Genomic DNA, 144179 nt, shown 5'->3' with positions numbered 1-144179 from the left:
CACAAACTTTTAAGAAAATCATTACAATGAAGAAACTATACATAAATTATTAGCACTATGTTTAGCTGAACCTTCAAAATGTTAAATATGTCTCTAATAAATGAGACTAGTTGGAAAAATAACTATATAATCAGTTCTAAACTTTAAGTTAATTTTTCTATGCTAAGAAAATCAGGAAGATTAAACTCAGAGGTAATAAATTAGGAATCAGAAAACAGAAAAACAATGGAGCTAACAGAGACACCCCAAATTATTTCTTTTAAAAATAAATATTTACCTATGTAACAAACCTGCACATCCTGCACATGTACCCTGGAACTTAAAATAAAAGTTGAAGAAAAAGAGATAAAAATAAATATAACAGAAAAACTTTTGGTCTAATGATTATGTGATAATCTTTTTAAAAAAGACAGAAAAAACAAAAACATAAAATTTTACACCAAAAAGCTATAAAAATTTCTGGTTATAGTGTCAAATTGAAATTATGTTGTACTCTTTCCTTGAATCCCTACTAAAATTTCAGTAAAGCAATAAAAAGATTATTAATCCACAAAGAGAAAGAGAACAGGACTGGAGACAACAGGATACTAGTGATGTCAACCATTATTTGGTAAATAGGAAGTGCTTGTAAAAGAAATTTCTGATAAAATGATCAAAAGGCAAGAATGAAAAATAAAATTTAAAAGTTAAGAATAAGTGATAATTAATAGAAAACACAAACCACTGGGTAAGTGAGCATTCCAAAAATGAGCAGAGAAAATGGAGAAGAAAAAGTTATGCAAGCAGGAATGTTTCTTTCCTTTCTTTCTTTCTTTTTTTTTTTTTTTTTTTTTTTTTGAGATAGAGTGATGCTCTGTTGCCAGCCTGGAGTGCAGTGGCACAATCTTGGCTCACTGCAACGTCCACCTGATGGGTTCAAGCAATTCTAATGCAGGAATATTTCTAAGAACTGAAGGATTAGAATCTAAAAGGTCATTTAGTTGCTCAGTTTATTGATTGAAAAGAAGGCAACTGTAAGGCTCATCATTATAAAGAGATAAGACAGAAAACATTATAATTTTCAAAAGCAGTACTGGAGTCTACAGGATAATAGTATATTGTCTTGATAATTTTGAAAGATAATGGTTTTATTTTATAATTACATGCCATTCATCTAGAAATCAAACACCAGGGTGGAATACAAACATTTTCAGGCAACTATTTCATTATTTTTAAATTTTTAAAATTTTTAATTATTATGGATACATAATAGTTTTACATATTTAAGAGGTACTTGTGAAATTTTTATACAAGCATACAATATGTAATATTCACATCATGGTAAATGGGGTATCCATCATCTCAAGCATTTATCATTTCTTTGTGTTAAGAAGATCCCAATTCTACTCTTTTAGGTATTTTGAAATATATATTATTGTTAACTATTGTAGCCCTATTGTGCTACTAAACACTAGATCTTATTTCTTCTATCTAACTATATTTTTGTACCCATTAGACATCCCTCTGTATTCTCCCCTCCACACCAGCTTTCCCAGCTTCTGATTACCATCTTTCTACTCTCTGTCTCCATGGGCTCAATTTTTTTTTTTTTAGCTCCCACATATCAGTGAGAACACACAATATTTGTCTTTCTGTGCATGGCTTATTCACTTCACATAATGGCCTTCAGTTCCATCCATGTTGTTGCATAGTACAGGATTTCTATGTTTCAATGGCTGAATAATATTCCATTGTGTATATGTACTATATTTTTTCATCTATTTAGATGCTGATAAACACTTGATTCTGTATCATGGCTATTGTGAATAGTGCTGCAGTAAACATGAAAGAGCAGGTATCACTTTGATATACTGGTTTCTTTTCCTTTGGATATATTCTCAGCAGTGGGATTGCTGGATTGTATGGTAGTTCAATTGTTAGTTTTTTGATAGATCTACATACTGTCATCTATGGTCGTTGTACTAATTTACATTCCCACCGATGTAACATGTAGGAAGGTTCTCCTTTCTCCTCCACATCCTTGCCTGTCTTTTGGATAAAACGCATTGCAACTTTGGTAAAAATATTTCATTGTAACCTAATTTGCATTTCTGTAATAATTAGTGATATTGAGTATTTTTTATACACCTGTTGGCCATTCGTATTCCTTCTTTTGAGAAAAGTCTATTTTGATCTTTTGCCCACTTTTGAATACAATTATTTGTTTTTTCCCTATTGAGTTGCTTCAGCTCCTTATATATTCTAGTTATTAATACCTTTTCACATGGGTAGTTTGCAAATATTTTCTCCCCATTCTGTGGTTTTTCTCTTCATTTTATTGATTGTTTCCTTTACTGCATGGAAGCTTTTTGGCTTTATGTGATCCCATTTGTCTATTTTGCTTTGGTTGCCTCTGCTTTTGGGATTTGTCTCGGTAAATCTTTGCCCATACCAATGACCTGAAAATTTTATTCAATGTTTTCTGTTAGTAGTTTAATAGTTTGACATCTTAGATTTCAGTCAGTCTGTAATCCATTTTATTTTGTTATGAAATTCAAGCTCTCTCTTTTTTTTATTTTTAATTTTTCCATAGGTTATTCGGGTACAGGTTGTGTTTGGTTGCATGAGTAATTTCTTTAGTGATGATTTATGAGATTTTGGTGCACCCATCACCTGAGCAGTATACACTGAACCGTATTTGTAGTCTTTTATCCCTCGCCCCCCTCCCATCCTTCCCCCCAAGTCCCCTAAGTCCATTGTATAATTCTTATGTCTTTGTGTCCTCATAGCTTAGCTCACACATATCACTGAGAACATACAATGTTTGGTTTTCCATTCCTGAGTTACTTCACTTAGAATAATAGTCTCCAATCTCAACCAGGTCACTGCAAATGCCATTAAATCATTCCTTTTTATGGCTGAGTAGTAGTCCACTGTGTGTGTGTGTGTGTGTGTGTGTGTGTGTGTATATATATATTCCACACATATATATATTCCACACACACATATATATTCCATACATATATTCCATACATATATTCCATACATATATTCCATACATATATTCCATACATATATTCCATACATATATTCCATACATATATTCCATACATATATTCCATATATATATTCCATATATATTCGATATATATATTCCATATATATTCGATATATATTCCATATATATTCGATATATATATCATATATATTCGATATATATTCCATATATATTCGATATATATATCATATATATTCCATATATATGAATATATATAGAAATTGTTGTGTATATATATATAGAAACTGTTGTGTGTATATATATAATATATATTCCATATATATGAATATATATTCATATATATTCATATATATGGAATATACACAACAGTTTCTTTATCCACTCATTAATTGATAGGCATTTGGGTTGGTTCCATGATTTTGCAATTGCGAATTGTATTGCTATAAACATGCATGTGCAAGTATCTTTTTTGTATAATGACTTCTTTTCCTCTTGGTGATACCCAGTAGTGAAATTGATGGATCAAATGGTAGTTCTACTTTTAGTTCTTCAAGGAAACTGTTTTTCATAGTAGCTGTACTAGTTTATATTCCCACCAACAGTGTAGCAGTGTTCCCTGATCACCACATTCATGCCAACATTGACCGTTTTTTAATTTTTTTATTATGGCCATTCTTGCAGGAGTAAGGTGGTTTTTTGCATTTTGGTTTTCATTTGCATTTCCCTGATCATTAGTTATGTTGAGGATTTTTTCATGTGTTTGTTGGCCATTTGTATATCTTCTTTTGAGAATTATCTATTCATGTCATTAGCCCATTTTTTTAATGGGATTGTTTGTTTTTTTCATGCTGAATTGTGAGTTTGTTTTAGATTCTGGATATTAGTCCTTTGACAAATGCATAGATTGTGAACATTTTCTCCCACTCTGTGGATTGTTTACTCTGCTGTTTACTTTTGCTGTGCAAAACTCTTTAGTTTAATTAGGTCCCAGTTATTTATCTTTGTTTTTATTGCATTTGCTTTGGGTTCTTGGTCATGAAATCCTTGCCTAAGCCAATATCTAGAAGGGTTTTTCCAACGTTATCTTCTAGAATTTTTACAGTTTCAGGTCTTAGATTTAAGCCCTTAATCCATCTTGAGTTGATTTTTGTATAAGGTGAGAGATGAGGACCCAGTTTCATTCTCCTACATGTGACTTGCCAATTATCCCAGCACCATTTGTTGAAAAAGGTGTCCTTTCCCCACTTTATGTTTCTGTTTGCTTTGTTGAAGATTGGTTGACTGTAAGTATCTGGGTTTATTTCTGGGTTTTCTAATCTGTTCCATTGATCTATGTGCCTATTTTTATACCAATACCATGCTGTTTTGGCTACTATGGCCTTACAGTATAGTTTGAAATCAGTTAGTGTGATGCCTCCAGATTTGTTTTTTGTTTTTGTTGTTTTGTTTTTTGCTTAGTCTTGCTTTGGCTATGCAGACTCTTTTTTAGTTCCATATGAATTTTAGAATTTTTTTTCTAATTCTGTGAAGAATGATGGTGGTATTTTGATGGGGATTGCATTGAATTTGTAGGTTGCTTTTGGCAGTATGGTCATTTTGACAATGTTGATTCTACCCATCCATGAGCATGGGATGTGTTTCCATTTGTTTGTATTGTCTATGATTTCTTTCAGCAGTGTTTCAGTTTTCCTTGCAGAGGTCTTTTGCCTCCTTGGTTAGGTATATTCCTAAGTATTTTACTATTTCTGCACCTATTGTAAAAGGGGTTGAGTTCTTTATTTGATTCTCCATTTGGTCGCTGTTGGTGTATAGGAGAGCTGTACATTTGTGTACATTAGTCTTATATCTGGAAATTTTGCTGAATTATTTTATCGGTTCTAGATTTCTGGAGGATAGGGTTTTTGAGGTAAACAATCATATCATCAGGAAACAGTGACAATTTGACTTCCTCTTTACTGAAACAAGACAAGGATGCCCACTCTCGCAACTCTTCTTCAACATAGAACTCCTCTTCAACTGGAAGTCTAGCCAGAGCAATCAGACAAGAGAAAGAAATAAAGGGCATCTAAATCTGTAATCCATTTTGATTTAGTTTTTGTGTATGATGATAGTCTAATATCATTCTTCTTCATATGGATATATAGTTTTACCAGCACCATTTATTGAAAAGACTTTTCTTTTCTCGGTGTATATTCTTGGTGCCTTTGTCAAAAATAAGTTGACTGTAAATGCATGCATTTATTTCTATGCTTTGTATTTTTTTTAACTGGTATCTTTGTCTGTTTTTATGCCAGTATCACACTGTTTTGGTTACTAAAGCTTTGTAGTATAATTTGAAATAAGGCAGTGTGAGGCCTCTAGCTTTGTTCTTTTTGTTCAGGATAGTCATTAGCTATCCTTAGTCTTTGAATCTTGAGTTTCTACATAAATTTTAGGATTATTTTTTCTATTTCAGTGAAGAATGTCATTGACATTTTAATAGGGATTGCATTGAATCTGTAGATTGCTTTGTGTAATATGGACATTTTAACAATGTTGATTCTGTCTGTGAATATAGAATATCTTCCCCATGTTTTGACGTCCTCTTCAATATCTTTTAGTAATGTTTTATAATTTTCATGGTAGATAACTTTCACTTCTTTGGTTAAGGTTATTTCTAGGTATTTTATTTTATTTGTAGCTACTATAAATAGGATTACTTTTTAAATTTCTTTTTCAGATTGTTTGCTCTTGTCATATATACATCCTACTAATTTTTGTATGTCGATTTTATGTCCTGAAACTTTACTGAATTTGTTGATCACTTCCAAGAGTTTTTTTTTATAGAGTCTTTAAGTTTTTCTAAATATTTATTTATTTTTCTGGTTTAATTGCTCTGGTTAGGACTTCCAGTACTATGTTGAATAGAAGTGCTAAAAGTGAGCATCCCTGTCTGTTTCTAGATCTTAAAGGAAAGGCTTTCAGTCTTAGGGCACCTCTTAGTGCTGAAACAGCAGCAATGACAGCAAGCTTTGGTCACACCACTCAATCCTCTTTAAATTCTTGGAAAGTCCTCTTAAAAAGGATGAATACAAACAAGCCCAGACTATGAAAATTAAAATAAATACTAACTCTTCAATTCCTAGACATTGATAAATGTCTGCAAACATCAAGTACGTGCAGAAAAGCATGACCTCACCAAACAGACTGAATAACATACCAAGGACCAGTTCTGGAATGATGAAGCTATATGACCTTTCAGAAAGGAAATTCAAAATAGTGGTTTTGATAAGTCTCCACAAACTTTAAGATAACACTTAGAGGGAATTCAGAATTCTTTCAGAGAAATTTAACAAACAGATTAAAATTTTTTTTTAAAGTTCAAGCAAAAATTCAGGAGCAGAAAATTCAATTGACAAACTGAAAAATGCATTAGTCTTTCAACGGCTCAATTGTTCATGCCAAAAAAATAATTGGTGAGCTTGATTATATAAAAATGCACAGTCAGAAGATCAAAAATAATTTTAAAAATGAAGCACATCTACAAGATCTAGAAAATAGCTCCAAAATGGTAAATCTAAGAGCTTTTGGCCTGGAAGTAGATGTTAACAGAGTGATCAGGTTAGAAAATTTATTCAAAGAAATAATAACAGAGAACTTTCCAAAGCTAGAAAAAGATAGGAATACTAAGGTACAGGAAATTCAGAGAACACTAAGAAGATTCAACCTCAAGGCATGCAATAATCAAACTCTCAAAGATCAAGGAAAAATAAAGGACTCTAAAAGCAGCAAGAGAAAAGAAGCGAATAATACATAAAGGAGCTCTGATATATCTGGCATTAGATTCCCCCATGGAAATCTTACAGGCCAGGAGGGAGTGAGATGATATATTCAAAGTACTGAAGAAAAAAAATAAAAACACATCTAACCTAGACTATTATATCCAGCAAATGTGATGGAGAAATAAAAGCATTCCTAGACAAACAAAAACTGAGAAGTTTTATCAACATCAGACTTGTCTTACAATAAATACTAAGGGGAATTCTTCAACTTGAAAAAAAAGGGATGGTAATAAGGAACAAGAAATTATCTGAAGGCATAAATCTCACTGGTAAAAAAGTAAATATACAGACAAATACAGAATAACACTGTAATTGCAGTGTATAAACCACTCATCTCTTTAGTAGGAAGACTAAAAGACAAACCTGTCCAAAACAATAAATAACACAATTTTTAAGAGATGGACAATGTAAAAAGATATAAATACAATGAAAAGTCCAAATTTAGGGGAGATGTTGATGAAGTATAGAAGTGTTAGTTTTCTCTTTGCTTGGTTTTTTTTTTTTAAACTACACTTTGTGATGAGTGTTAAGTTGTCCTCAAAGTAATTGGTTATGTTATTTGCAAACCTCATGGTAACTTCAAAATGGAAACCTATAGTAGACACACAAAAAATGAAAAACAAGAAATGAAAACATGCTATCAAAGTAAACCACTTTTATACAAAGGAAGTTAGGAAAAAAGGAAGAGTGGACCAACAAAACAACCAGAAAACAAATAACAAAATGGTGGTAGTTAGTCCTTACTTATCGATAATAAAAATAAATATAAATGGACTAAATTCTCCAATCAAAAAATATAGAGTGGATGAATGGATTTTTAAAAAAACAAGACCTAACTACATGCTGCCTACAAAAACAGTCACTTCACCTATAAAGACATACATAGACTCAAAATGAAAAAAAAATTCCATGGAAATGAAAATCCATAAAGATCAAAAGTATTATTCTTATATTTAGATAAAATAGATTTTAAGTCAAAAACTGTCAAGAGACAAAGAATGTCATTATATAACATAATAATAAAGGTTTCAATTCATGAATATATTGTAAATATATTTATACCCAATGCTTGAGCACCCAGATATATAAAAATATTATTAGAGCTCATCCTATTTGAGAGAGAGAGACTCCCCCATACAATAATAGCCAGGGACTTCAACATCCCACTTTTAGCATTGGACAGATCATCTGAACAGAAAATCAACAAAGAAACGTCAGACTTAGTCTGTATGCTATAGACCAAATGGACCTAAAAGGCATTTACAGAACATTTCTTCCAGCACGTGGAACATTCTCAAAGATAAACCATATATTAGGCCACGAAACAAATCTCAAAATATTTAAAAAATTGAAATCATATCAAGTATCTTTTCTAGCCATAATAGAAAATAAACTAGAAATCAATAATAAAAGGAATCTTGGAAACTATACAAACATGGAAATTAAGTAAAATGCTCCTGAATGACCACTGAGTCAGTGAACAAATTAAAAAGACAATTTTACAATATCCGAAAACAAAATTGGGAACACAACATACCAAAATCTATGGGATACAACAAAAGCAGCACTAAGAGGAGGTTTACAGTAATAAATACCTACATCAAGAAAGTAGAAAAACTGGAAATAAACAACCTAATGATGAATCTTAAAGAATTAGAAAAGGAAAAGCAAACCAAACCCAATATTAGTAGAAGAAAAGAAATAATAAAGATCAGAGAAGAAAAAAAATGAGATTAAGACTAAAAAAAATCAATGCAACACAAAGTTGTTGTTTTTAAAAAAAAGATGAACAAAATCAATAAGCTTTTAACCAGACTAATAAGAGAGAGAAGATCCAAGTAAATACAATCAGAGATGAAAAGAAGATATTACAACTGATACCACAGAAATTCAAAAGATTGCTAGAGACTGTTATGACAAACTGTATGCCAATAAATTAAGAATTTCAGAAAAAAGGGTAAATTCTTGGACATATACAACCTACTAAGATTGAACCATGAAGAAACCCAAAACCTAAATAGACCAATAACAAGTAACAAGATAGATATAGTAATAAAGATGATCCCATCAAAGGAAAGACCAGGACCTCATTTTCTGGCATTTAAGATCAGGAAGGAAGGGAGGGAGAGAAGGAATGAGGGAGGAACGAATGAAGGATGGGATGGAGGGAGAGTGGGAGGAAGAAAGGGAGAGGAGGGAGAAGAAAGAGAGAAAAAGAAATGAAGCTTCTATGTATTTTTTTCCCTCAGGAAGTTGCTACAAGATGTGCTTCACCAGAATGATTCAAATGTAAACCCCAGGAAACCGAGAATCCAACAGCAGAAAGCGTAGTAAGAAAATTCCCAGAATGTCCACTATGCTGCAAGCATAGAAAGCAATCAATCCAGATGGGGAGCGGAGAAAGGAGGGATCTAGGATGGAACTGTCATTAGGAGTCAGGGAGTGGCGGAGAAAAAAAGAGGAAAATGAAAGAAGAAAGGAAGGAAGAGAGAAGAGGGAAGAGGGAGAGAAAGAAAGGAAGGTGGAGGGAGAGAAAGAGAGGAAAAATTGAGCCAATCTGTTTCCACATAGCTTAATTATCAGAACTAAGAACTGAGATACTCTCTGTCAAAATAACATTCTTCTTTTTATGCAGGAAAATAAGATAGGAAACTAATAAATAATGTCACTGTTAACTTTAGGAAATTTCCGAAAACCAATTTGTCTGTGCAAATAATTTTTCATTTTGGCAAACAGCTCTTCAATCAAAAAAAAATGCAAGCCACTCACTTATCAAACAACAATATACTTACAAAGACTCACTTCAAGAGCATGTCTCCTTGTTCTAACCTATTTTTTCACTAACATTGCCCAACCCCAGCAAATTCCCAACTATACATTATTTGAGCTCAAATTCCAAAGCCTTATAAAAATTCTCCACTGCATTTTCTGAGATACTATTACAGCTCTGTCAAGGTAGTGTTCGCCCTTACAGCAAGAAGTTTAATGAACATCTTTGCTTGATTCATAGGTTCTTCTGGTGTATATGTACACCAGACCACCTGATGTATTCAATTACACAGAAATAGTATTGTGAGGGGACAAGGCAGGGTGGCTCACGCCTATAATCCCAGCACTTTGGGAGCCAAAGGTGGGCAGATCACTTGAGCTCAGGAGTTTGAGACCAGCCTGGGCAACCTAGTGAAACTCCGTCTCTACAAAAAAATACAAAAATAAGCCGGGTGCGCTGGCAGGCACCTGTGGCCCCAGCTACTTGGGAGGCCAAAGCAGGAGAATCACTTAAGCCCAGGAGGCAGAGGTTGCAGTAAGCCAAGATTGTGCCCATTGCACTCCAGCCTGGTTGACGGGAGTGAAACCTTGTCTCAAAAAAAAAAAAAAAAAAGAAAAGAAAAAAAAGAAATGCTATTGTGAGAAATTTACAGATGTGTTGGAGAAAATTTTGTTATATGTATACATATTACATAATTTCATATATAAATGTACACAAAATATGTATATGTATTACAAAATTTTCTCCAACACATCTCCATATATATGTACACATATGTATGAAATACATATATATGAAACATATGAGAGAGTTATTTACTCCAAGAAAAATAATAAAAATACAAAAAATAAAGCATAATCATAATTCATTAGTTGGGTTAGTAGTAAAAAACATAATATTTTAATTGCTATATGGTAAAAACTGAATTGGGGTTTAGATGGAAATTGTGATATAAATGTTAGGAGAGAAGAGAAGTAAGAATATGGGAAAGAAATAGTATAAGAACCCTAAATTCTCCTCCGCTGTAAGAGGAAATTGAAAAAAGAAGGGAGTATATAGCACATATTGGAAGACAAATAGCAACAATTATAAAAGGTAAAAGAGGTAGGTATGATGGTGTGCACCTATAGTCCCAGCTACTGCAGAGGCCAAGTCAAGAGGATTACTTAAGGCCAGGAGTTCAAGACCTGCCTGGGCAATATAGCAAGATCCCATCTCTATAATTAATTAATTAATTAGGTAAGAGAGTTGAAAGCATTGGCAAATCAACTGGCCCCAAATCCTTAGAACAGTGATCTAGCCTCCTAGAAGACTGGAGATTGTATTGAATGCTAGAGAGATCAGAGATAGCAAGGGTAAAAGAAAGTCTCTTTCTTTTCTTTCTTTCTTTTTTTCTTTCTTTCCCTTTCTTCCTTTCTTTCTCTTTCTTTCTTTCTTTTTATCTCTCTCTTTACAGAGAAATGTTGAGACTATATTCCCCAAATGTTGGCAATAGTTATTTCTGAGTTTTTTAATTCTTTTTAACTTTTTTCACAGATATTTATAATAAATAAAATAAAAATACATGTATGTTTTTATAAAAGTAATAGCTCTTTTTTAATTAAAAAAATAAAAATGGAATTGGAGTTCAACAATAACAACATGAAAGAAAACCACGCTACCTAAAATAAAGTCAGTCTTTGGCTAGAACTCAATCACCTGTTCATGGAAAACTGCAAGACAAGTTGAGGAATGAAGGCTTGCTATTTGTGCAGGAAGTGGAGTAAGTGGGTTGGGTGAACAGCTACTCAGTCTCTGCTACAATTTCTTACAGTAAAAGAACAAATACAGAATCAGATGATTTAGCATGTAGCAGCTAGAACTCTGCCTCTCTCACTGCGTTGCTGCAGGAATCACAAACAGCTTTGATTGATATTTTAACACAACAGAGTTTATGCAGGTGTCAGATCATCCAAAGGAAAGCTAAGAAAACCTACAGGATTTCTAGAAACTCTTTAGTTCTTCCTGAATATTAGAATTTCGGCAGACAGAGCTGATAGAACTCTCATAATCATTTCATAAAATTCTTCCAAACCCCCATTATCATTTTTCTTTTTAAAATCTATATCTTCTTCCTCTACTCAGTAATTACATCTATTGCCACAAGTTGAGATCAAACCCCAGAGCTTCTGCAGAATTTCTGATGCTGCCTTTATGAGATTCCTGAGTCTCTTGGAAGAAACAAATTAAAGATCTTCAGGTTGTGTGATCACAGGCAAAGCTTCTACCAATGAGATAGTTTGTAATTTCCAACTGGTACTAAATATGATCAATGAAACATTTCTACGAGATTGATTTTATACAGGATCTTGGGAAATTCAACCTCTCAACAGATCATCCTTTACTGGCTGCCAACAGAATATGATAGATTGTTTTCCTTCTCTGTGTGATTCATTGTAGTCCAGGACACAGAACATCAAAGAACTTCTCCTGAGCATGGAAAGAAGAGGGTAGATGCGGAAGATGCAGTGTCTGAGAATTTTCCAGATTGAATTTCTTTCATAAGCATCAATCACAGTGCATCTTTTTTCATATTTTTTGGTACATACACAGGCACAGAGCTGTGATTGTAGGGTCATGAGTTATCTCTCCTGTTCACCACCCTCCTCTGTTTAGTATCATTTTTCTTTTTAAGGATCATTAATTTACTGAATGCTGTTGAATATTGACATATTTTCACAGCGTCATAGTTAGTACCTTTCTCCTCTCCATATCCCAAGGACACAAGAATCCTATTTTGATGACATTTTAACTGGTGAAGCATATAAATTTATTATAAGCCTAATTCTTTCTGCAGCTAAGCATTGCTTCTCCCTGAAAAACAATCTTTATTCAGGTGACCCAAGCAACAACATTATGACATAGAAATCAGAACCGTCCCTATGACACACTGTTTGGTACATTTCTATGTTTAGCAAGACCCATTACAATTATCTGGCAGTTTTTCCAGAGAAATGGTGTACTTCATTAGTTAAGAATACATACTTCGGTATCAGATTGCCTGAGTTTGCATCTACCAGCTACTAGCTGTGTTTGCAGAGTAAGGATATTATAAAAATATAAGAAAAAATCAAAGGGCTATTTCAAGGATTAAATGAGATAATGTATGTAAAGCTTCAACAATATCTCACCACATTTAAATGTTGATGGTGATGAAATCCTAATTCCAATTCAGCATCCTGTTTCATTTCAATATCAAACAAAGTATTTAAAGACATATACTTAGCTTCAAGTGGACTGAAGTCTACAGAACATGTTTGAGTGTGAGGTATTACAGTGTACTGGTTAAGAACATAATCTCTGCAGAAGCCCAAATCATAAGATTCAAATCCTTGTTTCACTATTTACTAAATATGAGCCCTGGGCAAGTTACTTACTTATTCTGTGTCCCACTTTCCCTAACTGTAGAATGAAGAAAATAATGGTACCTTCTTCATAGGGTTCACCTAAGCTCTTTAAATTTTATTTATACAAATTAAAACCTCTTGTTTGAGGCTGAAACTTTCCTGAAAATTTTGAGATAAATAAACCATTGCTTACAATCACTAAATATCCAGCTCAATTTCCTACATCAGAAATTCCCCCACATCAGGACCCATTCCAAGATTGATATGCCTCGTTGTTTTTTTTCCAGATAAGCTCATTTATTAACTACTATATCCTGAGTACTATGATGGAGTTGTGGCAGGAATAATAAAGCATGGCTAGTCCACTGACAAAGCTTCCAATGTAACCTGGAATAAGGCAGGGAAAGCTGGGGAAATCAAAATATACTTTTTCTCTGCATGATCTTGGGTATGTTATTCACCTTGGTTGGATCACGTTATTTCACCTTTATTTGTTGCTCATGTTTATCTAATTTGGGGACCTAATCTTCAGGTTATACTTTTAAATCTTCAAAAATGTCCATCTCTACTGGCTCTACATGACTTCAGGCTTATACCATTATTTCATCTTCTTCTTTCCTTTCTTTCTCCCTCCTTTCCTCCCTTCCTTCCCTTCTTCTTTCTTCCACTCTCTCTGTTTCTCCCATTCTGTCTCTGTGTCTTCACTTTCCATTTTATATAAAAATATCTCCAAAAGATTTTAATAAATTCTATCAGGCAATTCCAACCTTATGTAATTTAGGTTCATCAGAGTTTCACTACAACTGAGAAAGAGCAGGTGCTTGAGGGCATCAGACTTTTTCTAGAAGCAAGAAAGGAAATGTGTAATCTCGAAGCTGAGGCTGAGTTCTTGAAGGCATGGTTTGAGAGGAAACTGATCAAAACTGGGTTTTCCAGAGAATTGGAGGATGACCCAGAGTTCTTGGAGAAGAGTGAATTAGCCAGGCATGGAAAAGAACTGAAGCATTATTGAATGTGTAATTCAGACAAATTCAGGACAGATTCTTCCTACCCACTGCAAATACAAAATCAATTCACTGAGACCATGCTGTTGCAATAAAGTGTCTTATTAATGTGAGGCTGTTGAGTGGGAAGACGGGAGTTATCACTCAAATCAGCCTCCCCAAAGGCTTGGAGGTTAGGGTTTTTCAAGAATAGTTTGGTAGGCAGAGGACTAAAGAATGGATGATGCTGATTGGTTAGGAATGCAATCATAGGGGTGTGGAAAATGGTCTATGTACACTGAGTCCACCTTGAGGTGGGGCCACAGAACCAGTTGAATCATGAGTCATGAGTCCAGGTGGGAACAGTTGCCAGGATACAAAAGTCTAAGAAACATCTCAAGAGACCAATCTCAAGTTCTACAATAGTGATGTTATCTATAGGAGCAATTGAGGAAGTCACAATTCTTGTGACCTCTGGCCACAGGACTCCCATGCAGTAAGGGATTACAGAAACTACACCTACATTTTAGCAGAGTTCAGACCCCTCTCACAATCCTTACCTTGTGGCCTTTTGTTAGTTTTCAGTCCCTGACAAAGACAGGGTTTAGTTTTAGGGAAGGATTATTATCATTTTTGCTTGCAAGTTAAACTATGAACTAAATTCCTCCCATGTCTAGGTTGGCCTATGCCCAGGAATGAGCAATGACAGCCAGCCTGTGAGGCTAGAAGCAAGATGGAGTCAGCCATGTCAGACTTCTCTTGCTATCATTTTCTTTGCAAAGGTGATCTCAGAAGGACTCAGAATTAGGTTTTTTTAGTTCAATTTTTTTGAATGCTAACATTGGAAAAACAAAGGGTAGTGGTGGAAAGGAGGAAAGATCTTTATTGCCAGCTCTGTTATCAATATAATCTGGAATTTAATTTTAAGAATGTTTATTGAGCATTTATTATATGTGTAGAGGAGGAAAAAATAATTTTCCCTCTCCTCTTTCTGAATTCTTAGCGGGAACTCCCAGTAACAAAAGACAGATTAATAAAAGAAAAGCATGCAGACATGTATTACATGATACCCCATATACACATGGAAGATACCCAGAAAAATGAGTAAATCTCAAAAATTGGCTTAGAATTCAGGCTTAAATACCATCTTCAGTTGAAACAAAAACAAAAGTGTGTGAGAGACCAATTATGGGAAGTAACCAAGAAAAGCTCAGTAGATAAGGGTAAAGTATATTATGTAGATTTAAGTTCCTTTTCCATTGATAAGATTCTTTTATGATTTAGAGTCACGCTTCTCTTCCTTATACAGAGAGGGAGACACACTTACAAATGAAGATTTCCTTTACAGATGGAAATTATTCTTGCAAAAGGGAACTTCTACTCTGTTTTCAGAATTTCTCCTGTCTTTGCTCTTTCCCAAAATAATCAGCTTAAAATAATCCTTATGCCAAAGAAGATATTTTGGGGTGGCATATTCTAGTCTTCCACTGTGCAAGGCACTGTGCCATGTGTGGGAGATACAAAGGTAGAAAAGCTGGTGAATGTGTCCAAATATATACACTTTTCATTCTCTTTTCTCTTTGGCAGTTTGATGTAGTACAGAGGTTCTCAACCTTTTCTGTCCTCCTCAACATTATCAAGGGATAAAACTTACCACTTTCAGTAAGAGTAATTCAATGAAAACAATGATTTTCAATGGAGAATTTGGGGAAAGGGTATCTGGAAGCAACCTATGCATACTTGGAGCTTGGTCAGGGGGTGCAGTTGGGGCATATGGGGTATGTGTAGTTTGTAAAAAGGTCCCTATGATTTTGATGTTTATACTGTGAAATAAATAATTCAAATTAAAGCTGTTGGAACCTGAAATTATTTGAGTCTTAAAGAAAATGTGATTGTGGGACCTGAGTCATGTAACAGGCAGCTACAATCTTTGTTTCTCTGATGATAAATTAACTTTTTCCTTACCCAGATTGTTTTGTAAAATGTCATAAAAGACTAAGTGGCACCAGAAATAAGAACCTTTCCCTCTTAATTGTTGACTGTTATTATAGATTAACTTTCTTATTTCTTCTCTCACACCAACTCAGAACAGATAGCACAATAAACTATCATATTGCTCAAGAAATGTTACATATACCTTTTTCAGAAAGGAACAAGCTGTAACCAATTAAATGACTGTTAACATGTAGACCAGCCTTGTATGGAAAATGTTGTAATTCTGCCAAACTCCTTTGTTTATACCTATGTAAGTAAAATCTTAACTTTTCTTCTTCACAGCACTGAACTCATCCTGTTGGAGTCTGTATTTCCCAGGTGGTCATCCTTAAACTTTGTGCTCGAATAAACTTTCTAGAGCTGGATTCTTATCTTTCTGATTATTTCAGGTTGATAGTATTTATGGGTCAGGGTCATGGGGTCAGCTCTCCTCTCTTACTTCCTTTATGAGGATCACTGTCTATGAAAGAAACCAGCTCCCATAAACCCCAAACACCAAATCTCCACACTCCTGGTCTTTCTTCAGTGTTCCATTTAACTCACTTTGGTCAAACAAGAAAATAGGCAAGTACAAGCTTCATAAATCATGAATTCAAGGTTTGTGCTCTTTGACCAAAACCTTCCCTCCATCTAGTTTGTTTAGTAAGCTATTCCCTTGTGTCAACACCATCAGGAAATCTAGTTTATTGCTATTTTAAAATTGTTCTAAACCCTTACTCCTCTGTCTTCTTCACTTCTTATCTAGTTTAGATTTCATAATTCAACATTGTAAAAACACTTTTGCCAATATCATAAATTCTCTTGCCTTCCTGTGATTTTTGTCACACCCACCTGACATCAACCCCACTCAAGAAAAACCCAATCCTACCTTTCCTCTGCCAAAGATAGAAATCTTGCAGTCACTTAACACTTTCATCCCCTTTCCCCATACCCCAGCAATATCCAATCCAGTTAATTTTGAATGAATTTAGTCACTCTTAATTTTTTGGCTGCCATTTTTAACACCCCTTTTTATCATGTCCCATATATTCAACTGATTAGCAGCTTCTACTGATTTTTTTTACTCATCCATACCTCTGGGGAAAAAAATCTACAATTTGATTTCTCAAGGCCAATTTGGCACAAATTATCTCTATCTTTCACATTTCAGCTAGATGATTTTTTCCCCTAAATTGTAGTTATAAGATACCATAGTTACGTAGTTATAATTATACCATTATTATATAGTTATGTAGTTATAGGATACCATAGTTATGTAGTTATAATTATACCATTTTTAAGTATAAGTTGCTTAAGTGGAAGTTCATGTATAATAAAGATGAAAATACTTACCATGGCCTACAAGCTGTTCATGACTTGGTGTATATGCTTTCCAACTCTATTTTACCTTGGCTGTCTGTACCTGAGCAATATGGGTCTCCTTTCAGTATCTCAATTGTGACATTTTTCTTCCAGATCACTTCCTCTGTCCAGAATGCTCTTTTTTTTTAATTTGATCACCTCCTACTCTTTCTTCAGATTTCATATCAAATATCATGTAAGGGTAACAGGAATTTTTCCCTCCCCCTCTAAAGGTTTGAATCTGCTGAAATAAACTGACCATAGAGTAACAGAAGAAAAGGCTAACAAATGTATGTGCAAATGTGCATGGGAGCCATGTAAAATATGAGACTCAAAGAAGGGCCAGATGGTTGAGGTTTACATATGTTCTTTAGAAGAAGAGGGCAGTGGGGGGAGGCAGGCAATTTTGAGAGGTAGTAAATGATTTTCAGGGGCACCGAATGGGCCCAAAGAACAGAGGGAAGTTTGTAAATGATTCTCTCTAGAAGATGAATGAACAAAAGAGCAGAAAATAGCTTGTGACAAAGTCTGTCTAAGTGTGATACATTCTTCAGTCTTTCTTTCTGTAATGTGAATTGAATAGCCCCTGGGTCATGGAATCTCAGGGAGTGGATCCAATGCAATCATGTTCCTTCTGTAGGAGCTTCAGATGAGAAACTTCAGGGAGAGCTCCATCCTGCACTTGGGGAAAGAAAGAGGAGAAGGTCAGAAAGTCCTTGGTTCTGAGCCTGCTTCTAAGGTCTTTTAATTTCCTTTGGCTCAAAGTGTGCAGCCTGCCAAAGTACCCCACTTTGGGGTATCATTTTCTACACCCCTGTGGTCACTCTCTCAAGAAGTCTTTTTGTACCCAATCTAGATTGAGTTCTCTTCATGCACTCTTACAAATTTAATTTTCTTTACTTTGAAACATAACATTTTATAATACTATACACATTATTTTAATTATATGGGGTTTTTTCCTTCTTATTACAATGTTAACTACATGATTTAGAAGCCATATTGAATTTGTTTTCCATTATGTCTCCAGTAAAGACTACAGTGCCTGCAACAGAGTAGAGTTTCAATATCAAGGAGACTCTACTATTCAATATTACATTTGTGATATTTTTGTTTCTGTTCTAGCACAAATTCTACCAGTATTACACCCTTGAGAGGATTAGTCACTGTGGAAAGATGAAAGGTTCAGTGGTGGGTAAGGTATTAATTTACTTCCCCTGTTTCAGAGATCTACTTCCCTCCCGCCACACACAAAGCTACCCTTTGGGAAATTAACTGTACTGTCCAAGAAGGGGGTTGTAAACAGCCTTTTTGTTAGGAATCAAAAAGTTAAAGCTGTCAGGTGAATATCTGCTCTGCTGACAAGACAATCAATAAATAAGCTTCTATTTTTGTTTCAGTCTGTGCCCTGCTGGAGTTGCTCAGTTGAAGAGAAGTATTAGAGCCTTTTTAGATTTTGAGGATTAGGACGATATGAATATATTCCTCATAAGACTCCCCATGATCAGGAAAGGAAAAGGCTGAGAGTTCTATTATGAACAAAGCTTTTACCAATCAAGACAAAGGGCACAGCATGACCAGGCAGATTCGTGAACAAAAATATGAAACATTAAGAAAATCCAGCAAAGTAGGACTAAGCAAGTAAAGCTACATTCCTCCTAAAGGCTTTGTTATCCTAGAAGCTGAGCAAGGGAGAGTTTGCTGCTAGGTGGTCCAGCAGGAAAGGAGAACTAGCATTCACGAGAACACTATGTGTCAGCAATGACTGTACCTGATTCTCAAAAGGGAGTTTGAAAAACATCATATTCGGAAATGTCTTCCAATGCTAGGTGGCTACTTCTCTTTATACCTTTGAAAAGTGCAGGTCTTGTCTCACTGTTACTGAGGCTTTAGTAATTCTCAGAAGGTTGGTGCCATTGTCACGCCCAATGAATCAGAAAAATATTTGACTGGAGAAACCAAATTCTCAGGCTTACTAAGGATGCCACAAAGTCCCTTAATGATTCACAGGGACATTCTCAGTCCCAAGCACAGAGAATTGCTAAGTTCTTTACATCTCATTTTTCAAACCAAAGATAGGCTGTGTGGCAGATCAAAGATGTCACCACATTCTTTGACATTCTTCCTTTCTAGAAGTAGTGTCTATTTCATCTTCCCTTTACCCTGGGCTTTCCTGTGACTGCTTTAACCAATAGAGTCAATGGAAATTATGCTATTCCAATTCTGAGGCTGATTTAAAATGATGATCACTTTCTGCCTTGCCCTCTAGGGAAGCCCTGAGCCATGAAATAAGAGGTCTGACTATGCTGCAGAACAGATCATAAAGAGAGATCCTGAGACTTCAGGGAGAGGAAGACAGAATGATCCAGGGCAGCCTATCATTCCACTCACCTGACACAGGCACCAAGCATGTGAATAATGCCATTGTGGCCCGGATCAGATGGGTAGCAGACTGGCCACCAGCAAAACAGCACTGAGTTAGTTATCCCATGTGGTGTAGAAGTATAGCTCATTTGAGCCCTGGCTGAATTTCTGACCCACAAAATTGTGACATTAATAAAATGGTTGTTATTTTATGTCACTATATAGGGGATAGTTTGTTACACACCACTAGTTAAATGGAACCATCTGGGTGGAAGTTGAAGACTGGTGATCCAATCAATCACCAAAATGTTCATGAAACTCGTCTTTTACTATCCCTCTGCCTATATTTTTATCACTGAGAGATTCTTCATAAGGGTGAATATATCAGATCTAGAGGTTATAGGTTTTAGACTCTTATCCCTGGAGAAGGCATAGACTTGTAGCCTTGTATGCAGTTTTATGCCCTGAGATTCTAGTTCAGCAACTAGTTATAAATGTGCTATACCTTGTATATCTGCTGAAAATTTAAAACAGAGCAATGATTAATTAAATGAAATGCCAAAGCAAATTGTATGAGAAAGGATCAATTTCTGTAATGGCAGTAAGAACCATGGCAAACTTGCTCTCCCTCTAAAACAACAAAAATACAGTCATTTTTTGGTCAACACAAACTGCACATAGGAGAGCGGTCTTATAAGGTTCTAATACCATGATTTTATTGTTTCTTTTTACATTTAGATGTGTTTAGATACACGAACGCTTAGCATTGTGTTACAATTGCCTGCAGTATTCAGTACAGTAACATGCTGTACAGCATTGCAGCTTAGGAGCAATAAACTATACCATATAGCCTAGGTGTGTAGTAGGCTATACCATCTAGGTTAGTATAAGTGCACTCTATATTCTCACAATGACAAAATTGCCTAACTACATATTTATCAGAATATATTCCTGTCATTCAGCAATGCATAACTGTACAGGCAAAAATATTGAAGTCAATCAACTCAAAACTCGACAATTGACCAAAGCATATAGCAACCTGAAAACTATGTATCCAAGCAAAAGTATTAAATTTGGGTTACATGGAAGGAATTCTGTGAAGTTTTAACTTGGAGATATTCACATGTTCTTCCTGTTCCAGCTCAGTGGCATGGTAGACAAAAGCCAGCAATGATGAAGGCAAGAGAGAGCTCACCACTTTTAGATCTTTTGTAAAGGTACCACTTCCAGAACACAGTCAATATTTTGTCCATGTTTGCAGCTTCCTGGGAAATCTTTATTCTCTGAGCATAATGGTGATGTGATTTGACTCAGCTCAGCTCCTTCCCAGCAGCATCTCAGCTGCTTAGATGAAAGGCTGTGATTTCAGTTGAGGCAAACAACAGGCTGGCCGGGAATTTAAAAGAAAATCCAGGAAAACTAGACAACCATGGGAAACTCTGAAAAGCTTCCACATATTTCTGGGTGTTTAAAAAGTAGTGGGAAAATCCAGAAAAAAAAAAACTGGGAAAGGAGAAGGCACCAGTCATTCACCTCTGGCTGACTTTGAGGCCATGTACAAGCAGGAAGTGAGAGCGAAGGCTGTTTCATAAATTGCCTGTAGTGTGATGGCTTGCCTTCTCATACAGATTCCTCTTGCAAAGGGTAGAGATAAAAAGGCAGGGCATTTTTTAAAAAAATCTGATCTATTATTGGCTGACCACATATTGATTTCAGTGTGACCCCTAGGAAGCCAGCCTTAAAAATAAAAACAAGAACTTAAGAAAAAAAAAATTACTAGAGAACTCAACTCAAAAGCCATACACTGCTGAGAATACAAAATCTACAGAATTAGTCCAGGGAAGTCACTAAATGAATAAACAGAAACAAGAAAAACAATAGCAAAAACAACAAATCAGCTACAACAAACCTATGGGAACAGGAGAATCTGATACCAGCATTGCAACAATACATCTAAAATGTCCAGTTTTCAACAAAAAAAGACATGAGAAGTAGAAAAACATGGCACATTCATAGGAAAAAAGAGAGCCAACAGAAAATATCCATGAGGATGCTCAGATTGTCTTCCTAGAAAACAAAGATTTTAAATCAGCAATTATAAGTAAAATATGTTTAAAGAACTGAAGGAAAGTAGGACAATGATGCCTGTCCAAATAGACAACATCAATATAGAGACAAAATTATTCTTTAAAAAACCTCTGGAATCCAGAAGTATAATAACTGCAATGAAGTATTAATTAGAGGCAGTGAACAACAGATTTGAGCTGGGAGGAGAAAGAATCAGTGAACTTGAAGACAGATCAATAGGTATTATCCAGTATGCAAAGATGAAAAAAGAATGGGAGAGAAAAAGAATGATGAAAAAATGAATAAATCCTCAGACATTTGTCAGAAACCATCACATGTTCCAACATATACATGAAAACCCCAGAAAAATAAAATTGAAATATAAAAGGGCAGAAAAATATTACAGAAATATGCCAAATGCTTTTCAAATTTAATGAAAAATATGAATCAACACTTTAAACAGGCTCAACAGGCCGGGCGCAGTGGCTCACACCTGTAATCCCAGCACTTTGGGAGTCGGAGGCAGGCAGATCACAAGGTCAGGAGTTTGAGACCAGCCTGACCAGCATGGTGAAATCCCGTCTCTACTAAAAATACAAAAAAGTAGCCGGGCGTGGTGGCACATGCCTGTAATCCCAGCTACTCAGGAGACTGAGTCAGGAGAATCGCTTGAACCCAGGAGGTGGAGATTGCAGTGAGCCAAGATGATGCCATTATACTCCAGCCTGGGTGACAGAGCAAGACTCCATCTGAAGAAAAAAAAACGACACTCAACAAGCTTTAAGTAGAGTAAACTCAGAAAGACCCATAGCTAGACATAACACAATCAAATTAATAAAAATCAAAGAAAAAGATAAAATCTTGAGATTAGCAAGAGAAAAAAGGACTTATCACGGACATAGTATCCTCAATAAGATTAATGACTAACTTACTAGAAACCATGGAGAGTAGAAGACAGTGGAATGACATCTTCAAAGTACTAAAAGAAAAGCACTGTCAACCAAGATTTCTACATCTAGCTAAACTCTCTTCAAAATTTAGGGAGAAATTAAAATATTTTCAGAAAGATAAAAACTGAGAATTCATCACTAGCAGACTACAAGAAATAGTAAAGGGATTTGCTTCAGACTGAAAGAAAAGGACACTAGATGGTAACTTGAATCCACACAAAAATACACAGAGGACCAATAAAATTAACTACATGGGCATTATAAAAGACAATATAAATATATTTATTATGTTTGTAACACTTTTCCTATCCCATGTTTTAAAAGGCAACTGTATAAAGCAATAATTAAAAACTGTGTTTATCTATTCACAATAGCAAAGGATGTAGAATCAACCTAAATGCCCATCAGTGACAGATTGGATTAAGAAAATGTGGTACATATACACTATGGAATATTATGCAACCATAAAAAAGAATGAGAACATGTCTTTTGCAAGAACATGGGTGGAGCTGAAGGCTATCATCCTTAGCAAACTAATGGAGGAACAGAAAACAAACTACTACATGTTCTCACTTATAAGTGGGAGCTAAATAATAACTTATGAACACAAAGAAGAAAGCAACAGACACTGGGGTTTATTTGAGAGGAGAGGGTGGGAAGAGGCAGAGGAGTAGAAAATATAGCTATTGGATACTGGGCTTAATACCTGGGTAATGAAATAATATATACAACAAACCCCCACAATACATGTTTACCTGTTTAACAAACCTTCACATATACCCTCAAACGTAAAATAAAAAGTTAAAAAAAATTAAAAACCTGTGTTTATATATTTATAATGTTTAAAAGTATAATCTAAGACCAGGCGCAGTGGCTCATGTCTTGGCTCATCCCAGCACTTTGGGACGCTGAGGTGGGTGGATCATCTGATGATGTCAGGAGTTCAAGACCAGCCTGATCAATATGGTGAAACCCTATCTCTACTACAAATACAAAAATTAGCTGGGTGTGGTGGCAAGTGCCTATAGTCCCAGCTACTCAGGAGGCTGAGACAGAATTGCTTGAACCTGGGAAACAGAGGCTGCAGTGAGCCAAGATCGTGCCACTGCACTCCAGCCTGGGTGACAGAGTGAAACTCCATCTCAAATAAATAAATAAATATATATATATATTCTATATAACAGTAATTGTGCAAAGGAGGAAGCAGAAAACTGAGATGTATTGGAGCAAAGCTTTGCATTCTACTACAATTAAGTTAGTATTAATCCTTAATCAGTTGTTTTAAGTTATGCCATCACCACTCCTAGGTCTCAAGATTGCTGACTAAAGAGCTTGAACTTCTAGTCTCCATACTTGTATGAGCCAATTTCTTATAGCAATTTTATATTTCCTATTGATTCTGTTTCTTTGGAGAACCCAAACTTATACATTGATCCACAAACGAAATGCAATCTAAGTTCTATGAAAATCCTACCTTTTCTTATAGAAGTCAACAAGCTGATCATAAAATTCATATGAAAATGCAACATATCCAGAATAGCCAAACAGTCTTGAAAAAGAAGATCAAAGGGAGGAGTCACACTTCCTCATTTCAAAACCTACTGTAAAACTACACTTATTGAGAAAGTGTGGCACAGGCATTAAAATAGACATATAGAGCAGTGGAATGGAATTGAGAGTCCAGAAATTATTTATGATTAATTGACTTTAACAAAAATACCAAGACATGTCAATGAAAAAAGAATATCTTCTTCAACAAATATTCTCAGACAACTCTATATCCATAAGGCTTCAATAAAGTTGAATCTCCATCTCACTCCATACACAAAAATTAACTGGAAATGAGTCATAGCCTAAATGCAAGAGCTAAAACTATAAAACTCTGAGAAGAAAATATAGGAATAAGTTTTCTGACCTTAGATTAGGGAATGGCTTAGTTAGTATGACAACAAAGGCACAAGTGATATAAGAAAAGTTAGATAAATTTTACTTCATAAAATCAAAAACTTTTTTGTGTCGGGCTGGGCGCAGTGGCTCACGCCTGTAATCCCAGCACTTTGGGAGGCCGAGGTGGGTGAATCACAAGGTCAGGAGTTTAAGACCAGCCTGGCCAAGATGGTGAAACCCTGTCTCTACTAAAAATACAAAAAAATTAGCCCAGCGTGATGGCGAGTGCCTGTAATCCCAGCTACTCAGGAGGCTGAGGCAGAGAATTGCTGGAACCCAGGAGGCGGAGGTTGCAGTGAGCCAGGATCACACCACTGCACTCCAGCCTGGGTAACAGAGGGAGACTCCATCTCAAAAAATCAAAACAAAACAAAACAAAACAAAAAAACAACTTTCTTGTGTCAAAGTATACCACCATCAAGAAAGAAAAAATAACTCACAGAATGGGAAAAAGTATTTGTAAATTATATATCTAATAAGGCAATTATATCCAGAATATATTAAAAAGTCCTTAAAATTCAGCAATAAAAAGACAAACCAGTTTAAAAACAGATAAAGAATTTAAATAGTTAGTTCCCCAAAGAATATACACAATATATATTTCATGTGTTCATTAAACACATGAAAGTATGCTCAATATCATTAGTCTTCAGAGAAATACAAATTAAACCAATAATGAGATACCATTTTGCACCCACTAGGATGGATAAAATTTAAAAGACTTACCAAGTATTGGCAAGAATGTGGCAAATCATTGCTGGTGAGAACTTACAATGGTGTAAAAATTTTAGAAAGTAGTTTGGAGTTTCTCAAGATGCTAAACGTAGATTTACCACGTGACCCAGAAATTCTACTTCTTGTTATATACCCAAGATAAATGAAAATATATGTCCACATAAGACTTGTACACACATGTTCACAGCATACTTATTTACAGTAGTCAAAAGGTAGAAATAGCTTAGAAGCCCATCAACTGATGAGTAGCTAGCAAAATATGGTGTATCCAAACAGTGAAATATTATTCAGAAATTTTAAAAAAAGAATTAGTGAGGTACTGATACATGCTAAAACATGGATGAACCTTGAAAACATTATCTAAGTGATAAAAACCAGTCATTAAAGACCACATACTGTGTGATTCAATTTATGCAAAAGGTCCTGAATAGGAAAATTCATAGCAACTGAAAGTAGATTAGCTGTTGCTTAGAGCAGGTAGAAATGAACAGTGGGAGACAGGGAGGGGCTGCTATTCATATGAAGCTGCTTTTTGCCTTGTTGAAAATGTTCTAAACTCAGATTGTGGTGATGGCTGTTCAACTCTGTGAATATGCTAAACACAGTGAACATTTTAAATAGATGCATTTTATGATGACAAATATAGCTCAATAAAGGTATCAATACTGTAGGAGAAAGATGAATCGAACTTCTGAGTTATCAGAATTATTTAACTGATTAGTAAATTACATCTGGTTTTTCCCTGACAAAAATCATTTTTAACCAAGGAAATACAGAAAGATCCAGTTGTATATTCAGGTGTTTATCAAGTTTGACATGTTTCCTTTTCTTTTCTTTTCTTTTTTCTTTTCTTTCTTTTTTTTTTTTTTTTTTTTTTTTTGAGACAGACTCTCGCTCTTTCACCTAGGCTGGAGTGCAATGGCTCGATCTTGGCTCACTGCAACCTCTACCTCCTGGGTTCAAGTGATTCTCTTGCCTCAGCCTCCTGAGTAGCTGGGACTACAGGTGTCCACCACCACGCCTGGCTAATTTTTTTTTTTTGGATATTTAGTAGAGACGGGGTTTCACTATATGTTCGCCAGGATGATCTTGAACTCCTGACCTCAAGTGATCCACCCACCTCGGCCTCCCAAAGTGCTGGGATTACAGGCGTGGGCCACTGCGCCCGGCCAACATGTTTTTCATGCAACTGAAATTGACCAAAAAATATAAAGCCCTTAAATAAATATTTATCCAAGATGTATTTATTTCTTCTCACTTTGACTTCATGAACTTTTTTTCTTCCATGTTTTGCTCTTTTTCGCTTCAATGTTAATAGCTCCTTTTCTGATACCATCATCCAAAACTCATTTATGCACTGTGCTAACTCTCATCTATTACTTTCCTGATTACATTATCTGCTTCTCAGGCTTGTCAGCTTCAGTAGGACCTTTCAGCAGTGGCAAACTCTGAGGACTGAAAATCAAGAGTTAACCCTCTACCTTAGTACCCTAGCCTAGACTGTAAAATGTGTTCACATAGATAGTTTTGGTTGTTCTTTTTTTTTTTTTTTTTTTTTTTTTTTTTGAGACGGAGTCTCGCTCTGTCGCCCAGGCTGGAGTGCAGTGGTGCAGTGGCACGATCTCGGCTCACTGCAAGCTCCGCCTCCCAGGTTCACGCCATTCTCCTGCCTCAGCCTCCCAAGTAGCTGGGACTACAGGCGCCCGCCACCATGCCCGGCTCATTTGTTGTATTTTTTAGTAGAGATGGGGTTTCACCGTGTTAGCCAGGATGGTCTTGATCTCCTGACCTCGTGATCCGCCCGCCTTGGTCCCCCAAAGTGCTGGGATTACAGGCCTGAGCCACCACGCCTGGCCGGCTGTTAGTTTTTTAATCCTCTCTGGTAGTTGCCATTTCGTTGTTCTATTTCTATAGCTTTATTTACAAATGAAAGAAGAGAATCAAAATTAAAGGCAATGGAGACAGAGGTGCTTCAGAAGCTTTTTTATTCTGTTCTCTTTCTTTGGCTATGCACTAAGGGGAAACTATGGATTTCCTAACAAGGGTAGGAATGTGACTAGAGCCCAGATCACTTTCTAGATAAAGATTTCATTAAACTGGAGAGGTATTCTTTTTTATGACTTCTAAATAAATACGTCACTAGATTTACAAAAATTTAAAAAATACTGATGGGTCATCATAAAGAGCCACATGGCTGTGAGCTGGAATTGACTTTCCATGAATCGAGCATGCTCCTAAATGGTCAGGGATGGATGCAGCTCTTCCATTTTACATTGGATTATGTCAGAAACAGTAAGCCCAGAATCTGATTTAATTTGAAATATAATAAAATTATATTTCTCTGCTGATTCACCAGGTGGTAGAAGTAGATGAAGAAGGGTTTGGTTTTTTTTTTTTTGGCTTTTTTTTTTTTAATTTCATTTTCCACCAGTCCTCCCTAAATTAATTTGACAGAAATGGCTTTTACAACAAGACAGCATGTGATAGGAATTGCATCAAGGATAATGAAAGTGTCAGACAAATGGCAAAATGTAATTGGGGTAGCTTGTTTTCTTTTCTCTGAAATTGTAATACATTTGACAAACCAAGATGTTGTGTCTGCTGTGAAAACCTAAGTAGGGCAATTGTCTGGTAGTACTAGCTAGTTGATACTAATTAATAACAACAGGAAGAATATTCCAAACAAAATGTCTTAGAGACGTAGAGAATAAAATTGTATGACCAAAGCTAAAATTGATGTTTTCGTTTCTCTCAGGGTAAAAAAGTGAGATTTGGGTTGAGGACATCTCAAAAATAATTGAGATGGGCATGGTGGTTCAGGCCTATATTCCCAGCACTTTGGGAGGCCAAGGTGGGAGAGTCATTTGAGCCAGGAGTTCAAGATCACCCTGGGCAACATAGTGAGACCCTATCTCTACAGAAAATTAAAAAATAAAATATTGAAAGCACAAAGGCTTCTGTTTAGTTCTGAAGCAATTGACTATGTGACCTTAAGTAAGTTTCATTTTAATAATTGTTACATATATTCTTTTTTAGGCATGTATATACATACATATATATATATATAATGTGTGTGTATATATATATACACACACATACACATATATGTTTGGGTTTTGGGGCTTTTTTTTAAGTGTGTGTCAAGTCTTTTTTTAAATCCTGTTTATGAAAAACCATTAGATACGTTTTAAGAATCTCAATTCCTGGTTGAAAGAGCTTAAATGTTTGAGGGATTTTAAAGGATCCCCTTTATATCAAATGCTGATATAAAACATTTTCTAAAAATAGATCTAATTGAGGGGTTTAAAAGAAAAATTATACCATTTTATTTCTCTCTCATGTACAAGTGTCAGTGAGATTTGCCCAGATCAATGGAGAACTGTTGATTACAGTCTTTCAGGGATCCATGTCTCAAGTCACCACTTTGCCACGTTCTTTATGGTAGTGTATTAGTTCATTTTCATGCTGCTGATAAAGACATACCCAAGACTGGGTAATTTATAAAGAAAAAGACGTTTAATGGATTCACAGTTCCACATGGCTAGGAGCCTCACAATCATGGTGGAAGGCAAAAGTCACATCTTATATGGCAGCAGACAAGACAGAATAAGAGCCAAGCAGAAGGGGAAACCCCTTATAAAACCATCAGGTCTCGTGAAACTTATCCGCTACCATGAGAACAGTATGGGGAAAACCGCCCTCACGATTCAATTATCTCCCACCGGCTCCCTCCCTCAACATGTGGAAATTATGGAATCTATAATTCAAGATGAGATTTGGGTCGGGACACAGCCAAACCATATCAGATAGTGTTGTTGTCTACATAGTGGAAGCTGGGTCACTTTCACAGGAAGAGAATGTGTTCAACCAATGACTGAAAACCTGGGCTTAGAAATGTGCATATCACTCCTATTCATAGTCACATAGCCAAATCCCAAACTAAGGGAGTCTGGGAAATTTGCTCTGGCTTGGCAGCCATAATGCCCAAGAAATGAAGAGATGAGATTTTAGTGGCAACTAGCTTCCTTTGAGAAAGAAAGGAAGTTCGGAAAGCACAATAGTCACTGTATTTCTCATCTGTAAAATATAATATTAAATTTAAGTTAATTTAAGTCTTTGAAAGGAAGGCCGGGCGCAGTGGCTCATGCCTGTAATCCTAGCACTTTGGGAGGCCAAGGCGGGAGGATCACCTGAGGTCAGGAGTGCGAGACCAGCCTGGCCAACATGGTGAAACCCCATCTCTACTACAAATACAAAAATTAGCTGGGCATGGTGGCATGTGCCTGTAATCCCAGCCACCCAGGAGGTTGAGGCAGGAGAATCGCTGGAACCCGGGAGGTGGAGGATGCAGTGAGCTGAGATCAGGCCACCATACATCAATCTGGGCCACAGAACAAGACTCCATCTCAAAAAAAAAAAAAAAAAAAAAGGAAGGCTCTTCCATACAAGACAATCTCTAATGTGCATAAAAACACAAAAATGTAAAACAAAATATTACAAGTTTGAAAGTACAATACACGTTTAAAAATGTGATTATTTACACATATATTTATTTTAGATCCAAGAGGTACATGTGCCTGTTTGCTGCATGGTGATATTGCCAAATGGTGGGAATTTTGCTTCTAATATACTTACCTTTCAACCATAAACTGTGGATCCAAGAGATACCTTCTGTGGCTAATTTATTTTTCTTTTTAATTATGATCATCAGCAGTCATCCTTAAATAAGTAGAGTCTAAATTCTTTGGCATTCTATGCATATTAGGCATCATAAATATTCTTTCCTGGCACATTTAAATGTTTAACCTAAAACATTTTTAAATGTTTGGCTAAGGTAAGTGTGGCTCTACCTTCAATAGCCCCAGACTTATATCGTTGTTAAGATTGGAGGTCATCTTAAGGTTCTTTTAAATCATCTCTATGTCCCTTTCCGTTCAAAGAGATTCTAGGTATAGAAGTAGAGTTTAATGTTAGTTTGGCCCTTATTAGCATTAATAATAAATGACAAGTGATTACTGACCATGAGGACACATCAGAATCACAAATGCAAAATCCAAAATATATATGCTTGTTCAAAGCCCAGAGACACTGGTTCAATAGCTTTCTGCAGTTCCCAATGGCTTCATTTCCTGTAAATTCATAAGCCTGATTGAGAATCATTATTATTGGAATTCCAAGAACAGAAAAGAGTAAAGAATTACTTTTCCCCAAATCTGAGCTGTTCTAAATGTCTTCAAAGGCCTAAAGTGAATTGGACTGAGGCCATTAGAAGTGACAGTTGGAGAGAGGAAGAAAACAGAGACAGAAAGAGAGCACATTTGCAGGCTAACCTTGGGTCCCCTTTTGAGTCTGTGCCCCTACCTAACTCAGAGAGTCTGGAAACAACCCCACTCTGCTTTGAAGTTTCTGTTTTGAATCAACTTTGGGAAATGTTTTCCCAATAACCCTTTTTTACATGTTAGTCTATTACAGTTAGAATGAAACTATTTTTCTGAAGGAAATCCCTAAGCTTCCTGGGGAAGATTTGCTAGCTTTGAGCAGATGTGACACTTCACTTTTAGGTCAGCTCTGTAGAAAATCAGCAAGGTGAAACAGAGGATAGAATCCCACTTTCCTGGCATCTCATCTTTGAGTTCTTTAAGAAGGTAGCACAGGAAGAGAGATCTTTTCATCGTTCAGAACTTACCAGTGTCACCCAAGGAACAAGTAATAGATAGCATCAGAGGGATATTTAGGTCATCAACTTTTATCCACAAAGACTTGGCTACATTCAATTTTCCATGGGCTTTAAACTCAATTTAATAAATACACTATTATTTTAAACATTTTGTTAATCACTCATGATAGGAGAATATTTAAATTCTTAAAAACAACTAATTAGATCAATTTATTTTGTACACCCATCATGGATAGAGCGGATGTAGTGGTTAAAGGAATCGAGAAAAATGAAATAAGAAAGCCAGAATCTTTCTCTCCCCCTACCTCCCTTTTACTCTCCTTTACTCTCCACCCCTCTCTTCCCTCTCCTTCCTTTTCTCTTCCTCTAAATTCCTTTGGAATCTGCCTCCTAGGCACTTTTTCCACTGCATTGTGTTTCTACTTAATACCAATGGGATGATTTTCATCCAAACAGACCATTTAGCAAGCCTTGCCTATGGTGCTTGACTGCTTGAATAGGAGCAGTTTAATTTGCTTTCAAGACGACCTACCCTACTGTGGGAGATAATTGTCATATTTACTCATATAATTTCACCTTTCAGTTTAATATTAAAAGTGAATTTTTTATTGTGTCAATAGTGATGAACATGCTCTTGTCCACATAGAAAAAGCCTACTTATCTTTCAAGATCCAGTTAAATGCCTCTTACATTCTGATTCCATTCCTTGAAGATTGTCATTCCCTGCCCTCAGTGGAAGTTGGTTTTTTGCCCTTGCTGTTCTTATATTTTGTGCATTCTTCTATTATATGACTACTTTTTCGTATGCCCATCTTCTACTGTAGACTGAGTGATATCCAATTTTATAATTTCAGCTACAAGGCTGGCTTAATTTTTTTTTTTATTAACTGAGTGATTAAACAAATGAATAGTCATTTAAAGGCTTGCTTTCTTGACGAGAAAGCAGTCAAAGTAGTACAACTACAGCTGAACTTGTCTCTTTTTTCCCTTCAAATTTATTTAATTAAGTACAATGATTACCTAGTCTTCTAAATTTCAGGGCTAAGGACTGTTACTGTTAAATGTATTCCCTATTCCTTCTGGGACTTGGAAAAGCAAATTTTAAAAGTTGTAAATAAAGAAAGTACAAATATTCAAAACAATAATTTAAGACAACACTAAATGGTAGCATTTTATGTGTTCAATGCATTATACTTTTTGATTTATTTATTAATTTGACCTTGACAACTACTGTTTGAGGGAAGTAAATTAAGTATTATCTCACCATCTATAGACAGAGAGGGCAGGGACATTAGGGGACTTACCAAAGTTGCATAGCAAGTGGTGGTACCAGAACTATTCTCAGATTATAGGTGCAGTATTCGTTTCACTACATCTTCTTACAGATGACAAGTATGAGGAGATACTTAGTACACTTAATGAAAAATGGCAGATTCTCTCCTTTTAATCCAGACTTTTTGTTTTGATGTGTGTGTGTGTGTGTGTGTTTGTGTCTTTGTGCTTTAAATGGTCTGGATTTCAACTGCCCATTTAGGATTTCTACCGTTGTGCCTGAAAGTCCAATAGACATGAAGAGAACAGAATAGGTTTGTTTTTTTTTTTAAACAGTCATGCAGTCCCCGAGCTGACCTCACCCAGCACTGCAAGGCGGTGCTCTTCCGTGCAAGGGACTGATATTTGCAGAGTGACCTAAATCTAAACATGCACTTGATGACATGAGGTTTTGAAAAGTGGCTCGTTTCCCAGTTTTAGAAGCTGCCTTTTACATTTTGCAAGTTTCATTTAATTGTCTCCATTGAATTGCCAGAGATAAATTATGCCACTGGGACCTTTTCCTTCTGGCATCTCTATCATTGTGGTATTTTATTAAAATAAATATCAAGAATAACCATGAAAGGTAAAATCAGCAGAGAAGCTGACTTCCCAGGGCAGCAGGCCCTAATGGAGAATTGTGGAAGGGGTGAGACACGCTTGCAAAGAAGCTTGGCCAAGCCCCATTCCTGTTGCTTTGGTGACGTCACAGGTGTCTATGTGAGTGGAGGTGATCATACTGCTGGTGGCCAGGCTACAAGGAAGAAGATAGGGAAGTACATAAATACCAATGGTCAGCATCCATGTTTATCCTCTGCTTCTCTAATGATGCAGAAATGCCAGCAACTTGGGGCTCACAACAATACAGGCAGCCACTCCAATTTGCCAGGACATTGAGATGAATTCATGCAGAGGAGAACCTGAGTCCTTGATTGGCTTCTCAAACAAAGGTATAGTTTCCTGATTGTGATTAACAAAGCTCAGAGCAACTGTGCTGTGAGCTAGCTTTTTTTGTCCCTAATTTTCTGGTTATTATAGGAAATAGCTTACAAAACAGGAAACTTTTTTCTTGTTCCAGGGGATTTCTCAGACTTACTTGCCATGAAATGTCACCTTTTCAGGTGAAAGAACAGGATTTATCACAGTTAAAGAAAGATTTGACATGTGGCTTTAAGTGGTTCAAAAGTGTCTCTCAACTTTGAGTCTCTACAACATTTGTTAGACGTGCACATGTGCATGGAAAATTTATTATAACTGTAAATGTTACATGTTCTTCAAGAATGATTATATCATTTTTATTGCTTTCAGCAGTGTCTGCTGCAAGAACACTTTCTCATCTTTGAGAAACTAATGAACCGTGTTTATGATCTACAAATGTGTACTGAGTAGTAAAGCAATATTCACTGACCTGCCGGAGCACTGGCTCTTCACCTTATGCTATATTACTACCCAAAGTGAGCAAAACAAATTAGAATAATTATTTGAGAGAGAGGCATATGATGCTTCCAAGTATAATTGTCTCCAACCAATTGATAAGGTGTGAATACATTAACATCTAATTATAGTAGATTAGAAAGGGACTGCAGTTTAAGTCCCTGAACAGCCTTCTACATCTGGAATTGTTACATCCACTTTCTAGCAAACTTTAACAGAAAATATTGTTGCCCTCCATAGTTATTAGCTGTAGAATTTGGTTCTTGATTGTGTTGGCTTCTGTTAGAAATTTGGAGGAGCTAATGACATCTTTCTTCTTTATCTGAACACATTGGGAAATAACCAAGGAGGCAAATGGGAATCAAATATGTTGCTAGTTTTATCAATGGATTCCTGATAGCTCTCAAAGCATAGGGCTCTCTGGTAACATTAAATTAAAGAAAGTATCAAGGCTGACTACCTCTTTCCTCCAACTAAACTTTTCCAATGAAGCTGAAGAAAGTAGAATACTCCTGAAGAGAGAGACCTGTCCCTGGTTAGTTTATTACATGAAGACAAGAAACACAGTAAAGTGTTAGCAAACCATGAAGATCAAGCAACTGGCCCCTTTGTTATTTCAGTGCAATGACCCCATTTCCTGGTTAACATTGTCCAGTGGAAAGCGATATTTTACCTCCCTGCTCTATGAGAAAAATTGAGTAGTGTGACAAAGAGAAGATCCAGATCTGCATCTCCCCATCTGACTCCTTCTTGTGGAAGACAGGACAACACTCTAGTTATTAGCTCTTCTTCAAAGGATCCTCTTTGAAGCTTCAAGTACTCCTGTTTAAGAAATCCTTAGAGTTTGGGTTAGTCTAAATACAAAAGAAACAAACAACAAAACTTTGAAAAACTTTATAATTATAACTAAATTCCATTAAGATAATTAAATAGGTCATCTTTTTTTTTTTTTTTTTTTTTTTTGAGACGGAGTCTTGCTCTTTCGCCCAGTCTGGAGTGCAGTGGCGCGATCTCTGCTCACTGCAAGCTCCACCTCCCGGGTTCACGCCATTCTCCTGCCTCAGCCTCCTGAGTAACTGGGACTACAGGCGCCTGCCACCACAATTGGCTAATTTTTTTGTATTTTTAGTAGAGACGGGGTTTCACCGTGTTAGCCAGGGTGGTCTCGAACTCCTGACCTCGTGATCCACCTGGCTTGGCCTCTCAAAGCGCTGGGAATACAGGCGCGTGCCACTGCGCCCAGCCCATTAAGATAATTAAATAGGTCATCTTTTCTCTTTGCCCTTGGACAATCAAGAATCGTCGGTCCCACTCCTTTAGCAGGAATGCAATTCATGTTCTTGTAAAACAGCGCCAACCCAAGATAGAGTAGACTCGGGGAGGTGTGGGTGGCAGTGGGTCGGAATGGACGTCCTTCTCCCCTGATCTTCACACTCAAATAACAAAGTCTAGTGTTCATTATTTATGTAAAACATTTGAAATTAGTTTTTAAATGTTTCAATATCATATAGCAATGAGACTAAGTAGATTTCTTTAGTCCAAGAATAAAATAAAATCATGATGAAGTAAACCAAGTTCTGATTTTCACATTCTCAGTAATAAGCAATCTAGCCTAGTGGGAACACCTTGGAATATGATTCAGGGACTGAAGTCCTTGTGTACTGCTGTTTAAATGTATGAGCTTGAGCAAGTTACTAAGGGCCTTTGCTCCCATCTGAATGCACTCTAAAAGAAAACTACAGCATTTCAGTTCTAGAAGAAGCTGTATATATAACCTATTCAAATTCCTTTTACTACAGATTAAAGATAAAAAGAAACTGAGGACAAAGCTTAGGGGTCTTTCCCAAGGTCAGATCAATTTTAAAAAGAGAAAAAAAAACAAAACACAAGAATAGGACCAAAGTCTCTTGCTTTAGAACGCCTTTTCCTCCAGTGCAGAGCTGCGGTGCGGATAATATCAGAATGTGTTATGCCAAAGAATGGCATTGTATAAATCTAAATAAGTATTACTAATGCTTGTTTGTGTATCATTGAGGAAAAAGAACCACAAAAATTGGATTTTATACCTGGAACAAAAAGAAATCTGAGAAATTGAGTTTACAATAAAAAAAACACTCTGTCAAGATTTACTTTAGCATTTCGAAGGGAAAAGTTCATTGGAATTTTTTTTTTAATTTTATTATTATTATACTTTAAGTTTTAGGGTACATGTGCACAACGTGCAGGTTTGTTACATACGTATACATGTGCCATGTTGGTGTGCTGCACCCATTAACTCGTCATTTAGCATTAGGTGTATCTCCTAATGCTATCCCTCCTGGAAATGTTTTAAAACTACAGTTGATGGTTTCTTCCCATTCAGCATCATTATGAATACTTTGTCACTTGTATTAATTGTGTTTCATTGCATTAATTCTGGCTCCATTGGTCTCTGCCAGTTCCGTTGCAAATAAAATGAACAAAGGAAATCTGGGATACAAAAAGTTTTCTAAGATATGTGTTCATGATAGTATCTAGAAGAAATAAGACCAGATCTAAAATCTGCACTCTAAAGGCTCTGGAGAAATAGCAGTGATTAAACATACATTAATGAGGGCTGTTACTACCTGGTGCTCCTGACCCTTGGTCCACTGATAATTCGCCATAAAGAGATTAAAATGTAATAGTACTTTTCTGAGGAGACTGCAGTAACCATCTTTAACAGGCACCCGTGGCAGTGTTATTGTGATTTGCAGTTTCCCTGGTGACCGCCCTTCCGGATGTCCTTCCGAAGAACAATCAACTTCTGCCCTTCCTCCAAACCAAACTGACTCAGACAATCTGTCCTCATTGAATTAAGTGGCATCCAAGCTTTAGGCATCCTGTTCTTATCTCATTTGTGTCCTCTAAACCAGCCTATGTGCAACACCCACTGATACTTAGAGAATGATCACAGCACACATAGCCTTGGTTGCAGGCAGGTCCTGGTTTACTTGATCAATGTCTCCAGAAATTGTATACACACTACAGTCTGGTGAGTTAAATCACATCTTAAATAAGCTAGAAGAACTCATTTTTTAAAAAACGTCCACAGAAAATCTTCCCTCACCAAGTCCTTAATTTACCTGAATTATAGCTCTGAATTGTTAGAAACAATATCAAATCTATTTAAAAATCAGCTTAACTGCAAATATCCAATACAATTAATAGTTTAGGGGAAACAGAAAGGTATGGCACATTGAAGAAATTGACAGTTTTGAGTTTTGAATCCAGCTTTTGGTTTTGCCCTTATTAAGGTTTATAGCCCAGTGCCTGACACTGGTTCTTGATTATATAGTTTATTGCACAACTGGTAATGGATAAATAAAATAAATTCAAAAAGAATTAAATGAAATTGATCATGTGGAGGTAGATTCCTAAACAGCTTTCAAAACCGAAATGCCATCTTTATGTAATTTTATTCAAAGTAATAACTGTATTATTTATTACTAAAGAATTTAATTTGCTTTTGAAAATATTTTATTTCATTTAACTGTGATGGTTGTAAAAAGTTGCAGAATTTGCAGAAATATTTCATTATATTTGGCATTTATCATTTGTTTATCACTTTTGCCAACAACGTAAGGAGGTGATGAATTCAAATTTGAAAATAAACATTGAATGTGTTCAGTCTGAATTGTTTGCTTAGCATGAATTACACTTAAAGGACTATTCAGCTTTATGTGACGTAATGGAAATACCATTCTGTGTCAATGGAAATATTAAGAAGAGGTTGGTTAGAAAAATTTCTGCATTTTGAAGAGATGGTTCCAGACCAATGGCTTGAATCCTTTGTTAGACTTTGGAATGACAAATGAAGTTGAGTAAATAACAAAAACAGAAAAAGAAAACAAAATAAAAACAAAAAAACTGGTGTCTAACCTCCACGCCTGATTCTCTTGTTTGTATTTGGGTCTGGGTATAAATATTATTTGAAAGCTCCCTAATATGCAACCACAGTTGAAAACCGTTCCTCTGGAAGATTTCATTATTACCTTCCAGCACTAAGATTTTGCCCTTCCTAGAAAGTGTTGTACTTTATTGTAGCTTAAGGAACAGGAAAAAAAGAATGTATATTTTAATTTTGCAAGTAAAAATATTAATTGGGATTGAACGAATCTTCTGATGCAGGTAACGTAAAATCACTTTTAATGAAAAAAATTAAATCTTTATACAAATATCTGCTATGTTCCATGCATGGTATACGTAGTTTACATATATGAACTAATTGAACTCTTGGAGTATAGCCTATTAACTAATATTAGAATAATTATATGAGGATGGTAGCACCAGCATCATCACCATTATCCCCATTACAGGTAAACTGATAGGGTTGTTAAGGAGTATGTTTATCTATCAATAAGTGGAAAAACTGAAACCAGGCAGTTAGGGGATACATAGTTACCCCAAACACTCTACTGCCTGTCACAGTTCTACAAACAGGACCTGCCACAATGTGTACACCCAAATCCTTCATCCAGCCCAGTGCCCTTTTTTAGGACATTATAGGACACTTGGGAAAAACTTGATTTATTTTCAATGAATAAGTGCAGAATTCAGCCCTGTCTAAAAGAATGAGCTATAGTCTCCAGTATCATCTTGACATTCCATTAGAAACACCTTGAAGACAGATGGAAATTCATCCCTGTTTTGAAACCCTCCAGAAAATGATATGACACAATATCCCTGAGGTCATACATTTTAATACCTAACCTCTTCTTCCCCCAAGTTTCTTCTTATATCCAATCCAAATGTCTCATATTCTAGTTTTAACTGTTTTATTTTATTATCTTCTCCTTTGTCTAGAGAGGAGCTTGAAAAAAAAAATCTGACTTGGAACAGTTTCATTTTCCTTAGCCAGCAGCTGGGATATAGGTGGAGCTTTGTGCTCTGTTCCTACCAGATGGCCGAAACTGCTGCCCCAGTGGCGGACAACCATGAATGGGTGCCAGCATTGCTCAGGAGCTTTGAAAAGTGACCCATGGCCAAGCCCCACCCTAGACCAATTCCATGCTGTGGTCATCTGTCCATGTCAAAAAGCTACTACTTCCTGTTAATATCTCTTCACGCAATGTCTTTTATGCATTGCTGGTGATTTTAATAAACTTTGGTTGACCTTTTAGATTGTATTTGCCAGTGTTGAACAGCATTCCGTAGGTAGCTACTCACACTGCCTCCCTGCGGGGCCAGTTCACCCAGTGAGTATGATCTCCTGCATAAGGATCACAGACTTCCATAGACCACAGAGGGCACTGTGCTAAGTGCCACAATTGCTGATTCTCCAAATACTGGACACGTGTTTAAATTCCTCAGCTTTCGTCAAGGGTGGAGGTTCTGTCTGGCATTATCAGTTATCTTGTTTGTGGCTGTAGTGAAAGAGTGCTGAAACATCGGGAGAAGGGACTCTGATTTTTTGCATGTCTGGGTCAAATTGCCACTCTGGGTAAAATTCTAACCAGAAAGCAGAGGCCTGTGATGCAGTAGCTGGGCCATAGGAATGCAGCCCGCACGTGGTGGCAAAACCTCAAATAGAGGTAGGGCTACTAAAAATCAGTGCTTATGAAACAAGGAGTATGAATCATGAAAATAAAGCTTCTCATTTCAATTTTTTAAAGAGTTGTACTTTACTTATATAAAGGTTTTATTTCTATCCCCAAAATGTCAGCTGAATCCATTCCTCCCCATGCTCTGTTAAAGTGAGGCTAAGGAGAATGTCTCCTCCACTTCATTGCACACATGTGTCTTCTCCCTAAACAAAAAGCAGATGCTCTCCTTTATCTTCAGAATTGCACCAAGTGACTTATTGCAAGCCTATTTCCAAATTGTATAGGTGAAAATAACTAGACATGGACTGTAAGGTTAATAGATTGACAAGCAGCTAGATATTTTCTTAGCCTTTTTATTTATTTAATAGCAGTATTTTTGAAAATTGAAGAGCATAGAATATATGATTGTGCCAACCAACAATCAATGCACATGTATTGTAATGGAGGTTGTTTTGAAAAGGAAAAGAAAGAGAAAAAAAGAACAGAAAAAGAGCCTTGATAGAACAATAAAGTCGAAGCAACTACCTGGTTGTTTCAAACAACAGACCTGTTTATTTTCATTTTGGAAACATTGCTGTCATTATTGATTTATGCCAAAATGATTCTGAGCTATAAAATAGCAAACTAAAACACCCATACCTGTTCCAGGGAGAGCAAAACATCAAGAACACAAAATCAAGCAACACAAACATCACAACACTGACAGCAATAACATTAGCAACAGAACACGCGCAGTCTCAGAGTCGGGGGGAACAGCGGCCTCTGAAGGGCAGCCACATCCTATGCGCTGTGCGCAGGGTGGGAGCAAGAACAGGAGGAAGGGGTCCACTTCTCATTTCTACCTCAGTTTTTGTTTTTCACAAGAGCTGCCAATTCTCTCCTTAGTGATTTATTACTCTCACTTCAAGGGGGACATTTAATATTTGGTTTAGAAAAATGGCATGAAATTCAAGGATACCGAGAAATGCTCGAAGCTTCTCTGGGGATGGGAGGAGCAGTCAGGAGGTTTCTGTGAGCTGCAGTTTTGTTTATTGGATAGTGGCAAATTTGTATAAAAACCTACTTTTTGAGCTTCAAGTTTCCCTTTTTCTGTTCTTAAAGGAAGAATAAAGTGGCTTGGCTCTGTGAGGAATCGAACCTTCCACACAGACAGGAGCTCATTTGGAGGCAAGAGCTGCTCTGCATGTGTGGCCAGCATCTCTGGGAGGGCTGGGTCCCTCCATTTTTGTTAGAGGGTTCCACAGCGGCCTTGGTGTTCTGCATGTCCAAGCTGTGGCAACAGAATGTCCCGCAGACGCTGCCTCTCAGCACCCATATCATATCCCTAGCATCTTCCAGTGTTCATTGTGAGGACAAACCTGCATATCACTTTTCTGTACTAGGGGCTAAGAATCTAAATTCAGGGAACTTTCATTATCTGTGGGCAAATCACAGTCTGTCAGGGCCACCAGTATCTAACTGAGGTAGAAGACCAGCAGGACTTATTTCCCCATCCTGACAGGATGAAGTAAAAAACCAGCAGGAACCAGCAAGTAGTGAAGAAGGCAACCTCTAGTCACTTTCACTGCTCATTAGCATAAGACGCTCCCACCAGCACCAAGACAGTTTGCAAATGCCATGGCAACAATCTGGAAGTTACCATCTCTTTTCATGAAAATGACCTGGAACTCACCACGCCTTTCCTAGAAACTTATGAATAACTCACCCTGCAATTTGCATTAACCTGCCCCCGAATTTGGATGTAATTACAGGTGAGTATATATACAGTTGCCAAGAACCCATGCACTGCTGACTCTGAGCACATGGCCTGTGAGTTAGCCCTGCTCCCCAAGGAGCAGTACTCTTTAATAAAAGATTATTTCTGGGCCGGGAGCGGTGGCTCACGCCTGTAATCCCAGCACTTTGGGAGGCCGACGTGGGTGGATCACAAGGTCAGGAGATCGAGACCATCCTGGCCAACATGGTGAAACCCCATCTCTACTAAAAATACAAAAATTAGCTGGGTGTGGTGGCACAAGCCTGTAGTCCCAGCTACTCGGGAGGCTGGGGCAGAAGAATCGCTTGAACACGGTAGGGGGAGGTTGCAGTGAGCCGAGATCATGCCAATGCATTCCAGTCTGGCGACAGAGTGAGAATCCGTCTCAAAAAAATAAAAATAAAAATAAGTAAATAAATAAAAATAAAAGAATAAAAGATTACTTCTAACACCGCTGGCTCACCCTTGAATTCTTCCCTGGCAAAGCCAGGAACCATCCCTGGCTAAGCCCCAACTTGGGGGCTTATCTCTTCTGAATCTTAACCTTTAAATCAATGTCTAGGGATGGAGATAATTAAAATAATCTCTAAGGTCCTTCTGTAACCCAGGGTCCCTGGGTTCTCGGGTACACACTGTGAAAAAGTACCCACTTGTGTCTATTGCACATTGACTTCTTGCCATTTCAAAAAGTTCCAGAAAAGACAGAAAACCAAATGCCACATATTCTTACTTATAAGTGGGTGCTAAACATTGGGTACTCATGAGCATAAAGATGGCACCAGTAGACACTGGAGACTACCAGAGATGGGAAGGATAGAGTCAGGGAGGGTTGAAAAACTAACTGTTGGGAACTGTGCTCAGTACATGGGTGACAGAATCATTCATACCCCAAACCTCCCCATTGGCAATCAACCTTGGTAACAAACCTGCACATGTACCCCAGACACTAACATAGAAGTTGAAAAAGAAAAAAAAAGTTCCAGGAAGAAACTTAGCCCTGGAAAAAACAGAAAACAGTTGGATACAGATTCCTGAGTTGGAAGTGCACTTTGGCCAACTCCCTTCATTATCATACTAAAATCCCTGCCCAAGGCAGAACTTACTCACCATTTTCTACACGTGACATATGTAGAAGCATAATCAGCCACTGTGACTATGAGTAAAGCTGCCTTTACTCCATCTCTACGCACAGTGACTCAGCTAACTAGCTCAATAAAAGCCCTATTTCACCATTGTTTGAGAAGGTACTGCTTCGGGGAATTATTCCCAGTGCCCTCTTTACTTGCTGTAAGTAATAAGGTCCTCTTGTTACATGCTCCTTTGTTGTGGTGATTGACAGTTACCCACCAAGCAACGGAGCCCACCCATTGTGTGGGTAACACTTCCAACCTTGACATTGTATAATTAGTGATTTAATTTTTACAACAGCTGTCCACGGATGGCAGGATGGCGATCTGTCTTTTTACATGCTCCCATGCGCACACACGTAGCTCCACAGTTGGATAAACGATGGTGTAAAGTGTTAAGAGCTGTATCTTTTTTAATCCATATGGACACTGAGCTGAGTCAAGCAGAGAGAATTTTCTAAGTTTTCATATTTGCTGATTCTATTTTAATGGTAAGCCTCCGGGATAGCTTACCCTGTACTTATAGCGTGAGTAAAAACAACAGGGTACTAGTATTTTTTTCAGCCACTAATTACAGTTACTTTGGCATATTTGATATATATTTAGATGTGGCAAAGATTATTAACTTTTAAGTGTTCCCATCCTTCTACCCATGCCCAATTTCATCCAAGGAGAGTTTGATTTTTTTGCCTTACTTCTTGGCTATCCTCAGAAGGCCTCTCCCCTCTTTCTAGGTCTTTACCACCCTTGAGTTTTTATCATGCAAAAACTGGGAACTTAGCTGCCAGAGAATTCCAGATACCAGAGGAAAAGAGGGAGGATTAAAACATATAAATTGTTTGTTTTGTTTTGTTTTGTTTTGTTTTGTTTTTTGAGACAGAGTCTCACTCTGTCGCCCAGGCTGGAGTGCAGTGGCATGATCTTGGCTCACTTCAACTTCTGCCTCCTGGGTTCAAGCAATTTTCCTGTCTTAGCCTCTCAAGTAGCTGGGATTCCAGGTGCGTGCCACCACACCCAGCAAATTTTTCTATTTTTAGTAGAGACGGGGTTTCACCATGTTGGCCAGGCTGGTCACAAACTCCCGACCTCAAGTGATCCACCCGCCTCTGACTCCCAAAGTGCTGGGATTACAGGGGTGAGCCACCACGTCCGGCCAAAACATGTAAATTGAATTAAATAACACAGAGATAACAGAGAGGAGAGCAAACTTATCAAGACTGGAATAGGAAGTTATTTTGTTTGGGGGCTTTTAAGAGAGGTGCATCTCAGCAGCTAAAGAGTATAATGGAAGAAAATAGGAAAGAAAAGGAGATTTTTACGAAGCTGTCTTGGACCATGTATTTAGATCTTCTTCAGGCTTTTCAAGAAACGTAAACAAAATATTTGAGCTGTTTTTGCATTCTGTTGACTGTTCCACAGCTCTGAGACTGAACCACATAAGACCTGGTAATTATAAGGGTTTTGGTTCTTTTTAACAAGAGGAAAAAAAAAAGGAGGCTTCAAAGATAAAACCTTTGTTTAAGGCCTGGCATGGTGGCATGTGCTGGTAATCCCAGCACTTTGGGAAGCCAAGTTGCTAGGATTGCTTAAGGCTAGGAGTTCAAGAGCAGCTCCATCTCTACAAAAACTAAAAAAAAAAAAAAATTAGCCAGGTGTGGTGGTGCATGCCTCTGGTCCCAACTACTTGAGAGGCTGAGGTGGGAGAATCTCTTGAGCCTGGGAGGTCAAGGCTGTAGTGAGCCATGATCCCGCCACTGCACTCCAGCCTGGGTGACAAAATGTGAGACCCTGTCTCAAAAAACAAAAACAAACACCCAGCTTTTGTTTAGCTCGCAATTTGTGCCAAACTTACTTATGATAAAAACATAAACCTCTCCACCCCAAAGGCAAACTGAAGCAATTAATATTTATTACATTCATTAAATCTTGATTTCAGATCATATTCTCAGTGCTTAAGGCGTGGGCTATATAAACAGAGATGCCCCCTTTGCTTCTTTCAAATGCTTTTTTTTCCAGCTAAAATGATAATTATGATGGCCACAGGAAGCTACTGTGTTATTCATGCTTTTGGCACAAATGCATGACTCTCAGTATACCAATAAACAAGCCAAGGCAGATGCTAATAAGACCAGTGCTGAACTCTGTCCAGTCTCACACAGTGCTTCCTGAGCGATGAGTCTCCAACTTGCCATTTGTAATATCAGTATAATGACCAGGAAGTGACCCTCAGATTCTCAGCAGTGTCTGATTTGGCTGAGAGTTCACTGAGATGGAGAAAAGCAGGGCTATAATGGAAAGGGTTAAGAGTCCACCTCCCCATTTGGAGTCATTGTCAAGTCAGCCATGTAGACGAGGGAGAGAGTTCACTATTTCTGTGAATTAATTATCTGCGAGTGAATTCTGTGAATTCGTATCTTTGGAAAGGGAAAAGCTATTATATATTAAGATATTCATTAATAAATTAATCATTTATAAAATTAGAACTCACTCAATCATCCCTCTCTGATAACACTGCAGAGCAAGCCTAAAAACGTTCAAAGAGGCAGAATTACATGTAGTTGACAAGGGTGGTGTTGGAAAACTGCCAGAATCACCAGCCAATGTAGATCTGGGAAAATTACTCCCCTTGAAGTTTGAAGAAAACGGATAAGGATGTTGACGTGATGGATTGTTCAAAAGGGAATGATTTGGGCTTAGAAAGATGAGAGAGGCCCTTGGGAAAATTGATGTATCCACTGAAGGCTTTTGCAAACATCTTCTATGATTGTTGTGTTAAACTTGAAGTGATTGGCATTGTATCTTGCTATTATATAATTCTGTTTGAAAATCATGCTTTTAAAAAATCTACATTCAATTTATTTTTTGTTTATTCTAGGAATTAGTACAGAATGCAATTATATCCCAAATCTTTCCAAATATACAATAAAAACTTATTTTTTCTATGTGTAATGTTTCATTTCTTCCATCAGAATATCTGAAGCAAATCCACCCATGTATGTATGTGTGTGTATATATGTGTATATATGGCTATTTTCTCTGACCAATTATTCCACATTATCCCAGAATATACCACTTCTTTGATCTGATAACTGGTTTTTATGCTAGCGGTAACAGGAATGATAACTATGGGGTAGATAGCAGGAAACTGGTACCTCTCCCCGTCCTCCCTGTCCTCACCATTCAAACTGATCTTAAATTGTTTCTCAAAGACTGGCTGTGTTAGAATCCTATCTGCAGCTTTCCCATCAGGACACATGAATTCTCTAGAGTAAAGCATCGGGTAGTGTCAGCCAGTAGAGGGCACCAGCATTGCAGAATGTGTCGTCTGTTGTTCAGACAGCTGGAGTCCTTGGCATGTAGCAATTTTTGTCAGCCGTTTTCAGAAGGGAAGCAGTTGGCTTTTAATGCTGGCAGGCGGTCATTGGTAGGTGACTGCTGTATTATGGAGCAAAACTTTGCAGGTGATCATTGGTAGTTGACTATTGCGTAGCAGAACTTTGCCCATTACTTTAAGATAAACAAATAAAAAGCATAGCTCATTCCTAAATCTTAAATCCTTTGCTTGTCAGTGATACTACCCCACACCGCACAAACCTCTTTCAGCTTTTACTTATAAGGGCCACTCTGGAAAATTCCATGCCATAGTGGGGACAAGATATGACAAAATCATTAAAAAGGTAAAAGAGGATAGAAGAGTGTGTCCCATTAAAGAAAATATCTTCAGTATTGATAACCAGGAAACTAGAATTCATTCATTTCTACGAATGAGAAAACAAGTATGTTGAAGAGACATCAGAGGACATCATTTCAAGAATTTAGGGAACTCAATGTTAAATTAAAGTCTCATGCCAGTGGGATTCGAGTGGAACCAGGCCAGAGATGAGGAGGCAGATGACATTTCTTGTTCTGGTGCTCATATAAAAATGTTCCATTTTGGTAATACAAAATAATTGAATTAAATGAATGTGACAGTAAGCAAGTGATGTCCATTTAGCAATGGTGGATCATTTCCTCTGCAGATTATTCATGAAAAACTTTAGTATTAGGTAGTCTGATGGATTTATAAGGGAGAGCCCATAAATTTTAATGGCAGTCTGAAAAAAATGAATTTGGAAAAATGAATTCTCTTCTTCAAATTACCATTAGAACCCATTCCAAAGATGAAAAGAAATGACAATTAGATTATCTGTTCCACAGTCCTGTTTTCTTAATGGAGACTGATATTTGAATGTAATTTGGAAATGTTACTTGAAGAAAGTAACAGCCAAGCAGAATTAAGAGCAGATAGATCAATAGATAAGCCATTAGGCCCTCTATTCAAAATGTCACTGCGCAGTGCTGTGGCCCATGTGTTTGTGATTCGCTGTTCTTTTCACTGTCACTTCATTCTCCTGGTCCTGCAAGTTCATTCTCCTGATCCTGTTAGTTCAGCCGATTAGAAGAGCATGGCGCTAAAAATAAAACCAAGGTCACAGGTTTGACTCCCGTACACTCAGGATACTGAGATTTTAAGGCTTCGCGTTGCATTTTTACAGCCTCCTCGGAAAGACTAGTCCTCCCTCTGCCCAGCTAGCAATGGCTTCTCTGTACAAACCCTTATTCCAGCAAGTCCAGAATTGATCCCATTTTCAGTTCTATTTTTTTCTTGTATGTGGAATCTTTTTCCAAGCCTGATATCTAGTGGTGAAAGTGTGCTCATTATTTCAGGTCCAGGTGACACACCACATGCTATACAAAGCCCTCCCTGATCTCCACTGCCTCACGAAGCATTTTCCTCCTTTGGTCTCTTCCTGCACTGTGTGTTACTTCATGAAAGCTGTCATATATGTCACTTGAAATCATATATTTTATCTTGTAACTTATTATTTATGTATATTTATGTCACTTGAGATTACATATCTTATCTTCTAATATATCTTCTATTATATGACTTTTTGTATTTCCCACACTACTGATATGTTGCTTTATGAAAATTAGAGGATCCAAAAGAAATTATTGGCTATATTAATACATTAGTTAACAAATTAATTGATGTTGAGAGAGATTGGCCTGGTTCGGCTCTTGAAAAACCAATTAAATAACACATTCGAGTGGCAGTAGGTCTGTGTATAAAGGAAAGGGCTCTTTTTATTTTCCTTTTTCCTTAAATGACAGTTACTGTGTGTACTCTGGACTGAGAGGTAATGAATTACCACGCTGAATACAACAAAGTCAGGAATAAAATATGAACACTCATTATTCATGCTTATGCTTTGATTTATCCTTAGCATATGCAGAATGAAAAGAGGTGAGTGGCAAGCTGGCTATTTTACGTTTCAGATCCGTATTTTCTCTCTCTGGGGTGGAATAGAGGAAATTCTTTAGGAAGGAGGGCAATTTTTAAGGCAGAAGTCTGCATTACACTAAAGGAACACAAGAGGGAGCCCTTTTTCAACTCAGACGTAGGGAAAGAGAAGTCTGCCCTTCCTTTGAAGAGGGGCTGAGTTCCCTAACCCGTTTGAGGGATTTACTGACATGGGCAATTCGCTTTCGCCTTTTAAAATTTCAAAAACATGCAAAATAAAAAATAACAATTATATTATGATATATAGTGAGTTTTGAAGAAGTATGTTGAGATTGTATGTAATAAAAATATTTCCCTTAAATTTTGTTTCTTCTTTTTATGCTAGAAGCAACAAACTGAATCCATTTTGTTTAGCAGTACATATTTATCTGTACTTACATATATGTGTTTACACTGTGTATGCGATCTGGCATTTCATGTGGTTTGCTGTGTGCATTATGATTTAAGGGAAATTCAGGGAATTTCAATTTTAAGGGAAATTCAGGGAGATCTGAATTTAATCCCATTTACCCCATTGCCTGACTTTAGATGATTAATCACGTTCTCCCGTTTCTCAGTTTGCATAATCAGAAGGCCAAATTAGATGACTTCAAAGGTTCTTTCCAGGTTGAATAGTTTACTGCGTCTGTGAACTATGACTGTTTTATTAAGTCTTTGATAAAAATTTATGATTTTTAGGATTTGGCTATCAAATGGATATAGCTTATGGTTTCCTTCGTAAAAGAGTCAGTAGAAAATTGAATATGTTGAAGATACAGTGTTTTAGCAACCAGGAGGGAATATATGGGTACCCGCTGGTCTTTGAGTTCAAAATATTTTTGTGTATTTTCTACACAAATATGTTACTCAAATGGTCTTGAGGTGACTCATTTTTGGTTGCTGGGTTAGTTTTATAAATACATGAAGACATTGCTTTATCTTTCTTTTTGATTAGTGTGTTGGGTTAAATGACCCGAGGAAATGTTCTTTTTTTTTCTTCTTTTATTTTTTTTAATTTTTAATTTTTGGTAAGGAGGTCGTAATGGCTAGTTTTTTTGTTGGTTGTTTGTTTTATTTTAGCAGTCTTTTTTAAGTATCTGTATTTAGAGGAGTAAATACAACTTCACTAGATTAAGATACTGTTTAAAGCACTTACATAATAACTGTCTAAATTGAGGGGTAGGTACCATTATCACCATAATGCTGAGCTGAATTACTTCGTTTGTGTCTTCAGCCCATGGGTGAGGTTATCACGCTAGCTCTTGTACTCGAAATCTGCCTCTGTTTGCAGAGACACTCTTTTTTCTCCCACCACCTTCCTCGCCTTGTCCTTGTTCTCTCCTTGGGGCTGAGAATCTCCTATTCCTCTATCAGAGCAAAGGAATCTCTGATAGTAAAATGGCCTGACTAACAAGCACAGTAGAGAATATAAAAACATTTGAATGGATGAGGGCTCAGGAAATTATTTTCTGGAGCAAAGTAACAGAAACACAGTGGCTTTAGTAGTTTCAGGATAGGAAAGGCGAAAGGATAATCTGGTGGCCGCAGAAATGTAGCGCATTGGTTATGTCATTGAAAGGGGAAAGATACATATGTAAAATAATGTAAAATATGTAACCATCATGTAAACAATTTGGAGTAGATACATATTCTAAGGCTTGGGAATACACTTCCTCCTTTCATTCATTCATTGTCTCAGCAAGCACTTGAGCACCTTCTATGTGTCAGGTACTATATACCAGGCCCTTGATATTGACTTTGAATTAGACCTGTTTCATGGTTGTAAGATTATTGGTGTCTGAATAGGAAAGTAAACAGGTAAACACATTAAAGTGGAAAAGAATAGGCATATACCAGAGAGAGTGGGGGCACACGGGAGGCATACTGGTTGTTCATGCAGCTTTGGGCAGGAACGGGATTGCAAGCAGAAGAAAATGTTTTGCAACCACACAAGGATAACCATGGCACAGCGTGTTTAAGGAACTAAACGTTGTTTGGAATTATTGAAGATCAAAGTTCCAGGGAAGGAGTGGAGGGGAGGGAAGCTGGAGAATCAGGGATGGATCAAATCATAGGAAGCTTTGTAAGCCATGTTAAAAATGCATGGCAGTTTATGTTAAAGGTGACACATCTCATGTGGGGAAAATGTGTTTTATGTGGAGGAAAGGAATGGTAAGATGAACACTTTAGAGAGATCACTGCAAAAGCTCTGAGAGATGGATGTGAGTGAGATAAGAATGAAGGCATGGAGACCAGATAGCAGGCTCTAGACCAGAAATGATGAGGATTGATTGAGAATAAGTTTTCTATAAGAGCAAGCTGCACCCTTACCTACCTTTACTGACTTGATTTTGCATAAATATACCACTCATCACAGTGATCGTATATTTTGAGTTTGAGAGTATTTTCCTAATTTTAAAAGCCTTTTCTCCACACTCCCCCTCCCCCCACCCTTTTGTCCTCTTGTCTGGTAAGAAAGACAAAAAGGCATCGCTAAGCTCCTTTTCCACGTGGGGAGACTAAGCAGAGAGTCGGTAATGAAACTGGGATTAAAACTTGCACTATTGCATCTGAATTTGTATCGTTTTCTTTCTTTTTCTTTAACTTTTTTAGAAGTCCTTCTCCTAAGCTGCCAAAGAAAGACGTTATGTTGAAGTGAGGCAGTGGCCAATTGCAGTTAATATGGTTGCTTAAAAAACAAACAAAAATCAAGAAAGTGAATTTCACCAGGTGAAAAACTCAGCTGCCAAACACATACACATGTATGCATATATGTGCGTGTGTGTATGTGTGCGTGTGTATGTGCACATAGGTTGTGTGCTTTCTTTTTTCTTTTCTTTCTTCCTTTTTTTTTTTTTTTTATTTCTGAGATGGAGTCCTGCTTTGTTGCCCAGGCTGGAGTGCAGTGACGCAAACTCTGCTCACTGCAACATCCATCTCCTGGGTTCAAGCAATTCTCCTGCCTCAGCCTCTCAAGCATCTGGGACTACAGGTGCACTCCACCACGCCCAGCTAATTTTTGTATTTTTAGTAGAGACGGGGTTTCACCATCTTGCCCAGGTTGATCTCAAACTCCTGGCCTCAAGTGATCTGCCTGTCTTGGCCTCCCAAACATTACAGGCGTGAGCCACCGTGCCCCACCGGTTATGTGCTTTCTGACACAGATGAATATGGGTGTACATGGTAGCTGCTTTGTACCTTTGTCCTTGGACTTTGTTTGTTTTACAACTTTGTCCTTGATTTTCTCCATGCGTGGATTAGGAAAAAACACTGTGGAGCAAGGTCAGTGGCATCTGGTCTCTTAGAAATGGGTTCTGTAGGTACCTTTCAAATGAAAAGCACTGAGCAAGAACTGTTATTGCCGACCGTGTGTTTCTCTCCTGCTGGTTGACAGAGTCCAACCAGCAATCCTATTACCCAGAAAGAACACATTTCTTTAAAGGCTAAATTTGTCCATGGGGATTTTTTTTAACATTTTTTTTTGGTACAAAACCTGCCCAACCCGAAATGCTTTTACTGGTGTTAGCACCTGGTGACAATTATACATTTCTCTCTTATTACTGGATATAAAGAGGCAGGTTGTATACCGAGGCATCATTTTCCTTGCTAAAAATAAGCTAATCTCTCTTACCAGGTCTTCGGGCACTAAACAAGGAAATTTTCTTCTTTGGTAAGTTTGCTTTTTGCTTACCTAAAGTCATGTCCCTGGAAGGGTAATTAGTCATAAGGGTTCTGGCATTGAGTGCCAGCAGTACTATAACCACATACGTCAAAAAATAAAAATTCTCTGGAAAAAAAATAAATGCCATAAGAGTTTCCCAGATGTCTCAGTATCCATGTGATAACCAGTACAAATTGCTTTGGCCTCCTGATTGACTCAGCTGTTGAGCCCTTGATAATGTATATGGGTATTATCTCAGAAATGCCGCAGAGAAAAACAGGGATTGTCCTGGAGGTGTGCTGAGTATAGTCCCTCTTCTTCTCTTTATTCTAATTGCAGCTAGATCAAAAATAGTTCATTTATCTGATTAAGGTGGACCTGGCTTAGAAACAAATGCTATGCTGACTTTAAAATGTGGAAGGCATGATTTCTCTAGAGATAAAAATATGCAGGGGAAGCACAGCTGTGAAGCGTGGGGGTGAAGACCTAAGGGAAGAATTATTGTTTTCCTTGTTCCCCTGTGTCTGCTTTAGCATCTCTGCACTTTTAGGACCCTTTTTACACCAAGATCAGAATTAATGGAGCTGTTCGCTCGAGCTCAATTATAGAGTACTCACCTGAGAAACTGTAAGGAATAGAACTGTAAATCTTATAACCAAATATTGAATTATGTCTAATTTATTTACTTAGGGAATTGAGAACCCTGAGTTCTACAGTCAAATGTGTAAAGATTTATTATGAAAGGACATTTTTAAGAGCAAGAGGAACAAAGCTTGTAATGGTTTTTCTATAGTAGAAATGTCTCCTAAATAGCAGGGTTGTTAAAAGCAAAACCTAATTTAGAAAGTAGAGGCAAAGTTGCCTCTTTATACCAGACTATGGGACACTGCAGCAAAACCACCTACAAGAGTTATTGCCCAACACTCTCTTGCCACCTGTCAAAAATGAAATGAAAACTTGCATTTTTTCCTCATACGTAGAAACAAAACGAAGCTGCAGAGACTACTATAGCATTGGTTTTGCTCTCTGACCCTCCCATGTTAAAGGAACATAGAAATTATCCAAGACAGTATTTTCAACCACATATCATGGGCCTTTGAGATGATGTAGCATCGATAAACTTACCATATGGCTTTGAGAATTCTTATTGTTCACGTTTTATAATCTTCCAGTAGCGTAGACAATTCTGACAATTGTGTATTTTCTTCTTGTTGTTTCTTTAAAGACACAGAATTAGAGACTGCTGGATTGGCTTTTGCAGAGGATCAATGATTATAGAATCAAATGTATTCCACATGCACCCTACTATAAATTTTATTCCTACAACATCTTGAATTTAAAAAGCCAGACCATATTAAATATTCACCAACAAGAACTATACCTAAGATACGCCTTAGATTTTTAGAGGTGATTGATTATATAAAATATCAAACTTAGCAGTCAAAAGTCTTAGTGACAAACAGTGGAGCCTCAGTTTACACAATATAAACCTGAAACAGTTGCTATGAATCTTGTACTTGTAAAATAAAACCAAAGTTATGATCGACAGCTGAAGGTGAAATTGTATTTCTGAATCACCAATGGGACTTCCTCACTGCTGGTGGTCCAGCATCTTGGAAGGGAGGGGAGGGGTTGGAGGATGTGCAGAGATGGAGGACATATAGTTAGAGAAGCTCCCACAGGTTAGGCCGATGTGAACGCCTACCCCCAAACCCACACAGTTTGGAAGTTCATTAATTTAAATCAGTGGTTTTTCTAATGTCATCTCCCAAGGGACATTTGGCAATGTCTGGAGACATTGTTGGTTGTCACAACTGCAAGAGGTACGGGTGGGAGTAACTGGTATTTAGTGAACAGTGGGTAGGGATGCTGTTGAGCACACGCTCAAGACAGCTCCCACAACAAAGAATTATCTGGCCAAAACGTCAATAGTGCTGAGGCTGAGAAATCTGATTTAAAGAAACTCTGGATCAAAGGTTGGCAGGCTACCACCTGTGGGTTAAATCTGGCCCACTGCATATTTTTGTAAATAAAGTTTTATAGGAACAAAACCATATACATTCATTTTTGTATTGTCTATGGCTGTTTTCATACTACAGAGACACAGTGGAGTAGTTGTGACAACGATTATGTGACCCGCAAAATCTAAGATATTTATTATTTTGCCCTTTACAATTGAGCACTTTGTAATGTAAATAATCATTTAATTTTCAGGTAGATTTAAATGAAAATTAGGTGATTATTAGATATTTAAATGGTTCTGGATTGTCTACCTGTCAGTCATTGTTAATTCTTAAGGTTCCGCTCTTAAAATTTGTTCAACTAAAAATCATAGTAATATTCAATGAAGTCTATATCCAAGAGGTTCTGTGGTTCTAGGTAGGGTGGGGCCTCAATTGTATATAATTTTACGTGATTTCCTTTTTTTTTCTTTTTTTTTTTGTGACAGAGTCTCACTCTGTCGCCAGGCTGGAGTGCAGTGGCGTGATCTAGGCTCACTGCCTCCCGGGTTCAGGCAGTTCTCCCTCCTCAGCCTCCTCAGTAGTTGGGACTACAGACATGCGCCACCACACCCAGCTAGTTTTTGTATTTTTAGTAGAGATGGGGTTTCACCATGTTGGCCAGGATGATCTCTATCTCGTGACCTCGTGATCCGCCCGCCTGGTCCTCCCAAAGTGCTGGGATTACAGGCTTGCGCCACCACTCACGGCCTGTGATTTCTCTCTCTTTTTTTGTGTGTGTGATGGAGTCTCGCTCTGTCGCCCAAGCTGGAGTGCAGTGACGCTATCTCGGCTCACTGCAAGCTCTACCTCCCGGGTTCACGCCATTCTCCTGCCTCAGCCTCCCGAGTAGCTGGGACTACAGGCGCCCGCCACCACGCCTGGCTAGTTTTTTGTATTTTTTAGTAGAGACAGGGTTTCACCGTGTTAGCCAGGATGGTCTCGGTCTCCTGACCTCGTGATCCACCTGCCTCGGCCTCCCAAAGTGCTGGGATTACAGGCATGAGCCACCATGCCTGGCCTATGATTTCTTTAAGAAAAAAAAATTATGAGGATAAAATTGCATATTTGCTTATGATGAGACAATAAATCTCAACAAATTATTGGAGCCTTGCATATTCAAGTCCCTTTCTTCTGACACCTGTTTGGTCGCTTTTCCAGAAGTGCTTGCATCAAACTGCTTCCTGATTGCATCCTGCCATACCTTCTTCTAGAACACCAAATCACAGCAATTCTGAGCACCCACAGGGTGCTGCTGCAACCCAGGGGCTTTGAGCTCTTTGCCCACTTCCCTATATATTCAATTCTGCACAAATGTGTCTGGCAGGACTTTTTTTTCAATAATTAACCAGCACCTGAAAGTCTGGGCTTTGATTCTGGCTTTGCCGCTCATTTGCTGTGTGATCTTGGGCAAGTGAGTACGTCTCTGTGTCTTACTTTACTACACAGTGAGAATGTAGACTGTTCCTTTAAGTGTCTAATCTCTTTAAGCCATCGCTCAATTTTCTTTCATTTCAAAAATTTGAATTATCTTGGATTTGTCTTAGAAAGTTTTTATTATCTGTTATATTGCCATTTCTCTGCCAGTTAAAGGAAAATTGGTATCTTAAGACCAATATTCTTTTTCAGTTTCAGCTCTATTCTATCCTAGACATTTAAATAGTTCTGAATTGTCTGCCTATGAATCATTACTATTCCTTACAGTTTCTCTCTTACAATTTATTCTACTAAGCCTCCTCCATCAAAACATATGTTTTCTTCTTTGTGGCTTATTTTTTATGCTTAGAAATATGCTTGATGCACTCTATGTAAGAAGGTCAAATAATTCAGCTGTGAGAATCTAAGAGAAATATCTTTTTTCTCTTGAGATTTTTCTGAACATGCAAAGGACTACAAATCTTATCTATTTTCCCCCAGATTATCAACAGAGTTTTAACTCCATTGTTCATGTTTCAAACATGAATAATCCCCTCACTGGATTTTTCATCCAAATGAGCTCTCTAACACATAACTTTAAACTACAGTCTAATTTTAGTCTGGGTATTCAGCTCAAGAACTAAAGAACTGCCACTTCGAGTTAGGCCAAGGATTAATCTTGCCCAAACTACTAACTCTGACAATGGCACCAAGAAATTTGGGGAAGGGGGATATACAGCATCAGTGAAGAGTGGTGAGATGGGAGAAAGAGGGGCTATAATGAGGGACAGAGAAAACAAACATCATTACCACCAACTGCCATGTCCATGATATTCCTAGACATTTCAATTTTATTATGCAAGATGAATTTATATGCCTGTATCCCTATGTCTGAGACCTGTTCCCACCTAGCCCTGATTATACGAGGTTATGGCAGAATCATAGACAGTGGGCATTGCTATAGAGCACCTTAGAGAGAGTTTTCTATATGGGGAAACTAAAGTGCAGGTAATTTTTAAAAACTTTAAAAAATATTAATTTTAGCTGTTATCAAAGTAATATAAGCATATCAATAAAAAATATGGAAAGGCCTTTAACACACAACAGCTTTGCCTACCTACCCTCCCAAGCCTGTAGTCACACTCCTTAGAGGCAAATACTTTGGCTGATCTTCTGTTTCCTTTTGTGTTTGCCTCCATAATTCTACATGAGATGCTTATGTAATCATTTCCTGATTTCCATTTATAGACATAAGCTATTACTTGCTGGCTCTGCTAGCTGACTGGAGGAGCAATACTGGGTAGAAGTTACAAATAAGAACAGTGGAGCCAGGCTGCCTGGGCTTAATGCTTGAGACCACTCCTTCCCAGCTGTGTGGCTTTGAACCAGTTACTTTATATATCTCACGTGCCTTATATGTTTGATGCATGATATACACTTATTTGGTAATTATGAGAGTTAAATGGATGAGAACATGTAAAGCATCTAGAACAGCCCTCAGTACACAGTGTCAATAAACACAAGCTGTTTTTATTTTTAATTAATAATTTTTGTTTTTTAGAGACAGGGTCTCACTCTGTCACCAAGACTGGTATACAGTGCTGCCATCGTAGCTCACTGCAGCCTCCAACTCCTAGGCTCAAGCGATCCTCCCACTGCCTCCCGAGTCGCTGGGAATACAGGTGTGAAGAAGCTTTTTTTTTTTTTTTTTTTTTTTTTTGAGACGGAGTCTCACTCTGTTGCCCAGGCTGGAGTGCAGTGGTGCGATCTCGGCTCACTGCAACCTCCGCCTCCCGAGTTCAAGCGATTCTCCTGCCTCAGCCTCCCTAGTAGCTGGGACTACAGTCACGCACCACCACACCTGGCTAATTTTTGTATTTTTAGTAGAGACGGAGTTTCATCATGTTGGTCAGGCTGGTCTCAAACTCTTGACATTGTGATCCGCCGGCCTCGGCCTCCCAAAGTGCTGGGATTACAGGCAAGAGCCACTGCACGCCATAGGTTTGGCAGTTATATGCCACTCCCCTGCCTTATGTTCCGCTCTCCCAATACCATATTGACAGGTAAATCTCTAGTGAGTGAATATATTATTATCATCTAAAACTATTTATGAACAACAAGCTCTGAGACTCCTGCAGTTACATTTCCATTCTTGACTAATGTGTTGGTTTTTTTCTCAGAAACCACTTATTCCCCCAAATTAGTAACATCTTCATTGATTTTTTAAAATTTTTAAACATTTTCATGACACTTGTTATTTGAAATATTACTAACTGATGACTATTTATATTAAAAAGTTAAAATCACGGCCTGGCAAAATGCTCTTTTATCACTATTTAGAATTTCCTATTTTGTGAATCCCATGTCCTCCTCTTTCTTTTTAATTTCCTCATTTTATGGGAGCATTTTTCCCAGTAACTTCCACAGAAAGTGTTCATGGAATATGCATTTTTGATAGCAAGGACTGCCTTTTTTCTGTATCATACTTGACAGACAGCTTGGGCTCTATGTAGTATTCTAGATTGAACATCATTGCCCACAGAATGTTGAAGGTGGTATTTTCCAAATTTTTTTTTTCTTTTTTTTGAGACAGAGTCTCGCTCTGTTGCCCAGGCTGGAGTGCAGTGGCGTGATCTCTGCTCACTGCAAACTCCACCTCTCGGGTTCAAGCGATTCTCCTGCCTCAGCCTCCCAAGTAGCTGGGATTATAGGCGCGTGGTGCCACGCCCGGCTAATTTTTGTATTTTTAGTAGAGATGGGGTTTCACCATGTTGGCCAGGCTGGTCTCGATCTCCTGACCTCAGGTGATCCACCTGCCTTGGCCTCCCAAAAGTGCTAGAATTACAGGTGTGAGCCACCATGCCCGGCCCCTATTTTCCAACTTTAAAAGGAATAGATTACTTTTCTGATTAATGGTATTTGTTTGTAACCTGTTTTTATTCTTCTGAAATCCTGTAAAATCTTTATCCTAAGTGACTCTTTATAATAATGTGGCAGATTTTGTTTGTTTTGTATTTCGTTGTACTTGATACTTGGTGAATCATTTAAATTTAAAAACTCATGTTCTTCAATTCTAGAAAATTTTCTTGAATTATTTCTGTAATAAATCTCCTCCTGCTCAATTTCTCCATTCTCTTTATGGAACTCTTAATAGTTAAATAATAGACAACCTGCGGTGATTTTTCGAACTTTTTTCTTTTTTTTTCTGACAGGTTTTTTGTTCTTTTTCTGGGGAATTTCCTCAGCTTTACGCTCTGGTTCTTCCACAAGAGTCTCCTGTTTTTGCAATCACGTATTTTATTTTCAAGAAGTCTTACATATTTTCTGACAGTTTGCTTTTACTTGGCATCCTGGTCTTATTTCATGGCTTTGGTATGGACAAGAAGGACTCACTGAGGTTTTAAAGAATCCTATATATCCACCCGGTTTTGTATGATGGTGATCACAGTCCTGCATGTGATCCTCAGCTTTATAAATCCAAGGGTAACAAGGTTGTAAGAGATAAGTTCCCAGGAATAAAATTCATAACAAAATCAATTTACAGAGACAGATCTGCCAGGATGATAAGAGAATTAAGATATGCTGGCTAGGGCAGTCTTCCCCAGTATCAGGATTCTTAGAAACATTATCTTTAAGTTTGATAAGCAAGGAATTTTTGAGCAAATGAGTTGTATGGTACGAAATAATAATAATTTTATTTACACATGAAAATGTTCAAATGTGTATTTATTTTCTATTTCTGTTCTTGTCCTAGCCATATTGACCTGCTTTTCAATTCTACCTACACTCAGGCTTGAAAACGGCCAAATGAAAAGAACAGAACCTAACTGGGCTTTAACATGACCTGGGAAACGAGTTAAAATTGTGTGTGTGTGCATATATGCATGTATGTATATGTATGTGTATGCATATACAGTGTATACATATGCACACATCAGGCTACATCCCAGACTTGCTGAATCGAATTTATTAGGCATGGATCTCAGCATCTGTTTCAAGCACATCCCCTAATTCTGGTCCCGTATACCTGCAAATTCTGAAATAAATGTTCAGACTGGTCTCCATCTAATGCTTGTGCCAGAGACAAGAGTTAACCTCACAGCCATGGCCTCTTGGGAGCTCCTCTTTTCCTTAAAGCTCTGACTCTACTTGGCTCTGAGCTACTGGCCAGACTGACTTTATTGTCAAACAGAGATGGATTTTCATCTATGTTCTGCCAAGATGTGTAATCTTAGCTAAGTTATTTAACCTCCATGAGCCTGAGTGCACTCATCTGCAAGCAGGGAATGATTAGTACCAATATAGTAGAAAAGATGCCTAATATGTGATAGAACATCAAAAAATGCTAGTTTCCTTCCTTTCTTGATGGCATTTTGGATGAGTGCTTCCTGATGAGGGAGGAGATCATAAGTTCACTGATAAAGTGTCGTCAGCTTCCCGACATGATGACTTTCTCTTGGTAGACCTCTTGCACGTAGTGGGCCCCATCCACAGGGTGTGGGTCTTCCTTAGATTCAGTCCTAGACAGTGGCACTTCCTGATCTGAGTGCCTTGTCCTTTTCCTGACTTTGTCATTTTCTGACCTTGTACATCTGAAGAGGCAGTCGTGGTAGAGGGGAAATAGCGTTGGGACTTGGAGATTGCCATGGCTTTCTTCTCTGAATAACTGAATAACCTTGGAAGTTTCAAACATTTTCAAGTTATATGTTCTCTTTGTGCATTTTTATGCCACTTTTCATCTATATAATGTGATTGTTGTGTGCATTTTATAGTTACTGTATATAGCGTGTGATTCTTGGCTTAATGTATGCCTGTTTTTTTGGAGTGCTAAGCTCCATGTCCATTCTGCTCAGCACTGTATCCCCAGCACACCTTGCATAGGGATGATCACCTAATAAAATCTCAAAACATATGTATTGAATGAATGAATGAATTATTAAATGAATAATATAGAGATAAAGTCATCTGCTCTTTCTTCCTCATGATAATTATACAGATCAAATTAGATAAAGTACATGCAAATGCTTTGGAAGCTGTAATAATACAAGTGTAAAATACTTCACTTTTTTTTTTTTTTTTTTGAGATGGAGTTTCACTCTTGTCACCCAGGCTGGAGTGCAATGGCGTGATCTTGGGTCACTGCAACCTCCGCCTCCTGGGTCCAAGCGATTATTCTGTCTTAGCCTCATGAGTAGCTGGGACTACAGGTGCCTGCAACCATGCCCAGCTAATTTTTGTATTTTTTAGTGGAGACAGGGTTTCACCATGTTGGCCAGACTCGTCTCGAACTCCTGACCTCAGGTGAGCCACCTGCCTTGGCCTCCAAAATGCTGGGATTACAGGCTTGAGCCACGCACCTGGCCTAAAATACCTCACTTTTGTTAACCTATACCTCCGCCATTTGTTAACAAACAGCATTGAGCCTAAAAAGTGTGCTTTAAATAGCCAGCAACAACAGCAAAAGATGTGTAGACCCTACCCAACACGAACTAAATCAGAACCTCTGAAGGTGGTGCCCGGGAATGTGTGTTTTCATAAGCCCTCTAGGAAGCGATTCAGACACATGCTGAAGTATAAGAACTAATATTCTGTAGGACATTCTTGACAAGGCTATTAGAATGGCATAAATTGCCATTCATCTTTATGATTATTATTTTATTTACCTAAACAATTCCTTTAAATTTCATCTTCTTTCGACCATTTTGATCTCAGAAAGCCCAAATCATCAGAAAGGCCTTCCCTAGACATCTATTCTGGACATTAGTTCCTTGTTTATTAACTTCATAGATCATAATGTATATTTACTTTATTGTTTCTGGTCTGTTTACTTTTTTAGTCTGTCTCCTCAAAATAGGTAAGTATTCTACAAGGAAGGGTGGAGTATTTCTTAACCAATAATTTTCCCCGGTTCTCAACACAGTGGTGCCTAGCGGAGTTCAAGGAATGTTTGTTAACTGGATATGCGCCCTTAACAATATATTAATTGACAATGAGTGTCTATGGATTAATAAAATATAGACTTCATACTGAGTCATGGTTAGGCTCATATTAAAATTCATGCCTGCTTTCTGAGAATCAATACAGATTTATCAGACTCTCAAATTCTCTAAATTTTAATTTTCCTTTTTCTTTCATAAAGGAAGTTGAGATTTCATCCAGTAATAAGGACTGAATGGCGTCTGTGCTCTGTGGCCAATATCATTCAATCTTTTTTTGCAGTAACTTGGGGGCTTTCTCAACACGGTGTCTCCTGTATAGTTAACTCTTGGTTGTCTGTGGGCAAAATATTTTTTATGAATCTTGCTTTGAGGTCCTTAATGAAATTGTATCGATTTATATTTTTAAGCCCTCCATCAGTCCTAGCAGAATTCAGCCCATCGGGGTTTCTTTTTAAATAAATAATCACCTCTCCTAAGATGTAAGTGTGTGCATAATAAATACAGCGAGTTCATTCAGACTGGTTTGAGAAGAGCAACTGTCTTCCGCACTTCCTTAGCTGGTAAATAGGGAACATCCCAAGCATTTGTACCAACTGGGATAGATGCCAGCTCTCTGGCTCTGCTGATTTGCCTCTTTGCCCAGTGTGAGTTGATTGTACTAAAAGAATTAGGCTTTAGGCCAGGCGCAGTGGCTCAAGCCTATAATCCCAGCACTTTGGGAGGCCGAGGTGGGCGGATCATGAGGTCAAGAGATTGAGATCATCCTGGCCAACATGATGAAACCCCGTCTCTACTAAAAAATACAAAAATTAGCCAGGCATGGTGGCATGCGCCTGTAGTCCCAGCTACTTGGGAGGCTGAGGCAGGAGAATCGCTTGAACCGGGGAGGTGGAGGTTGCAGTGAGCTGAGATCGTGCTACTGCACTCCAGCCTGGTGACAGAGCAAGACTCGGTCTCAAGAAAATAAAAAATTAAAAAAAAATAATAATTAGGCTCTAAATAGTCAGTGAGGCTACCTTCCATTTAGATTAGTTTTTTTCTAAAATATTTGCCACTGGATTATAGATACCATGATTCTGTTTTATTTTCTGATGAGTCAAGGGAAGACAGTTTATATAAAACAGCATTTGCATTATTACTCAAACAAGGAAATACACCTTGTATTTAAGAATAATTCAATTAGGAAGAAAGAAAGCAATTCCTAAGAGATCCAATAATATTGTCTCCCTAGGAAAGGAAATTCTCTTTCTTGAGCCTCACTGTCAGGCAATTTACTTAGGCAGCAGCGGCCCCTTTTCCCCTTGGAACCAGGATGGCTAACAATAACTTTTTTTTCCTCCCACGCTACAGAAATCACCTCCTGGTCATTAGCCTGCTTCCCTTCCCTTCTTTTTAGGCTACTGCCATCTATTCAAATCCTTACAGGTCTGTTTTTCCAAGATGGGCTGTGATGTGCTCAGTATCTCCTAAGGCAGGCACTGAGCACTTTTACAGTGAAAGTTTTAACTGCTACACCCTAAAAGGAAAAGCAACAGAAAATATCAAAAGTAACAAATATGGATAATTGGAGCATGGCTTAGAGCTCTTGAATTCTTCTGGCCTGTAGTCCATACTTCTACGTTGGTAGATGGAATCACACTTGGAATATTGTTTCCTGTTTTTATTCCTGATGTTGTATTTCATCAAACTTAGCCTTTTTTTTAATTGAAGAATTGAAGAAAAACCTCATCTTCCAAGAAGATTCCAAAGTCCAGCCTAAGGAGGAAACCTGAAGGATTTGCCGTAATGGATAAATAACATTTCTAACAACCTTTAGAGCAGGCCACACTTAATAGGTCTCTGCCCCTAGCAGAAATTATTCCTCTGGGATATTATTTTTGTATACTTTATGAAGTATATGTTATGATCTCAATTTTATAGGAAATGAAATGCCAAATATACAAAAAGCTTAAATTTATTGACCAAAGTCACACAGTCAATTTTCTAAGGGAGGATGGACTCGAATGAGGGCTGCTATGTTACAACTCAAAGGAGAATCAGATCATAGTCTATGTGGATGGTGCCCATAAGCCTGGGCAGAGTCTTCATCCATTTGGATTGCCATAACAAAGTACCGTAAGTGAAGTAGTTTATACATAAGAGAAGTTTGTTTCTCATATTTCTGGAGGTTGGGAAGTCCAAAGACAAGGTGCCAGCAAACTCAGTGTCTGCTGAGGGCTTGCTTCCTGGTTCACAGATAGCCGTCTTCTTGCTGTGTCCTCACATGGTGGAAGGGGCAAGGGTGCTCCCTCAGGCCTGTTTTCACTAATTTCATTCATGAAAGCAAAGCCCCCATGACCTAATCTCCTCTCCTAATGCCATCACCTTGAAAGTTAGGATTTCAAATAGGAATTTTGGAGGGACACGTTCACCATGGCAGGCAATGTGCAGCCTGCAGAACCCAAGTGCTGACCCTGGTTTGACCTGATGCCTTGCCATGCCACACTGCTTATTGCTATCTAAAGCAGGGCACTCCACAAATTGTTTGCACAGTGGGAACCATCACTAATGAAAATAAAAGGAATGAGCAACATTTATCTATCATCTATCTACCTACTTATCTACCTATTTATTTATTCACATTTAATAAATAGATTTTATTTTTAGAGCAGTTTTAGGGTCAAAGCAAAATTGAGTGGGAAGTATGGAGTCCCTGTATGCCTCCTGACCCCACAGGCACAACCTCCACCAATATCAATATCCCCCACCAGAGTGGTACACTTGTTATGATTGATTAACCAAATTGACACATCATTATCACCCAAAGTCTATAGTTTACCTTAGGGTTCACACTCTTGGTGTTGTAAATTTTACAGGTTTTGACAAATGTATAATGACGTATCCACCATTATATAGAATAGCTTCTCTATACTAAATATCTTCTGTGTTTTACCTATTCATCCCTCCCTCCCCTACATACCCTCGTAACCATTGTTTTTTTTTTAATCTGTTCACTGTCTCCATAGTTTAGCCTTTTCCAGAATGTCATAAAGTTGGAATCATATAGTATATAGCCTTTTCAATTGGGTTCGCTTACTTTGCAATATACACTTCAGTTTCTTGAACTTTTTTTTATGGCTTGTTAGTTCATTTCTTTTATCACTAAATAATATTCTATTTTATGGATGACCAACGTTCATAACAACAGTTTTTTTTTTTGAAGAAATAAAGAAATAACTGTTACTATGAATTAGAGAAATTTTAGTAAAATAAGTTACTTAAAAATTCCAACTACTTAACAATAAGATTCTGAAAGTTTCTTTCTTTGCCCTTTTGCTAAGATTATGTCACAAAATAATATGTTTATGGTCCGCATAACTTTTAAAAAATAATTACAAAATGAAATAAATACCAGACTAGGAATTAGAAGACCAGTGATTAGTGTCCCCTATACAATGTGACATTGGTAGAGAGCAAACCAAGTAACCTATTTGGACATAAATTTGCTAATTTGTCAAAAAAGGCAAGTTGAAGATTTTTAATATTCCTAATGAGCAAGAAATCTAGTCCACAAACCTGTATTTCATGATAAGTGAATATCAAGTACATTTTGTTTGAGTTATCTAGTAATTTTTGTCTATTATTACCCTGGACTTCTCTTAACATATCAAATTTTAATCCAGGAATTAAAGACAGTATACTATAACATTTCTTCACTATCAAATGTTTTATCTCTTTCTAAATCCATTCAACAAACAAGACTCTTTCAGCAGAGATGTTTTAGATATTAAAGCATCCCAGTAATTTCTTTTTGCATAAGGTGGTGGGTTTCTTCAGATATAATAAAACTAGCATCTTCAAACTTCTGAAATGTGGTGCAGTATCCTTCATGAATTCCACAATACTTATTGAACACCTACTGTATACTGTGCCAAGTAATGTAATTGTGAACAAAAGAGACATGGTCACTACCCTCCTGATATGCACAGATTGGTGAAGTGTGAAACACTGAGCAAGGAGGCACACAAATGAATATATAATTGCAAGGTGTGATAAACATCATGAGAGAGAGGGAGGATGCAACAGAGAGAGTTCATTTAGACCAGGACAGTGAGGGAAACTTCTCTGAGAAAATACAATTGAGAACTGAGTGTTAAGCAGGTATTGAAAACTTCCAGTTAGGATTAAGAGCTTGATTTTGGATATGTCTGAATGTTATTTTCTTGAGCTATGGAAGCATAATTAGGGAATCTTCAACTTCATATAAAAGTCAGGAGCTTGGAAGAAAGATCAACTTTAGAGCAAGATCTACAATAGAGCAAACATCTCTATGTACTCAAAGGTTAGCCTAAAATAGAGTTTGAACAAATATTTTAAAGGTGCAAAATACTATTAGAAAATACTATTTGAGGCCATGCGTGGTGGCTCATGCCTGTAAATTCCAGCACTTTGGAAGGCCAAGACAGGCCAATCACTTGAGGTCAGGGGAGTTCAAGACCAGCCTGGCTAACATAGTAAAACCCTGTCTCTACTAAAAATACAAAATTAGCCATGTGTGGTGGCAGGTAACTGTAATCCCAGCTACTTGGGAGGCTGAGGCAGGAGAATCGCTTGTACCCCGGAGGCAGAGGTTGCAGTGAGCTGAGATCACACCACTGCACTCCAGTCTGGGTGACAGAGCAAGACACTGTCTAAAATAAATAAAGGTTAACCAAAACCAGAAATGACTAACAGCATGAGCAACAATCTAAACTGCACTTGGACCAGCGTGGTGGCTTACATCTGTGATTCTAGCACTGTGGGATGCCGAGGTGGGAGGATCACTTGAGGCCAGAAGTTTGAGACCAGCCTGGGCAACATAATGAGTTTAGCCGGGCTTGGTGGTACACCCCTTTCGTCCCAGCTACTTGGGAGGCTGAGGTGGGAGGATCACTTGAGTCCAGGAGGTTGAGGCTGCAATGAGCTAGGATCACACCTCTGCATTCCAGCCTGGACAACAGGGAGAGCCCTTGTCTAAAAAAGAGAAAATACATAAATAAATAAACTATAGCGTCTGCAGATAATCTGAGCCCAGTTGTTCACTGGCTGTGCATGAGGCTGTGCCTTGTGTGTTCCTTTCAAAGTTGCAGAACGAGTGTGGCAACTGACCTGGGCGATGGTCAGCCAGTGTGAGCCTGCCTAGGTCCACTGTCTCCTCACTCTCTATATGCCCATACTGATTGACAGATAAATCTGTCTACTTTGGAGATTTATTTCATCTACAACAAACAAACATCTGCTGCCTCTAGAGATAAGTATTCGAAGCTCCTGAGTAACTCTTCCATAACATTATATGGTGATTTATCACTGAAAGAACAAAAAACTAACAATAATTGAAATGTGGGTGTTTTTACTTTCAAGACAATGACCCAGTCTTGTTAATGACCTAAAAGTCATACTCTTAAATATTTACTTCTTTTAAAGGATACCATAAAGTACTGTCAGCTTTGCTGTAATAAAAAAGCAAATAGACAATCACCAGGACACAAAACTCTGGTTTTACAGGTGAAGGAACTAAGAAACTGAGAAGGTAAGACTCCTTTAACCACTTAAGTCCAGTTACTTAAACCCCTGTAACCAGTCGTCAACTCTACACCTAGAGTATATCTTCCTTTTTCTTCCTTGTTGCAGAATTCCATTTTGTTCAGGCACTCATGGTGAGATTTAGGAAGAGTTTTACTAAAAGGGAGAAACAATTATTCTAAGCATTGTCTCATCTAGATCTGATTTCTAGAAATGTGGCAACCATCATGTGATGGCAAAAGGAACTAGCCTAGGACAGGCTTAAATACCAAGGATGCATAACCAAAAGATTGAAATAACCCAGGTGCTTGACACACCCTTGAGCCATCAGATTAACTAGCACTGGCATGGCCCCTATCTCTGGGTTAACTACTATGTAAAATAGTGCTGCTTTCTGTTGTTGAAGCCATTTAGGGGTGTGCGGTTGCTCTGTTTCTTCCTGTTGAAAGCACCCAACTAAACTACACCTTTAGTACACCATTCTAGATGATACCTTTTGAAGGTTTAAGTCCCTGCTTTATTGAATGAAGATCAAAATAGCTCTATCATTGAGTTGTTGAAAGAGATTAATGAGATAATGTTAATAAATTATTTGGGCCAGGTGTGGTGGCTCTTGCCTGTAATCCCAGCACTTTAAGAGGCCAAGGAGGGCAGATCACTTGAGGCCGGGAGTTCAAGACCAGCCTGGCCAACATGGTGAAACCCCGGTCTCTACTAAAAAATACAAAAATTAGCCAGGAGTGGCAGGTGCCTGTAATCCCAGCTACTTGGGAGGCTGAGGCAGGAGAATCGCTTGAACCCAGGAGGCAGAGGTTGCAGTGAGCTGAGATCATGCCACTGCACTCCAGCCCAGCGACAGAGTGAGATGCTATCTTAAATAAATAAATAAATAAATAAATTAGCATGGTGTCTGGTATAGAGTTCCACACATGATAGCTAGTATCACTCTAAGTCAATGTTCCTTTTATTGTAATACCCTGCCTTCTAGACAATTTCAAAGTATAACCAGACATTAAATTGTAAATTACATTTGAGAGACCAAGATATAATAGATATGATATTCTAAAGTAAGGTTACAGACCAAAATGCAAAGTGTCAAATGTTTTAGGTTTTGTTTGTTTGTTTTCAATAAAAAGCAGTTCCCTGACTGCTGAACTCCTCTTCTATATCTAAAGTACAAAAGCTTAAGAAAGAATGTTCAGGAATATTTACTTGGAGAGAGAGCTGTGATGTGAGTTCTGTCCCCTCCCCTAAACACATCAACACTCCAAGTGGGAGGACATATTTCTCACCATCTCAAGTCAAGAGAGGAACTTGAAGGAAACTGATCAGAGGACCGAATATGTGTGGTCTGAAGTATTTAGCAGGGTGGGAAGAGGGACAGACTTGACTGGTTTAACAAAGAGGAAGGGTGGAATAAGGATATTTCCCTGCTGCTGAAAGATGAGTAGAAGCAAGGCTACCCTGGATTTGGCCCTTGGAGGGCAAAGGGTGCATGAGAATTTCCAGGGAACCAGATGTGGACCATCCATACAAAGGAATATCTAGAACTTTCCAGTAGGGCCACCAGGAGGGGTGATCTGGCTGAAGGGTTGCTGTATTCCTAGAAGCTAAGGAGGGATAAAGTGACAAACCAGAAAGGTGTAAATCATTCGTGTCAAGAGAATTGTAGCCACCCAGTGATGGGGGAGATAAATTCTAAAGAACCCATAAAAGCAGCCATGAAAGAAACAGGTTGTAACAACTGGCCAGGTCTAGAGAACACAGGCCCATCTTGTCACAGCATCCATTTTATTAGGCCTCACCAGCTCCTCTTGTACCTTATCTCCCCAGCCCTTGCATGTTGCTGGCTGGCTGTGAGCCTTAGGCACGAGAGAAGACTCTACTTCAGTGAAGATGAAACCTTTCATTCTTACATAGGTTTACTATTCTAAGTACTGAATTGAGGCTGTTTTGTGACATAAAGTGATTCTAGGGCTTTTAATTTCTTGGGGCCTATCCAAATTTTTATCTAGGATTATTTCAAAAAAAACTACCACAATGAATGGCTTAAAGGGAAAATAAAAATAAAACATTAAGTTGCTTGCATGCTTATACCCCATGACTTCAGCTCTTCCAACATACTAGTTACACAATTTCCTATTATATGCTCACTACGTGCTCTGCACTAGGATAAGTCTTTCAGAGATTAATAGAGTCAGACCCAATCACCAAATCGTGTTGTATATTCCACTACATTGTATATTGCTGGGGATACAGAGACTGGCTCGTATCTGCTACTCAATCCATTTTAACTGTTAGTGCAAGGCCGTCCCTCTAAAACCTTGCAAACTATTGGTAGAGATGGGAATGGCAGTTATAAAATAATTACAAGAACTGGGTTCTAGTTAATGTTTTGCTACTGAGAAGCACTGAGACATAGGCTATTCACCCCACTTTTGTGATGCTTCATTAGCATATCCGTAAATTGAGAGGAACGGGCCACATAAGCCATATGGCACCTTCTAAAATTCTGTAATTCTATAGCAGCATTATTCACAATAGCCAAAATTTGGAAACAACTCAAATGTACATTAAATCCTGAATGGGTAAATAGAATGTGGTGCATCCATACAATGGAATATTATTTGGCAATACAAAGAATGAAGTCCTGACCCATGCTTCAGCATGGACGAACCTTGAAAACATGATGCTAAGTAAAAGAAGCCAGAGACAAAAGACCACATATTATATGATTCCTTATATGTGAAAGTCCAGAATAGAGAAGCCTATAGAAACAGGAATTAGATTAGTGGTTGCCTAGAGTTGTGGAACTGAGGCAGGGAAGCTGAGTGACTATAGGGAGATGAGGGTTTTTTGATAGGCGATAAAATGTTCTTGAATTTATTGCGATGGTGGCTGTATCACTCTGTGCATATACTAAAAATAATTTCATTTACATTTTAAATCAGCAAATTGCAGGGTATGTGACTTTTATGTCAATAACATTGTTATTTAAAAATTCTAAAAATTTTTTATATAAATTGGAGTAAGAAAGTCAGAAGACACATTGAATGTTGAATAATGAAGTAACAGTTATTTTCTAATAACATTATATTCACTAAAAGAGAAGATAGCTTTGTAAATATTTTTATTCGTTGCATTTCAGTAATCTAGATTCAGATATAATTTATGAAAGGATGAAAGAAAAAATAAAACTTTTAGGATCAACAGACTGATTTTACCGTTCTCCTTTTAACTTCTAAGTACTGACAGTAAAATTATTGTTAATGTTATCATATATTGATTGATGAATCATTAAAATATACATGTAATTATCAACCTTGTTTTTAATTTCACCTTATTCTTCTATTAAGGAAAAAGAAGAAGAGTACATGCATTAAGCCACTACTATTAGGCCTTGTACCAACTGAGCTTACGTATAGCATCTGATTCACTCCTCAGGGCAGCCCTTGACAAAAGTAAAATTATCCCAATTTCACAGAAGAATAACTGATGCTTAGAAAGTGTGCATTATTTGCACAAAGGTACACAATAACATTAAGCAAATTTTGGATTGAATTCTAAGTCATTAAAAATAATATACAGAAATCAACTTGAGTTTTAACTATGTCTGTCTTCAGTGGCTCTACATAGAGCCTGTTGGATTTATAACTAACTCCCCTACCTAGCACTGAATGCATTTGCTAATCTGATTCTATTTTTAAATGATCTCTCAAGACTGTAATCACAAATTCTCCAGCCCATTTTGGGAGTTTTCATACTGTTCTTCAACTAGAATTTCCTTTTCACATATATATTTTGTATTTCCTTAGCAGAGGGCCTTAGCTTAAACTTAGCTGATATTCTCTCCTATTTGAACATATTTGCTAAATAATGAATGAGGACTTTGGGGATTAATTTTCCTGAACGTGTGAGACTGGAAGAGAGAGGGAAACACAGCAACACTGTTTCACCTGGAGAGAAAATCCTCTGCCATGGGTATGAACATGAGTATTCACACACAGAGCACCACTGTCACCAGCAGTGATGAGTGACCTCCCCTAAGTGGCTTCACAGGTGGCCAACTTCTAGAAGTGATGAACTGATGGACCCAAGAAGGCTATGGGGAGCTGATGTGAAATCCGTGCTCACCCATAGAAATATTAGAATGTGATTTTTCAAGAGATTGAGTTCTTAATGAGAGCAAGCACAAGCTCCATGTTGGTCTCTTCTCCAACTTGCATTTTTCTTTCTTTCATGCAGTTTCTAAAAGATAAATCATATATTCATTGGGGTTAGCAGTGTGAAAGAAAATAGAATCTTGGGTCCCCAAACACACTATGACAAGAGAAAGTTAAGCTTGGGAACGGACACTGTTTTCCTTTTGTTCCCAAATAGCTGTAATTTCACAACCCTGTGCCATAGCCCCATTTCCTCTGCTCCCTCTTTTCATGCGGTTACTTTAGCTATATCAAATGTAGTTGACTGAGCACAGGACAATGCGTCACTGACTTTTTCCCCTACTCCCTCTTCTTCTTATGTAAAATGTAGATTTACTGAAGCTAATCAGAGCCTCACAAGAATGTCACCATCTGCCTCACTGCCTATCCTCCCTCTCTTTTTTCCCTTCCTGCTTGCTTTTTTCCTTTAATACTGAAGTTCCAAAAGCTCCCTGTCGACAAAAAGAGTCAAACTGTAAAATATTTGAAGAGATTTATTCTGAGCTAAATATGAGTTACCAGTGGCCTCTGACACATTCCCAGGAGATCCTGACAACCTGTACCCCAGGTGGCCAGCTACAGCTTGGTTTTATACATTTTAGGGAGTCATAAGGCATCAATCAGTACATGTAAGATGTACATTGGTTTGGTCCAGAAAGCCAAGACAACTGGAAGTGGGGGCTTCCAAGTCATAGGTGGATTCAAACATTTTCGGATTGGTTGTATTATTATCTAAAGATCTGGAATCAATAGAAAGAAATGTCTGGGCTATGATAATGGGTTGTGGAGAGCAAGGTTTTACCATGCAGATGAAGCCTCCGGGTAGGAGGCTTCAGAAAGAACAGATTGTAAATGTTTCTTATCAGACGTAAAGAGTCTGTTTTACCAGTCCTAAGGTCTCTGTGTTGATGTTAATGCTAGTCAGCTGTGCCAGAATTCCAAAAGGGAGGAAGGTATAATGAGGCACGTCTGACTCCCATGATAGGCCTGAACAATTTTTTCAGGTTAACTTTGGAATGCCCTTGGCTGAGAGGAGGGGTTCATTCTGATGGCTGTGGAGCTTAGAATTTTATTTTTGGTTTACCACCTTTTGGAAAAAAACACAAGTCACAGATACTCTTGGGACTTAAAATTTCCCCAGGCATGTCTTTAACCTTGGCAAAATAGCTCTCTATGGATTGAGACCTGCCCCAGTCACTTTTTAGTTAATAGTAAAAATACACATTGCTTCTGTTACATCAGTTAAAATGCCTGGCTTCAGGATTACATGCTCCAACCTTCTCAGTTTATGGTCACAGCACAAAAGTTACATGGCTTCCTCATGTTAAATCACACATCTAAGTTTAGAAGGAACACCTGGATGGCTTTCAGGCTCTCTTAATTGGAACTTTATAAAAATTCCACATTCTTTGTCTATTCTTGCTCATCTGCAACTGGAAGTGCTATTGGTCAACAACATGGCCACAAAGCAGGTAGTGCAATGGAAAAGAAAAGGAAATTAACATTTGCTAAGTGCCTACTATGTATAAAAACCTGTTCTAGGCAATTTGCATGTTAAACTTGCTTAGTCTTCATAACAACCCATGGGATAGTTGTTAATAGCACTGTCTTGTAGATGGATAACAGAGGCTCACAAAGGTAATTTACCTACTCAGTCAAGCAATTATTAAATGGTAGAACCAGACTATGACTCCAGGTCTGTCTGATTTAGATTCCTTGCTGAAGAAGCCATAAAACTCATCACCTGTCTTTGAATAATCGGGAGGCACCATGGACATAAAACTTTCTTGTGTCTGAGTTTCAAAGATCTATAGATATCTCAAAGAAGTTCAAGTAACAAAAATATGTCAAACATCTCTCTAAAGTGCATATTTCCCAGAGTAAACCCAGTGGCCATTAAGATCTGGCTGGAGATTTTGCCAAAAGATTGGGATGAACCCAAAAAAGACAGCATGAAGAAGTCTTAAATTCTTTTCACATGTGTATCATTTTTATGTTAGCAAGGGGGCCACTTTGATCCTACAATCAGATAACCCAGGAAGTGATTTGGAATTCTTTTAAATATCTGTACCATCCTCAGGGCAGGACACAAGGTCAAGTCTATTATTTTGATTCATGTGAAAAGACCAGAGTGGACGCTAGGCAGTATTGACCTCTTCAGCTTCCAATCTGAGCAGGATGGGAAGTAGCTAAAGATTAACAAAGTAAGCAAACTTGTTTGCTGTACAAACTATGCATAAGTTTGAGGCCAACTTCAGGAATTCTGAACCCTCAGGCTGTGCTATGTAGTTTCCATAACAACTAGTGACAGAAAATGAGGCAAACAGACGTGACTCACACAAAATGTTTCGGTCCAGTTCTCAGAGGCCAAATTTGGTCATTGGAGACCTTTAAAGAATAGAGTCATCTCTGTTTTACTAATCACATTCAAAGGGCAAAATGTTCCTCAGTAAGAACAGCTGTCTCCATGGGCCACCAAGGAAGTCTATTCAATCATCAGTGCAGAACAATGGGGAGTCCCTGTTGTTCACACATGGCTACTCCCTGCCAAGTTCCCTCTGTAAAGGGGCGTTCAAGAACCTCAGAGTGTTACTGCTTGATTGTATTGTACATGGTGACTGACTGCAGTTAGGTCCACAGAGGATTGGGCAGCAAGCTGGTGTCATGTTTTGATGGTTGGGTCAGCATTGCTTCATGGGCTAGGTTCACTTGCCCATGAATCAGTAGTGGGGCAGCGGGGGTAAGGAAGAAAATGAGGGGGCTCTTCTTGATATCCTTAAAAAATGTCTGTAGTTCACAGCAGTCTGCAAACCACTTCCCCCCAACCCTCGTCCTGCAACTACCACAAGTCTGTATAAAGCCTGCCTCTCTGATTTCATGCCTCACTGACCTGTTTTGCTATATCCCAAGGACTTTGTGCACAGCCTCACCCTCAGACAGGTTCTTTGCCCATTTGCACTGCCCTCTACTCCTTCCATTAATTTCATCCTTTGCACTTCCCTCTACTCCTTCCATTAATTTCATCCTTTCCCACGATCCCCTTAATGCTTGTTGGGACCACATTTCTCTCTCTTTTTTGAGACAGGGTCTCACTCTCACCCAGGCTGGAGTACAGTGGCATGATCTTGGCTCACTGCAGCCTCGACCTCCCAGGCCCAAGTGATCCTCCTATGTCATCCTTCTGGGTAGCTGGGACTACAGGTGCACAACCACAGGATAATTTTTGTAATTTTTGTATAGACAGGGTCTTGAAATGTTGCTCAGGCTGGTCTTGCACTCTTGGACTCAAGAGATGCTGCTCTCTGGGCTTCCCAAAGTGCTGGGATTACAGGTGTGAGACACTGCACCCGGCCACATTTCTCTTATTCTCTCCATTTCTGCTTTTGTTCTTTATCCTATCCTATTTGAATTGCCACACGGCAATTCAAATGAGCTTTTAAAAATATGGACCCACTTTGCCATCTTTCCCTTCAAAATGCTTCACTGACTTTGCCTTACTCTGAGAGTATAATAAAAACTACAGGAACTCCACCCCACGCACCAGGTTTGACTTCCATTCCTAAAGCCACCAGGCTACTTTGGTCTCAGCATTTTTTTTTTTTTTTTTTCTGAGACAGAGTCTCACTCTGTTGCCCAGGTTAGAGTGCAGTGCAGTGGTGCAGTCTCAGCTCACTGCAATCTCTGCCTCCCAGGTTCAAGTGATTCTCTTGCCTCAGCCTCCCGAGTAGCTGGGACTACAGGTGCCTGCCACTATACCCGGCTAATTTTAATTTTTTGTATTTTTAGTAGAGATGGGGTTTCACCGTGTTAGCCAGGATGGTCTCGATCTCCTGGCCTCGTGATCCACCTGCTTTGGCCTCCCAAAGTGCTGGGATTACAGGAGTGAACCACCGTGCCCGGCCTGGTCTCAGCCTTTTGTAACCCAGATCCTTCTGTCTCTTCCTCCCATTTTTCACCTAGCTGACCTATTCTTTCCATCTCACTTTTAATACCTTTTTCTCAGTGAGGACCCATGTAAACATAGTGGAAGACGGTACAAAAGTGGAATGATGCCTACTCCTGGGTACTTCCTTCATCCTCAGGTAGAGACTTCCAAAGTACACCATGCAAGAGACATCCCTTATTTCACAATTTTTGAAACCTGTTGAATCACTGAGTAGGCTATTCACGGAAGGTTGGTGATGCAAGCTCCTTATTATCCCATGCGCAGAGGAAGCTAACACACTTGCTCTGGCTAATTCTGGTCTTGAATCATTTCCTGTTAGCTCTTGAGACTCCTTGCATGTGGTACCAGCTTGCTGAGCAATGATCTCAGTTTATAGCAGGTTGCTTTGGCCTCTGGGATGTCGGTCCTGTGTGGCAGAGCCATGATCCAAGGAAGTTTCCCAGGGAAGCCCTGGGATTTGGAATTGGTGAGTCAGTTGAGACTGACAAAAATCAGTTTGTCAAAGAGAGGCTGTCTGAAAAATATACTGCATGGTGATAAACTGCCTTTTTCCCCCCTTAGGGCAATGCTAAAATTACAAAACAGAAATTCATTCAGAAGAAATTCTAATCATAATAAAAAATGAAAATGGAAGTATTTGGAATCTGAAATCTTGATTGTTTTTGTTTTGATGCCTTCAAATTTAAATCAGAGTATGGAAGGAGTGGAAATTCTTAAGACAAGTTACTTATAGGCTCACGTATAGAAGAGCAAGCCTCTGAAATAGGCAAAACTCTCTCCATCATTCCAGTAAGGAGAATGAAGCCAAGAGAGGTTAAACGATGTGCCCATTGTCACAGAGCCCACGAATGATGCACCAGGATGGGTCCCCAGAGCCCAGGCTCATGCAGGCTTATGCAGGGGCCGAGACGGTTCTGAGTGCTGTGTTCCCTGGAGAAGACAGGCTTCCTATAAACCAAAAGAAACATTTATATACATAGCCAGTATAATCAAAATGCTGGGAAATCACACAGAAATCTGTTTACTTTTCTAAAATATTGAGTTGGAATAATTGGAACAAAATGTGCCATTCTCTTTATTGGATAACATATTTTAGTATAAATCATATAAAGTTGGCATTTTTGTAACTCAAAAGCAGTGAAACATTGGCAATTTGAAATTACATTTGTCTTTGAATTGGCTGTCTCTCCTGGTTCTACTGTATTTTATCTCTGGTTTTAGCACTCAGCACATTACCAAGTACGTAGGAAAAACCCAGGAAATGTTTATAGAAGAAATGAACAAAATGAGATTCTGTTATCTAAGATACAGACAGCCTTGTGTGTTAAGCTTCTTACACAGACATGACATTTTAATAAAATAGATGGTAGCTTTATAAGGGCCTCTTGATAGAGAGGGATGTATGTAGGCTTTGGCAATGAGAAGAGAAGTCAGAGTTTCACCTGCGGTACTTACTATGTGAGACCATGGGCAAATTACTTCATCACTCTGACAGCATTTCCTCATTGCAGAATGGGAATGATGATAGATACCTGCAAAGATTATTATGAGAATCAAGTGAGATTGTGTTTATACTGAATCAGTCTTACAGTAGCCACTTGGCAAATGTTATTCTTGATTCCAAATCCTGCTACTAGGTTACCACTTAATGCTTTACATAAAAAAAGTGGAGTTCTAAAAAGGTTGTGTTTTTAGTGCTGGCTTCAGCTAAGCAGTGCTGACTAAAATGTTTCTTAGGCAATAAACGTTTTTGAATTATTTTTTGAAACATCATTCAAATAAAAATAGAGAATGAAGCAGCATTTCCCAAGTATTAATGACACGAATGCCTTACTATATTAATACAGCACAGTAATATCAACAGATTGAAGAAAGTAAAAATTCTAGTCGCTTTTCCTTTTTGGGAGAAGCATCTGTGTAATAAGGAATTCTATTTTAATACTGAGAAATGGTAAACTTCCTGTGTTCTAGTTCATTATAATTGCCCCGCCCTTTGAAGATGATAATGGTCTGCAAAACAGAGCTATTTTGGTACCAAGTAAAGCTGCAAAATCTCCCTCATCAGCAAAACTGGAGAGGCAAGGAAAAAGCGTTTATGTTTGCAATTAACTGGGTCTTTTTTGATATTCAATAGTAAGAAAAACAAAGTTTTTGTTGATCTACAACAATTTGATATTTTAGGAAAAAACAATTCACATGGAAAAATGTCCCCAATTTAGTTTTGCTGCCATGTAAGAAGATATTCTTAGTGAAAAAAAAATGTAATGTGCATTCACTATAGGGGAAGATTTTCAGATTTTTTTTGGCTTGTCTTTATTATTGTTTATTTTTGTTTTTGTCTTAGATCTTAACATAGCTTTAACCACTTCCTTTTCCAGGGGTTACAATTGTGTTTATTCATAGAACTAAAGTTCAGTACCTTCTCCCTTTATTCATTTAGAATTCCACAAATATTTACTGATTATTACAACATACATGACACGGGCCTAGACTCGGGGGGACCCAGTGACCTACTAGAAAAAAAGTGTTTTGCCTTCATCAAATTTATATTGGAGGTAATTTCTGCCACCCTGATCATTATCATCTATGTTAATTTATATTTTATTATAATTCATGGTGACACAATGCTAAAATGACCTGGTTTGTCTATTTATTCTGATCTAGTCATTATATAGTACATTGTATATAGACATTATATCTATAGTATATTGTATAGTACATAGTACATTGAATAGGACACATGCACAAACACACTTATATAACCACACAAATACACATTTAATCCATATGCTATATATATATATATATATATATATATATATATATATGGTTTTTTTTTTTTGAGATGGAGTTTCACTCTTGTTGCCCAGGCTAGAGTGCAATGGCACGATCTCAGCTCACTGCAACCTCCACCTCTTGGGTTCAAGTGATTCTCCTGCCTCAGCTTCCTGAGTAACTGGGATTACAGGCGTCTGCCACCATGCCCAGTTAATTTTTGTATTTTTAGTAGAGACAGGGTTTTGCCATGTTGGCCAGGCTGTTCTTGAACTCCTGACCTCAGGTGATCCACCCACCTTAGACTTCCAAAGTGCTGGGATTGCAGGTGCAAGCCACTGTACCAGGACTGCCATAATATTTTAGGTTCAATTCAAATTCAATGGAGCAAGTATTTAAGGCCCAACTCTATAACAGACACCATCCAGGGGTTTGGATGAACGTGACCAAGTCCTTCCCTCAAGGAGCCTTTAGTTCGTTGAGGAAAAAGACTTGGAGAGAAAGATTTGCCAGGCAGTGGAGAGAAAAACGGCACTGATGCCCCATCCTGAAACTGAGGAGATGTCATCACAGGGAAGACATTTGACTTAGCTCATAGAAATGTAGAGGATTTGAGTAAGAGTGTGGGAAGAGAAAAGTATTTCATGGCGGAGACAGTAGCCTTGCAGTTCTAAGCTTTGGTTTGCAGAGCAGCAGCTTTGGCATCACCTGGAAGCTTGTTGGAAATGCAGATGCTCAGGCCTCAGGGCACACTTCCCAGACCAAGTCAGAATTTGCATTTTAGCAAGATCCCCAGGTGATTTGTAGATGCTTTAAAATTTGAGATGCACTGGGCAGAACACATAGGATGAAAAGTCGGGGCCTGTTGGAAGATGGTAACCTGGGCCAATGTGGTTGGAGCACAGAATCCCAGGCAGGGTGCAAGGAGGAGGCTGGAGAATCAGAGGGAGAAAATGCTGCAGTGGTATCCAAGTAGGATTCTTCAGACTGGGTGGGAGTAAACTCTAGGCAATCAATACTTTCTCCTGGAAACATTAACCGCTTCCTCCTCTGATTGATGATCGTATTTTTCTTTGGTTGTGCTTGCTGCCCTGTTACAATGATTGATCTATGTGTCTGCCTTCCTCCCTCCTCCCACTTTCCCCTGACCCCACTGCTGATATTTTAAAACAGACCTATTTGTCGTTGCATCTCTTGAACCTGGTACTCAAGAAATAACTCAACTGAACTGAGTTGTGACTATGAATCACTGAGTCACACAGTAGCCTATCCTTACGTTGCTTATAGTTCAGTATTGTAGACCAGAAAGAGTTGTCAATCATTCATTAATTCACTAGTTCAACAACTATTCATGGCATGCCAGGCACTTTCTACCTTCCCCGTCTGGTTCCTGAGAATGTCTCCCTGCCACCACCTCTCAGCACCCTGGTCCCTCAGACCATCTGACCACTCTGAACAAAGCACATGAGTATCGATCCCATCAGCAGCAACAAGCTCTGCATACCAAGCACCTTCTCAATAGAAAATGAGATTTCTGCTTCCACTGACACATAAAAAGATTACTAGCATTAATGACAGAAGATGCCAGTGCCCATGGATGATGGAGACAACACTAGCTGTACTTAGTAAGAGCTAAAATCTTCAGAAAAATCTTTCTAAATTCTGGGCCAGGACAGAGTAAGAATGGTATTAAAGCAACAAGAAGGGCAACGGCAGCTGGGAGCGGTGGCTTACGCCTGTAATCCCAGCACTTTGGGAGGCCAAGGCAGGTGGATCACAAGGTCAGGAGATCCAGAACATCTTGGCCAACATAATGAAACCCCGTCTCTATTAAAAATACAAAAATTAGCCAGGCGTGGTGGCATGCGCCTGTAGTCCCAGTTACTCTGGAGGCTGAGGCAGGAGAATCGGTTGAACCTTGGAGGCAGAGGGTGCAGTGAGCCGAGATCGCGCCACTGCACTCCAGCCTGGGCAAAAAGAGCAAAACTCTGTCTCAAAAAAAAAAAAAAAAAAAAAAAAAAGAAGGGCAAGGGCATTCCAGGAAGATAGAATGGGAATAAATATGAAATCCAAGATAATGTTTAGGGGAGTGTGAGAAGAGGGATCAGAGCACACAGATCTTCAGATATATTAAAAAGGGTCTAGTTTTAAGCTAGGTAGTGTTTTTTACAGTAGTCTTTAACCTGCACCTGCATTTTATATTTCTCCTTTATACATATGGTATATTCTATATATTTCTAAAAATCAAATATAAACAAGACAGAAAAAGAAAATAAGCAGCAGGAATGCTTTGTAACAAGTTAGTTAATCTGGCCTGTGATAGATGCTGAAGAAAGTTTTTTTTTATTAACTGAGTCCATATTTATTTATTTATTTAATTTGTGCTTTTGCGACAGGGTCTTGCTCTTTTGCAGTGAGGGCGTAATCATGCTCACTCCAGCCTCAACCTCCCGGGCTCAAGCGATCTTGATCCTCCCACCTTAGCCTCCTGAGTAGCTGGGACTACAGGTGCACACCACCACACCCAGCTAATTTTTGTATTTTTGTAGAGACAGGGTTTTGCCACGTTGCCCATGCTGGCCTTGAACTCCTGGGCTCAGGTGACCCACCTACCTCGGCCTGGGAGGTAGTTTGGGAAAGTGCTGGGGTTACAGGCATGAGCCACTGTGGCTGGCCAGTCCATGTTAAAGCAATGTGCTAGGTAGGTTTAGAGAGACCAGATTACAATGGGCCTTGAATGCCCAGCTAAGGAAGCTGGACTTAATACTGTAGGCAATGGGTAGACTTTGAAAGTGCTGAGCAGGGAAGTTATGTGTGTAGAGTGGCATTTTAGAAAGCTAAATCTAGCTGTAATATAAAAGACCCACTGAAGGGTAAGAGCAGAAGGCGGTGAACTCCTTTAGCTATTGCAGCACTCTAGTGGAAGATGCCCAGTGAAGGTGACTATGACCCCGGGGGGAAATGATTAATTGGGAAATCATAATGCAGAGTATGAAGCCAATGCATCTTCAAATTCTGGTGATGCTTTCTCCCTAATTACCTCTGACACTCAACTACTTTCCATCTCTTCTTCATATGCTCTAATCTAGACAACTACAGTAGCTGCCTAAAGCATGTTATGCTCTCTACCCTCTGGTTCTTCCCCAAAATGCTGCCAGCTTGACCTTTTAAAAACACGAATAAAAATATTGATATTCTCTAGCTTGAAAGTCTACAATGGCTCTATTAGCATTATCTATAACACAATGTAAACTCTAACCCAGCCTCAAGTGCTTTGGCCCTGCCTATCTCCATTTCCAGCTCATGCTATTCTTTCTCCTGCTCCCTGAGATTAAGCAACATTGCTCCAGAAAATTGCTCTAATTTTATTGAACATGTTATGCTTTTTCCAAAATAGAATCTTGTTTTAAACTAGTTCCCCTCTTTAAAATGCTCCTTTCTCCATCTTTTGCCAGGATAACTTCTCATCCTTTTCATTGTGGCTTATAATGCAGATGAGTGTAATCTTAGTCCTCCTGTAAGCCTGTAAATCTGCAATATTTTAAAGGTCACTAAATAATTTGGAAATTGAATGATGCGAACATTTCTAAAAAAATAGTGAATTCTTTTTTGAATTATTGTGTTTTGTTACTGAAATTCAAACCACATTTTTTTAACTTCCTTTTTTAAATTGTAGCTTTATTTACCACTTCAACTACATTTAGGTAAATAGTTTAGGGGCATAAAGTACATTTAAATGCTGAGACACTATCATCTAACTCCAGAGCTCTTTTCTTTTCCCAAACTGAAACGCTGTACCCACTACACATTAACCCCTCATTTCTCCTCTCCTGAGCCCAGCCTCTATGAATCTGGCTACTCTAGGTATCTCATATAAGTGGAATCATATAGTATTTGTTCTTTTATGATTGACTTATTTCACTTTGCAATAATGTCTTCAAGGTTGACCCATGTTGTCGTTTGTGTTAGAATTCTCTTCCTTTTTAAGGATGGATCATATTCCATTGTATGTATATACCATTTTTTGTTTATCCATTCATGTGTTGATGAACATGGGTGTTGTTCTCACATTTAGACTATTGTAAATAATGCTGCTATGAACACAGGTGTATCTACTCATGTTCCTAATTTCATTTTTTTTATATATTACCAGAAGCGGAATTACAGGATTTCTGTGACAATTCTACGCTTCATGTTTTGAGGAGCTGCTGAACTATTTTCCACAATGGGTGTGCCATTTTACAATCTTGCCAGCAGTGCACAATGGAGCTAATTTCTCCACCTTCTCTTCAATACTTCTTTTCCATTTTTTTTACTTGCCATCCTAATGAATGTGGAGCCCATACCACATTTTGTAACATAGTTATAAATTTAGGAATTAGAAGGTCTGTCATCTCATTTAGTCTCTTATGTTCCAGAAGAAGATGAAACCCAGAATTTTAAGTGCCTTATCCCATGTCACCTATCAGAATGGGGCTAGAACCAGGTCTCTTCTTTGCCAATGTTTCATAGAGCCTCTTAGACATGGTATATAAGACTACGGGAAAAAAAGCAGTTAAGCGTCAGACTTGAGAATACATCAGAGCTGACATAAAATCATATATGAAATCGAGATAGAAGTCTGACTTTATACTCTCCTACCTTACGAAGTTAGACTGGCACCAGAAAAGTTGGTGAACCTCCAGAGCTTCAGTTTCCTGATCTATCAGAGGCATATAGTAATACTTGCCTTGTAGAAATTTTGAAAAGATTAAATTAAATTATTCAAGATCCCATATAGTCCTGAAGCTATTTAGACATTGAAAAAATATTCCTTCCACTGCCAACATCTAGCACAATTTGGGATACATGTTAGGTGCTAAACCAACACTTACTAATTTGACTTGCTTTGACAACAGGGTCTAAAACTGCTTTAGGCTTCAGATTTCTTCTGGCAATTTATTTCCAATTGAGGGTGGGTGCTAACAAAAGGTCAGAGGAACAACGAAAGCAGATGGTCTTCCTGAAGCGTGTGCCAAAAGGATTTGTGAGTGTATTGGGGTGACGTCTCCACCCATCGCACAGCTTGGAGGCTCAAGGGCAGATCCCCAACATTGTACTGGTCCCTTCCTGAGCACTCCCTGGTGCAGACTCCAAGTCTGACAAGGAAAATGTGCTGTGATCATCCTACGGGGGACAGAGCAGCTGCTCCAAGGTGGAGTCTATTGTCAAGGTCCTCCTGGTAACAAAAAGAGGAAAAGGTCTATCAAAGCATTTCCTGCCCGCGGGAGCCATGTGCTTCCATTAATTCTTTTCCCTGAGTCAGTCTGTCTCCCTCAGCTCATGTCTCTCCATGTCCACTGTCCAGAGAAAAGAATAGGCATTTTTAGCAGTTGATTTAAAAACCTTTCCACAAAGTGAGGTTAACGAGAGGAACAAGCTCAGATATTCAGTGGCATGCATCTATATATTTCATAAGGAAGCTGGCACTAAGAAACGGTGGTTTAAGGCAGTTATGATTTTTCAGAAATCTGCTCATGCCCTTCAACTGCTTTGGCACTGCCATGGGTACCTGAGGATAAGAGAGATGTCTCTGCCATCTCTGCACCATCAAGAAATTACAGAAAAACCACAGTGAATATTCTCTGAATATTACATTGGTAACATTCACACATTATAGAAAAGATTAGTTAGTGATGGGAGCGAGTAAACAGTATTTCTGAATGAGTGACTGAGTTTGGTGAATCAAATTTGTTAGCCATGGGAGTCAATAAAAATATATTTCTAAATGAGTGACTGAGTTTCATGAACTAATCTGAATCTCAGTTCAGGGAAGAAGGCCTGGAGGGTGACTCTGATGAATAAGGTAAAATGTGGTCATTTATAGTGCACGCTGTTCCAGAAAAGATAACGTCACAAAGAAAGAAGATGGTGAGCATGGTGTCTACAAACAGAGCAAAGAGAAAGATAGAATTTGACAAATGCTTATCCAGCACTGTTATGATGAAAGCCCTTAAGTGCTAATATGGCAGATTGCAAAAAATGGTGGAAGAGAGTCAAGATGCCGTGGCCAACGACCTGCCAATCGGACAGGTGAGTGAAGTCATCCTGTATCACCCAGCTACCAACTGACCACAGATGCCTGAGAGAGCTCAGCAGACAAGAGCTGAGTTGGCCCAGGCCAGGAGAACCCAAGCTGACCCACAGAATCATGAGTTAAATTGAATGCTTGTCATTTTAAGTTGCTAAGTACTGGGGCAGCTTGTTATGCAGCAAAAGGTAAATGTTGTAGTGGTCAGTAGCTAAGAGGTCTCTGCTGTGAAGCTAATCCTTCAAACCTTGCCAAAACCAGGGAGAAATTGCCTTCAAGACTCTTGATCTTGCTTGGCTTTCACTTATAATTTTTCCTCCTCCTTGGCACTTAAATTTTTCCCATGGATGAATAAATTAATGGTCTTACATTATCTGTTTGTTTATTAATTAATTAATTTATTTATTATGCTTTGAGACAGGGTCTCACTCTGTCACCCAGGCTGGAGTGCAGTGGCATGGTCCTGGCTCACTGCAGCCTCAAATTCCTGGGCTCAAGCAATCCTCCCACCTCAGCCAGGCCCCCAAGTAGCTGGGACCACAGGCACATGGCACCACACCCAGCTAATTATAAAAATGTTGTAGAGATGAAGTCTTGCTATGTTACCCAGGATGGCCTTAAACTCCTAGGCTCAAGAAATCCTCCCACTTTGGCCTCCCAAAGTATTGAGGTTACAAGTGTGAGCCACCAAGCCTGGTCCTTGTTCATATTGCAGGCTGAGAGTTTAGTTGGCATAAGTAAGTCTTCCCATCTCTCAACCATGGTGCCTAGAGTATTGAATTTCTGGTGTTTCTTAGCTGAAGAGCAGAGTTTTGAGTGGTTATGCCTCTGGCATGCACTTGTCCTGCCCAAGTAACCAGCTCTGTCTTATTTGTGTTGAATTTTTACAAACCTCTCTAACAGCAAAAATGAGCCCCTAAAATTGAAAGAGAAAAATTTAATCACTTTCTTATATCAATTTAAATTTTTTTAAAGGTATAAAGGAATAGTAACTGAAATACATATGAAATCTATCCAATATATACAGAATCCTGGTCTTGACGTCCCTCAAGGATGACAGAGAGTCCACATGCCAGGCTAGATAATCATTGAAGAATCCCAGGCCTCTTTGATCCTGTAAACAAGGTGAGGATGTAGGTATCTTCATCTTCCAAATATATGTAGAATGAAATGACAACACTGGCTTATGTCTACTCAGCGCGATCATGTGATCATTAACAATGAAAAGTTAAAAACCAGATATTCAGATTGTTATTTTGGCCACAAGGTATCCCACCCTTGCTTGGCTAATTTATTTTAGTCAATTGATTTTATGAAGTTATTTTTCTGTGTCAAAGTAATAGGGTCTTCAGAGTTGATATGATATACAATTAGTAATTTTCTTCTCAAATTGAAATTAGATAGTAGCCAATGGCATTTGATCTCCAACAACATCGTGCAGGGCTCTATTCCACCAAGATTCCCACTCTTCTTGAGCACAGATTATGAAGCCCTCTAAACTCATTCTATTCATGCTGAAATTCTTACTATATAAGGTAAGATAGATAGAATTACTTTTGCGATGAGCACAGCCTTTTTCCTCGTATATCACTTGGAGATTTTAAACCTTCCCAGCGTTGCTCCCTTCCCTCCTTTCACTCACCCAAATGAAATGCCCAGCACTGTGACATATGACCCTGATGCTGGAAGGAGAATAGGAGAAAACAATACAAGAACTTGTTCACTTCCACTGAACATTTGAAGCCATTCTTGTATAATGAAAAGCAAACAAAGTTTTTAGTGGCAGAAATGCACCATTGCACAATGCCATTTCGACATGACCCTTTCAGCATGAACTGTGGTTCATCCCCGGGTTCAGCTATTTAATGCTAATGGAACACTGTTGACTTAGCCCTCCTTAGAGATGCTTAAGAGACAAAAAGGGTACAGATGTTGACTTCAGAGGTTAACAAACAAATACCTCATTTTTAAGGGATATTTGTGTGTTCATGTTCAGAAAACACTTATGAGGAACCCACCCCACGCCAGAGCCTGTGCAAGAAGCTTTGTAGAATTCAACCATGAGCAAAGTGTTGTCCTGGTCCCCAAGGACCTTACCTTCACAGATATCATACTTAACTTGTGCGTGTTTTCACATATGTTGCCTTATGTTATGCTTACAACAAGCAAGAGAAAGAAATACAAAGATGTTATGAGCTGAACTCTGTTTCCCCAACCAAAATTTACGTGTTGCGGTCTTAATCCCCAGTACTTCAGAATGCAACTGCATTTAGAGACAGGGCCTTGAAAGAGGTTGGTAAGTTAGACTAAAGTATTTAAAGTGGGCCCTAATTCAATATAACTAATGTCCTTATAAGAAGAGGAGATTAGGATATGGACACACACAGAGGGAAGACCATGTAAGACACAGGGAGAAGATGGCCATGTACAAGCCAAGAAGAAACCAACCCAGTTGACAGCTTGATCTCAGACTTTCCCCCTCCAGAACTGTGAAGAGGTAAGTTTCTGTTGTTTAAGCCACCCAGTTGGTGGTACCTTGTTACAGAAGCCTTAGTAAACTAATACAGAAGGTATTATTGTCCCTATTTTATAAATGTTAAAGGGAGGTTATGAGACATTAAGTAATTTACTCAAAATTTACACATACCTCATAAATAGCTGAGGCAGGATTAGAATCCAGGTCTTTGTAAACCCTATAAACTCCTCTATTGATCTTTCTACTGCCAACCACGCTGTACGCACATCGAGCTATCCCACTATGTAACAGCCAAGACCAGGGCTAGGGAAAATTAAGATGTTTTTCTTAGTGAAATACTACCTTTGGTTGTTTTCTTCCTTACCAATTTCAGGTGTTCTCTGTCCTTGGTTTCAATCTTTCTGTTCTTCTGCCACTCTCCTTGTATGATTAAAACCACACGATCTCAGTGGAAGATATTTGCTGTTAGGAAGAAAGTGCTTTGTTAAATGCTAGTATTCTAGTTTATCGAAGTGACTGCTAGTGATAAGTGCTACTCATTCTTTTTTTTTTTTTTTTTTTGACAGGGTCTCACTCTGTTGCCCAGGCTGGAGTGCAGTGGTGCGATCACAGCTCACTGCAGCCTCGACTGCCTAGGTTCGAGGAATCCTCCCACCTCAGCCTCACCATGCTTGTATTTTTTTGTAGGCAGGGTTTTGTCATGTTGCCCTGGCTGGTCTTGAACTCGTGAGCTCAAGAGATCCTCCTGCCTCGGCCTCCCAAAGTGCTGGGATTACAGGCGTGAGTCATCACGCCCAGCCTAATTCTTACTTTTGAAAAGACAAACTTCTCTGGACTAAGAAATGAATCTCCATAATAGCAGGCAAGTGGTAAATATATTTAGGGGGAGACAGCCCTTACATTCTTTGGAAAAATGTGTTTTCATTGCTGCAACTGTATGCTTTATGGGAGCCTGATGGGAGTTAGATAATGATGCGATCATTGTGAGTTGGTAGGATTTCTTAAAACAAATAAAATTTAGAGCAAAATCAAAATGATGGTATTATTTGAATTACAGATAGTAGGAATAAGGTATTCCACAATAAAGTCCTAGTCACATTTTGCTGCATTTGTTCGGTCCGAAAGGTATTGAGGCCTGCAATATGCCTGGGGATACATGGATGAACTGAAATGAGCCGTGTCCTCACACCGTGCACAGTTTGTGATTTTAATCTAGGTCAGTGCTTCTCAATATGACTGAGCAGCAAAATCACCTGGGGAGTGACTGAAGCACGGAGCTAGCAGGTGTCCAGCCCCAGAAACTCTGAATCATTAAGTCTAAAGGCCTGGATTTTTAAAAGTCCCCAAGGAGACTGTGATAAGAGTAGGCCTGGAAACAGTTGCTCTGTCCTAGGTATTCTGCAATGTCAGGGGAAGATGGTCCTCAGACACAGCATTTCAGATACTGTGGCTGCCAGTACCCTTCAGGATCACTGGGCTTCTCTGGAATCTTTCAGATGATAAAACCTGGGCATAAATAATAAACATAGACAGATTGCAAAAAAATTTAAAGGATAGGTAGTGGTAAGAAACAGAAGCTTTCTTTTTGGTCAAACATACATGTATCAAGGTAGATAAATATCAGACCGAAATTCAAGAAAGAAAAAACCCAGAATGAATTAATTAACATAAATACATACTGTAATTATTCTCTTCAAAATATATTTATTTTTGGAGGGTATCTGTATTAGTCTGTGTTTACACTATTATAAAGATACTACCTGAGACTAGGTAATTTATAAACAAAAGAGGTTTAATTGACTCACAGTTCCACATGGCTGGGGGGGCCTCAGGAAACTTGCAATCATGGCAGAAAGTGAAAGGGAAGCAAGGCACGTCTTACATGGTGGCAGGAGAGAGAGAGGTCAGGGGAAACTGCCACTTTTAAACCATCAGCTCTCATGAAAACTCTCTCACTATCACAAGAACAGCATTGGGGAAACTGTCTCCATGATCCAATCACCTTCCACCAGGTCCCTCCCTCAACCTGTGGGGATTATAATTCAAGAGGAGATTTGGGAGGGGACACTGAGCCAAACCCTATCAATATCATTTTCAATTAATGACAGAATTAATATGGTAAAACAAATTCTAACTAATGCCATGAAATCAAACCCTCTTTCTTGGTCTTTATATTATGAAGTGCTACCAACAGGAGAGCCAATGTAACATAAGAAATGGTTCCATATATCTCATGTTCTTTGTAGTTGACTGTAGAGCTTTGTACAAATACCTAGTCCTAAAAGCAATGCCTGGAGAGTTTGGGACGAAGAATCTCTATTTTTAAAACTTTACATATGAATCCAATTCTCACCAACAGTGGAGATTGTCTCAGTGACTCTGTCATTGCTTGGCTATGGAAGAGATAGTCAAAATATTGCCAGCCAGCCAGCCCTGGCACAGGGACCAACCAACCAGAACGGAGGCAGGCTATTAAAAAGCAGAGATATACATACAAAAACTGATTTTCCTCACATTGTGCCTTCAGCAACCACTGGCTAAAGATGAAAACTTTTAAATTAGGCCTTTATCATACTTAAGAGAAATTCTTATCATATATGGAATACCAACTGGTCCAGAAAAAAATCCTATCACGTAAGGTGGCACAGTTGCTATTTCCCATTGATGTAGAATATAAGAGCTGATAAAGGTCACAGACATCATCCATCTGGTCTAGCTGTTTTTTTTTTTCTTACAGATGAAACCCAGAGATAAAAAAGGAATTTGTCTAAGGCAGGGTCGGGAAAAACCCCAGAATTCCAGGCTCAGTCTGGGGTTGTTTGCTCAACACGATGCTATTGTCCACAGATGAGGAAACAAAAGCTCAGGGAAAAAAACTGATATGCTTCTAGTAGGATTATGTGTCTGTAGTGTGTGTGTGCGCATGTGTGTGCATGTGTCTGTGTGCACGTGTGTGTATGTGTGTGCATGCTTGTGTGTGTGTGTAAGGAGTACAGAGGGGAGAAAGCAGCTACACTAAAAGTCTTCTGATTACTCATCCACTTTTAATTTAAACAACAACAACGACAACAACACTGTTAAATCTCACTGGCACAGGATGCTTATTTCCAAAGCTCTGTAATATAGTTTTGCCAGTACTTTGCTGAACCATATCCACTGTCAATGTGTATAGACATTGAAATAGAACACATTTGCATTACCCATGATAATCACTTAAAATATCTGGAAACTGTTTGCAGAAGAGTTTTTCAAGACAAAAAAAAAGAGCTTATAACCATTTATTTATAATACTTGTTAAATAATAAGACTCATTATAAGGATCAGGTATAGTCACAATTTCTTAAATATTTAATTGGGCAATATATTAGTTTGCTGTTTCCACAATCTGGCCTCACAATGCTTTTCTTCATAATCTTTTACTTCTGTTTTATCTTCAGCTGCCACATTGCTGCCCACTGTTACTGAACTGCAAAGGTCCTCCATAGCTTTTCATTCAGTGTGAAGCTACAGAGTTCTGCAGAATCTGACCAAGTTCAACTGCTAGATGGTGGATTATTTTTCAAGCTATTAACCGTATCTTTTCCTAGGACCCAATACACAGTAGCTAGACAGTAAATGTTACTTTTAATGTTTCTCTATTACCTCCAGAATATATAAAATTAATACTTACACTTGTCATTTAAAACGAAGCTGCCTTTCTTTTTTTCAAGATGGAGTCGCGCTCTGCAGCCCAAGCTGGAGTACAGTGGCGCGATCTGGGCTCACTGCAACTTCCGCCTCCCAGGTTCAAGTGATTCTCACGCCTCAGCCTCTCAAGTAGCTGGGATTATGGGCACGCACCACCACACCCTGCTAATTTTTGTATTTTTTAGTAGAGACAGGGTTTCACCATGTTGGCCAGGCAGGTCTGGAACTCCCGACCGCAAGTGATCTGCCTGCCTCGGCCTCCCAAAGTGCTGGGCTTACAGGAGTGAGCCACGGCACCCGGCCCTGGCTGCCTTCCTAATTATTAGCTGGGAATGCTTAGGCCCCTAGTCAGACTGAACTGCCTGGAGATTCTCAAATACTCTTTCCTGCCTCCTTGTCTTTGCAAATACTATAGGCATAGGCTGAAATAAAAATTTTTCTCTCTACTCCCCCAACTCCTACTTTCAAACAGGGAAAATTCTCTGTGGAATTTGCTAGGGTCTCCTCCAACTGGATTAGGCCTCCTCCAATTCTCCTGCTACTCCCCAAACACACTGACATACAGACACAGACACACACAAGCACACACACACATGCACAAGCACACACGCACACACAAACACAAACACACGCGCGCGCGCGCACACACACACACACACACATAATTCCTGCCTTATGCTTCCAGAGCATTCTGTCTAAACTCCCATCACACGTCTCACCGTGTGATACCCCTCTTAAAAACCTTTCCTGTTCTTCTGATATGGAGAACCAGGATCCATTCTGGCCACGGAGGCTCCCACATATGGGTGCTTACTATATTTTTGTTGCATGAATGGGTAAGATATAAATGCTGCCCTGCCCCCCACATCTGTTCTGCTGGGAATCCATACAGGCTGTTCTGAGAAACCCTAATGTGGAGTATAGAAAGGTCAATTAAATACTCTGAAAAAACATGCAATCCTCAGGCCATGGCTTCATTATTAGTTTACTAGCAGATGAAACTTTCTAAGGGAATGTCAATTGCGTACCCTGGTTACCCTCCGATGATGAGAAAAATATAGTCAACCATACACCCTGGACCCCTTTCTCAGAAAATCCTATCTGCTGGACAAATCCCCCTTTGCTGTGGGCCAGGGGATGAACTGAGTGAATAAAATATTGAATCCATGGTTTCTGAGTTCCTTCAATGAACAAACTAAGACCCAAAGCTTACGTGTGGCCTTGTGTTCCAGGATGCTAATACAAGTGTTATTTTAACTGCAGGCTTGAAAGCCTATATCTAAGCACATCTTGATACAATTAAAACTATTAAACTAAGACGCTTTCCCCATGTAGCACATGTAACAGATAAATAGACAAACATACCCAGGTGAGATAAAAGTGATGCTTCAGAGGCCAGGCCTTCCTGTCTTCATGACTGACTAACATAGAAGTATCGTTACTTAAAAGAAAAAGAGAAGCTTGGTTTCTCCTAAAGAACCAGTATAGTCCAGTGGCTGGGAATGAAGGCCAGAGTTCCTGGATTTGATTTCTGGAGTTATTAGCTGCGTGTCATTGACCAAGTTACTGCACCTCTCTGTGCTTCAGTTTTATTACTATATTACACACGCACATGCCCTTAGCATTTATGTCATGGCACTAATTAAGTGATGTATTAGTAATACACAAAAAAACACTTAGAAAATTGTCTGACTGAGAGTAAACACTCAGCGAAAGTTATTATTGTGATCTCATGATACCAATATGATTAATGAGCTATTTAATCTTTGCTGCTTTTATTTCTTCAATTACAGTGAGATGTCCTGAGATATATTTGTTTATCCTTGTGCCATAAATTTCTAAACTGAACCAATCCTCCCTGTTCTAATGATGTTTATTTTCACCTCACATTAAGTAATGAATGTATTATGAAGCTAAAAATCATCCTTATGCAATTAAATTGATTCCAACTTTTGTTCTCCATGAATGGTAAAGACGACACGTTTGTGATAATCTACTGGATGTGTTATTACTCTCCATACCATTGTGGAGTGCATCCAAATTGCTTTTTAATTTGTCTCCCATGTTACAGCCTTGAAATCAGAAAATAACATAATATACTGCAAGAAAACAACTTAATACATGCTAATGTGAAAAGAGGAGAAGATATACTTTGTACCCTAATGAAAACAACAGTGGCAGAGTAAATAGTTATGAGTATGTATAATACACTTAACTCTTGAACTACATTTAGCATCCAAGTGTGCTTCAATTTTTGAATAGAAAATAAAGATTTTCACTGATGTGCCCTATCAAGAGAAGGAAGTTATTTCTAGCACACGCAGTGAACATTAAGAAAGCTCAGTTCATAAGGATGGGAAAGTAGGGTTATGCAGCCGAGGGCCTCTTTACAGCCTTCTCTTTCATACTCCCGTAACACAGCACAGTGAAAATGAAACAGGGAAAATTTCTGTGGAATTGTCTAGGATGTCCCCAGCCTGGGTTAGGCTTCTTCCAATTCTCCTGCTACTCCGCAAACCCTTTTTCTGTTTATAACTTTTTTTGGAGTTATAGCTGTCTCTACAAATCTCGTGAAAATTATCAATATTCCTCCTAGAAAAATGCACACACACACACACACACAATTTTGCATATTAATGTGTTATCTTCCTGAATGCTCTCTTGGAAAGAACTCATTTTTAATAAAGTGCTTTGCATTATCTTCAGTGAACGAGTAAATTACTATTTGAAAATAGAATTTGCCATTTGATTTTCTTTTTAAAAACATAGTATTTATAATCCTGACTTGTAACCCTCCCAGCAGATGTGAGGTAGTTCACTTGTTTTCACTTACTGTGATCAGCATTTTGAAAAACACTTTAGGTGTTTCTAAAATGCTTAACTTCTGGAAAAATTTTATTTTTGTTAGGAAAGCATAGCAGGCATTTATGTATGCTGTCCTAGAAACATTTTATTATAGTTTTAATGGGAAATAAGCAAAGAGATAATATTATTTCTATATTTGTTCCTATTAAACAAACAGTAGTAACACACAGAATCTTGGTCATCACTCAGACTCTAAACCCAAAACATATTGCTTGGGAAAAATAGATGTACACATGTACATAGCTACTGTAATCATAGAAGAAATTTTTCAAAAGTATCAAGAGAAAGCCTTTTAAAACTCATCCTTAATGGATACATAAATAGAAATGCCAAGGAGTCAATCTATGAACTTCTATATCTATATTTTATATTTTAAGATTGGGACAGAGAAACTTCCCAGATATTTGACGTAAGAATTTGTATTGAAAAAGTTTGGTAATTAATATAAAACTACTCTAAAATTAACTTTTATTGTTAGAGACACATCTTTAGAAAAGTTTGTAAATATCAACATTTACCATCTTATTTTTTCCTTTGAGACCAAGCATCACAGACCAAAAGCCACAAAGTTTACAATAATTTATTATTGTTGCATGACATTTGCCAGTAAAATAAATTATAGAAACTATAGAGTCTTTATAAACTATTTTGTATATCATATTCACTTCCTAATGCTTACTGCAGTAACTGTATGAAATTTAATTAGATTACGTTTTAGCATTAGTCAGAAGATTTAAAAAATATATAAAATGTTTTCACAGTACTTTGGATTTATAAAAGACCCCATTATTTTAACTTTTGTGCAACCTGTTTGAAATGTATAAAAAACCTTTTACAAACCAAAAGGTGGCGTAAGGTTTTACTGAGTTGCTGAAGACATCTTACTTTCTTGAATTTCTACTTAACATCCATGTGGTGCACTTTTTCAGGCATTGTAATAAGTGCAAATAAATAATCAATTATTGATTTCTAAAAATCTATACCAATAGACAATACTCAGGCTTGGAAATATTTTGAACACTCAGATATAAAAATTCAGTAAACAATTTATGCATGATATTTTCTCTCCCTGTCTTCCCTCTCCCTCCTCCCTTCCCCTATCTATTTGGTTAAAAAAAAAAAAAGTTCAACTTCGATTTAAGTCCTAGGGCCTGACAAAGTGACCCTGGATATATGTCATCTCCAGCCATCTGTTTTCTTTAGTTCTCATTACATCTGTCCAGGCTCTTCTATCAGCATCAATCCTTTCCTGCAGGGACGGAAGAGTTTTCAAATCCTTGCTGAAAGCATTTTGTTCTCCTCTGTAACAGCACAGGGCATGAAATTGTTTGGAGTCTTTGTAACCAGTCTGTTCAGTCCTGGTCCCTTTCCAGTCCCAGTCCCTTTCCAGCCTCTGGAGTCCTGACAGAAGAGAAGCTTGCAAGGTAGCAGCAAAATGCTGCATCTGTTAGAATCTCACAAACTCACTTGGTCTTTGAATGTCCATTCTTGGATAACGTCCTTATCCATCCTCTTCTCTTCAGTGAACTTTGATGGAATATTTCCGCAGTTTCAGAAACTGGAAAAGCTTGTCTTTTGTCCTCTTCTTCAAGGCCATCAGGGCACGCGTTTTCTCCTCCACATCTTGATCTATGGCAAAAATGATCTTGGCTCTCTCCTCTGCTTTCTTGTCTCCAGAGTTTCTGAAGAGCCTTTGTAGTGATTCTTGGTCTGTGTTTTCAAAGATGTTGCCCACGGCTTTCTTACGAGAGGCTGTGTCGAAGTGGTAGCCATGGATGGATGGGCTGACTCGTAGCGACGTGGACATGATGATGGCTTGGTGGCTTCGCCTTGCTTTCATCGATGTGGGGATCTTCCGGAATTCAGCTCCCAGGCTTTCCAGAGAGTCTGTAGTGAAATCATTCTGGGACTGCTATTTAAAGTTTGAACAAAAGCTCCAGGCTCAAATTACACTGGTGACATCAGAGTGATCTCAAGGAAGAATAATCACAGAAAGGCTTAACAGTTGAGTTGCCAATATCCTGTTCTTGTGTAAAACATTACTAAAAGCTGTGTTCAGTGATTAGGCGCAGGGCTGTGAGTACTCATTTTACTTCCTATGTGGCAGTAGGATAATACGGACCTGGGCCTTTCTTTAAGAAAATAGCTGAATACAGGAAAATGCAAAGATAAGACATAAACGAGGTTGCTTAGACTCTCAAATCTTCCCAAACGACAGTTAGAACAAGGGGTTCTGCTAACTACAGGAAAGCTTTCATTCGCAGAGAAGTAATTAAAGTGCACTGCAAACATTTGGCAGTCCACATCAGTGCCCTTTGGACATCCGTATCAGGGGCAACTCCAGAGCTACTGAGAGAAAGCTGAGCAATCAAGGATAATAATTTGGGGTGTGATCAATTCTAGGACGGGATTTTACATACAAAACACTGACATGACACAGCTTGAAACGGTGACTTTTCAGAGATTGTGTACAAGTGCTAAGTGTCACTGAAGACCATTGTAATTTGGGTGTAGTAATAATATGAATAGTAGAGGCTATCTCCTTAGGCTTGTGTATACATCCACAACAATAGCTATCAAAAAAGCCAGCAGGAAAAGTTAATCAAGTGTTTTACGTGCACAGTGCCCAAAATGAACGAGGTGATCTTTTGTTTTCAAATTTATTTTGGCATTACCCAGACATAGAGCAATAACTTCTTTGGAAGCATATAAATGTGTTCTTCCTGTCTTCCACAATATTCAAGCCAGCCAGTGTCCTCACTGACCTATGGAGTTGTCATATGCTAAATGCGAGCTTCAAAGGGTCCTGGAGATTCTCTTTGTGGATCTTACGCCTGGTCCGCTTTCTAGTCCTTTAAGAAAGCAGGACAGGTCTTTTCGTTTTTCTATTTATCTAGTCAAGTAAGATCTAGAAAATGCGCAAAGGGAGACACCGTGGGGAAGGTACCTCACTAGGAAATTGAGTTAGAGACTCTCCTTATATTTTAATTCATTCATTCACTTACTCGTTTATCCACTCATTTATTTAATCAATATTTATTAAAGGTGTGTTATTAGCCAGAACTTTTTGAGGCATTAGAAATGAAACAGTAAACCAAACAAAACCAACCTAACCAAACCATGCAAAGAATCCCTTTTTTACCTTAATGAAGTTTATGTTCTACTGGGAAATAGACAATAGAAACATACATTTATAATATATATCATGTCAGAGTAAGGAATATTATGAGTAAAAATGAAGCAGAGTTGTACAGGAGTGGAAGGAGAGGGTTGAGATTTTCCTAGGATATTCAGGCACAGCTTCTTGTAATGAGACATTGTGCAAAGACTTGAAGGTGGTGAGGGAGGCAGTCAGCTATATGGATATCTGTAGGAAGGGTGCTGTCAGAGGAGCAAGTGCAGAAGGTTGAAGAAAAGAGTGTGCAAAGAGTGTATGGAGAACAGCCAGGGACCAGTGTGGTTAGAGCAGAGTGAGCAGGGCAGAGTGGGAGGAGATGAGGTAAGGGCGAGTAGGCAGTGGAAAGAGGGCAGGAGCAGGCTGTGTGCAACCTCAGAGGCTTTGATTGTGGATTTAGCTCGTACACTGTTAGGAGACAGGTGGGCTTTGGAGAATTTGGAGCAGAGAAATGGCATGGTTTTCCTTATAATTTTAAAAGCTTACTGACACTTCTTAGAAGAGAATAGATTTCAGGGAAGCAAGCAGGGAGTGGGGAGCAGGAAGACTAGTCAGGAGATGTTCAATAATCCAAGAAAGAGAGGATGAAGGCTTCCACTAGGGAGAATGTGGAGGTAGTGAGAACTGATCCAATTCTGGCATATTGTGAAGGTAAAGCTAAGAAGATTGCTGAAAAATTAGATTCGAGGAATGAATAACAAACAGGAGCCCAGGCTGATCTCTTCTGAAGGATGCCTCCTTGAAAGACATTTCCAGGTGTGCCAGTGGTCAACTCTCCAACCATATAGCTCATGTGTATTCCAGTTTTTCCAGGGGTTCCAGAAGAGCCCTTTGTTCTGCTGTCTATGGCTATGGATTTACAGACCTATATAGCACACCTTTGTGGCAGCATCGTTTCCCTTGCTAAATTAAAAAAAAAATTATTATTATGGCAACAAGGATTTACTGAGCTTTTATTATGTGCCAAGCAGAGGACAAGAGATTCACAAAACCTCTCTTAATTATTGTCATAACTCAAGGATTTATCAAAGTTCTCTCTTTTTTTTTTTTTTTTGAGACGGAGTTTTGCTCTTGCTGCCCAGGCTGGAGTGCAATGACGTGATCTCTGCTCACCACAACCTCCGCCTCCTGGTTCAAGTGACTCTCCTGCCTCAACCTCCCGTGTAGCTGGGATTACAGGCATGAACCACCATGCCAAGCTAATTTTGTATTTTTTTTTTTTAGTAGAGATGGGATTTCTCCATGTTGGGCAGGCTGGTCTTGAACTCCTGACCTCAGGTGATCCACCCGCCTTGGCCTCCCAAAGTGCTGGGATTATAGGCGTGAGCCACTGTGCCTGGCCTCAACCTTCTTATACTATATTCTTTCTTGAAGTGATTCTTATGTGGGCTCATGCTTTTTCTGATACCCTACTTATTGATTACTCCTAAATTTTCATCCCTACCTAGCCCTGGCCTCTGAAGTGTAAACTCATTTATTCATCTAACTAATCAATACAAATATATAAAAATATGTTATACATATTCATTCTGTTATAAAATAAACCCGGCTATGATCCTTAATAACTCCTTTTCTTTCTCTCCCTATACATAATCTATGGCCAAGTTCTGTCAGTTCTATCTAGAAAATGTTCCCAAAGCCATCTACTTTCTCTCTATTTTCATTGCCATTTATGCCAGCCCTTCATATGGTGGATGCTGTGATGCATGATCCAGAATTCCCTTTAAGATTTTCCCAGGTGCTCAGCTATCAGCCCGCTTTGGGGACTGATACTACTGAAGAAGTTTACGTCACCTAAGGGTACCCTTTTTCCCTTCCAGGTGCAGCTATATCCAGTGACTGATCCACATGGTGGTGTAAAATTCTGCTCTCCTTGTCCGTATCAACTCTAAGGGGTCATCTAAACTTCAGAGCACCTTTCAGGGTAGGCTGAGATCTCCCTCTGTCCAATCCTGCATCTTTCCCATCTGCAGGCATTGATCCCAGCAGCACTCTACAACCAGTCACCTGACTGCTGATCTGCATCTCAGAGTTTGCTTCCTAGGGACCCCAGCCTAAAATACTGTATCATCTCTTGCTAGACTAAGATCAAGTAACTCACTTTCCTGGCTCTCCTGATTTGCCTCTTGCCCCAAATTCCCTACACAGCACCCAGAGCCATATTTCCTAATAAGCGCTCTGATTGAACCACTCTTGACGTAAACTTTGCATGACCTCTTTGAACATGACCTGCTATGTCTTTATGCCTTCAGATTCCTTGGATACACCACATTCATTCCTGTAGTGAGGATTTGCATATCTTTTTCCTTTTTCTGGAATGTTCTTTTATACTTTTTGTCTCGGGTAGGTAATTCCTGGTTATTCATACAATCTCAACTAAAAGCTACTTTCTCAGAGAGGCTTTCCTAATTCTTGCCAACATACCCATTACTCTTCCTTAGTAGCACTTTGTATTAGAGTTTGCAAACATACCTTTATTTGGGGGATTCTCATTTAAAGGCTCTATCAAGAGCAGGGATTGGATCTACCTTTCTCACTATGTTCAAAGTTCCAAGATCACTTAATAAAAGGATTGTTTGTATAGTAATGTTAAATGACAGCATATGCAATTATACTTAATTCTCATAACGACCCTTTGCAATAGGAACTATTGCAGATCTTAAGTCAAAGATAAGAGAACTGAGGCGATAAATGGAATGATGGAATAAATGGAATGATGGCTCCATAAGATGTGCATGTTTTAATCCCTGAAATTTACGAATATAAGCAAAAGGGAACTTTAAATAGCAAAAGAGCTTTTGCAGGTATGAACAAGTTAAACATCTCCAGATGTGGAGATTTAGCTTGGATTATCCGGGGCAGCCCATGTAATCATGAGTTCTTATAAGAAGGAGTCAGAAGATCAGAAAGGAGAGAAGATGCTGGGTTATTGTCTTTGAAGATGGAGGAAGGAGCCGTGCTCCAAGGAATGTGGACAACAGTTAGAAACTGGAACAGGCAAGGAAACAGATTCTTGCCTAGATCCTCCAGAAACAACAGATTCCTGCAGACCCATTTTAGACATCTGGCATTCTAAACTATAAGATAATAAATTTGTGTTGTTTTAACTCACTAAATTCATGTCAGTTTTTTACAGCAGTAATGGGAAAATAATACACTCCCCTCACCCTTCAGCTGTAAGACAACCTGAAGCCAGGGCTACTTGACTCCAAAGTTCATAATCTTAAACTCTATCCTGCATTGCTTTCAAATTAGCTGCAAGCTCTGTCTTCAGAAAGTCTGGATTATATTTTTACATGACATTGAACAGCTCTCCTTGAGTACTGCCTACAAGCATTCAGATGAATTTGAGAGATTAAGGAGTTTCAAAATTGTTTAGAGGACAAGACCATCTGTAGGAAAACAATGTCAGTTTCTGTTTCCCAGAAATGTGACACATGCCCTAAGGTTATGATTTGCTGATCCTTTTTGCCAAAGGTAACTATGTATGCTTGGAAAGGTGTTTACTGTTGCCATCCTGTTCTTTCCCTTCTTCGTATAAATATTTTCAGTGAATGATGTGGTTAACAGGATCTAAAAAGATATTCGCAAGATTCACAAATTGCATGTGAACACCTTACGGAATTGTGCTTTCTGCAGTAAAGACAGAAGATAATGAAGGCTGATTAAAAGAAGCAGCTTCTAGTCTAGCGTATTTTCTTCTGTGCGTCAGTTTTCCTGTATTTGTTCATTATACAAAGAGATTTAGTATTTATTTGCCAGCAATAAATGAGCTTCATTAGTTTTGTGTCCAATAAAGAGATTTTAGAAAAAAAAGGTAAAGAAGAAAACAAAAATTTCTTAAGTGACTAGTATATCTGGTTTTCTACATCTAATAACTAAATGACTCTTTACAACCATATTGGAGGTAGGTATTATTGACCTTAATTTTCAACACAAGTAAGGAATTGGACTCATTGAGGCTAAACAATATGTCCGTGCTAAGTGTAAAACCTGATTTCATTTCCAAAATTTTTTTATATCTCCAAAATCTTTTCTGCCAAGAGTTTCCTTAATCTTTGTTGCTCCTCCTTTTGCCATGCACTGTGCCTTAGGTTTATCTTTTTAAATTAAAAATGATGGTGCATTCTTACTTATAGCTTTAGTGCATGGTATAGCAGCTGGTACACAGTGTACATCCAATGAACAGTTATTTAATTACTACATTAATAGGTAAAAGAAATTAAGTGCACAGAATTTACTTTGATGATGTCTTTGTGCACTAGTTTACCTCTGCGGCAATTTCCTGAATGCGACTGGAGTGTAGAGGCCAGCAATCTGAAATTTGTACTTTAAACATCAGCTGAATTATCCATGTTCATTTTTGCTTTAACACAAAAAAAACATGCCGTGTTCAAATTTAAAAAGCACGTTCACATATATTATCTCATTTGACTTTCACTACATCACTGGTATTATCTTCATTTTACAGATGAAAAAACATTAGGTTACAGAAGTTAAATGAGTTTTCCAAAATCTTAGAGCTAATTAAATGAAGAGCTAACCCTGGAACTTTTATTTTCTAATTTCAAATTCTGTGTTCTTTTCTATCGTGGCATAGCTTCTTATTATACACATATCTATTCGTCTCCTACAGTTTAAAGATTCTACTGCAGCTTTCTTCCATTTGTCTTTTCATGAACTTATTCAGTGATTTATAGATTTATTCACAAATATTTGTTGATTGCCTACTACATGTCAGGTGTACATTGAGAGGGAAATGGACATGGCCCTTGTGTTTGTGGAACATGAGGTCTAAAGAAGAAAAGAGACTTTAAACAAATAAGTAAACTTGTAATTATATGAAGAAAATGTTTACACATGCTAGCGAATGAAATCATCCAAAGACATAAAAGAGAAACAAGGCGAGGCTTCATTTAAATTGGTCGCGTCCTGGAAAGCCTGTGAAAGAGCACAGCAAGGAGCTTTGGAGACAGAAGGAACATCCTGTGCAAAGGCCCTGTGGTAGGAATGAGTTAGAAGACAGAAAAGCAGACATAAAGACAACATATATGGGGAACAGAAACAAATGAGGAGAGGAGAGGAAGACAAGGCTAGATTGGCAGGCAGAAGCCGAATGCTGCAGGGTGCTGAAGGTCGTGTTAGAGATTTAAAATGTTATCCCAAGTGCAAATGGCAGTCTTTAAAAGGTTACAGGCATGGAAGGAAAACTACTCAAGTATTTAGATTTTGTTTTCTTCTGAAGTCACTTTGCTCACTGAGCTTTCCTAATTCCTGCCAATATACCCATTGCTCTTCTTTACTAGCACTTACTAGAGTTTGCAAACATACACTTATTTTGGGGAGTACTCATTTAAAGCCTATCTCTATCAGAAGCAGGGATTGGATCTACCTTTGTCACTATGTTCAAAGTCCCTAGATCACTTAATAAAAGGATTGTTTTTATAGTAATGTTAAATAACAACATATGCAATTTTATTTAATTCCCGTAATGACCCTTTGCACTTTGGCTTTTGGGCCATTAAAGACAACAACCAAAAAAGAACAATCGTGGTTTCAGAGAGCAAGCAGATTATTTGAAAGGCATTTTGGAAGTAAATGCAATGGGATCTGGTGATTTGGATAGAGGGTAGGGTAAGGGTCAACGGAGCTCCCAGGTTGAGTCTTGAGCAGGTTGGTCAGGAAGGCTGAGGTGGGTCAGGTGTAGGTGGAGAGGGCATGAGAGAAAGATCGAGAGTTCAGACATGCAAAGCAGTAAAGCTGAAATGCCTGCAGCACAGCCAAGGAGGCAGCTGAATATAGGAAACCAGAGCTCAGAGGAGAAATCTGAAATGCAAGTTTAATTCTTTATTCTTTTTCAGTAAAAATTGTCAAGAAGTCAACATTGCCTGTAGCTTTCTTCACTCAACTTATGTATAAATCCAGAACCCAAAATGATGCCTGGCATGAAGTAAATTTTAAATAGTTTTAGAATTCTTTCACATAAAAAATAATTAGTATTTAGCCCTGGGAGGGATAAGCAACATACAAAGATGAAACTGCTGCTTAGTGGCTGCGTTGTTTCTATTTTTCTGATGTTGAGTGTCTTTCATTTTTCTATACTTAACAACTGAAGTGACAATCATTCTCCTAAGCAATTAGTTGTTCGGGGTCATTTTCACACAAGGCCTATTCTAGGTTTCTATTCTTCCATAGCTGTGGTTGATCTCTTTTTAAAACTAATCAGCTAACATTTTTCTTTTAACAAATTTTGTTAAATACATTTTTAATCTTTAATTATTGCTGATAAGAAAGAGTAGTAGTTTAATTTAGAAATTTCAATTCTAACATTTATTTTGGATCATAGAGAGGAAATAGGAATAAATTCTGAAGCAATACAAATTTCAAAAAACAAATCTGGTGAAATGCATTTTCAAAGGGTTTCTGGCGAATTATGGTGAAAAATCTGCAACTTTATTGAAAAGAATTACAGCCAAAACAATTTTTTAGAAGTGCCTCTTTTCACATGATGTTTTTGCATGTGAAATGAAACAGCTGTCTTTTGTTAAACCATCAGTCTATATTTGAAATGTTTCCTAAAAAAGGAATGGAAGATAAGCTGTTCTTTTTTAAAAATTTTAATTAGCTGTTCAGATTCAGATATTGAGGCCCTGGTATTTATAGCTTCTTTAAAAAGAAAACAGTTGTGAACATAAACTAGCATGTTTTTCTCAGGAAGTGAGCATGAGATATTTATATGTATTTACACTAGCATGTGCGTTTCTAAAATCTATGACTAAAGCCAAAATAAGTCTTTATGAACTATCTCTTCCCAGTCCTCACTCCAATTCGCTCAATGTGTGCTTCTGGCTGAGCTTTGTGACGTTGCCACACTTCAATCATTCTCCAAGAGGGATCCATAAGGGAAATAAAACTTCTTATATGAGCTTCCCAGATGTTATAAGTAGTATCGTAAATGATACCCAGTGCCATTCCTGAAGCTCGTCGCCTGTTTCTTTTCTTTTCCTGATCAGGGTGCAGCCACATCTGGCTCTTCTCTTTGCAGGACAATCTAATTCTATCTTTCTAAGAGCTATACGCAGCCCAAACAGGTGAGGGTATATAGAGAAATTTAATCAGCAAAGGTTCATAACATCAACTGAGTTGAAGCCCAGAATGCTTTGTGAGGTGAGGTGAAACCTCAGCAGGGACAACATGTTTCAGTTCAAATGTTTGAAGGGTTATTGTGTGAAAGAAAAACTAAGCTTGTCTGAAAGGCATCTAGGGATAGATAGAAATTGGGCTAATCAGCAAGCTCCAGGAAGACATATTCTGACTCAGCAAAATTAAAGAGAGAGTTCATGAAAGAATAAGCAGTGACGGCATTCACATAGAGTCAGGATGACAACCAAGCAGGTGTAGAGCAGAGGCATGTCATTAGTGGGAGTAGATTAGTGTTTATTTTTATTTATCTTATTTTTTGCCTATGACCTGTAGCCTATGTCACCAAGTTACACACACATATAATAGTGTAACGGGTTTGTTTCAGTTATTATAATAAAAGAACCAGCCAAGTGTGGTGGCTCACACCTGTAATCCCAGCACTTTGAGAGGCCTAAGTGGGTGGATCACTTGAGGTCAGGAGTTCGAGACCAGCCTGGTCAACATGGAGAAACCCCATCTCTACTAAAAATACAAAAAATTAGCTAGGCATGGAGGTGTGCGCCTGTAGTCCCAGCTACTCCAGAGGCTGAATCGCTTGAACCCGGGAGGTGGAGGTTGCAGTGAGCTGGAATCACACCACTGCACTCTAGCCTGGGCGACAGAATGAGACTCTGATTTAAAAAAATTAAAAAGTGGGGTGGAGCCAAGATGGCTGAATAGGAACAGCTCCAATCTACAGCTCCCAGCATGAGCGAACCAGAAGATGAATTATTTCTGCATTTCCAACTGAGGAACTGGGTTCCTCTTACGGGGGACTGTCAGACAGTGGGTGCAGCGCACCAAGTGTGAGCTGAAGCAGGATGAGGCATCGCCTCACCTGGGAAGTGCAAAGGGTCAGGGAATTCCCTTCCCAAGCCAAGGAAAGGGGAGACAGACGGCACCTGGAAAATTGGGTCACTCTCACCCTAATACTGTGCTTTCCAACGGTCTTAGCAAACGGCACACCAGGAGATTATATCCCGCGCATGGCTCAGAGGGTCATATGCCCACGGAGCCTCGCTCATTGCTAGCACAGCAGTCTGAGATCAAACTGCAAGGCAGCAGCAAGCCTGGGGGAGGGGCACCCGCCACAGCCAAGTCTTGAGTAGGTAAACAAAGCAGCCCAGAAGCTCGAACTGGGTGGAGCCCACTGCAGCTCAAGGAGGCCTGCCTGCCTCTGTAGACTCCACTTCTGGGGTCAGGGCACAGCCAAACAAAAGGCAGCAGAAACCTCTACAGTCTTAAATGTCCCTGTCTGACAGCTTTGAAAAGAGTATTGGTTCTCCCAGCACGCAGCTTGAGATCTGAGAATGGACAGACTGCCTACTCAAGTGGGTCCCTGACCCCCGAGTAGCCCAACTGGGAGGCAGACCCCAGTAGGGGCAGACTGACACCTCACACGGCCGGGTACTCCTCTGAGACAAAACTTCCAGCGGAATGATCAGATAGCAACATTTGCTGTTCCCCAATATCTGCTGTTCTGCAGCCTCCACTGCTGATACCCAGACAAACAGAATCTGGAGTGGACCTCCAGCAAACTCCAAAAGACATGCAGCTGAGGGTCCTGACTGTTAGAAGGAAAACTAACTAACAGAAAGGACATCCACACCAAAACCCCATCTGTATGTCACCATCATCAAAGGTAGATAAAACCACAAAGATGAGGAAAAAACAGAGCATAAAAACTGGAAATTCTAAAAATCAGACTGCCTCTCCTCCTCCAAAGGAGTGCAGCTCCTCAGCAGCAACGGAACAAAGCTGGACAGAGAATAATTTTGACAAGTTGAGAAAAGAAGGCTTCAGATGATCAAACTACTCAGAGCTAAAGGAGAAAGTTAAAACCCATGGCAAATAAGTTAAAAAACTTGAAAAAAGATTAGATGAATGGCTAACTAGAATAACCAATGCAGAGAAGGCCTTAAAGGACCTGATGGAGCTGAAAACCATGGCATGAGAACTATGTGACAAATGCACAAGCCTCAGTAGTCGATTCGATCAACTGGAAGAAAGGGTATCAGTGATGGAAGATCAAATGAGTGAAATGAAGAGAGAAGAGAAGTTTAGAGAAAAAAGAATAAAAAGAAACTAACAAAGCCTCCAACAAATATGGGACTATGTGAAAAGACCAGATCTACATCTGATTGGTGTACCTGAAAGTGACAGGGAGAATGGAATCATGTTGGAAAACACTCTGCAGGATATTATCCAGGAGAACTTCCCCAGTCTAGCAAGGAAGGCCAACATTCAAATTCAGGAAATACAGAGAATGCCACAAAGAAACTCCGTGAGAAGAGCAACTCCAAGACACATAATTGTCAGATTCACCAAAGTTGAAATGAAGGAAAAAATGTTAAGGGCAGCCACAGAGAAAGGTCGGGTTACCCACAAAGGGAAGCCCATCAGACTAACAGCTGATCTCTTGGCAGAAACTCTACAAGCCAGAAGAGAGTGGGGGCCAATATTCAACATTCTTAAAGAAAAGAATTTTCAACCCAGAATTTCATATCCAGCCAAACTAAGCTTCATACGTGAAGGAGAAATAAAATCCCTTACAGATAAGCAAATGCTGAGAGATTTTGTCACCCCCTGGCCTGCCCTAAAAGAGCTCCTGAAGGAAGCACTAAACATGGAAAGGAACAACCAGTACCAGCCACTGCAAAAACAAGCTAAATGGTAAAGACCATTGAGGCAAGGAAGAAACTGCATCAACTAACGAGCAAAACAACCAGCTAACATCATAATGACAGCATCAAATTCACACATTACAATATTAACCTTAAATGTAAATGGGCTAAATGCTCCAATTAAAAGACACAGACTGGCAAATTGGATAAAAAGTCAAGACCCATCAGTGAGCTGTATTCAGGAAACCCATCTCACGTGCAGAGACACATGTAGACTCAAAATAAACGGATGGAGGAAGATCCACCAAGCAAATGGAAAACAAAAAGAGGCAGGGATTGTGATCCTAGTCTCTGATAAAACAGACTTTAAACCAACAAAGATCAAAAGAGACAAAGAAGGCCATTACATAATGGTAAAGGGATCAATTCAACAAGAAGAACTAACTATCCTAAATATATAAGCACCCAATACAGGAGCACCCAGATTCATAAAGCAAGTCCTTAGAGACCTACAAAGAGACTTAGGCTCCCACACAATAATAATGGGAGACTTTAACACCCCACTGTCAACATTAGACAGATCAATGAGACAGAAAGTTAACAAGGATATCCAGGAATTGAACTCAGCTCTGCACCAAGTAGACCTAATAGGCATCTATAGAATTCTCCACCCCAAATCAACAGAATATACATTCTTTTCAGCACCACATCACACCTATTCCAAAACTGACTCCTCAGCAAATGTAAAAGAACAGAAATTATAACAAACTGTCTCTCAGACCACAGTGCAATCAAACTAGAACTCAGGATTAAGAAACTCACTCAAAACTGCTCAACTACATGGAAACTAAACAATCGGCTCCTGAATGACTACTGGGTACATAACGAAATGCAGGCAGAAATAAAGATGTTTTTTGAAACCAATGAGAACAAAGACACAACATACCAGAATCTCTGGGACACATTCAAAGCAGTGTGTAGAGGGAAATTTATAGCACTAAATGCCCACAAGAGAAAGCAGGAAAGATCTAAAATTCACACCCTAACATCACAGTTAAAAGAACTAGAAAAACAAGAGCAAACACATACAAAAGCTAGCAGAAAGCAAGAAATAACTAAAATCAGAGCAGAACTGAAGGAGATAGAGACACAAAAAACCCTTCAAAAAAATCAATGAATCCAGGAGCTGGTTTTTTTGAAAAGATCAACAAAATTGATAGACCACTAGCAAGACTAATGAAGAAAAGAGAGAAGAATCAAATAGATGCAATAAAAAATGATAAAGGGGATATCACTACCGATCCCACAGAATTACAAACTACCATCAGAGAATACTATAAACACCTCTACGCAAATAAACTAGAAAATCCAGAAGAAATGGATAAATTCCTCAACACATACACCCTCCAAAGACCAAACCAGGAAGAAGTTGAATCTCTGAATAGACCAAAAACGGACTCTGAAATTGAGGCAATAATTAATAGCTTACCAACCAAAAAAAGTCCAGGACCAGATGGATTCGCAGCCGAATTCTACCAGAGGTATAAGGAGGAGCTGGTACCATTCCTTCTGAAACTATTCCAATCAATAGAAAAGAGGGAATCCTCCCTAACTGATTTTATGAGGCCAGCATCATCCTGATACCAAAGCTGGACAGAGACACAACAAAAAGAATTTTAGACCAATATCCCTGATTTACATCGATGCAAAAATCCTCAATAAAATCCTGGCAAACCAAATGCAGCAGCACATCAAAAAGCTTATCCACCATGATCAAGTGGGCTTCATCCCTGGGATGCAAGGCTGGTTCAACATATGCAAATCAATAAACGTAACCCAGCATATAAACAGAACCAAAGACAAAAACCACATGATTATCTCAATAGATGCAGAAAAGGCCTTTGACAAAATTCAACAACACTTCATGCTAAAAACTCTCAATAAATTAGGTATTGATGGGACGTATTTCAAAATAATAAGAGCTATCTATGACAAACCCACAGCCAATATTATACTGAATGGGCAAAAACTGGAAGCATTCCCATTGAAAACTGGCACAAGACAGGGATGCCCTCTCTCACCACTCCTATTCAACATAGTGTCGGAAGTTCTGGCCAGGGCAATCAGGCAGGAGAAGGAAATAAAGGGATTCAATTAGGAAAAGAGGAAGTCAAATTGTCCCTGTTTGCAGATGACATGATTGTATATCTAGAAAACCCCATCGTCTCAGCCCAAAATCTCCTTCAGCTGATAGACAACTTCAGCAAAGTCTCAGGATACAAAATCAGTGTGCAAAAATCACAAGCATTCTTATACACCAATAACAGACAGAGAGCCAAATCATGAGTGAACTCCCATTCACAATTGCTTCACAGAGAATAAAATACCCAGGAATCCAACTTACAAGGGATGTGAAGGACCTCTTCAAGGAGAACTACAAACCACTGCTCAATGAAATAAAAGAGGATACAAAGAAATGGAAGAACATTCCATGCTCCTGGGTAGGAAGAATCAACATCGTGAAAATGGCCATTCTGCCCAAAGTAATTTATTTATTCAATGCCATCCCCATCAAACTACCAATGACTTTCTTCACTGAATTGGAAAAAACTACTTTAAAGTTCATATGGAACCAAAAAAGAGCCCACATTGCCAAGTCAATCCTAAGCCAAAAGAACAAAGCTGGAGGCATCACACTACCTGACTTCAAACTATACTACAAGGCTACAGTAACCAAAACAGCATGGTACTGGTACCAAAACAGAGATATAGACTAATGGAACAGAACAGAGCCCTCAGAAACAATGCCACATATCTACAACTATCTGATCTTTGACAAGCCTGACAAAAACAGGAAATGAGGAAAGGATTCCCTATTTAATAAATGGTGCTGGGAAAACTGGCTAGCCATATGTAGAAAGCTGAAAGTGGTTCCCTTCCTTACACCTTATACAAAAATTAATTCAAGATGGATTAAAAACTTAAATGTTAGACCTAAAACCATAAAAACCCTAGAAGAAAACCTAGGCAATACCATTCAGGACATAGGCACGGGCAAGGACTTCATGTCTAAAACACCAAAAGCAATGGCAACAAAAGCCAAAATTGACAAATGGGATCTAATTAAACTAAAGAGCTTCTGCACAGCAAAAGAAACTACCATCAGAGTGAACAGGCAACCCACAGAATGGGAGAAAATTTTTGCAACCTACTCATCTGACAAAGGGCTAATATCCAGAATCTACAATGAACTCAAACAAATTTACAAGAAAAAAAACAAACAACCCCATCAACAAGTGGGCGAAGGAAATGAACAGACACTTCTCAAAAGAAGACATTTATGCAGCCAAAAAACACATGAAAAAATGCTCATCATCACTGGCCATCAGAGAAATGCAAATCAAAACCATAATGAGATACCATCTCACACCAGTTAAAATGGTGTTCATTAAAAAGTCAGGAAACAACAGGTGCTGGAGAGGATGTGGAGAAATAGGAACACTTTTACACTGTTGGTGGGACTGTAAACTAGTTCAACCATTGTGGAAGTCAGTGTGGCAATTCCTCAGGGATCTAGAACTAGAAATACCATTTGACCCAGCCATGCCATTACTGGGTATATGCCCAAAGGATTATAAATCATGCTACTATAAAGACACATGCACACATATGTTTATTGCGGCACTATTCACAATAGCGAAGACTTGGAACCAACCCAAATGTCCAACAATGATAGACTGGATTAAGAAAATGTGGCACATATACACCATGGAATACTATGCAGCCATAAAAAAGGATGAGTTCATGCCCTTCGTAAGGACATGGATGAAGCTGGAAACCATGATTCTCAGCAAACTACCGCAAGGACAAAAAATCAAACACCGCATGTTCTCACTCATAGGTGGGAATTGAACAATGAGAACACAAGGACACAGGAAGGGGAACATCACATACTGGGGCCTGCTGGGAGGTGGGGGGAGGGGGGAGATATAGCATTAGGAGATATACCTAATGTTAAATGACGAGTTAATGGGTGCAGCACACCAACATGGCACATGTATACATATGTAACAAACCTGCACGTTGTGCACATGTACCCTAAAACTTAAAGTATAAGAAAAAAAATTTAAAAAGTTTTAAAAAGGATATTTGTGTGTGCGTGTGTGTGTGTAGGGCACAAATATAATTGATACATATTATAACTGAAACACAAGTTTCAAAAAGCAGTAAATTTACTAGCCTTATGCCCTGTATTGTTTTTCATTCTATTGTATTCTATTGTATCATTTTTTACAAAAAACTGCTCCCAGCCCATGGAACCGATCTCAGAACTCACTAGCGGGCCATAACGTGCAGTTTGAACACCTCTCAACTAGATAATTTTAATGACCTTTCCACTGCTGTGCAGGGGAGATAGTTATCATTTTCTTCAATAAACTTTTGCGTAATGAGTTGTTGCTGCTGCTGTTTTGGGCAATTTTCTGTAAGACCTTCAACAAAACTACCCTGCACTGATAGATAATCCAGCACTACACGACCATCATTTTTGGAGTTGTTTTAAAAATATCTCTTTAACTAAATTGTAGGACCATATAAAAATGTCTCAATAATTTAGACCATACGGACACTCATTCATGTCTTTCTTTGTGTATTTGTCCTTCTACTTAATAAAATAAAGTTTCAATTTTATTTCTAATGCCTTCCATCCACTTTGCTGTCTCCTAGAGAAACAAATACTATATATGTTTATTAGTCGTGTTAGTCACTCCTTCAAACATCCCAAAGTGTCCCTTCTTCCATTTATAGAGGGATAATGAAAAGGAAGCTGGAGGACCAAGGTAGTGAGAACAGGACAATGGCAAAGGACACTAGTGGCGCTGTTGGGTATGGGGTGAGGTCCTGAGTAGCTCTGGGTAAAAGTTGATAAATACACTCCCAAGAGCTAACCACACTCCCTACTCAACAGCCACCTGTTTTAGAAGGCATGGCATGAAAAACTGACCTGCAGCTAATTTACTATTTTTTGATATATCGATTAGGACTACCTAAAATGCCGGGCAAGTTCATATAACTGCATAAAATCTAAGCATGTACCTCTAGAGAGAAACTTAGTTTTCTGCTAGATTATGTCAAACCTAAGTTTTTAGACAGTCTAAATGGGTTAAGGCTGTTCTGGGAAGGAACAGAACGTAGCTTTTAGTATAGTAATGTGTTTCAGGATCACTCATAGATTAGCACTCAAAAAGGATATATTATGGATTTTAGGTCTCAGATGCAGAGGAAATGGATCATAGTCTCTGAACTTTGTAGTTGTTTTGAACATTGATTAACGTTGGAAGTAAATGCAATGGGGTCTAGTGATCTGGATAGAGGTGGGGGTAAGGGTCAACGGAGCTCCCAGTTTGAGTCAAATAAGTGTTTGATGTCAAATAAGTGTTTGATATTGATCACTGAACAATATCAAATAAGTGATATTGATCACTGAACAATATCAAATAAGTATTTACTGAGCCCATTAGCATGTACTGACTTTCATTTATTTTCCCATAATTTTACTTTATGAAAAGTCCCTGATGTCAACTTACTGTGTTATCTTTTGTCATTTTTCTTCTCAAGGTATAATATTCTACATACTCTCACAAATCTCATTAAGTGTTATTCTAGTTAACTGCATTCTAAGTTTTACTTTAGAATTATTTAGAAACTACCCACATTAAATAATCCCTCTAGTGATTAAAATGGGTTCAGTTGAAATGTTGACTGAACTATGCCATATGTCCTACCATGTAGATTTTGTAAACAGAATGGAACCACCATAACCTTTTTTAAAATTTTATTTATTTTACTGTAAGTTCCGGGATACATGTGCAGAACATGCAGGTTTGTTACATAGATATACAAATGCCATGGTGGTTTGCTGCACCTATCAACCCATCATCTAGGTTTTAAGCTCCACATGCATTAGGTATTTGTCCTGATGCTCTCCTTCTCCTTGTCACCCACCCGCTGACAGGCCCTGGTGTGTGATGTTCCCCTCCCTGTGTCCATGTGTTCTCATTGTTCAACTCTCCCTTATAAGTGAGGACATGCGATGCTTGGTTTTCTGTTCCTTTATTAGTTTGCTGAGAATGATGGCTTCCAGCTTCATCCATGTCCCTCCCTGCAAAGGACATGAACTCATTTTTTTATGGCTGCTCAGTGTTCCATGGAGTATATGTGCCACATTTTCTTTATCCAGTCTATCATTGACGGGCATTTATTAGAAAGTCAGGAAACAACAGATGCTGGAGAGGATGTGGAGAAATAGAAATGCTTTTACACTGTTAGTAGAAGTGTAAATAAGTTCAACCATTGTGGAAGACTGTATGGCGATTCCTCAGGGATCTAGAACCAGAAATACCATTTGACCCAGCAATCACAATAATGGGTATATACCCAAAGGATTATAAATCATTCTACTATAAAGACACATGTGCAAGTATGTTTATTGCAGCACTATTTACAATAGCAAAAACTTGGAACCATAACCTTTAAAAAAATTATAAATATAGGGCCTTGCTATGTTGACCAAGCTAGTTTTGAATTCCTGAGCTCAAGCGATCCTCTTGGCTCAGCCTCCCAAAGTGCTGAGATTATAGGCGTGAGCCACCGACCATCATAACCTTTTTTAACAGATTAGACTGCACAGTTGAGGAACTTTTCTGAGGGGCATAAGCTGATTTTTGGTGCCCCAGCCTAGGTTAAACAAACCAAAGGCTGAGCTCCTACAAATCTGGATAGTGGACAAAGTACATCTTTAGAGCTCCAGCGTCCTGCCTGCTTCTTTCTGGATGACAAATGCCTTTCCTTCTGTTAAACCTACTTTGCAACAGGATAGAGAATCAGTGCTTATGAGAATAACTTTCAGTGGTGCTTTTTAGAGCAGGTATTTGCATTCAAGTCTTATTTCTCTCCTAACACACTGCAGAGCTTCAGCTTCATGCAGTCAACGAAACTACAGTCAACTCTCCTTCCTGGTGACAATTTCTACTTGGTTGCTTAACCATTGATCCTTATGGATTTCACAACAAACCATGCAATTTATGAATAAAGAGCATTTATTCATTAATCACAAAGTATATGTTGAGGGTCTGCTAAGTGTCTAGTCTGAAGCTCACTTATTTTGACTTTCCAAAGAAATATGCACAGCATTCTGGCAAATTCTGCTCACTTGAACTGCGGCTGGTTCTCTCTTTTCAATTCCCAGCTCATTACCAACATTCTGTTTTTCTAACCTTAAAGACACTTCAGAACACCGAGTTCCCGGACATTCCCCTTGTCCAATCAGGTTCTGTGTTCACAGAGTGTGCTGCAGATCATCCCCAGCTCTTCGTCCAGAGGGAAGTAGGAAGCCCAGCCAGAGGCTGTACCATGAGCAGCTGCGAGGTTACGCGCCCACTGGCCCTTCATGCTTCTGAGGCCCAAATCCCTGGGGTTACACAAAAGGCCCAGGCTGTGTCAAAACGGAATCGGCTGTCCTGGCTCCCTCACCTTCCTTCCTCTTTGTACTCCTGGCAGGAAGTCACTAATATCAAAAGATACTTTTAAAAAAAGAAAAGAAAAGAAATAACAGAATGCTGCCTAAATCTCAGGCTTAGTTCATCATATTCTACTTGCATAGGAGCCACTAAAACCATGAAAGACCACATCAGATGGCAGCATCTATTTAGCAGGTATTTTGAGAAAGACCTCGTTGCTGGATCCTTTACCTATAACCAAATCCCATGAGCATGGCATCCGATCATTTTAGAGCTGAGAGGGGTGCAATCTTTTAGAAGAGATGTAGCAGAAGGATCAGAGTGATATGCTGCAGAGCTCCAATCCCCCTTTCAGAAGTTTGCTGTTGTTTCTCTGAGACTTGAGTGACTGCAGCACAACTCAAGACTTAGTTTTTTAGAGACCCCCCTCCACCCTCCCGAGAACTACAGGGAGCAAGAAGACATCTCACTTTTCAACTCCCACCTCTGGTTTAGACCACACATTCATCATTTTAGGAAACAGTTAAGAGGTTTTCCTAACTTTGCTCTTATACCCCTGGCATTCCTCTCAGTTATCAATTATCTTTATTTTGGCGATAGTAAGAGAGGCCGAATTCATTTCTTTTTTAGAAACGCTGGAGAAGAGCTCGTGTGAAAAATTACTCTCTGAAATTGAACACTAGATAGATGATTACCATAAATACCCAGCATCCTGTCAAGCAGGGATCCACACGTGGGCAGAGGAAAGAGGGAGGGAAGGTAACATTTCATGTTTCCCCTGTCCTAGGCACCTTTCATACACTTTTCAAATCATCACCGCAGTCCCACAAGGTGGGTAGGTAGTCAGACATTTGTGGAAACTGAGGCTCAGTTAATAAATGAATACGCAGGGCCTTGGTCTTTGTTCGGGTCTATCTGAATGCAAAGCCAGATGGCTTTTCACCAAACGGCTGCATCGCCAATCATTGTCCTAGTCGGGGCTTCTGCCTCTCCCATGTCTGATTCATGGTGTGCTTTAGCCACAACATTATACTCCATATATTATCTAAAGCAATTATCACAGCAACGTGTTAAATTCTAGAAATAACTAAGCTGTAGGGCAGTTAAGTATCGCGTAGGACATTAGATAGCTAAGATGGAATGGCTATCCCAGTTCCTGTGACTCTAGGTCCCTGCTTTTTCTACAAAGCCACCACCTGTGTGTGAGACATTTGGAAGTGGGCTTTATGCATGCAAATAATTTTCCAGCTGTGTTAAACCCAAGAGAACCAAGAAGGAAGAGCTCTATGAAAGAGAGAGAAAACATTTAAATGGGGTCAAGAAGGAAGGGAAGTCGTAAATTAAATGAAGAGTCTAACAGGTTTTGGACAGATGGATAACATACATTTTTCATATATTTTTCAAGTGCTTACTCTGTACCATAGCAGTATACTTTCTCCATTCAAGAATTTATACCAATGGAGGAGATAGACATAGGAAAAACAAAAACAACCAAAAAACCACAACTCAGTCTCTACTCCACCCCATAGTCCACAATCTTCTTTCCCTCCCAGCCCATCTTGTCTTAGTTAATGGCAACAATACCCACCTGGGCATCTTTCCCTCATCTCATTTCCCCTCTTCCTCCCACCTCACATTCCATTTCACGAATTCTGAATGATGGACCAGCTTCCCCAAATTTTTCTCCTCCACTGACTCTTCTGCTACCACCACATTCTAGCTCCACTGTTTTTCCTGTGAACTACCACAAATGTGTCTTATTTTGTTTTATTTTTATTTTATTTTATTTTTGAGACAGAGTCTTGCTCTGTGGCCCAGGTCGGAGTGCAGTCACACGATCTTGGCTCACTGCAACCTCTGCCTCCCAGGTTCAAGCAGTTCTCCTGCCTCAGCCACCCCAGTAGCTGGGATTACAGGTGCATGCTACCAAGTCTGGCTGACGTTTGTGGTTTTAGTAGAAAGGGGATTTCACCATGTTGGCCAGGCTGGTCTTGAACTCCTGGCCTCAAGTGATCCACCAGCCGCAGCCTCCCAAAGTGCTGGGATTACAAGCGTGAACCACAGCACCCAGCCAACAAGTGTGATGGTTTCCTTAAAATATAGATAATAACTTTTCTCCAAATAAAATTATTCAGCTTCACGTTGAATAAAATAAAATCAGAACTTCTTATGTCAGCTTACAAAGCTCACTGTGATTTGGTTCTTACCCACATATATGGCCTGTATGGCCTGACTTACTTTCTCTCTCTCTCCACCCCCCGCACCACCCCCCTGTCCCCCCACAACCCCCTTTAGTCACATTGGTCTTTCTGCCTCTTAACCTTAACATCTTTAGGATTTTTATACTGTCCTTTACATGGAAGTATTTTTCCCCAGGGCTGCCTTGGGCTTTCTTTTTCTCATTAGTCAGATCCTCATTCTAATGGCCCCTTCCCATAGAGGCCATTATTGTATCCCCAAAAAGATAAGTTTGCATCCTAACCTCCAAAGTCTGTGAATATGGCCTTATTTGGAAATAGTCCTTGCAAATATAATCAAATCAAGTTAAAGGCATACTGGGTTAGGATGGGCCCTAATGAGTTAATGGTATCCTTAAAAGAAGAGGGAAATTTTAGACACAGACACACCGGGAAGAAGGCCATGTGAAGGTGAAGGCATGTATTGGAGTGATACATCTGTAAGCCAAGAAATTTCAGGAATTTCCAGCCACCACCAGCAACTAGCAGAAGTAAAGGAAAATTTCTCCCCAAGAGCCTTCAGAGAGAACGTGCCCTGCTGCTATCTTGATGTCTAACTTCCAGCTTCCAGAATAGGGAGAATACATTTCTATGAAGAAATAAATTTCTTGCTGGGCATGGTGGCTCATGCCTGTAATCTCAGCACTTTGGGAGACCAAGGTGGCAGATGACTTGAGGTCAGGAGTTCAAGACTAGCCTGGCCAACATGGTGAAACCTCGTCTCTACTAAAAATACAAAAATTAGTGGGCATGGTGGCGTGTGTCTGTAGTTCCAGCTGCTTGGGAAGTTGAGGCAGGAGAATCATTTTAAGCCAGGACATGGAGGTTGCAGTGAGCTGAGATCGTGCCACTGCACTCCAGCCTGGGTGACAGAGTGAGACTCCATCTCAAAAAACAAACAAACCAACTTCTATTGTTTTATGCAACCCACTTTTTGATAACTCATATGGCAGCCCCAGGAAATTAATTTAGAATTCAATCAGAATTTTCTAGCTGTGTTAGACCTATCAGAACAGAGAGAGAACAGCTCTATAAAAGAGAGAGAAGATATACAAATTCAGTCGAGGAAGGAGAATCATAAATTAGACAAAAAGTCTAACAGGATTTAGAGAGATGAGTAACATATATTTTAAATATTTTTCAAGTGATTTGTGGTTGGTTCCCCCACAGCCAACTCTTTATTGCATAATTCAGTTTTTTTTATTCATAGTATTTATCACTCTCTGAAACAGTTTAAGTCGTTACATATGTAGTAAATACGTACATTTATAATGTTTATATATGCATGTTTATCATATGTATATCTGCTTATCCTTATACAATATATAAATATTTGAAAGTGCAAAGTTTATTTACCTGGTTCACCCAACACCTAGAAGATAGCCTGGATATACAAATATCTGCTCAATGAACACATGAACTTGGTGAATTTAGTAGTATAACTAAACTCAGATAATGTCTGAATAAAAGCCTTTATTATAAATTTGATTTTGTATCACATTTGAGGAATATGTAATATGTTTGTGTGATTCTTATAGCAAAGGTCTATATTTGAAATGATAACAATAACTAGTTAATCCAAGAAGAATTGAGAAGGCCAACTAAACCAAATATAACAGGTAAAAAGATCCCATTCATTTACTTTCAGCTGTCCCCATTGCTTAAAGAATGAGATAGGATATTCCCAAACAACTGTGATTTTTCCTACGACTTGGAAAATAACTTCATTTTCAAATCTGAGTTTAGGTTCTCCTAAAATGAGTGTGGCAGTTTATGCTCTAATTTATCATGTCATCTGCTTAATTAAGTTTGAACTGATATTACTTTTGGTTTCCTAACTATACAGCCTCTCAGATGTGTTGAGTATCATCGAGGGTGCTTGTGCAGAAAAATCAAGTTTGTTCCAGTGGGCAAAACTCAGGCTTCCAGAATCAAAACCTTCCAATTTCCGTCACAATATACTACATAATCATAGATAAATAATCTTAATTTTCTGAGCATAATATATAATTATTTTTCATATCATTTGTTTCCTTTTTCAAAGTTATTATGTCCAAGCACAGTAACTCATGCCTGTAATCTCAGCCCTTTGGGAGGCCAAGGTGGGAGGATCACTTTGAGTCCAGGAGTTCAATACCAACCTGGGCAACATGGTGAAACCCTATCTCTACAAAAAATACAAAAGTTAGCCAGGTGTGATGGTGTGTGCCTGTAGTCCCAGCTACTTGGAAGGCTAAAGAGGGAGGGTCTCCTGAGCCCAGGAGGTTGAGGCTTCAGTGAGCTGTGATTGTGCCACTGTACTCCAGCCTGGGTGACAGAGTGAGATCCTGTCTCAAAAAAAAAAAAAAAATACTATAAGGTGATAGAAGTTTATAAAAACAATTTAGAAAATACAAAAAGTATAAACCAGTCACAATATTACCAGCTTCAAATAAGAACTGTTAACATGTTGATGTATTTTGTTTTAGTCGGTTTTGTGTGCACATAAGCCTGAAAACAGAGGCACAGAAATATGGATATGCTGTTAAAAATTAGGAGCATATGTTACGCAATATATAGCTTATATCATTCTTTATTTTAGGGTTATATAAATATTGGTTTCTTTTACTCATTCTATGTGAATTTTTTCTGTGACCGTGACTTTAAGTGTCAGCCTTACATTTAATTAAATGGAGACGCTATAAAATAACAAGCACTTTATTGTCAAATTAACTATTGTTAATTTATAAAAGCTTTTTCAGTAAACTTTGGTGTCTATAAATCTTCATTTACATCTGATTAATTTCTCAAGGGAAAATTCATATAAGTAGAATTGTAGGGTCAAAGTGCATGAATACTTTTAAGGCTTTCCCATTCCTTCTAGAAGTATATTTATATCCCCTCTACACATACAGCATACAGTCATACACCTGATTTCTACCTAAATAAAAATGAAATTTTATTATTTTAACGTCCTTTTATAAGACATTTTGCAAATACTTTTCTTTATTGTTTATCTTATAATTTTATTCTCAATTTTTAATATAGATTTTTTAAAGTCTACAGACAAGTTTATCAATCTTTCTGATTGTATTTTCTTCAATTTGTATATTGGAAATAATATCCTCACCATAAAATGATTCTAGAAATTTCTACCAAGTGACCATTACATAGCCGACACTGATCTAGGTGCTGGGGTTGTAAAAATGATGGAGCCAAAATTCCTACCTTCGTTGAGTTTGCAATCTAGTCACAGCAGATTTACAATAATCAACATAAATGGTCTACTAATTAAATAAACAAGCTGTTTCAGATAGTGATAGGTTCATGAAGAAAAAAAAAAATAGGACAATTGAAAATTGAGTGCCCATGCATGTGAGGAGTGCATGTTTAAACTTAGTTTCAGATGAAGACTTCAGGAGGAGGCATTAGAAATGAAACCAAATGATAAGAAAGAGAGAGTCCTAGGCATGTGTGGGGAAGCCTCATTGCAAGGAGAGATAATAATGGTGAGTGCAAAGACTTGGAAATGAGAGCAGGCTTGGTGGGTTCCATGACAGAAAGAAGGCCAGTCCGACTCAAGTATGGCAAGTGATGCAGGATGCAACCTTGGGAATATAACAGGACCAGATCCCACGGTTCTTTATAAATCATGAGGAGGAGTTTGGATTTCCAACTTTAGAACTTTTGGAAAGTTTCCAGCGAGAAGATGGTATGTTCACTTTGTCTGCTTGGTGGAAAAATGGCTTGGAAGTGGGTCTAAATAGAAGCAAAAGAACAAGATAGGAGGCTATTAGTATAACCTGGCAGAGAGAATATGGTAGATATGTCTAAGGTTATAGCCACAGACTCTATTTTGTGGTTTCACTAATTATAGTTAAATGTATAGTTATCTGAAAATAACGTATTTATTATAGTTAACTTTTATTCCATCTTGAAGTAAACTATAGAGTTCTCCTCCCTCTCTTTCTCTCTCTCTCTTTCTCTCTCTCTCTCCCTCTCCTGCTATAATGTCTCTCTTTCTGTGCCAGTGTCAGCATTTTGACTATTGTAGCTTGAAAATGTTTCAATTTACTAGTAAATCCCCCATCGTTACTTTTGTTTTCGAAATTTTCTTTGCTAATACATTTTCTTCTTTTTTTTTTCAGATGATCCTTGAACATTTCCTCAAATCTCTTTTACCAATACACACACACACTCACACACACGCACACACACACACGTCTGTGAGATTTTGAATGGTAATGCATTAAAACTATTTGTAAATGTTGTGGTTCTGAGAGGAACTGGGCTGAGCTACGTGGTTTTCTATTCTAATTTTTCAAATGCTTGAAGGCAGGCGTTGTTAGGGGCTTCAGTCATCTAAAAGCTCAAATTGGTTGCATATCCCAAGATAAACTCATTCACGTGTCTGAAAGATCGTGCTGGCATTGGCTGGAAATGTAGGTGGAGCTTGTGAATATGGTCTTTCCATGGGCTTTTCACACTAAGGCAAATGGATTCCAAAAAGGAATCCCCCAAGAACAAATTCTCCAAGATATCCAGACAGAGGCTGTAATGATGCTTACATGAGTTTGAGTCATCAATATTAGACTGTCATATCTCCCACATTCTATTGGCCAAATGAGTTTGTTAAGGTCAGCAAGGATTCAAGGGAAAGATAATGAGACCACAACTTTTGATGGAGAAGTGGCAAGGTCCTGTCCAGAAGATCATGCAGGATGGGATACTGTGGCTCTCCTTGGTTACAGTCTGCCAGAATCCACCTCCTCAGTCCACAACAATTCACATCCCTCCCACCTGCAAAATACACTTACCACTCCTCTAAGATCCCTGTAATTTTATCCCAATGCAGTGATCTTGAAATCTAGGATCTCTTCAGACAAATCAAATGCAGATGTAGAAGAGGTTTATGGGTACAATTCCTCAAGAACATTTTCTTCCTGTCTGAAAACCTGTAAACAAGTTAGCTGCTCCTGTGCACACACCCAACATACAAGAGTGATCAGGAAAATAATTGTTATTGGTTAAATTGTGCCCCTCGAAATTCATATGTTGAAGTAATCCCCAGTACCTCAGAATGTGAAATTATTTGGAAGTAGAGTCATTGCATATGTAAATAGGATGAGGTCATACTAGAGTAGGGTGGGCTTTTAATCCAATACACCTGGCATTCTTATAAAAAGGGGAAATTTTGACACAGACATACATAGAAGAGAGACAATCTGAAGAGGAACAGGGAGAAGATGGTCATCCATAAGCCAAGGAGAGAGGCTTGGAACAGATTCCTTCCTCACAGTCCTCAGAAGGAACCAATTCTACCAACACCTTGATTTTGGACGTCCAGCCTCCAGAACTGTGAAGCAATAAATTTCTGTTGTCTAAGCCACCCAGTTGGTGGCACTTTGTTATAACAGCCCTGGCAAACTAATACAAAAATAATTGAAGCTGAGCATATACCTGTAGTCCCAGCTACTGGGGAAGTTGAGGCAGGAGGCTTTGTTGAGCCCTGGAGTTTGAGGCCAGTCTGAATGACATAGACAGGCTCTGTCTCTAAAATATAAATATAAAAATAAAAACAAAAATTAATTAAAATAGACACTCTCATTGAAAAAGAAAAGAAATAGGGGACATATAGCAGCCATTAGTCCACAGCAATTTCAAAATTTCATCAGAAATGTATCACTAATATCTTAATTAGATGCTCCTTGGATCTGTTTTTTTGTTGATCTTAGTTCTGCTGTCAGGACTCTAAGCTCTGCGCTCTGAAATATCTCTTCTTTCTCATAAGAAATGGCTTATTTTAGGCCGGATGCAGTGGCTCACGCCTGTAATCCTAGCACTTTGGGAGGCCGAGGTGGGCGGATGATCTGAGGTCAGGAGTTCAAGACCATGGTGAAACCCTATCTCTACTAAAAATCCAAAAATTAGTGGGGCACGGTGGCTCACACCTATAAACTCAGCCACTTGGGAAACTGAGGAAGGAGAATCGCTTGAACCCGGGAGGCAGAGGTTACAGTGAGCCGAGATGGTGCCAATGCACTCCAGCCTGGGCGACAGAGCGAGACTGTCTCAAAAAAAAAAAGGCTTATTTTTTGCAGATGAGTAACTTTCTCTAATTGCTTCCTTCAGGAAGTTAGGAGTTCAAAGATGTTTTTGTCTCTATCCTTTTTAATCCAAGCATCGAATGCTTCTGCTAGTATAATTATAGTAAAACGTCTTATAGGTTTTCTGTAAATCTTGTTAGGGTTCATTCCATTAAACAAAATCCATTCCTCCACATTTCTGGCTTAGGCTGAGAATCTGGATGCTGTAAGACAAAACCCTTTTATTTCTTAGACACCTTTTGGTTTAGTTGAAAGGGTTTATGAGGCATGTACTTAAATCATTTTGAAGTTTTAATACAGGGTCTTATAACCAAACTCTTGATTTTTTTTCTTTACCCTGAGGTTATTTCTTACTTTGAGAGTCTTTTTCCATGTAGAGAAGTTAGAAATGAAAAAATAGTTTTAGTTTCAAATCCATCAAGGCCTGACTCCTGAATATTGCTTCAAACTTCTGCTTAAAAACAGACGTAGTACTTTATTTTAGCTTATCTTTATCTATTGATACTTTATCATATGTAGCTAAAATAAATTAATTGGCATTTCTATTTCATTAGTCATATTTTCTGTTTTCCATGTTACCACAGACCATAGTTTTGGTAAAATTTCTGCCATTACATAACACAAATTTCTTTGTATTCAGTGTTCAATGACAATTTTCTTACTATCCTTTAAGGCTACTATCAAAGACATTCCAGTTTTTGCCCACTGTATAGTCCCAAAGAGAATGCTCCATGTTTTAGTTTTACGTTATGACAGTACCATAATTCCAGGCACCAACTTAGGCATTGGATGGAGCAACTTAGGTATCAAATCAGGCAAACAAAACTACTAAGAATGACATGGAATAAGAAATTTTTTATAGGAATTAGACCTTACTTATTTGCGAGAGCTGGTAAAGACATATGGGAAGACTGTCCCTTGAATTCAGTGGTGGGAAGAAGCTTCCTGTAGATCAGTAGAACCAAACTCGAAGTGACTCAGGGGAGAGTGAAGACAAGCTGAACCTGGTGTGGGGGACGAATTGGAACTTACAAAGATACCTGCAATCTGTGTCTCTCACCACCTCTGAACTTGACAGTGTCAGTGACCTGCAACAGAAATAAGGGTACTTTGCTTCAGATTTGCATACATACACCTGATTTGTGGTCCAAAGAAGCAAAAGGACCAGATCCAGTGGAAGCTGGGAAAGCTGGGTGAGCTGAAACCAAGCACTGCCCCACACTAATACAGTCAGCTGATCAGAGATCCGTCAAGGGACCTGGCACCCTGCATCTCTGGACTGCAATGGCGACTTCATCACTATCACCTTCCAATAAAAATGCTCAAACAAAAGGTAGTTGTGCTCTGTTTATATAGTTGAAGGCAGGAGAAGGGCACACATTGATTAAAATCTGATGTCTCTAGTCATAATTCACACAATGGACTTTTTATTATGAGACCAAACTCTAAGAGGATATGGAATCTCTTGATGTAATGGTTTCCTCAGAATTCATGGGGTAATAAGGAATTTGTATGTTACAGATTTTCAATTTTTGCTTCAGCTGCAAGAAACTCACAATTAAATTGTGACATTCAATTTTTGCAAATATCCTTAGTCAACATTTCCTGGCTTAATAACTGCTTCCCTTTCGTTATGACTTTTTACATTTTCTGTTCATTATTTTAATTATTTAACATTTAATTTTGTAGGTCAGGCACCAACTTAGGCATTAGATAGGGCAATTTAAGTATCTTAAATAACTTCTGGAAGTAGGTTGAATAGAAATATAATGTGTTTTTTTGTGGTAGTTTTATAGCTGTTGCCAAGGTTTTCTCTCTTTTTCTACATCTGGTTGACTCATTTCTGTTTCCCTTTGTCTTTTTTTTTTTTTTTTTTTTTTTTGCTTGTAGTTTTGTTTTGCTTTTGTCTTTTATCTTTTGTGCAAAGCTGCACTCTTAGAATTACGAAAGAGACGTTGGATGAAATTCAAGGCTATTATATGATTTTTCAAGAGAGCAATGTCTAAGGGCTCCTTTTCACGTAACAGAGTACTACAGACAATGTAAAGGAAGATGGCAGAAAATCCTCAAAAGAAGCATGACTCCTCCCCTGAACACTCTATGCTAGAGTTTTGCACACCAGTCTTTAGCTTCTCCTTATCTTATACGTGGGTAAGTTAATCTCATTATGCACAATCAGAAAAAAAGAATATGATGAATTTGAGATTCTCATTGAGAATTAATCGTCTGATACTTCCCATAAATTCAGTGCCATCTCCTGAGTTCTTAGTAGCACAGTAGAAGACAAGATAAATTACCAGTGACTTTAGGTAAATTATAGAGATTTACCAATCTTAGACACAAAGCTGAAACTTGTGACATTTGCAAAATGTTCACCAGGCAACATGAAACAACTCCCAATTAAGGTGGAAATCAGCAACCATGAACTCACACAGAAGGCCTTGCTTCATATGTTTTTAAAAAGAACTTCCTTGTCTAGAATATTTTTGTACAGGGCCAAGAAACTGAAAGCTGAGGATACATGCTCTCACACACAAACACATGCAAACACACAAAGTTGCAAGCACACACCCCTCTCTTATATCATTTTGCAGGCAGTGCTGCTCACAGGCTTGCAGCTTTATCTAGGTAAGAAGCAAATGGCAAAAGGGCTCAAAGATAAGTGTACTCTTTCTCTTTCTTTTTTCCTATCTCTCTCTCTCTCTCTCTCTTTCTCTCTTTCTTTCTTTTTTTGATGGAGTCTGGCTCTGTCGCCCAAGTTGGAAGGCAGTGGCGTGATCCTGGCTCACTGCAACCTCTGCCTCCCGGTTCAAGCGATTCTCCTGCCTCAGCCTCCGGAGTAGCTGGGATTACAGGCACCCACCATCACGACTGGCTTATTTTTGTATTTTAGTAGAGACAGGATTTTGCTATGTTGGCTAGGCTGGTCTTGAACTCCTGGCCTCAAGCAATCCACCTGCCTCAGCCTCTCAAACTGCTGGGATTACAGGTGTGAGCCACCGTGCCCGGCCCCTCCCTCCCTTCATTCCTTCCTCCCTCCCTCCCTCCCTTCTTCTTTTCCTTCCTTCCTTCCTTCCTTCTTTCCTTCCTTCCTTCCTTCCTCTCTCTTTCTTTCTCTTTCTTTCGTTATTTCTTTCTTTCCTCCTTCTTTCATCTCTTCCTTCCTTTTCTTCTCTCTTTCTCTCTTCCTTTCTCTTTCTTTTTAAAAAATATTTCTTGATTGCTCTTGGTTACTGCTCCATCAGACCCTACATTTCCTGAGAAATCAGTCACTTTTTTTTATCTCCCAGAATTATTTACATAGTCCACAATGAATACTAGGTAAATTTTCATTATATAAATTAGTGGTGTTGAATGGTCTTAAGTGAGCGGAGCCTTGGGTAGGTTCCTGTGTGTGTAAAAAAGGAAGAGAGATAGAGAGATAAAGAAGAGAAGGTAGAGAATGTAGCAGGCACAGTGGCTCATACCTGTAATCCTAGAACTTCTGGAGGCTGAGGCGGGGGAATTGCTTGAGGCCAAGAGTTTGAGACCAGCCTGGGCAACAAAGTGAGACCTCATCCCTACAAAAAGTAAAAAAATTAGCTGGGCATGGTGGCATGAACCTGTGGTCCCAGTTACATGGGAGGTTGAGGCAGGAGGATTGCTTGAGCCCAGGAGTTCGAGGCTGAAGTGAACCGTAACCATGCCACTGCACTCTAGCCTAAGTGATGGAGCAAGACCCTATTTCAAAAAAAAAAAAGAAAAGAAAGAGAGAGGAAGAATGTAGTATGGTGGTCAGCTTCTAGTGACACCACCTGCTAGAATTACTGGATACCCTTGGCTACCAGAGTTACCTATGCGTGCTATTAGAAAGAGACGGTTTTTCTATGAAAAGCAGCTCCATGTAGATAATAATTGGAAAACAGAAATGATGAAAAAGATTCGGACTCCAACACCCACTAAAAGAGAACAAAATTACATTCTGTCAATCTTATTATTCAAAAAAGGATTGTTGGAAAAATCTCCTTTTTCTGTGGGCTCTTTTTCTATAGCTGAGAATAATGACCTCTTGAGTTTCGTAACATAAGTAGTTAGACCGTGAAGGCATGAAATCAAGAAAAATAAAGGTCTGCGTCTTCTGGTTTGATTGTGAAAGGTCTAATGTAGGGGCCACCTAAATCAGAAAACTATTTATTATTGTTATCTGTGGTAGTTATGTTCTATAAAGTCACCAGGTACACTGAATTTGTGAATACTGAATCACTGCTCTTAGGGGAAATGTAGGGTGAGGGTCCCACGAGCCTCTGCTCACAACATTTTCATCAACAAATCAATATATACCTTATTTTACATGTGTCTCTGCTTAAAAACACATTATTTAACATATATTGTTGAATGATTAACATTGAACTCCTGGCCAGCAGCACTACATACATTCTTGAACAAAGTTGCCTATCAACATATTTTCTCTGTAAGAGAAATGTCAGCTTTCTTGCCCTTAGGAGGACGGAACAACACTACCCTGTAGGGGTGAGGGTAACAGAAAAATTACCAGCAAAAGGAACAAAAATGCAGAAAAGGTGGCTCTAAACAGACTGGAAAAAGGACACTTGTTAATAGAGAGTACAGAACATAAGAGCAGAATATCACTTTGTTAGACCCCAGTTTTTCCCCACTTGTGCATGTCTGCAAATGACCAAACGGCTCTACAGGTATTGATTGAAGAGTTACAGATACATTCTAGCTGGTAGGGAAATTCACAAATATGAAATCTTAATAATGAGGATTAACTTGATACACATTAGTGGGCAAGTTGAGATTCCTGAAATTAAATGCAACTGACTGCTCTACATTTCTAACCCTAAGTATTACGCATCAACATGAGTTCAAGTGGAAGCAAAAATAAATGATTCCTACAACATGCTTCCTAGTAAATGTGTTTTTCCACTTAATGGGTGATGGAAGAAAGGCTTAACTACTTTACATCACAATGAAAATTCTGAAGAAAATGCCTATATCATTTAAGACCTAAAGGCATAAATGAAGAATATAAAAAGGTGACTTGACAAGGGAAAACAGAAATGAAGTCTCTTGAGAAAAGTTGTCCAATGCTATTTTTGTGATATTTGAAATGTCCCTGGGTTGGTGCAAGCCATTAGACACTATTTCTGAAAGAGAAATAACTAACATCTAACTGGGCAGAGCTATAGGGATCTTTTCTTTTTTTTTTTTTTTTTTATATAGGCAAAAAATCCAAAGAAATGGAACTGTCCCTAGATTAACAGATTGAAGAGTCCTAGAAAGTTTCAATGTAGAACTTTATTTGAAAGAGTTAATTCTGGCTAGCCCAAGCAGTTTGTAACTCAACATTGCTGAAAATCCTCATGCATGTAATCCCAGCACTTTGGGAGCCCGAGGCGGGTGGATCACGAGGTCAGCAGTTTGAGACCAGCCTGGCCAAGATGGTGAGACCCTGTCTCTACTAAAAATACAAAAATTAGCCGGGCCCCGTGGCGGACGCCTGTAATCCCAGTTACCCGGGAGGCTGAGGCAGGAGAACTGCTTGAACCCAGGAGGCTGAGGTTGCAGTGAGCCAAGATCATGCCACGGCACCCTGGCCTGGGTGACAGAGCAAAACTCTATCTCAAAAAACAAAAAACAAACCAAAAAACTCCTACATAATGCAGGATAGCACAATGAACATAAGGCAACATAGAAACACTTCATGATCTAGATATTTTTATGCACATTTAACACTAGGAGAATTTTATTTTCTTAATGATTGTTAAAAGTATTGTATAAATGAATAATTATTGCCAAAATTAAACATAGGACACATAAAGTTGAAGTGATGCTCCATGCATGGCAGCTATTATTATTTTGAAACCAGCTGCTAACTAAGTAGTACTTCATGGGGAAACAGAGGAGCTTTTGATACTACATTGTCTAGACAGGCTTCTGAGCAGGAATGGGCATTGCAGTGCACTTCTCTATCATAGCAGAAACTGTAGCCTGCAAATTATCTATTTCCTCCCTTTCATTTCTAAAGAGGCCTAACATCATATTCTCCAAGCCTTGCTTGCAGTGAGATGTGTCCAGGTGACTGTTTTCTGGCCATTTAGGTAAAAGAGGAAACCACTGAGTAGGATTTCCAGAAAAGCTTTTTAAAAGGTACTCATCGCACCCCCCCTCCCCCCGCCTGAAGGCCCAGCTATTGCAGAGACTGAGGTGGGAGGATCACTTGAACCCGGGAACTCAAGGCTGCAGGGAGCCATGATCGTGCCATCGCACTCCAGCCTGGGCAACAGAGCGGGACCCTGTCTCAAATAAATAAATAAATAAGATGAATGCAGCTGACGTACTTTTTTCCAGTACGTCATGAACTAGATAATGAAGTGTTTCTATGTTCCCTTTTTTCCTTGCATGATGGCTCTTGAGGTCCTTTTGAGAGTGAGGATAAAGGTCATACTCTAAGGAGGGAAAGTACAAAACTAAAGCAATACTCACTTTGTGACGAAATTGTGAAGCCTCCATACCAGCACTTGACTACCAATCTCCCATGAGAAAAATAAACAAACCCTATGTTGCTTAAGTCATTGAGTTCGGGGTTTTTGACACTAGCAGACAAATACAATTCTTAACCAACAGACCTAGGGATGATGCCCTTGACTGGTGTTCAGGAGCATTTATTCGGTCCCTGCGTGGATTATACTCAAGATTTTCAGCTTTTCCTAGAAAAGAAGAGTGCCATGTTGTAACATAGAAAGTGAGACATACACGTGGTGGCTCACGCCTGTAATCCCAGCACTTCGGGAGGCTGAAGCAGATGGATCATGAGGTCAGGAGTTTGAGACCAGCCTGAGCAACAGGGTGAAACGCCGTCTCTACCAAAAATTAAAAATCAGCCGGGCTTGGTGGTGCGCACCTGTAATCCCAGCTACTCAAGAGGCTGAGGCAGGAGAATCACTTGAACCCTAGAGGTGGAGGTTGCAGTGAGCTGAGATCGTGGCATTGCACTCCATCCTGGGTGACAGAGCAAGACTCTGTCTGAAAAAAAAAAAAAAGAAAGAAAAGAAAGTGAGACTTAACATCTGTCATTCATTTAAGGTAGATACCCTGACTTAAACTTATTCTCCTCCTCTCTGTATGTTGATGAGAATAGTGTAGAGTACATGACATTGGGCTGACACTGCTGGGATTGGTAGGTTTTCACGGCTGTTGTTGAGTAGTGATGAATGATGGCATTGAGTCCATAGAAGTATGAATTTTAAAATATAATTTTCTCCTCTTTTGTATGCTGGGTTTAAAAATAGAAGAATTCATGTGAAAACTATGGTCCATGCATTTCTTTTAAAGAGGTGAATTTCCAGGTTTTAGGTTTATATTTTATTTGAATAACCATGTCTAAAATGTCCTGTGTAAACAGGCATTTAAGCAATCCAGGGCATGGCCTCCAGATAAAATTTAGTTCACTCATAAGGAATTATGTCTGTCTTTGGAGCAGATCACCAGTTCTTCCAGGTGTTACTTTCCATTTCCTTATCATTTTACCCAGCTTCAGAAAGACTGGCCTGAGTTAAAACTTTTTGCCTTCATTTTGGTTGACAGCAGACCCCTCCCGTTTACTGAAAAGAATGTTGCAGATTTCCTGTTTAACAGATGATGGTGAAGAGGGGGCAGAGCGTGAGGCGTCAGTGATCCTACCTATGAAAAGAAGGCACATGCTTTGCTAAAAAAGGATAAAGATGAAAGGTCTCTAAGTGGCTGTGTATTCATCCATTGTTTAGTGCAGGAGACGCTGACTCACTGTGCTGACCGCCAGGGGAAATCCTGTATTTCCCTCTCTGGGACTTTTGGATTCAGCTTGCTTAAGAGAGGCAAGCACTTTATTGTTCTGCTGGAGCCTTGGTGCCACTATTCCAGACATACTCGTGTCAAGTTTCAGGTGGCTTCTATAAATCATGTCATTGGAAGTTAGGGAGGTGACTTTTTCCTCTTCTGTTGTTTGGACATACAAGCGTGGTACGTGTATGCATCTTCCCACTCACCTGAACTATGGGGCCAGGTCTTCATGGGAGCATCCTCCTATGGCCACTTGTCAATTTCAAGGAAAGTGAATCCCAGCCTTTTCATCATATTAGAATAACTCCACGTAATTGCTAAGTGTGTATGTCATCAAATTAAGAAAATACTGTATAAGTCATCCACGATTTACAATATCATGCACTCAACAGTATTCTTATCCATTTACAGGGAGAAAAAACATTTAAAATATGATATCTGTCTTAAATAAATGACAACCAACTTGAGAACTATATGGCATAGAACTTGCATAATTTCTCCTTCATATAAATGAAACTGAAGACCATGAAGGACTTAGACTGTAAGCCACACAGACTATAGTTAAGAAAGTATTGGCCGGGTGTGGTGGCTCACGCCTGTAATCCCAGCACTTTGGGAGGCCGAGGCGGGTGGATTACGAGGTCAAGAGATAGACACCATCCTGTCTAACACAGTGAAACCCCGTCTCTACTAAAAATTCAAAAAATTAGCCGGCGTGGTAGCAGGCGCCTGTAGTCCCAGCTACTCGAGAGGCTGAGGCAGGAGAATGGCGTGAACCCGGGAGGTGGAGGTTGCAGTGAGCCGAGAGCCCGCCACTGTACTCCAGCCTGGGCGACAGAACGAGACAAAAATTAGCTGGGCGTGGTGGCACATGCCTGTAGTCCCAGCTACTCCGGAGGCTGAGGCAGGAGAATCGCTTGAACCCGGGAGGCAGAGGTTGCAGTGAACCAAGATCACGCCACTGCACTCCAGCCTGGCAGCAGAGTGAGACTCTGTCTCAAAAAAAAAAAAAAAAAAAAAAAAGGAAAAGTATTCACCAAGAAGGGGATGAGTGACTTGGGGGGGGTTAATGTTTATGTAGCCTTTAAATTAGAAAGGGGAAAACGTCAATTCTAGCAAGAAACAGCATGTGTAAAACCTTGGAATCGAGCTAAATACATGTTGGCAGAGAAGAGTAAATTAAAAATCTTGTCTTAAAGAGAATTTGTTGCATTTTAAGAGCTGTAAAAGGATTTGTAAAATATTAAGAGATTTTAAGAGAACTGGTAGCATTTTAAGAATTAAGTTAGGCAACATGATGGAAGGTGTTTGAGCTTGATGATTGGGAAACACAAAATCTTCAGATACACTCAGGGATTCAGTGAAAACAATGTTTGAGAAGAAAAACTTTGGCAAGTGTTCATGACTATTGATATAATGCTTACAAAATGAATAATAAAATTAAAATTTAACGTAGGGATGTTTAAAATTACTTGAAAGGAAAAACTGTTTACTTACATTAAAGATTTAATTAATGGACAATTATGATGCTTTATCCAAATTACAGAATAAGAAAACTGGTAACACAAAAGAAATAATTTCATTCAATCTTCTAACACTTCTAATGGAGAATTTCCTCTAGGCTGTTGACTACAGTATGTGATCTATTATCTTAACTAATGAACACTGGTGTAGACAGCCTGATGCAGGTCACATGACTTTAAAACATTACATCATTGGCCGGGTGCTGTGGCTCATGCCTGTAATCCCAGCACTTTGGAAGGCAGAGGCGGGTAGATCACCTGAGGTTGGGAGTTCAAGACCAGCCTGACCAACATGGAGAAACTTCATCTCTGCTAAAAATACAAAATTAGCCAGGCGTGGTGACGCATGCCTATAATCCCAGCTACTCGGGAGGCTGAGGCAGGAGAATTCACTTGAACCCGGGAGACAGAGGTTGTGGTGAGCCGGGATCGCACCATTGCACTCCAGCCTGGGTAATATGAGTGAAACTCTGTCTCAAAAAAAAAAAAAAAAAAAAAAAAAAAGGCTGTGCAGGGTGGTACGTGCCTGTAATCCCAGCTACTTGGGAGGCTGAGGCAGGAGAATTGCTTGAATGTGGGAGGCAGAGGTTGCAGTGAGCTGAGATCACGCCGCTGCACTCCAACCTGAGTGACAGAGTGAGATTCTGTCTAAAAAAAAAAAAAAAAAATCCATCATTCAGAATGAAGCTAGGTTTCTACTAATTGCTACAAATTAGTGAGGGTTTAAACAGCTGGAGTAAACAAACTGCTGTGATGTTCAAGGTTATAGTGAGTTGGCAAACCTGTGCAGATAGAGATGGCATTAAAAGGGCTATTGTAATAAACTGAGATTGTTGCTCATGTCCATTGCATATAATTTACTTTCCAATTCAGCTCCTCTGAACAACAATTTGAACTTGGAAATTATTTTTGCTGAAAGTCCAATTTTTTCATAGATTTAAAATCAGTTTATTCAAGTTATTTTTCTTGCCCTCTATTTTTCCTACCCTCTTTATTTTTCTTTGTCATATTATTGCCTATTTCTTCAGGCTCAATGAGCTCTCCTTTAGCTCATGTAAAATTGGATGGATTTAATCTTTCTTATTTGGCACCTTGGTTATTTCCCATGATGCTTCTCCCGGGTGAGATCTGACTCTCATCCGTCATTTTGGGAGGAATCTAATATTAAAGAATCTTCCAGTATTCATCTCTTGGGGCTTGTGGATGTTACTCAGGGATGTCTGTCAGAATTCTGGCATGCAAAGTGACAGCCAGTAGGTTCAACTTTGATAATTTTTATTTTCTTGCTATATGAAATAGCTTTATCCAAGGGTTTTAACTGTAAAACACAGTCATCTGAGTAATAAGCAGGTCAAATCTTTGGATATAGTATCTCTCAGTTTCTAGAAGGGAAATTTCATTCTTCATTTAGGGAATGTTTGGGCTATGTGTGAGCTTTTAGTTTCCAAGTTTTCAATTTGCATGTTCTCTTTATCATTTGCATATAATTTATATATTGCAGGGTCTTGTTCTCACATCACAGTTTTAAGATGAAAAGATTTCATAATCATTAAGTGTCTCTCAGTGACATGATTTTAATTACCAGTGCTATAACAGGGTAGGCCTCAGTTCAGGAAAGAGGACCTGGGAAACACAGACAAGAATGACCTCTTCATTGCTGAGAAAAAACTACAGCTTGCTTTATTTCAGACTTTTAATATACCTTATATTCCCTTGAATTCGAGAAGTAATTTTTCTGTTGTATTTCACAATGTGTTCTGATATGTTTACCAACCAGGAAGCTCCACCAAACTTCAGGGTCCACAGTTATTAAGGTTTCATTACACAGGCACAATTGGTTGAATCACTGGCCACGTCTTTGGACTCAATCTCCAGTCCCCTCTCTTCCACCGAGGCTGGGAGATTGTGCTGACATGTAAGTGTGGTCCCAGAGATCCATTGTGAATAACAAAGGCACTCTTATCATTTAGAAAATTCCAAGAATTTAGAGTCTCCCTTCCAGGAACCAGGGACAAAGACCAGTCAAATTATTTATTATACAACCGAGTTTAATAAATGCAGCTAGTTTTATTAATGTCATTATACCTTTGAGTATCATAATAACTTTGTGAGGCGGACAGAGATAACTTTGTGAGGCAGAGAGAGTTTTTCCTATAAATGTTGACACTGTGTTTTTTAGTGATGAGAAAAAAAGGGCAGATGGGAACATATGTTCCATTGAAGATAAAATTTCTGACACTCGGAAAAATTAAATACCTGAAGAAAGTAAAGAAGAACATCAAGTGTTTCACACATTTTCAACTTTCAGGCTTGTAAGCAAAAGAGTGAAAGGGTTAACTATAACATATTCTCTAAGTTAAGTCACATAAGAATACATACTTAAATTCTGTTCAAATTATGTATAACAACTATCAAAAAATGACTTCTGTGAAAAAGCAGATTAACTTTCATTCTTAGAAGAACAGATAAATGGAAGGTAAGCTGGAACCCTCCAAAAGACAAGATACAGATATCTGGCATATGCTGTTTACAACCATTATCATTGCCTGGTGGCGACTAAGGAAAATGAACTTCTGTCAAATGCTTTGAATTTTGCTGCATCAGTGTAGGTTCGATTTACCTCATATTCCTCCCAGAGAAGCAATAACAGATTTAAAAAGATTACATTAGCATTTTTATACCTTTATAGCAGTGGGGTAGGTGATGACTTTGCATCTTTTTAAACAAAAATAAACATATTTAAAGTGTTCTGCTACAGTTATGAAATATAGGAGTCTCATGGTTTACTTACCCATTCCAGCTGGCTCCTGACTCAGCAAAAGAGCAAAGTAAGAAACCCGACTGGCTTCACCAATAGCAGGGTTTGAAGAGGAAGATTAATTAACAGGTCGTTGAGAAGGGAAATTAAGAAAGCCTCTCTTGCCGGGCACAATGGCTCACGCCTGTAATCCCAACACTTTAGGAGGCCTGGGACGGGCAGATCACTTGAGGTCAGGAGTTCAAGACCAGCCTGGCCAACATGATGAAACCCCTTCTCTACTACAAACACAAAATTAGTCGGGTGTGGCACGTGCCTGTAATCCCAGCTACTCGGGAGGTTGAGACGGGAGAATTGCTTGAATCCAGGAGGCGGGGGTTGCAGTGAGTCCAGATCATGCCACTGCACTCCAGCCTGGGGACAGAGTGAAGACTCTGTCTCAAAAAATAGAAAGGAAGGAAGGAAGAAGGAAGGAAGGAAGGAAGGAAGGAAGAAGGGAAGGCAGGCAGGCAGGCAAGCTTCTCTTCTGATTTCCTTCCTTCAGACAGTTCAACAATTTGGTAACATTTTACATATGCGACAACTATGGCCAAAAATGAAGTCATTTGATCAAGGCTCAATGGTAGATCCTGTGTAAATAAGAATACTACAAAAATGAAACCCCAAAGTCAATGAGTTTACAACGTTTCCAAGCAATCCACCTACTTTATATGACGGTATAAATGATAGAGGCTGTTAAGAAATTATTTACAAGAAAACTGTGGCTTCACCCAAAAAGAAGTAGTTATTTTAGCATTGAGAGTTATCTATTTTGTATAACATTTAAGTAGACACTTTCCTTGTCAGATTCCTTGTGTCGGATTGGCATGATTTAATGGGATGATTATCTTAAAGTTTTAAGAGAAATTGGTCCCTCTGTGGTGTTGGAAACTCTGTTAATATAATGTGTCAGGATCATAAACCATCAGCGGGGACTGTTTGGTTACTATGCAACTCCAGGAGACATTGTTTTCTTCTGTTGTTTCTCGCAGAAAAGACTGCAGAGAAGGGTTCAACATAAGGACAGAGACAGATGCAAACCAATGCACAGGCACCAGAACTCTTCCATTTCTGGGTAAAGGAAAAGATAAAATAAATTCCAACCATGAGCAACATAATTGGTTGCCTTTATGGTATAAATATGGAGTCCTCAAAGGGACCTCCATTTGGTAAGATCCGGTTTCTGTAGAGTTCTCTCCCAGCATTGGTTATTTCACCATGCACAGTTTGTGAGTCCTATTTGTGACCCAGGTCCTTGTCAGTAAAGCCCAAGATTTCATATTGGGAACATATAAGATGGGCAGTGATTGATATTTGTAATGTATAAAGAACTGTTAAATAAAAAGATGAATATCTAACAGAAAAAGGGGTGAATGGTATTGAAGCAGCTATGTTGTCTGAGATATATGCCCTGGGGTTCGTTGTTGCCTGCCAGGAAAATTTAGGACATGGACACACACGAAGAGTTTAGGAGTGGAGGTTTAATAGGCAGAAGAGAAGAGAAGGAGATAGAGTAAGGGGTCTCCAAGTGGAAAGGACCAGATAGTAGCAGATGCACGGGATTTTATAGTCGAGCTTGAGGAGGTGGTGTCTGATTTACACAGGGCTGACAGATTGGTTCAATCAGGTATGATGTTTACATAACATGAGAGGAAGGCTGGTCACCCCACCCTAATCTTATATTATGCAAATGGACTTTCCAGTTGATCCGGGCCATCTTGTTTGCTCCTTATAGTACAAGTGACTGACAAAAGGAAGGGAAGATGGAGCTGCCATCTACAACATGTCTAGTCCTTAGTTCCTGCTGGCATTCACCGTGCAAGCTCTCAGCTTGCTTGTCTATGTCTGCAGATTGACTTTACAGGCTGCTCTTTGTTAGACAATGATTTGGGGCTGCTTTTCATTAAAAAGGAAAGGCTTATGTAGGACTCCCATACCCTTACTATCTGCCTACAAGATTTCTTAACCCTGTATTAATATGTAACAGGCAACTTAAAAAAGGAGAAATGCAAATAGCCAATAAAAATTTTGGAAAAGTGTTCAACATCACTAGCAATCAAATAAATGTGATTGGTAAAATATTTAGCAATTTTTATTTACCCAATTGACAAGTATATAAAAATGATGCAATCTTCATTTAATGTCAGGAGGCTGGTCCATGACTGCATGAAAGCCTTCCCTTGCCCTCTCTCTTTCATTTGGACTCTCACTGGGGTGAGGAGTAGGCATCAAGAGATCAGGATACCCCATGAGTTTCTCCCTGCCAGCAAGACTGTGTCTCTGCAAAAGGCACGAGCCATTTCAAGCTGCAGCATGCTCTTCAGTTCTGCGCTGCTGAAACCACTCTATTCTTTAGCTCCTTCTTTCCTTATAGTAACAATTGGACAGCAATATGATAATAAACTTGAGTAATTTTTTTAAGTTTTATATTTTTGAAACAGAAATTGTACTTTGAAGAATTTATATTACATAAGAGATATGCAAAGATGCTGTTGAAAATGAGTGTTCATTGCAGTGAAAACTGGAAACAATGTAACCTTTTAACTATATGAAAATTCTTAAATTATAAGACACCTTTATGATGAAATATTTATTATACAGTGATCAACATCATCTTCTCCAAGTATAATTAGCCTATGGACATATGTTCATGATATATTAAGAACAAAAGGAAGATTTCAAAAATGAAGTATGATTCCTAGTAGGTATAAAAGATGTTATACATTAAAAAATTACTGGAAGCATAAGCTAAAATTTTAATACCAGGTATCTCTAGGTATGGAAACACGTTTAATTTCTTTGTTTTTCTTTATTCTTTTATTTTTCTATTTCTTATGTGAAACGCAAATAACCTTTAGAGTCAGAGAAGACAACAAATGTTATTTTCCCAAAAGAAATTAGAGGCAGGGTGGATAGAAAGATCTTTAATCTAAGAAGGAAATTAATAGCCTTTCATCATTAACATTTCGAGATTCTTTTTTTGGAAAGAAAGTATGTTCACACATGGTCACACTTTAGTCAGTTAATGGGGATTTATTTTGCATATCATCTTAGTCCCATGTGGCATGCCTCTAAACTAAATAGACGTGAGGAAATAAACATTTTGATTGGAATAAAATTGAGTCCAAAATTTTAGGAGGCCTTGGATGCTTACTAAAGAAGAGCATGGACTCTCACTACTAGCCTGAAGCTGACTCTATAGTAGTAGCAGAAAAGACACCTTTTCCATTATTCTTTCTAAACTTTGAGTGCAGAGTTTTCACAGACATTTTCCGGGGCAGCATTTCTCCAGATTTTAAAACAATACTCACAGAAATAAGCCCATGTTATGTAGCAACCCAGCACACAAGTACAGGTGAAAGCAGGCACACATGCACACACACAAACACACATACACACACAAGTACAAGTGAACACAGGCACACACACACACCCCACTCAAGGACAGGTGAACGCAGGCACACACACACATATCTCCCACACAAGGATAGGTGAACACAGGCACAAACACACATTCCCCCACACAAGTGACAAAAAAGTTTCAAACACACACACACACACACACATAAACTTACCACCCTTACCACATATTGACACTTCTATAAACCACTTCATTTTTATAAAAACATGATTATAATAGTCTAGAACTTTGCATTGTGAAGGAAGCTCAAAAAATCATAAACACGAAAGAATAGAAATAAGCACTAGAGATGGAGGAAGATCAAGTTACCAAAGTGGGGAAGACTGATTGAGGTGAGTGAAAAAAGAGCTTGAACTTTTATTCTATTAATTTATTATTTCAAGGTCGAATTATGTGTCCTTTAAAATAATGCATATATTAGAACTGCACATGCATATAATCTATAAACATATGACTAAACATAGACCAGAAAACTATGCTTAATTTCTTTTTTCTTCAGAGGCTCTGTGATCAAAAATTTTGGAGAACATGGATTTGGATTATAGGTGCAAGAAGAGTTGAGAGTAAAAGACATTTCTGGGGATATGTCATTAACAAAGTTCCCCAGAAAATAATATAATCTGATATGGGCCTTAAAAGATGGGTACTCTCTGTCCAGACATATGTTAAAAGATGTCATGTAGCAGTTTCGTATTCAGAGGATCAGGTTGCAGGACAAGGGGCAGAGGGGTCTTTGGAGGATCTCAAGAGAGGTGGGAATCAGATATTAAATTAAAACAAACAACATAGGAAAATAAGTGAGATGGATCGGCCAGTCTCCCTTCCTTTTGAAGACACTAGGGCTAGGGATGTTTTCTGAAGCTCCTCTGTTACTGATGCCTTAGAAGCTGTGATGGATGGCTTCCATGGACTCCCCCAGATTTATTCCCCACTCATACCCACCTGCTTAATGGCCCAGGAGGCTGGTCTATGTTTGCATGGAAGGCTTCCCTTGCCCTCTCTCATTCATTTGGACTCTCATTGGGGTGAGGAGTAGGCATCAAGAGATCAAGGCACCCCATGAGTCTTTCCCTGACAGCAAGACTGTGTCTCTGCAAAAGGCTACGAGCCATTTCAGGCTGTGCCGTGCTCCTCAGGTCTGGGCTGCGGAAGCCACTCTATTTTTTTTTTTTTTTTTTGAAACGGAGTCTTGCTCTGTCACCCAGGCTGGAGTGCAGTCGCGGCATCTCGGCTCACTGCAAGCTCCGCCTTCCAGGTTCATGCCATTCTTCTGCCTCAGCCTCCTGAGTAGCTGGGACTACAGGCGCCTGCCACCACGCCCAGCTAATTTTTTTGTATTTTTAGTAGAGACGGGGTTTCACTGTGTTACCCAGGATGGTCTCGATCTCCTGACCTCATGATCCACCAGCCTCGGCCTCCCAAAGTACTGGGATTACAGGTGTAAGCCACTGCACCCGGCCAGAAGCCACTCTATTCTTTACCCCTTTCATAGCAGGATGGTATGGCTTCTCCTCCACTGCTAGCCCAGGGATAATATATGATTTTTCTATTGATTTCCCTAAATTCTGTTCAGACCTCTAAAACAAACAAACAAAAGATTTCTATTAAAAATTATCCTCAAAATGTGAATGTGCTATCTATTTCTTGCTGGAACCCTGACTGATATAGATGCAAAATAGGTGGGATTGGATGTCTAGAAGGCGGAATGTGGCACAACTGTGGTCTGAGCACTTGGAGAAAAAGCCAGCACACAAAGAGAGGTAGATGTTAGGTGGGAATGCCAATAAGAGGTTTATCAGGCCGTTTCCAGAAATAATCTTACATAGAAGGGGCCTGAGGAAGCAAGTGCATCCTGAGGTTTCACAACCCAGCCCAAGAAAAGAACAATGAAAGGGAAGTACACTCAGGGGATTTCTTAGGTTCTGCAAATGGTCAATACCTTAATCTGGCAGTCGAGGTACAGGTGTTCATTTTATTGTTTACTCTTGTGATTATACACAAAGATTTTATACACTCTTCTGTACTCAAGATGTATTTCAAAATAAAATGAATGGCGAAGGGGAAGAGTGAATGATGGTGGGCATGGTGAACAATGTCCCACGGGATTCTGTCAATACAGTGTTCAATATGTTTTACATAGTATTTCATCTCTTATTTAATTTCATATTAGGATTGTGAGGCAGAACTCATCATCTTTTGTTTCAGATATTCCCAGGGATGTAGGAAAGTGGTACACGCTAGCAGTCAATATTTTATGGGACAATTTAATCAGAACGAAAATTGTGAAAGACTGCCCAGATTATTGAGCCTCATTTTGCAAAAAAAATCCTTGCTTGCCATCTCAAATCAATTTGTGAACCAAGAGTGGTTTTAATAAGTAATTATTATCTTCTAAAAAGAGTCTTTAATCACTTACAGGAAATGTTAAAGTGCAGTTGATGCAACATCAAGACTCCTGCCAGCTTGGGAAACAACCTTAAAATCTAGCTTTAAAATATTTACCATATTTTTGTCATTCTGGCTTTCAAAAGCGAAGAAAAAATTCAGTTTATCTCAGTTATCACAACAACGTGGGATGCTTATAAAAACCAAAGCAGGATGAAGTTTGGCATTATATCTGGTTTCTAAACAGAAACGTCCCCAGTACATATGTGCATAGAGTCCCCTTGAGATTGACCTAGCAATGGAGATTAGTTTTGGGGATAAAAACAGAAAAGTGTTTGTGATACTCATTCCCTACTGAGAAAATAAATGAGTAAAGACATTATTATTAAACAGCTTTTGAATTAGATTTTTTTTCCTCCAACAACTCACATTATTGTGGTTAGTTTCATTTTAAAGTCAATGCAAATTCAGATGCGAGGAAGGAAATGCTTTATTCATATGAAATTTCTGCCGTGATTTATACACGAAAGCTTCAGGCAAAAAGTAAGATGAAATCAGTTTACTCCCTATTTAGATTTATTTTCTACAGCTTTTAAGTAAAATTCCTTCTTACTGGTTAATGAGTTTAAAGCCACCCCAAGCCCTGAAAAAATCATGAGAGAGGTGTTCTCTACTTGGACTAAGTCTCATCCTATTATCAAAGATGCTTAGGCAAAAGGTTCTAGAGTCTCAGCAGCAAAGATATAAGAAACTAGCCAAGACGAGTCTACCAAAACACACAGAGTCTATAGTCTGACTTGATTTCTGCGGTGGGCTACTAAGTTAAAAAGTAGAAGCAATTGGACAGGGTTGGATATTTGACAGCCTTGAAAACTACACTGAAAACTTAGCAGTTTTCACTTACCAATAGTAAATCATCATATGTTCTTGAGAAATAGAATAATTCAATACAGGTAGTATTTCAAGAGAATTAGTCTGACTGCAGTGTACCAGTTGAATCATATGCAGAGAGGACAAACTTTTGGAGTAACTCACAACTGCAGCATTCTTCTGAAAATGTTCAATACCTTAATCTGGCAGTCAATTCACTGGTGTTCATTTTGTTGTTTACTCTTGTAATTAGACACATGAATTTTATACTCTCTTTTGTGCACATGCGGTATTTCAAAATTACAGACCTGTGACCTGAAAGGAGAGATGGATAGGGAGATCACTTGAATGGTAATTTCAAAGAAAGAGGAAGATTTTGAGGGAAATACAGACATATAAAAGAAGGAGTTGGAAAAATAAAATATAATCATAAAGGTTCTGTCCTTCAAGATTGAGAAGATGGTAGTAAGAGCAAGACCACTGGGAATGAATTTGTAATCTGAGTATGGGTTTGGGTGAGGAGACCAGTTTGATTTAGGCATGTTAAGTTTCTGATGACATGCAACAATCAGCTAGATGTATTTGGTGAGCAGTATGAGTGGAATGGTACAATCTATGTAAAAATATTGATATATTGATAGTGGCTAATTCTCCAAGGGAATTAAAATGAACAAGAAGAGCAGAGGGGATTATGAAGACCTGTAGTGAAAGAGAAAAATGTGTCATGAAGGCAGAGTGAAGGAAAAGGAAGAGAAATAGGAGGAGAAACAGGATGATGCAATGTTATGGAAACAGGTAGAAGAGCTTCAAGAAGTAGATGCATACCAGAGTCAAACATTTCACCGATGTCAAAGATGGATGTGGAATTTGAGAATAAGCCCCCTTGGATGGAACAGCTGAATTTAATGGGGTGGTCAGGGTGAAAGTCAGAGCATAGCAGTTGAAGGTAGATTGAAGACAGGCGGCTAAATGAAGATGTTGAATGCAGGTCACAGTAAGAAATGAGCAGAGGCAAGGAGAAACTGGGGGTGTAAAAATATGATTACAGTTATAGAGCAAGCAGTGTCAACTAAAAAATGGGTTTTTTGTTTTTGTTTATTTATTTATTTTGGGGGGGCTTGAGATTGTTGGGGCATGGGAAGACTTTTGGACCTGAGGTCAGGGGCTACATATTTCCAAATAGAGTACTATCATGTCTTAAGGTGCTGTGATGAGCCTGGATAATGAGTCCAGTGCCAAGGGTTGGTTTGGGGTTTTATATTTGTGGCTTGAAACGTGAGTTTCAAAGACCAGCTTTCGTTAATAAAAAGGAGAAAGAAGAAATGCTAAAATGCTTTTATGTACTCAGTCTATAAAAGACAACTTCACAGCCCCCTCCTTAGTGGTCAGAAACCAGTATCTTCAGAACCCACTTTCTTCCTGCTCCAACTGTGAGGATAGACTAGAACCAGATGTGTCTTGACCTTCTCAAAACCTACACACAGGCAGGAGGCCATAACATACTGTTCAAATACAGCGCACGTGTGGCTAATACAGGATCTCATTTTCCATGATGTACCCAACAGACTGGGGCACAGCCAGCTGCAAAGGCCCGAGGCTAGAATCTGACAAAGAACACTTTCCACTGGGAGGAAAGGCTGTGCTGTGCCCAGATTAGTCCCAGAGTGGCCACTCTTCTACACGGAGATGCTTCACTTTAGGCTTAAGCCATGTAGGAGAAATCCGACACATAATTTTGACCCTTTTCAGTATCCTTATAACAAATGGAAGAAATGAAGATGGGTTTATGAAAGGTCAACTTTCAGAAACTGGAAAAGTTTTAGTTTTGTTTTTGTTTTTCCAAAACTCAAACAATAGTTTGAGTTTTGGAAGCTCTTGCTTACTTCCCATGCAGTTCAGTTCCACCATCCAGATTATCTCTCATTGGGAATTTTATCTTTTTAATTCAGCTTTGACATTTTACTTAATTTGTTTCCATTGCTCCTTTTAGGCCACCCTGAACAAATTTTTCTTTTATTTTTCAAGCTCTCTCTCTCTCAGACACATACACACACACACACACACACACACAAACACACATACCACTCTTTTTCTCTCTCTCTCTTTGTTCTTACAGGACTTAGGTAATGTTTTATTTTCACCTTCCAGTTTCAGTTCAATGAATGTGTACTGAATACCAACTGCGCACTAAGCAGTCATTTGTTCTCGTTTTATTTTGAAAATAGCTATATTGCTTTTGGGAAAAAAATCATAAAGGGTTTCTGTTGACATATATAAAGAAGAAAAATTCAAGAAAATATTTCCAATCCCACCATCCAAATGCCATTCAATATTAACCATAGGTTAGTTATTAATTATCCCTTCTTGCATATTTATAAAAATGGATATATATATGTTTATAATTTTTCCAAATAGAATCATATACCTGTTTTATGAACAGCTTCTTTTACTCAATATGCCATGAATATTTTTCTAGTCAAAAATGTATCATTACATCCTCATTTTTAATACAGTCATCCATCACATAATGATGTTTTGGTCAATGACAGATTACATTTATGAAGGTAGTCCCGTAAAATTATGGTAGAGTTGTAAACATTTCTGTCACCTACTGACCATGTAGCTGTTATAAGATTGTAGAGCAATGCATTACTCATGTGTTTGTGGTGATGCTGGTACCGCCAGTTGTGTAAAACTCCAGCACATACCATCATGTACAGTGTGTAATGTTTGGTAATGATAATAAATGACTATGTTACTGGCTTATGCATTTACTGTTCTATACATTTTATTGTTGTTAGGGCATACTCCTTCTATGTGCAAAAAGTTTACTGTAAAACAGCCTGAGGCAAGTCCTTCAAAACGGATTTCAGAAAAAGGCATTGCTATCGCAAGAGATGACAGCTTCATGCGTGTTATTGCCCCTAAAGACCTTCCCGTGGGACAAGGTGTGGAGGTGGAAGACAGTGATATTGATGATCCTGACCTTGTGTAGGCCTAGGCTAATGTGTGTGTTTGTGTCTTAGTTTTTAACAAAAATGTTTAACAAGTAAAAAATCAAAATAAAAAATTAAAATAGAAAGCTTATAAAATAAGGATATAAAGAAAGAAAGCATTTTTGTACAGCTCTGCAATGTGTTTATGTTTTAAGCTGAGTGTTATTACAAAAAAGTTAAATGAAATTTAAAAGTTCATGAAGTAAAAATGTAAGCTAAGGTTAATTTATCATTATTATTACTTAAGATTTGTTTTTGCCCATGACACAGCCCCAGGAGGCCCTGAGAATATGTGCCCATAGTTAACTTATCATTGAGGAAATAAAAATTTAAAAATAATTTAGTGTAGCCGAAGCACACAGTGTTTGTAACATCTATGGTAGGGTATTGGAGTGTCCTAGACCTTCACATTCACTCACTCATTCGCTCACTCACTCACCCAGAGCAACTTCCAGTCCTGCAAGTTCCATTCGTAGTAAGTGTCCTATACATAGACAATTTGTGTATTTTAGATTAACAAATACTTACCATTGTATTACAATTACCTATAGTATTAAGTAATGAAACATGCCGTACAGGTTTGTAGCTTGGGAACAATAGGCTATACCTTATAACCAAGGTGTGTAGTAGGCCATGCTATGCAGGTTTGTGTAAGTACACTCTGATGTTTGCACAAGGATAAAATCACCCATTAATACGTTTCTCAGAACATAGCCCTATTGTTGGGTAACATGTGACTGTAGTTGCACCACATCACATGATAAACATACATGGTAATTTTATTAACTAATCTCCCAGTGATGGTCATCTAAGTTATTGTGATTTTTTTTCTATTCAAGCTTCTGTAAGTAACCTTATGCACATATAGTTTTTCATTTGTTCCCCTAAGTGCTTACTGTTTGTTGGTAGGTCAAGAGGTCTTTTCCCCAGCTGCTTCATCTGCCTACTCCAGGTTGACTGCAGGCTTGAGAGTGATCTTTAAATACATGAAGAGCTTTCAAGGAAGCCACATTTTTTTTGTGCTGCTCCCAGAAAATAAGATCAAAGGATGGAAGTCACATGTTGGCAGATTTGGGCTCAACACACAGAAGTAAATAAGTAATATAGATGAAAAAGTGTGCTGAGAGTTGCATAGTATAATAATTGTCAAACAAATACCATTATTATGGTGTAATTATGGAAGAAATTGCTTCATCACTTGGTGAATTTCTAGGTCTTTACTCTGCTTGTCTGAAGCTGGGTGAATAACTTTTAGCAATTACAAAGCATTTTTGTCCTAGGTGGAACTTTGAATAGATTGACCTCTTATTTATTAGGCTCCTAAAAGTTTCTAAGATTCCATGATGGGGCTAAAATCGACTTGGGTTTTAACCTCAACATCACCTCCCCAAGTCCTCCATAAATGCCCCAAAGTATTTCTG

General features: G+C 38.6%; 1 protein-coding gene and 1 long non-coding RNA gene across 3 annotated transcripts; both read right to left on the bottom strand.

Moving 5' to 3' along the window:
* Nucleotides 1–74428: 74428 nt before the first annotated feature.
* LOC134730873 (uncharacterized) lies at nucleotides 74429–143887 on the bottom strand. 2 transcript variants are annotated; one of them, XR_010112868.1, is made up of 8 exons: nucleotides 143655–143887; nucleotides 139960–140077; nucleotides 121822–122033; nucleotides 120299–120391; nucleotides 85937–86034; nucleotides 84739–84778; nucleotides 75707–75783; nucleotides 74429–75199 (listed from the first exon to the last, which is right to left on the bottom strand). It is a non-coding gene; the product is annotated as an uncharacterized LOC134730873 (long non-coding RNA). The 2 variants fall into 2 exon arrangements; XR_010112867.1 differs by lacking the exon at nucleotides 139960–140077 and adding an exon at nucleotides 81901–82244 and having other exon boundaries at nucleotides 84651–84778.
* TCIM (transcriptional and immune response regulator) lies at nucleotides 92687–94037 on the bottom strand. The gene has a single exon (XM_003823306.5). It carries the CDS (start codon nucleotides 93962–93964, stop codon nucleotides 93644–93646), a length of 321 nt encoding a protein of 106 aa, XP_003823354.1. The 5' UTR covers nucleotides 93965–94037; the 3' UTR covers nucleotides 92687–93643.
* Nucleotides 143888–144179: the final 292 nt, after the last annotated feature.

Source organism: Pan paniscus, chromosome 7 (assembly GCF_029289425.2).
Source record: "Pan paniscus chromosome 7, NHGRI_mPanPan1-v2.0_pri, whole genome shotgun sequence".
NCBI lineage: Eukaryota > Metazoa > Chordata > Mammalia > Primates > Hominidae > Pan > Pan paniscus.
This window is presented reverse-complemented; position numbering and strand designations above follow the sequence as displayed.

Bases quoted from the DNA above. Each gene is read 5' to 3' on its own strand.
- TCIM (XM_003823306.5), bottom strand. From the start codon at position 93,964: ATGAAAGCAAGGCGAAGCCACCAAGCCATCATCATGTCCACGTCGCTA.